The sequence below is a fragment of the Stenella coeruleoalba genome, assembly GCF_951394435.1.
Source record: "Stenella coeruleoalba genome assembly, chromosome: 7".
NCBI classification, from domain to species: Eukaryota; Metazoa; Chordata; class Mammalia; order Artiodactyla; family Delphinidae; genus Stenella; species Stenella coeruleoalba.
Window position 1 is genome coordinate 26501772 of NC_137153.1, and position 144179 is coordinate 26645950.

General features: G+C 39.8%; 1 protein-coding gene, 1 long non-coding RNA gene and 1 pseudogene across 3 annotated transcripts; 1 reads left to right on the plus strand and 2 right to left on the minus strand.

Moving 5' to 3' along the window:
• Window positions 1-13568: 13568 nt before the first annotated feature.
• LOC307189588 (spermatogenesis-associated protein 31E1-like) lies at window positions 13569-19479 on the minus strand (the record flags this gene model as incomplete). Its single annotated transcript, XM_079927767.1, has 5 exons — window positions 13569-16346; window positions 16692-17523; window positions 17801-17861; window positions 18446-18503; window positions 19249-19479. The coding sequence occupies 5 exons, from the start codon at window positions 19477-19479 to the stop codon at window positions 13569-13571; spliced, it is 3960 nt and encodes a 1319-aa protein (XP_079783893.1).
• A 1594-nt stretch (window positions 19480-21073) lies between these two features.
• Window positions 21074-76268, plus strand: LOC307189223. The gene is made up of 4 exons (XR_013829125.1): window positions 21074-21185; window positions 29331-29510; window positions 74828-74954; window positions 76139-76268. It is a non-coding gene; the product is annotated as an uncharacterized lncRNA (long non-coding RNA).
• Window positions 48556-49111, minus strand: LOC307189018 (synaptosomal-associated protein 23-like; annotated as a pseudogene). Its single transcript has one exon. The product of its transcript is annotated as a synaptosomal-associated protein 23-like (transcript).
• Window positions 76269-144179: the final 67911 nt, after the last annotated feature.

A 144179-nucleotide genomic window follows, 5' to 3' on the forward strand; every position in this document is an offset into this window, starting at 1 on the left:
TGTATGTTTTGGGGAATCTCTGTCTCAGGGTCCCCATTTGTTCATTAGGTGACCAGACTACAGAAGAGGGCATTTTTCACAGAACTAGAACAAAAAATTTCACAATTTGTATGGAAACACAAAAGACCCCGAATAGCCAAAGCAATCTTGAGAACGAAAAATGGAACTGGAGGAATCAGGCTTCCTGACTTCAGACTATACTACAAAGCTACAGTGATCAAGACAGTATGGTACTGGCACAAAAACAGAAATATAGATCAATGGAACAGGATAGAAAGCCCAGAGATAAACCCACGCACATATGGTCACCTTATCTTTGACAAAGGAGGCAGAAATGTACAGTGGAGAAAGGACAGCCTATTCAATAACTGGTGCTGGGAAAACTGGACAGCTACATGTAAAAGTATGAGATTAGATCACTCCATAACACCATACACAAAAATAAGCTCAAAATGGATTAAAGACCTAAATGTAAGGCCAGAAACTATCAAACTCTTAGAGGAAAACATAGGCAGAACACTCTATGACATAAATCGCAGCAAGGTCCTTTTTGACCCACCTCCTAGAGAAATGGAAATAAAAACAAAAGTAAACAAATGGAACCTAATGAAAGTTAAAAGCTTTTGCACAGCAAAGGAAACCATAAAGAAGACCAAAAGACAACCCTCAGAATGGGAGAAAATATTTGCAAATGAAGCAAATGACAAAGGATTGATCTCCAAAATTTATAAGCAGCTCATGCAGCTTAATAACAAAAAAACAAACAACCCAATCCAAAAATGGGCAGAACACCTAAATAGACATTTCTCCAAAGAAGATATACAGACTGCCAACAAACACATGAAAGAATGCTCAACATCACTAATCATTAGAGAAATGCAAATCAAAACTACAATGAGATATCATCTCACACCAGTCAGAATGGCCATCATCAAAAAATCTAGAAACAATAAATGCTGGAGAGGGTGTGGAGAAAAGGGAACCCTCTTACACTGTTGGTGGGAATGTAAATTGATACAGCCACTGTGGAGAACAGTATGGAGGTTCCTTAAAAAGCTACAAATAGAACTACCATATGACCCAGCAATCCCACTACTGGGCATATACCCTGAGAAAACCATAATTCAAAAAGAGTCATGTACCAAAATGTTCATTGCAGCTCTATTTACAATAGCCCAGAGATGGAAACAACCTAAGTGTCCATCATCGGATGAATGGATAAAGAAGATGTAGCACATATATACAATGGAATAGTACTCAGCCATAAAAAGAGACGAAACTGAGCTATTTGTAATGAGGTGGATAGACCTAGAGTCTGTCATACAGAGTGAAGTAAGTCAGAAAGAGAGAGACAAATACCGTATGCTAACACATATATATGGAATTTAAGAAAAAAAAATGTCATGAAAAACCTAGGGGTGAAACAGGAATAAAGACACAGACTTACTAGAGAATGGACTTGAGGCTATGGGGAGGGGGAAGGGTAAACGGAGACAAAGCGATAAAGAGGCATGGACATATATACACTACCAAACGTAAGGTAGATAGCTAGTGGGAAGCAGCCACATAGCACAGGGAGATCAGCTCGGTGCTTTGTGACCGCCTGGAGGGGTGGGATAAGGAGGGTGGGAGGGAGGGAGACGCAAGTGGGAAGAGATATGGGAACATATGTATATATATAACTGATTCATTTTGTTGTGAAGCTGAAACTAACATACCATTGTAAAGCAATTATACTCCAATAAAGATGTTTTAAAAAAAAAAAAAAAAGAAGAGGCCACAGTCATTTTTTGGTAATGACTTTCCTTCATTATCCTCCTTCTCCTGTTCCCTCCCTACTCCTGCTCTCCTCCTTCTCCTCTTCTTCTTCCTCACCTAATCTCCTTCACCTAAAGTCCCCAGTAAGTCCCCAGACAGACAATGAAGGAGGGCTATAGAGTGTAGGGTGGTGAAAGGCAGTGTCATCTAGGAGTAAATAGAGGGAAGGAGCAGCACCCATCACTTTGGCCAAGTTTTGGTTCCTACTTCAATTATGGACAAATCTTTTAGGTGGTATCCTGGCCATGGTCAGCAGACCCTAGACCTGCCTGTCCTTCTTGATCTACTCTTTGCAAATCCTTTCATCAAATAGCTTTGGGGGAGTCCTTCCACTTGTTTTTTTTCTTTTTACACATCTTTATTGGAGTATAATTGCTTTACAATGGTGTGTTAGTTTCTGCTTTACAACAAAATGAATCAGTTATATATATATACATATGTTCCCATATCTCTTCCCTCTTGCGTCTCCCTCCCTCCCACCCTCCCTATCCCACCCCTCCAGGTGGTCACAAAGCACCGAGCTGATCTCCCTGTGCTATGCAGCTGCTTCCCACTAGCTATCTACCTTACGTTTGGTAGTGTATATATGTCCATGCCTCTCTCTCCCTTTATCACAGCTTACCCTTCCCCCTCCCCATATCCTCAAGTCCATTCTCTAGTAGGTCTGTGTCTTTATTCCTGTCTTACCCCTAGGTTCTTCATGACATTTTTTTTCTTAAATTCCATATATATGTGTTAGCATATGGTATTTGTCTCTCTCTTTCTGACTTACTTCACTCTGTATGACAGACTCTAGGTCTATCCACCTCAATACAAATAGCTCAATTTCGTTACTTTTTATGGCTGAGTACTATTCCATTGTATATATGTGCCACTTCTTCTTTATCCATTCATCCAATGATGGGCACTCAGGTTGTTTCCATCTCTGGGCTATTGTAAATAGAGCTGCAATGAACATTTTGGTACATGACTCTTTGAATTATGGTTTTCTCAGGGTATATGCCCAGTAGTGGGATTGCTGAGTCATATGGTAGTTCTATTTGTAGTTCTTTAAGGAACCTCCATACTGTTCTCCACAGTGGCTGTATCAATTTACATTCCCACCAACAGTGCAAGAGGGTTCCCTTTTCTCCACACCCTCTCCAGCATTTATTGTTTCTAGATTTTTTGGTGATGGCCATTCTGACTGGTGTGAGATGATATCTCACTGTAGTTTTGATTTGCATTTCTCTAATGATTAGTGATGTTGAGCATTCTTTCATGTGTTTGTTGGCAGTCTGTATATCTTCTTTGGAGAAATGTCTATTTAGGTGTTCTGCCCATTTTTGGATTGGGTTGTTTGTTTTTTTGTTATTAAGCTGCATGAGCTGCTTATAAATTTCGCAGATTAATCCTTTGTCAGTTGCTTCATTTGCAAATATATTCTCCCATTCTGAGGGTTGTCTTTTGGTCTTGTTTATGGTTTCCTTTGCTGTGCAAAAGCTTTGAAGTTTCATTAGGTCCCATTTGTTTATTTTTGTTTTTATTTCCATTTCTCTAGGAGGTGGGTCAAAAAGGATCTTGCTGTGATTTATGTCATAGTGTGTCCTGCCTATGTTTTCCTCTAAGAGTTTGATAGTTTCTGGCCTTACATTTAGGTTTTTAATCCATTTTGAGCTTATTTTTGTGTATGGTGTTATGGAGTGATCTGATCTCATACTTTTACATGTACCTGTTCAGTTTTCCCAGCACCACTTATTGAAGAGGCTATCTTTTCTCCACTGTACATTTCTGCCTCCTTTATCAAAGATAAGGTGACCATATGTGCCTGGGTTTATCTCTGGGCTTTCTATCCTGTTCCATTGATCTATCTTTCTTTTTTTGTGCCAGTACCATACTGTCTTGATTACTGTCACTTTGTAGTATAGTCTGAAGTCAGGGAGCCTGATTCCTCCAGCTCCATTTTTCGTTCTCAATATTGCTTTGCCTATTCGGGGTCTTTTGTGTTTCCATACAAATTGTGAAATTTTTTGTTCTAGTCTGTGAAAAATGCCAGAAGTAGTTTGATAGGGATTGCATTGAATCTGTAGATTACTTCGGGTAGTAGAGTCATTTTCACAATGTTGATTCTTCCAATCCAAGAACATGGTATATCTATCCATCTATTTGTATCATCTTTAATTTCTTTCATCAGTGTCTTATAATTTTCTGCATACAGGTCTTTTGTCTCCTTAGGTAGGTTTATTCCTAGATATTTTATTCTTTTTGTTGCCTTGGTAAATGAGAATGTTTTCTTGATTTCACTTTCAGATTTTTCATTATTAGTGTATAGGAGTGCCAGAGATTTCTGTGCATTAATTTTCTATCCTGCTACTTTACCAAATTCATTGATTAGCTCTAATAGTTTTCTGGTCGCATCGTTAGGATTCTCTATGTACAGTATCATGTCATCTGCAAACAGTGACAGCCTTACTTCTTCTTTTCTGATTTGGATTTCTTTTATTTCCTTTTCTTCTCTGATTGCTGTGGCTAAAAATTCCAAAACTATGTTGAATAATAGTGGTGAGAGTGGGCAGCCTTGTCTTGTTCCTGATCTTAGTGGAAATGCTTTCAGTTTTTCACCATTGAGGACGATGTTGCCTGTGGGTTTGTCATATATGGCCTTTATTATGTTGAGGAAAGTTCCCTCTATGCCTAATTTCTGCAGGGTTATTGTCATAAATGGGTGTTGAATTTTGTCGAAAGCTTTCTCTGCATCTATTGAGATGATCATATGGTTTTTCTCCTACAATTTGTTAATATGGTGTATCACGTTGATTGACTTGCATATCTTGAAGAACCCTTGCATTCTTGGAATAAACCCCACTTGGTCATGGTGTATGATCCGTTTAATGTGCTGTTGGATTTGCTAGTATTTTGTTGAGGATTTTTGCATCTATGTTCATCCGTGATATTGGCCTGTAGTTTTCTTTCTTTGTGACATCCTTGTCTGGTTTTGATATCAAAGTGATGGTGGCCTCATAGAATGAGTTTGGGAGTGTTCCTCCCTCTGCTATATTTTGGAAGAGTTTGAGAAGGATAGGTGTTAGCTCTTCTCTAAATGTTTGATAGAATTCACCTGTGAAACCATCTGGTCTTGGGCTTTTGCTTGTTGGAAGATTTTTAATCACAGTTTCAATTTCAGTGCTTGTGATTGGTCTGTTCATATTTTCTATTTCTTCCTGGTTCAGTCTTGGCAGGTTGTACATTTCTAAGAATTTGTCCATTTCTTCCAGGTTGTCCATTTTATTGGCATAGAGTTGCTTGTAGTAATCTCTCATTATCCTTTGTATTTCTGCAGTGTCAGTTGTTACTTCTCCTTTTTCATTTCTAATTCTATTGATTTAAGTCTTCTCCCGTTTTTTCATGATGAGTCTGGCTAATGGTTTATCAATTTTGTTTATCTCCTCAAAGAACCGGCTTTTAGTTTTATTGATCTTTACTATCGTTTCCTTCATTTCTTTTTCATTTTTTTCTGATTTTTATGATTTCTTTCCTTCTGCTAACTTTGGGGATTTTTTGTTCTTCTTTCTCTAATTGCTTTAGGTGCAAGGTTAGGTTGGTTATTCGAGATGTTTCCTGTTTCTTAAGGTAGGATTGTATTGCTATAAACTTCCCTCTTAGAACTGCTTTTGCTGCATCCCATAGATTTTGGGTCGTCATGTTTCCATTGTCATTTGTTTCTAAGTATTTTTTGATTTCTTCAGTGATCACTTCGTTAATAAGTAGTGTATTGTTTAGCCTCCATGTGTTTGTATTTTTTACAGATCTTTTCCTGTAATTGATACCTAGTCTTATAGCATTGTGGTCAGAAAAGATACTTGATACAATTTCAATTTTCTTAAATTTACCAAGGCTTGATTTGTGACCCAAGATATGATCTATCCTGAAGAACGTTCCATGAGCACTTGAGAAAAATGTGTATTCTGTTGTTTTTGGATGGAATGTCCTATAAATATCAATTAAGTCCATCTTGTTTAATGTATCATTTAAAGCTGTGTTTCCTTATTTATTTTCATTTTGGATGATCTGTCCATTGGTGAAAGAGGGGTGTTAAAGTCCCCTACTATGAATGTGTTACTGTCGATTTCCCCTTTTATGGCTCTTAGTATTTGCCTTATGTATTGAGGTGCTCCTATGTTGGGTGCAGAAATATTTACAATTGTTATATCTTTTTCTTGGATCGATCACTTGATCATTGTGTAGTGTCCTTCTTTGTCTCTTCTAATAGTCTTTATTTTTAAGTCTATTTTGTCTGATATGAGAATTGCTACTCCAGCTTTCATTTGGTTTCCATTTGCATGAAATATCTTTTTCCATCCCCTTACTTTCAGTCTGTATGTGTCTCTAGGTCTGAAGTGGGTCTCTTGTAGACAGCAAATATATGGGTCTTGTTTTTGTATCCATTCAGCCAATCTGTGTCTTTTGGTGGGAGCATTTAGTCCATTTACATTTAAGGTAATTATCAATATGTATGTTCCTATTAACATTTTCTTAATTGTTTTGTGTTTGTTATTGTAGTTCTTTTCCTTCTCTTGTGTTTCTTGCCTAGAGAAGTTCCTTTAGCAGTTGTTGTAGAGCTGGTTTGGTGGTGCTGAACTCTCTCAGCTTTTGCTTGTCTGTAAAGGTTTTAATTTCTCCATCAAATCTGAATGAGATCCTTGCTGGGTAGAGTAATCTTGGTTTCAGGTTTTTCTCCTTCATCACTTTAAATATGTCCTGCCAGTCCCTTCTGGCTTGCAGAGTTTCTGCTGAAAGATCAGCTGTTAACCTTATGGGGGTTCCCTTGTGTGTTATTTGTTGTTTTTCCCTTGCTGCTTTTAATATGTTTTCTTTGTATTTAATTTTTGACAGTTTGATTAATATGTGTCTTGGCATATTTCTCCTTGGATTTATCCTGTATGGGACTCTCTGTGCTTCCTGGACTTCATTAACTATTTCCTTTCCCATATTAGGGAAGTTTTCGACTATAATCTCTTCAAATATTTTCTCAGTCCCTTTCTTTTTCTCTTCTTCTTCTGGAACCCCTATAATTCGAATGTTGGTGCATTTAATGTTGTCCCAGAGGTCTCTGAGACTGTCCTCAGTTCTTTTCATTCTTTTTTCTTTCTTCTGCTCTGCAGTAGTTATTTCCACTATTATCTTCCAGGTCACTTATCCGTCCTTCTGCCTCAGTTATTCTGCTATTGATCCCATCTAGAGTATTTTTCATTGCATTTATTGTGTTGTTCATCATTGTTTGTTTCATCTTTAGTTCTTCTAGGTCCTTGTTAAATGTTTCTTGCATTTTGTCTATTCTATTTCCAAGATTTTGGATCATCTTTACTATCATTATTCTGAATACTTTTTCAGGACTACCTATCTCCTCTTCATTTGTTAGGTCTGGTGGGTTTTTATCTTGCTCCTTCATCTGCTGTGTGTTTTTCTGTCTTCTCATTTTGCTTACCTTACTGTGTTTGGGGTCTCCTTTTTGCAGGCTGCAGGTTCGTAGTTCCCATTGTTTCTGGTGTCTTTCCCCAGTGGCTAAGGTTGGTTCAGTGGGTTGTGTAGGCTTCCTGGTGGAGGGGACTAGTGCCTGTGTTCTGGTGGATGAGGCTGGATCTTGTGTCTCTGGTGGGCAGGTCCACGTCTGGTGGTGTGTTTTGGGGTGTCTGTGGACTTATTATGATTTTAGGCAGCCTCTCTGCTAATGGGTGGGGTTGTGTTCCTGTCTTGCTAGTTGTTTGGCATAGGGTGTCCCGCACTGTAGCTTGCTGGTCATTGAGTGAAGCTGGGTGCTGGTGTTGAGATGGAAATCTCTGTGAGATTTTCACTGTTTGATATTATGTGGAGCTGGGAGGTCTCTTGTGGACCAGTGTCCTGAAGTTGGCTCTCCTACCTCAGAGGCACAGCACTGACTCCTGGCTGCAGCACCAAGAGCCTTTCATCCACACGGCTCAGAATAAAAGGGAGAAAAAGTAGAAAGAAAGAATTAGTAGAAGTAGAAAGAAAGAAAGAAAGAAAGAAAGAAAGAAAGAAAGAAAGGAGGGAGGGAGGAAGGAAGGAAGGAAGGAAGGAAGGAAAACAGAAAGAAAGAAGATAAAGTAAAATAAAGTAAGATAAAATATAAAGTTATTAAAATAAAAAAATAATTATTAAGAGAAAAAAGAAAACGGACGGATAGAACCCTAGGACAAGTGGTGGAAGCGAAGCTATACAGACAAAATCTGACACAGAAGCATACACATGCACACTCACAAAAAGAGGAAAAGGGGAAAAAATCATAAATCTTGCTCTCAAAGCCCACCTCCTTAATTTGGGATGATTCGTTGTCTATTCATGTATTCCACAGATGCAGGGTACATTAAGTTGATTGTGGAGCTTTAATCCGCTGCTTCTGAGGCTGCTGGGAGAGATTTCCCTTTCTCTTCTTTGTTCTCACAGCTCCCAGGGGCTCAGCTTTGGATTTGGCCCCTCCTCTGCTTGTAGGTCGCCGGTGGTCGTCTGTTCTTCGCTCAGACAGGACGGGGTTAAAGGAGCCGCTGGTTCGGGGGCTCTGGCTTACTCAGGCCGGTGGGGAGGGAGGGGCACGGAGTGCGGGGCGACCCTGCGGTGGCAGAGGCCGGCGTGACGTTGCACCAGCCTGAGGCGCGCCATGCATTCTCCCGGGGGAGTTGTCCCTGGATCCCGGGACCCTGGCAGTGGCGGGCTGCACAGGCTCCCCGGAAGGGGGGTGTGGATAGTGACATGTGCTTGCACACAGGCTTCTTGGTGGCAGCAGCAGCAGCCTTAGCGTCTCATGCCTGTCTCTGGTGTCCGCGCTTTTAGCCGCGGCTCGTGCCCGTCTCTGGAGCTTCTTTAAGCAGCGTTCTTAATCTCCTCTCCTCGCGCACCAGGAAACAAAGAGGGAAGAAAAAGTCTCTTGCCTCTTCGGCAGGTCCAGACTTTTCCCCGGACTCCGTCCCGGCCAGCCGTGGCGCACTAACCCCCTGCAGGCTGTGTTCATGCCGCCAACTCCAGTCCTCTCCCTGCACTCCGACCAAAGCCCGAGCCTCAGCTCCCAGCCCCGACCGCCCCGGCGGGGGAGCAGACAAACCTCTCGGGCTGGTGAGTGCTGGTCAGCACCGATCCTCTGTGCGGGAATCTCTCCGCTTTGCCCCCCGCACCCCTGTTACTGTGCTCTCTTCCGCGGCTCCGAAGCTTTCCCCCTTCGCCACCCGCAGTCTCTGCCTGCGAAGGGACTTCCTAGTGTGTGGAAACCTTTTCTCCTTCACAGCTCGCTCCCACTGGTGCAGGTCCCATCCCTATCCTTTTGTCTCTGTTTATTCTGTTTTCTTTTGCCCTACCCAGGTACGTGGGAGGTTTCTTTCCTTTTGGGAGGTCTGAGGTCTTCTGCTAGCGTTCATTAGGTGTTCTGTAGGAGTTGTTCCACGTGTAGATGTATTTCTGGTGTATCTGTGGGGAGGAAGGTGATCTCCACGCCTTACTCTTCTGCCATCTTCTTGGAAGACCCCCTTCCAGTTTTAATAGACTAAAATTTATGTACTTATTTGTGGGGCAAATGTATCTCAGCTGCCTACCTGAAGTCTCCACCTTTTTTCTTCTACTGGGAAAGTTCAAGGGAATGTAATCGTTTTTCCAGAAACTATTTGTGCTGGTTGTTCTGTTTACTCTCATGTTCCATTCCATGAGGGATAAGAATGGCCATAGAGCCTAATTTATAAACCACATATCCTATGCATCACTTATGTAAAAATATTCTAGCCCACACATCTTAAAAATAGAATATTAATGCATCCAATCCAGAGGACCAGCTAAAACACACACACACACACAAATGCTTAGACCAAAGAGCTGTGTCACTCAAATTTCTTGTTATCAGGATGAGATGAGGCAACTGTTTTCCTATGAAAGATGCCAGTATTTCCTAAATCCTCATATATTTTGTTGGGAATTACATTATTTTATAACGCCTCTTACTAGAATTTAGTTTTATCTCAAACACATGGTTTAGAAATATTGGCTTAAACTTCCGAAAAGAGAGTGTCATTTTCATGAATGTGAGATGTTGTAGGTGTGGGTATCTATAGGAGAATGATGAGCTCGTCTAGTTAGTAAATATTATTGATTGGCTATTAGAGGACATCTGTGGCTACTTTCCAAAGTTCTGTGATTCCATAACATAAGAAAATGTCACAAAGGGAGCACATTTCAAAAAATTAATAGCTATGATTTTTAAAAATATTTTACAGCCTGAATATTTGTTTTTCTTAATTAAAAAAAATACACAGGACCCTCACATCAGCTCACTCTTCTCTTTTGAGAGAAAGGACCATGACACTGTTACCCCACAGAGTAGCCTGAGAGACTTAACCAGACATAATACTTGACATCTGTACATTATCCAGATTTTACCATGTAAAGGGGCAACGGAATTTATGAGCAGTGACATATATGTAGTCTCAACTGAGTGCAGTTTGGAAAGTATTAGGCAGACAGTGAGACCTCTATTATTATTATAATAGAAATGCCGATTAAAGGTATACTTTCTTTAACAGATGTTAAAATGCCAATTCCCAAGCAATATGAGGTAATATATATTTCAAGCACCAATTAAGTGACATCTTTTCTAAGATTTCAAAATTCTTTTAAGCAATGTATCCTTTTTGTAGCCCTGTAATAAATAAATAAAATATAAATTTCCTGAGTCTTGGAAAATGCACATTTCTTAGAATTATATAAAATATGAATTCTTCTAAATGGTTCAGAAGTTTAAGTTATCACAGGTGAACATTAGGATTTTTTCATGTTCTAGAGACATGCATACCATACAACCATCTTGACTGTACTACTATATTTTAAAAGGAGTAAAATAAACAATATCATTTAATATTAGGCAGTTAAGTACAAATATGCCAGTTAATGTAATAGAGACATTGCTAAAAATCTGTCACATTTGTGAATAAGCTTCGTGTGTTTGATAAGGTGGCTCACTTCATTGAAAAATGAAGCAAACCTCACAAACCTGACACAAGCTATTCTGTGCGAAATCCCATGCCGTTTGCACAGCTAGGAAGTAGGGGTTAGATGCCTCTTTGCTGGTTCATTTCACCATGGATCCCACTTGCTGTAGGCCTCTCTGCATCATGTTTCCAAAGGAAAGAAGTCACTTTGAATGCAGGAACTTGTCCCCAGCAAAACAAAGCATGTGACCCCCTGATGCCATTTGACTGAATGATATTTAAAATTGGACAAAGATTTTTCCCTCATTAGATGCGGGCAGAGTTTTGCTCCTTTTCAAAGTCTGTCATTCTTTCAGCTGTGAGTCAGAGCTCAAGCTAAGTAAAACCCGTGAAGGAAAGGATTTTGTGGGTTTTCATGGGGAATGTGTAATTCTTTTTTTTCAGAAGTAATTAAAAACTACACAAGAATTTTCTCTGTGGGCACTGGTACTGATCTCCTTCTGCACCTTCAGTTTGCTACATGGCTTGGGGTGCACTCAGAGCCAGCTGGTGGCTCAGGCTCATTTGAGTGGGTGTCAGACCGCTGTTTGAAGGGTCTCTGTGGTCTCGGTGGGGCACTGGGTGCCTGTGTGTGGACTGCATGGAACTGTGTGCAGGTCTCTTGAGATTTCTCTTCTCATAGAGGGCTCTGTATAAGGCTCCTGTGAGAGGTCTCTGTGAAGTCTGTGTATTATCTCTGAGAGGTCCCTGTGTGGGGTGAGTGTGGGTCCCCGTGTGGAATCAGTGTGGGTCCACGTGTGAGGTCACTGTGGGTCCCCGTGTGGAATCAATGTGGGTCCCCGTGTGGGGTGAGTGTGGATCCCTGTGTTGGGGACTTTTAGTGAGGGGCCCTCCATTGCTGGCCTTTCTGCACCTCACAGCAGAAGGGCAAAGGGACTTGCACCTTCTTGTTTCTTACTCTTCTGTCAGTGTCCCTCTGTGTCACTTCTCTCAACACGTGCCTTGGGCGTCCAGCACCCTCAAACCCAGCACTCACCTCTTGGTGCCCCTGAGAGGACCTGGCAGCAGTCAGGCTCAGGGTCTCCGCTCTGTGCCACCCTCTCTTGAGCTCTGGAGGTTGTTCTGTGCTCTGGGTTCCAGCCCCTCCCTCAGGCCCTGGCTGTGCCCCCAGTGCTGTGTCCACCCTGGAGGATGGAGCCCAGAGGTGAGACCTGGCTTCAGGGAGAAACCACAGCACAAGCAGGCCTGTGCCTGCTCCCCCGCAGCAGGTCCTGGTCCCACATGTTGGGATCCTGACAGGCGTAGGGCAGGGCCATTCAAGCTGTCACCTGGATCAGGGGACCCTCCTGGAGCAGGACTCTCCACCACGGGAGTGACTGTGACACAGAGCCCCAAACTGCTCTGTAGAATTGCTCCTGTCTCCCTGGTTTCCTGTGTGGACGGGCCGGAGAGGAAAGCTGACGGCACCCTCGTTCTCCACAAGTCACTTCCCACCCACTGGGTGACACATCCTGTCTGCTGGCCTCTTCCCTCTCCAGACTCTGGAGTGAGCAAGGCTGATAGCAGATGAGACTTGCTACGACCCCAGCACAGTCCCTGAGCCTGTTAAGTCCCACCTGTCCCCTGGGAGCCTCCTTGGGCCACACGTGTAGGTAAAGGTCACAGACGGCGAGTCTGTCGTGAGCTCCCAGTCCTGTGAAAGTTGATTAACTACATTGTGGGGAAGTGAACCTTCCCTGCTTGGCGACTCCACGGCCTCTGGGAGCCTGACCCTCTGTGGAGGGGAGCTCCAGGCGCCTTCCCTCTGACTGGGCTCTGGGAGCTGGAGTCGGGGGAGAGTCTGGGCTGGGGCCACCGTGAGCCACTGGCCCCTAACTTCTTTTCTCTGGGCCTGTACACGGTGGTGGGACGCCAGGGGCTCCTTGGTCACTGTGCCATTTATGGGCACCTCTGCCACTTGCCTCCGTCCTCTGCATCCCACCCTAGGGGCACATGACAGACAGTGAGGTGACTGCAAACACAGTCACATCCCTGCTCGCTCCCTGGGGGAGGTAGACACTGTGAGTAGGGCTGTCCTCTCCTCTGGGGCAGGAGTGGACGGCCCTTGGCGGCCTCCATGGTCCTCACCTCACACCCTCAGAGCTGGGAGTGCGTGGTCTTTGTTCTCACCGCTGCTCCAGACTGTGAGGAAGGCAGAGGCCTGGTGACACTCCCAGCCCATCTCAATCCCAGCTCCATCAGGGAGAGAAGGAGCTTCCAGGGCAGGCATCATCTGTCCCCACCAAGACATGGGGGCAAGGTTTCTGCCACCTCTGGACTCTGGGCTAGCACTGCCCCCAAACTCCCCTCCTTATTCTGACATGTGAACTAGTCTGTGACACTTTCTGGAGCCTGAGGGGAATTTCAGCCTCTGCAAACCCCTCCCCTACAGTCCCACAAGTTCAAGGTAGAGAGAGAGCAGGAGAGGACTGAGCCAGTTCCTGAGAAGGGGGAGGTCTTTAGGTTTAGTTCACCTTGACACGTCCTGAATGCTGTTGCTTGTTTCTGTAATGCTGCTATTATGGAAACTTAAGTGCAGTGAGGGAATTGACGTGAGGATGAGTATTCCACGCTGGGATCAACCTCCCTCCATGGCCCCATCCCATCTGGAAGCCAGAGCAGGCACCTGGGAAGAGTGGACCCTGATCCCTTCCCTTCCCCCCAGCAGGGCACAGACAGAGACCACCACCTCTCATGAGAAAAAACATGTATTTTGGGAAACAATAAAAATTGTGGTAGGAAGAGAAGCCATTAGCGCATAGATGATTTGTTAACGTGAGAAGAAGCAGGTTTTCTTTCCATGAACTGAACTTTCTTTGGCACCACTTTCCCCCCAGGAAAGGCATGAGAAGCACACTCTGGCTGACCAGAGGGAACACATTTTTGAGGACATGCTGAGTGATGGCGCAGGTGGCCTGAGTCACCAGCCAGCCTTGGTCCATGCTGGCAGCGTCTGACTGGGGACTCCAGTTCCCTGGGTGGGAAGGCTAACTTGTCGCCCCTGCCTGTGGTATGCCTGCTCTTGTTAAGGTAGCTGTGGTCCTTGGGGCTGGCTTGGTGACTGTAGGCTGTATCTTTCAACAACCTTCTCTGTTCTGAAGAGGAGAGAACCCTGTGGTGGTGGGAATGCCCCTGTGCTGGGGCCTGGAGCTGTTCTGGGTGCAGATTTAACTTTGAGGCACAGAGTCCTTGGTGAAGCCCCAGTTTCTCTCTTAGGACCTGTCCAAAAGCTCTTGCAGTCGCACAAGGGTCAATAGCCCTGCTCTCTCCAACAGGTTTGCCTTTGATTGGTTTCTGCTGGTGAGCGGTGGCTGATGCAGGCTTGCCTTTTTGAAGGGATTCTTCTATTCCTTTGCCTTTTTTATCGTGGCTGACATACTGCCTCGTCCTTTTTTGGCTTTCTGGTGAAAGCTGTCTCTTCCCTGGTGAGAGCTGGGGGTGTTTGCTCCCAAGGGACTCTCCTCTTTCCCTGACCTGAGAAGCGTGGCTCATCCCACTTGCTTGCGAAGCCTTTAGTCCTGAAGACCTTTCTTTATACTCTCCTGGTTTGGGCTTCCAGTTGTCCTCCCTCCCCTCAGTCGAGGCAAACTGGCCCTTCCACGGGTCCCTAACTTTTGGTGTCCTGGGTTCCTGTTGTTCCTGGTTGCTTCTCGTTTCTTCATGTTCTCCTGCTTGGAGGCTCCTAACGCACCTCCACTCCTCAGCTGGGGCAGGCACGTTGCTCTGGCTTTTTGTTTCTTCATGCTGTCCTGGTTGGGGCTTCGTGAAACCCCTCCACTCCTCAGCTGATGCGAGCATCTCCCTCTGGCTCTTCATTTCTTCATGCTCTTTTGGTTGGGGCCTCTGAAAGTCCCTCCACTCCTCAGTTGGGGCAGACATCTCCCTCTGGCCTTTAAATGGGTCCTGAAGTTGTGGTGTTTTGAATGTCTGCTGCCCCCGGCTGCTCTGTTCCCTGACGTTGAGGTCATATGGCACCACCTGGAAAGCTGGTGCGTCCTCACTAGCATGTTCCCTCTGGGAACTAGAAAGAGACCTGTGAGAAGCCAAGATGTGTGAAGAAAGGAGCACATCAGTGCGATGGTCCTGAAGGAGCACATTGGTGGCAAAGTCCTGGAGGGGCATGCCAATGGCATAGTCTTGAAGGAGGATGTCACTGTGAGAGTCTGGAAGGAGCTCACCAGTGGCACGGCCTTGAGCCACCTGTGTTTTAAGGCATGGCTCCTTTGGAGGTTGGGCAAGTGACTTTGTTGGTGGTGACAGGGTTTTCCTAGTGGCTGGAAACCCCAAGACAGTTCCATTCTCCCAGCTTCTGCCCATGAGGTTGACTATGGGCATCTGATAAGGCAGCCTGCCCTCCTGTCCAGTCAGAGGGGCCTCTGAGAGCCCATACCTGTCACCAGGTGAAGTCTGTCCCAGGGCCCTCTGGATTTCTGTATGCTCAGGTGAGGGAACAGGGAGGGGACTCACCAGGGTGGGGACTGTTGCTTTTGTTATCACTTTCATTCCCTGATGGGGCTGAGGTTTTCCAGAGAGCTTATTAGCCAAGTTGGCTTTTGAGTGTGCTCTAGATTGACAGGTGGCAGAGGGGGAAAAGGTGGACCTTGGAGAGGACAAGGGTTGAGCCCCACCCGGCTTGAGATTTATGGGCTCAAAGGCCTGGTTGGGTAAGCCCCACCTGTGCCTTACCCGCCACCTTATAACATGTGCTTCCAGCATCTGCCGAATGCTTGGACTGAGGAAGGAAAGCTCACGGGAGGAGTTTACACCGGGTTTCCAATACTTCGAGGATGCTAGATTTCTGATTTCCTCACGAGGGTGGGGCTTATAAGAAGCATAGTTGGCGGCAAGCCAGGATTGACGCACCATCACAGGCGTCATACCTTGATTAATCTGCCTCAACTTTGTGCTCAAATGGGCTTTCAAGAATTTTTCTAGATGTTTCTGCTCTGGGCTACTGGGTAAACAGTTTCCAGAGTTACTCTTCAAGGGGCTCATCAAGTATCTTTCTGACTCCTTTTCAGAGTTTCTTAGCAGAAACTTCACTGGGAGGCTGGTCCTGGAGGAAGCTTTTGAGATCCTCCTCAGACATGGCCTTAGACCCTTGCCGAAATCCTGCCCTGGTTGGAATTGCATTTGACCCTTCCTATGGGATCTCCTAGGGCACCTGGACCTTATCTTCTGTCGGTCCAGTCTCCTTTTGCCTGTAAAAGCAGAGGGCTGCCAGGGTCCCTGCTTGCCCTGTGCCTGATAAGTCCCTAAAAATTGGCACTGAGAGGAGCTCAATTCCAGAGACGGAGACAGGTGGATACTGCGGGCCAGGCCCCTCTTGGTTTGCTCTTTGATGAGCCTCTTTTGAAGATGTTGCTTCTGGAGATCAGGGCCAATTAAGTCCTCATGATGAAAGGAAACTGCTGACCTTTGGGCCTGGGAGCGTCCCCTGTCTTGAGGAAGGGTGAGAATGAGTTGGTTAAAGCCTTTCTGAGATCTTTTGACCACAGAGGGTGAAGGCTCCCCACTTTTCAGTTGCTTCTGCAACAAGGGGCAGACATTGAGTTTCAGTTGGGATAAAATATAGTGTCTTGTTCTGAAATGTAGGACAGTCTAGTCCACAGGTACTCATCTGGGGTGGAGAATAAGGTGGTTCGGATAGGAGAGAAGATGGGAGGTAGGGCTGGGCCTGGATCTGAGCCAGAGGTGGGGGCTGGCAGGGAGGCAAGTTTTGAGTGAAAGGCTGGGGTGGGACCCCCGGGCAGGGCAAGACTGGCGCCTGGGAAGCACCTAAAAGTATTCTAGGTTGAATTGAAACTGAAAAGCCATGAGAAACTCCATGAATAAAACAAAGGGCGTCTGCTGTTGAGCAGGGCTCCTAACAACCATCACGAACTCGCTGTGCAGAGAGGGGAGACCCCAGTAGAGCTGGCTGTATTTCTGTTCCAGGTGGTCCCTCAAGACCTCGGAGTGTAAGAGCTGCTGAGGACCAGGTAGCTGCTCTAGCTGCTCTGTGTTGTCTTTCATGTTCCAGAAAGATTGAGGGGTTGTGTTGTCCTGCTCAGCACCCAGTGATTTCCACATATTCCCTAAAGTGTTCAGGTGGTAGTCTGAGCTCATTTGTTCTGAGAATGACCCATCCTTTTCTTTCTCCTTACAAGTGTTTAGTTTTACTTTCTTGGTGATTAGAAGCTCCAGCAGCTTCTGGACTTCAGGGTTGACAAATAAGGGGCTACCAGTCTCTACCTGCTTGTCTGTGGGCCCTCCCGAGGACGGGGCCCCTGGTGGCTGGTGGGACAGGTGTTCTTGCCAGGACTTACTCTGTGATGCGGTGGGGAAGAACAAGGCCTTGGTAATCTTCCACCAGCAGGACAGGAACAAAATGTGATAGCGTGCGAGGCCAAGACTCAAGATGGCTGCAGTGGTAGATGCCAAAAAAGAATTACCTGGAGGTGAGCACTTTGCCACAGTGCCAAGGGTGACTCTCTTCAAGTTGGATTGGTCTTGAGGTTCTGTTGACAGGGTGGAGGCCACAGGTAAAGAGCCCTGTGTCAGAGGAACCAGGGCAGCTGATGGGCACACGGCAGGAACATCGTCTTCTGCAGGTTCCCTGCAGGGCTGGTGGGCTGCTGCAGGCGCTGCTTTGCCCACCTCACCAAGCGGGTCTTGACAGGAGAGCTGATGGAAGCCGCCCTTGTCAGGGAGCTTGTGCAGGTGGCTGCAGGAGACATGAGGCACAAGCTGCAGCCAGGAGCCCCCAGGGCCAGGAGGGCTGGGCAGGGCAGGCAGGGGTGGGCACCTGTGGCCCCACGGCCCTCCACGGCCCCCATGCTGACTTCACAGTGCTCCTGCTGTCCCTCACCCCAGGGCTTTAGATGTACGCTGTCCTCAGGGCTCCCCCTCGCATTTCAGCCCCAGGCTCCCTGCAGTCCAGGTGTCACACCATAGGCTTTGGGTGGAAGAAGAACCCAGGAGAGAAGGGAAAGATTCTTTACCTTCGCAGAAGTGAAATCAGGTCCCTAGCCTTTTCCAGCTCTTTCAGGGAATTTCTGCAAGCTGGAAATCAGCAGAGTGGGTCACGATGGTGAAGGCAAGGGCCTAGGGGGTCTTACAGGAGGCTGAGTGCAGTGTCCCTTTAAGGGGACACCATTGGGAGATTGCAGCCCAGGCACCAGCGTCCAAAGCCACATGATCCCTGACAGTGATGGCGAAGCTCACGAAAGGGTTTATCATTTACAAAGTACTTCCATATCCATTACCCCTTGCCGACCTCACGTCCTCCATGTGGGGGAGAATGGGCAGGGGTCACCTTACAGAGGAATCTGAGCAAAGTTAAACAACTTGTCCACGGTTGGACCTGGAGGTCCCACCTCCCAACCCAGGCGCTATTGGTCCACTGTAGCCCACACACCCCTGCTGGGCCACACCCTTTTCCAGGCCCCTTACCACTTCATTGTGCACATGGAATCTGGGAGGTATCTGGGTTCTGCTCTCCTTCCCAGGAGCCTCCCTGAGGATTCTGTTTCTTGAGGGACAGGCCCTGCCACTGGCCTCCTCGGAGCCTGTGGAGCTGGGCCCTCAGGGCTGGGAGAGATGGGGGCTAACCCTCCGGGCACACAGGGATGAATGGCACAACTTACCTTTCACAGCTCTCTTTTTCTCGTTAATCTTGCGTCTCCCCTTCGGCTCCATTTGATGCTGAGAGGCAGAACAAATGAGGACCTGGGACCCAATTCTCACTCTCCCCTCTCTAGACAAGCATCAGACACTCAGTGTCCATAACATAATATGACTTTCTACGTTTAACTAACAGAGCTCTGTGGGTTTTCTTTCCTTTCACTCATTTTTAAAGACGATAAAAATATTTTCTGTTTTCCTTCTCTGAAGAACATAAAGAAGGATTTTCAATGTGAGATTCACCCTGGATTTCTTTCGTCACTGTTCCTCTGCTCAAGAAACACACACATTCTCTGAACTACGGATTCATCTGAGCTCCAGCAGGTGGGTCTCTGCTTCCCAAGGCCAGGGCCACTCCAGCGCCAGCTGTGAGGCTCTCAGGGCCTCAGCACTGCCAGCAGATCAGCCCTCATCCGAGACACCTGTTCACAGCTGGTGATCCAGTGCTCATGGGCCTGTCCTCTGGCTGAGATTGAACTCGGTATCCAGTGCTCGACCTCCGGTCACTGTGTGTGAGACTTGCCCTGGAGCCCTCTACCATACCTGGGCAACTGGTCTGAGACCTTTGGATAGAAATCCTAGTGTTCACTCTATCCCCTGCCCAGGCTGGCTTGTGTCCTTACAGGGATGATGTTCTATACTTGAGAGTAGATGTCCTGTTCTTTCCCATTTCAGGAGTCTGTGTAGTTGACTGAGAAAAGTGGAAATAACGATAGAAAAGAAGAGAGGATCATGTGCTTGTGGGTCTGACCCAAGGGTTCCTTACCTTCCTGATGTTTTCATGTTTCCTGGGAGGTGGTGAAGATACATTATTCTCGAGGTAGCGGAGTAACAGGAAAAAGAGCCCCAGTCCACACAGGAAGGCTAGGATGATGTCACTCACACAGAGAGTGCAACTGGAGTACTGCCAAGTATCAAAAGTGCTTTTCAGAGGAAAGAGAGTATTCTCCATTATCTGAATCACAGGGCTGCCAGCAGGCAACTGAGCACAGGGCATGTACTTGGAGACTAAAGCCCTAGACCTACATCATAGAGCTGTGGTTTGGTCACAAAGGGCTCCTGAGGGTGTGGGAGGGAGTCATAGAGGAGGAGGCTGTACCACGGCCCCTCCCTAAACATCTGCCCCACAGCTCTAGCCCTCCACCCTCATGGGTCTTCTAGACCTTAGTCAATTTTCTATTCGTTCCACCTGGAAATCACATTTTTCCTGATTCCTCAGATCTCTTGGGGATCTCGGCTTGAACCCACCATTTTCATAGCCTTTGAAACTCTGAAATTCTCCCAGGATTTTGGCCGTTTCCCAGTGATTTATACTCTCAGAATCTCCTTTGTTCACAATTCCATCGTTTTTTCATCTCGCATGTTTACATTTAAGTTGTATGAATACTTTCTCAGCAAATTTCAATTATACAATACAGTATTATCAACTCTGGTCACCATGTTGTACATTAGATCCTAAGACTTTCATCTCATACAAAGTTTGTACCCTGTTGCCACCCTCTCCTTATTTTCCCCAACCCTAGCCCTTGGCAAACACTCCTCTGTTTCTATGAGTTTGACTTTTTTTTTTGTAGATTCTGCATATAATTGATAATAGGCAGTATTTGCCTTTCTCTGTCTGGCTTTCTCTTAGCATGATGTCCTCTAGATTCATCCACATTGTTGCAAATATGAACACCACTTTTCCCATATAAGTTTGTTACTTTCATCAATCCAGAAATAGAACTTTTTTTATACTTAATTTTGAATATTTAATTTGTTATAGTTTCCATCCACCTTTGCCAACTTCACTCAGAATAATTAACACAAAAATTCAAACTAATGATTATTATTTCAAATTTACAAAACCAAGTATAATAAAAAGATAAGTAATTAAACTTCTAAGTGATATGTTTTGTGTTAGTAACATTTTATACTTCTGAAGGTAGAAAAGCCTCACAAAGACTGTACACACACATACACACACACACACACACACACACACACACACACACACACACATTTCGACAGACCAATGCAGTATAGTCAAATCCAAAAATTAAGCATGTCCTCATTTTCTCTAAATCTTTTGTATATTGTCTTGACCACATTTCTTCTCACTCTGCCCGAAATAGACAGTCTCCATTCTCCAGAGTTTAGAAACATGTGTGGAACTCCCAGAAGTCAGAAATGGGTTAGGTGAGCTTAGGTTCTAATCTTTAGAGTAGACACTGGGACTGGAGGACCAAGGCCTGGGTTAAAGTCGTCTACAGTAGCCTTTTATGATATCCCTAGGGTGTTCTACACATTTTCTTTTTCAGAATACACCTTGCCTTCGCCCTCCTACCCTACCCTCTCCAGACCCTGGAGCTTCGAGTCTTGCCTGTACCTTATAGAGAGGGCACTTTGAGTCTTATAGGAAATCCCCTATAACATCATTGGACATCCCTTTGGCAGGTGGAATTGGGTATTCACTTAGGGATTGTACTTTTTAATCACTACCTGGTTAATTTTTCTTAATATGTGAAATATTTATTTGGCTATACTGTCATGAATGTACATGTTCAAGAACACGTCTCTAGCATCTACTGTTGCTTTTATTACAGGCTCTTCACCCTTTATGATATTGTCACTGGGGCATGACAGTCCTCAGTGTGAACAACTAGGGTACCTGAGGAGCATGGAGGTCCCTAATTTAGACAACTAGAATCAATGGAGATCATGGTGGGTCCTGATTTCTGCTTCATTTGCAGGCGGACTTACGGATGACTAATTGAGAGGGAGAAAATCCTGGGAGCCAGACTCTTGTGGGGTGTTCCCTTCAGGAACCCCTGCAGGCTCTCATGGTGAGGATGGAGAGAGGTTCCCTGGTGGCTCTGGGGGCGGGGGGACGAAGGGGTGGCAATGGAGCTTTCTGTGTAGCAGAATCTTACTCTCCAGAGAAAGGACTTGGCCAGAGTGCGATTCTGAAATCTCATCCCAGCTAGAGGAAATAAATTCTCCCCCAATTCAGCCTTCTACATCCTTCCTTTCTCATGTGATGCGGTGTGTTGGGGGAACATATCAGCAGGGGATAGGGCTTCAAGGAAATGCTGCAGCCAAGGCAAGGAGTAGGGGGAGGGGAAAGAGCCATATCCCTGGGGAGAGTCAGAAACACTTGTGAAGGCCACACCCTCAAACAGAGGCCTGCTAGAGACCGGGATTTACTGCAAGATTATAGAATGTTTTCCCTCCCTCACAGTTGACCATCACACCTGCAGGCTTCCAGGATAGTTAAGAGTAGATCACTGCCAAAAGAACTGCAAGACAGAGACTCAAGCTGAGCAACAGTACCTAGGGAAGCCCCAACATCAAGATGAGAGACAAGGGACTTACCTGGTGGTCCAGTGGTTAAGACTCTGTGCTCCCAATTCAGGGGGCCCAGGTTTGATCCCTGGTCAGGGAACCAGATCCTGAATGCCACAACTAAGACCCGGCTCAGCCAAATAAGTAAATATTAAAAAAAAAAAAAAAAAAGGAGGAGAGACAAAAACAAGGACATTAGAGGAATTTGAAGCCTTTGGCACCTATGTTACCACAAACATTAAAAACAGAACAACTGACAAAGATCAGAAAATTATATCTACATAAAGGAGGAACTTCCAAGGAGAAATGAATGCTGGTAAAATGAAACCCTTGAGTTTTCTGCTTCTTAATCAATCTAAAAAATAACTTTTTATCAGCCCTGGTGGCCTAATGGATAACATATAACTGTTTTAAGGGAGAGTAGTAACAATGTGTTAAGGAATTATGGCACATGGATAAGTGAAATTAATGACAGCCACGTCACAAGGATGGGAGAAAAGAATTGGGAATACTATGTTATAAAGTTCCTGAACCCATGAAATGGTGTGGTGTTATTTCAAGGTGGGAGTAGTTTATTTCAAAAATGCATATTGTAAACTCTAAGGAAACCATAAAAAATTTAAGAAGTATAACTTACACTCTTAAATGAGGAGATAAAATGGAAACATTAGGGGAAACTGGGAACTGGGTACAAGGAACAGTCTGTACTATTTTTGCAACTTTGCTGTTATTCTAAAATTATTCCCAAAGTAGTAATTTAATATGCTCCTTAAGTGTACTTGCTTAATTATGAAACTATCTCAAATAAATTAATGGTGCATCTCTTGCCCTCAGTTCCGAATTTTTGAAAAGTAAAAAATCCTGGAAAAATTAGCACATTTAAGTCAGTTTCTCCACTCCACTCCAGGTGATACTCTCCACATTGTCCCTCATATGGCTATATAAATTATTTAGTTCTTTTTAGGATGCTAATACAGCTTTCACTATAGCTATGTATGCCCCATTAATGTATGTAACAGAATATGCCCAGATAGAATGCTGGATATATATGCCCTTATTCATGTTTTCAAAGACAAAAAATAAGTAAGAGGATTGATTTTATTCAGGCTTTTGCAATAAGAAGATCAGAATGTCTTGCAGGGTGGTTTTTGCCTTAGACTTTTTTAGGGAAAGTAGGAAAGTTACAGGTGGGGCTGATTTACAATTGGAATTATTTTGCAATTAGGTGAAGTCTCAGTCAGTTAGATGAACAGGAAGGTTCATCTCTGTGTCTGGCTAGTTTTAGAAGGACACCCAGTTCTGAGCTCAGCTAATATTTCATGAAACAAAGAAAGGGAAGTTGAGAGATCAGTGTCTGGTCTTATCAGCAGGTTAAAGCAAAAGGGGAAAAGTTGGTGTTTCCCTGGTCACAGATAAACAAGGGAGTGATCTCCAGGTCTTAGGGGAATCCTGAGAAGGCCTGGGTAGCAAATCTTATCTTAAGTGGGGTGGTTCTTTGTGGTACACGAAAGGTGGAGGATTTCAGAAAACAGAGGATAAGGTGATTTCTTAACTGTTGCTATTTTCTGAGATCACAAATCACAGGTAAAATTCAAAACTGTTGGGCCTCAGTTTTGTTCATGACCAAGAAATGTCATTCATTGTTGAACAACACAGAGACAATCATAAACCTTTGAGTGGGTCAAATCTGGGTCTAAGGAATAATCTCCTGAAGACTCTTGTTTGGCGTTGTTCCTGCAAAATCATTTGAACAATTGTTGAGAGGAAGTGGAAAAGATGAGTGTTTTAGAGTTCTGGAGATCAGGCATCTTAAAAGAGGGATTCTAAAATGAAGAAGAGAAGTATTAACATAAAATATTATAGTAAGGAAAAAGTCTGTACCCTCTCTTTTCCGTGTGAAAATTAGAGGCAAAATCATATCAACTTAAAATTATGTTTAGTAATGAATTTTCAGGATTTTAGCTTATTTAAAAATGTATAGGTATCTAAAGAATACTATTATTTAACTCAGTTTAGCATAAGTCTAATGTTTTGAGTTACCTAAAGATCTTGGAAACTATCTTCGTACCACAAAGCATAAGCACTGTTAAGACAAGATTGGTTTGAATATTGATTCAATTTGGTTAAACAAAAATTTACATTTTTCATAATCTGAAACATCTGGTAGATACAATGCTAGTTTATTCAATCAGAAAAATTTTATAAGTTTAGGAAGAGCATATCCAGGTAGAATAAAAATGTATGATGTTGAAAACATAGCTGTTTTTATTAAACCAGTAATATTAAACTAGTCTTTTTTGACAAAGATTTGCCTTAATTATGTAAACTTGAATTTTAAAAACTTTTTAGTTAGTTTCCATAAGAATACTTTTTTAAGCATATGAAAATATCAGAAGTTCAGTTTCCTTAATTTCTGGTAATTTTAGAACTATTTATGTGTGTTTGTTTATGTTTAAGCTAATCAAAACAGAATTCTCTTTAAGAAATTTCATAGTGCAATTTTGTAATACCATCCAAAGGTAGAAACTTATTACACATTCATAGACAAAAATACATACAGACAGACACAGATAGAGAGCTTCAAGTCTACAACTTTAGCCATGTGTTGGACAAAAGCACAGAGATACTAATACATGATCCCTGGGCCATATAAAAGAGTTAGCTTTCATCCTTGTCCCACCAATACTTGTAAAAGAGATCTTCAAGATTCCCTTTGTCCTGATGTGTAATCTAATGGATGCTGTGTAGTAAATTTTCGACAAGTAACCAAGAAGAGACCAAGTGGCCATCTGGGTGTCTCCAAAATCCATCTGAGTGGCAAAACATCCAGCTTGTTTCCAATGAGATTTTTCAGCCTAGGTTTTAGCAGGCTGTTGTGCCGTAGGTTCCTTAAGTAGAGTTTCCCATCTCTAAAAAAGGTTGAGCAAGGGGAAGTATGTAGGTGGCAGAGGACAGATTTTCTTGGGAAGTGTCTATGTTAACATTTTTGTCAGTCAGGTAGTTTCCTTGGCTTTGGGAGTTATGGCTTCCAGTGTGAGCTTTGATTTTGAGAATAGCTAATTATTTGGTTTGCAATGTCTTCTAATAGGTCAGTGACTTGTGTTCCGTTTTTGATGGGTATTCCTGCAACTGTCATTGAACACTCTTTGTTTCCATTAAAGGGGGCTTAGGGGTCTTGACAGAAGCAAAAGAAAGTCAGGTGGTCAGTGAGAGCAATTCAGGGGCAAAGGTGCCTAGGCAGAGTCAGGGGCCCAGAAGGTAAGGCCATTGGGAGAGCAAAGAATACTGTTTTCCAACTGGAAAGTTATTCTCTTCCCAGAAAGTTTACTGCAATTTTGGGGCTAATGCTGGGTAAACCATGCCAGGTAGTAAGAAGTTCTAGTGAGACAGAAAGAGGTTTAGATAAAGGCAGGTCACACACAGCATAAATGTATGTCAGTTCTAGAGTTCTCTGCGCCTCCTTGGGCCACATGGCTTCCGTTAGAGAGACCTCCTGCAGGAATGCAACTTTCTATTCTCCCGCACAGATGGCCAACCTGCTACTGCATGCTGAACCCTTGCTCTAACTGACTAATAAATTTTTCTTCTCCACTTACTTCTGCTTTTAGTAAGTGAGCCAATTCACCCCATTTCCTATTATAAATTAGATAAACCAAACATCAAAAACAAAGAGAGGGATAAAGAACCAGTTTCTTGGTTAAGCTTGGCCTCTTTTATGTGTATCCAGTTGTTGTGTTTTTCTGCTTTAATGGGATGTGGTATTAATAGGAATAAAGTCAATGAGGCAAACAAGTCTGAGGGGTGTGAACATCACATAATAAACACTGTAGGAGGGCTGGTTTCCATAGTTGTATGTCAGCATCACTAGGCACAGAATATTCTAGAGACACCTGAGTGGTTTGGGACCACTGGGTCAGGGATAGCAATTCTTGTGTGAGGAATTACAAATAAATAATTAGCATGTGTTCATGCAGAAGAAACCCTATTCACAGTAAACCAATTAAGGGTGCCTGAGGATAGGAGCACAATAGAGAATCACTGTACTTACAGTTAAATAGAAAAAGGAGACTACAGAATATGCCTCTATATTGGTTTAATTTGTAAATTAAAAAAATATTGTGAGGTTTTATTTGAATAAAGAAAATGATATATTCAAATACATGTATATGTTTCACATATATCTATAAAGACATATAATGAAATATTATTTATCCATAACAAAGAATGATATCCTGCCATTTGCATGAACCTGGAGGACATTATGCTAAGTGAAATGAGCCAGACACAAATAGGTAAATGCTGTGTGATTTCACTTACATCTGGAATCTGAAAAAGTTGAACTCATAAAGCCAGAGAGTAGAATGGTAGTTTCCAGAGGCTTGGACGTGGACAAAATGGGGAGAAGCTGGTCAAAGGGTACAGACTTCCAGTTATAAGATGAACGAGTTCTGGGGATCTAACGTACAGCCTAGTGACTATAGTTAATACTATAATGTATACTTGAAATTCACTAAGAAAAGCTAACTATGTGAGGTAATGGATGTGTTCATTAACTTGATTGTGGGAATCATTTCACAGTAGATATGTATATTAAATCATCACATATGGCATTTAAAAAAATCACGTGTACAGCCTAAATATATACAATTTTAATTTGTCATTCATACCTCAATAAACTGGAAAAAATACTGAAAAAAATAGTGGAAAGATAAGCCACAGACCGTGAGAAAATATCTGCCATTCATATCTGATAAAGAACTTATAGCCAGGATATGTAAAGAACTCTTAAAAACTCAATAAGAAGAAGACAAAATAATTCAATTTAAAAATGGACGAAAGATTTGAATAGACATTTCCCCTAAAGAAGGTATACAAATGGTGAATGCCACATGAAGAGACGTTCGATATCATTAGCTATTAGGGAAATGCAAATTAAAACCCCAGTCACATCCACAAGAATGGCTAACAATGAAGAGAAAGAAGATAAATATTGGTGAGGATGTGGGGAGGAACATTGCTGGCAGGAATGTAATATGGTACAGCCACTTTGGAAACCAGTTCAGCACTTTCTTAAATTGTTAAATTTACCACATGTCCTAGCAAAATTCCACTAGTAGGTAACTACTCAAGAGAAATGAAAACATTATGTCTACAGAAAGACTCAACACATGACTGTTCCTGGAAGAATTATTCATAATAACCAAAAAGTGAAGCAACCCAAATATCCGTCAAAAACTGGGTAAATAAAATGTATAAGTGGTTAATTAAACCTGTGATAATAATAGCAAAAAGGCCCAAGGGGAGAAAACAGTACACTGCTGTAAGGTTCTTATACTACCTGTGAAGTGGTATAATAAAAGCTGAAGATAGGCTGTAATAAGTAAAAATGTATATTTGAAACCCTGAAGCTACAGCTAAAACAACACAACGAATCACAACCGGTAAATTCTATATTCCAGGTGATGCTACCCACTGAGTTATAACAAACCTGCCAATATCTAACAAAAGGTAAAGTAAAAGATAGGAGATTTTTATACCTGCTTTCACTTGGCTTTTTAGTTATCTGAATTCATTGACATAATATATGTCTTGTGTGAAGAAGATGGCAGAGAATAGTATTGAGAGTTGTTTTCTGCTCTCTGTTTTTATGTTTTCAAGGAACTATTTAACCTTTACCCTCTCCAATCTTAGGCAAAATTGCAACATTTTGCTCTCTATCTCCACACAATTAGCCTTTCATGTACATTAGCCAAACAAGATTATTTACTATAACTCTATTTGATAACCATAATTCAATGTGTTTTAAAATGAGGTATGCTCTGCAGAAAGAAGAGTCAATAATGCTTCCCAGGTGAGAAACTAAGAAGTATGAATAATGATTGTAGGACTCATGTGGCTTTGTTATTACAAGGTTTATAAAGCTAAAGCTCCCCAAAGAGTTTACATGCTTTAAAACCCTGAACTGTAGTCAATCTGAACTTGTTTAGATTGCACATCTTTATTCAGAGTGTTAAAATGTACATAGATACCTTTGAAATATATTCACAGTGAAAACTCAACATTCAAAACTATGTTGCAGTTTTTACTTCACTCCTCCCCATACTCTCTGAGGTTTTTTCATTCTCCTAAAATCTGGGCATTGTCAATCCCTGAATGAATAAAATAATTTTTTCAAGTCAGGTGCCCTTTGGGAAATCACATCTAAATTAATCGAGCAAAATGTTGTAGAAAAACGTTCCGTAGGAAAACTTTTGAGATACACAGAAAACCTCTGTCTAAGCCATGTAAAAACTAACCAGAATAGCCAAGAAGTTTGGGAGTTGGAAATAAAAAGACATAGACCACAACACATGCACAAATATACATCTCAATATTTTCTTGTTTTCTATTTATAATCAGAGTAAAAAAATGTCACTAGGGCTTCCCTGGTGGTGCAGTGGTTGAGAATCTGCCTGCCAATGCAGGGGACACGGGTTCGAGCCCTGGTCTGGGAAGATCCCACATGCCCTGGAGCAGCTAGGCCCATGAGCCACAACTACTAAGCCTGTGCATCTGGAGCTTGTGCTCCGCAACGAGAGGCTGCGATAGTGAGAGGCCCGCGCACCATGATGAAGAGTGGCCCTCACTTGCCACAACTAGAGAAAGCCCTCGTACAGAAATGAAGACCCAACACAGCCAAAAATTAAAAAAAAAAAAAAAGAATTGTCACTAAATGGTTATGAAGGAATTTTAAAATAAATCTGATGTTATAACTATTGAGATAAATTAGTAAATCAAACTGAACCAAAAACAAATGTGTTTATGGGGGCAGGGGGCAGGCTCATTCATGGAATGGTTTTGGAGAATTAAAAATATAAACTAAATGGAATATTCTTTATTGAAAAATATTGTGAGGTTTTAATTTGTTTATAAACAAAGTCCTTTAAAATAATCTGTTGAGCCAAATAATTCCTATTTCCCTTCAATATCATTAGGAAAACCAGTGAGCTATTCTTATACATGGTAATTAATAAGTCAGCATATTGATTAGAAACTGAGATGTATTTATCATATTTCATTGTTATACAGACATCAAAGACTGTAAGCATCTTGTTGTAGCAAATTTGATATATTTTATTTCTAAGTGGCAGCTAAGGAAGTACATTTTCCAGCTCACCCTTCAAAAGAACATACTGTGAGAAGTGTGAGAAAGTGACAGCCTCCAGCTGCTGTGCCTCTGGACCTTTGGGACCTCCAACAGCCTTTACACTGAGGCTATGCTCTCCCCAGGCTGCTCCCAGCCAACGTTTGGATAATGGAATACGGCCCTCCCTGCCCTGTGTGGGATTACCATAGCTGGCAGCCTTTGCTCCGGGACTCCCTATACGTGTAGCCAAGACTTTCTCAGAGTTGCATTGAAGTCTGAGGCTCTTCTTCCACAATCCTCCCTCCTTCCCTGTCTCCTTTCACAGGTGTCAGATCTGCAGGGCAGTTTGAATGCTTTTCCCTCCTACTCCTGCTCCATCACTTCTTTATCCTCCACAGGTGTTTCCCCAGCAGATCACTTACATGTCTGATTTCATCTTGGCATCTGCTTGCAAGAGAACCCTAAGTGATCCACTAAGAAAAATTTCCTTTGGGCTCCTCTAGACTCCACTTGATCAACAGCAAGTGAATCCTTTTCTAGGAATTAATGGCGACACTCAACTCAGCTTAACATTCAAGGTAGGAAAGCAAGGATTATTTTTCACTCCAGAAAATGAATGACCCATTGGGACTGCAGATAATAAAACTTGGGGAATAATAAGAGGCATCTCCAAAGGACTGGAAATGCTTCATCTAGATTTAACACAGACAGGGCATTGTCCTATAAAACCACACAGATCTTAAATTCAATAGATCAAAATTTGTTTAAATTGTGTAAATCTAGAAAGATCTTAATTGTTCTTTTAAGTTTAAAATATTCGCATAATTCATGACAGGTTAATTTTTTTCAAGGATTTTAAAAAATTTGTTTTCACATGTGATTTTTTTAATAATGCAAAGTAATTCAGATCCTAATTAAGAGAATAAATAGGCACCATGTATGGCTCCCTCCACGCCCCCTTTTCATACCCAAAGCTCTGTTTTCTCTTCAACACCATCTGTTTAAATCTCCCAGTCTAGCTGAGATCCTTCTGGCCTGTTCTCTAACTCATCAACTAAAAATACTTAGTTTCAGCACTTAAAAGGAAAGACTGTTCTGCCTCTTCTTAGAGCTGGAACCCACTTGTTCTGCCCTGCAGCCCCCTGCCCCTACCTCATTACCTGGCTCACCCCATCTTGTCACTTGTTTCTAACACTGATGACCCTCCATGGGGAGATCTCTCCCCTGATCCTTCTTCCTAAGTAACCCCTTTCCATCTTTTTCTCCTTGACTTGTTTATTTTTCATGGCATTTATTAATAACTAAAATTATTTTTCTTTGCTGCCTTAGTAATTAAGGAAATGTAAATTAAAACACAGTGAGATACCATTTCCTGAACAACACCAAATTGGACACATTTAAAAAAGGTGACATTGTCTTTAAACTGCTTGTAGGGATGTAAATTGTTACAACCACCTTGGAAAACAGTTTCTCATAATTTCGTAGGTGTGAATGTGTAAACATTTTGACACAGCAATTGCACTGTATATAACCTAGAGAAATTCCAGCTCCTTTACATAGAAAACTCATTTAAGAATATTCGTAGCTGTTTTTATTGTAATATCAAAAATGGGGGAAAAACAATCCAATCAATTGGAATAGATGCATTTGCTTAATATAAATTTATAAGGGATACAATAAAGCAATGACAATAGACTACAGTAAAATTTTCATAATAATATTATAACACTGAGCAAAAAGCTAGTTGCAGAATACGTACAGTATGATTCCATTTTTTTAAAGTTCAAAATATGCAAGTCAAAGCAATATCTTATTTAGCAGTATATTCATATTGATGAAACTGTAAAGAAAAACAGTGGAAATAACAAACAGGTTAGGATTAAAGAAGGACCAACAGAGGCCTTCAAAGATATGGGTAAGTTTTCTTTTTAGGAAGAGTGGTTACACATGAGTGTTCATTTATTTTTATTCTTTACATCTTCTGCGTAACTTTCACACATTATTTTGCAAGTTTTAAAAGACAAATCAAAACAATAATGTAAACAAACAATTGGGGAAAAGGAATATAGCAATAGCAACAAGAAAAAGTGAGCCCTGTCTGCTAGAAAGTATTACAGAGGACACAGAAAAACACATTCAAATGGGTTCTTTGTACATCAGAGGAAAGCTTTGTTTCACAACATCTTAATGATTTCAGTGAGGTTCCTAGCTTTTGAAACAGTGATTCTCTGTTCCCTCCCGCTACCTTGTTTATGACGAGGTGGATTCGACTAAGATACTTCTGACAGCTTTTAAACCTAAAACGCAATATAGAACTCTATTTCTTCTTTGACACATGCCACTTACATCTTTTTTTGGAGTTGGACTGTAGTTGTTTCATAGATGTGGGTCTTATGCCATGATCTGACCACACCCAGTCCCTGGTGTACCACTGCAAAGCCTCTTAGGGTCAGGAGACCCTCACAAATGGAAAAACTGAATTCACAATGGGACGTCAGATCAAATGTGTATGACATCAGTCTAGTGGCTTTCTGAGTTAACCGACCCTGGGGTATATACGCGGTAGCCATAAAAGGTACTTTTAAGGAGATTAAAATGTACACTACTGAAAAAGATCAAAATTAAAATACATAACTGTCTTCATAGAAATTTAAATACCATTTTTACACATAGATTGTTTTGTTTGTGTAGTTGTAACAAAATAATCCTGAAGATGCATAACATGTTCTGTTTTGTAAGACAACTGTGAAGATTGTAGGTATTTATATTGAGTAGTGAGAATGATAGCATTTTACAACTGGCTTTGACATCCCTCATCTCACACACTGGATAAAAAAACTGATGATCAGAGAGATTAAGTAATTTCTCTTCAGTCAGGCACTGAGCTGGGACCAGAACCCAGGTCCTCCTGACTCAGGGGTGGTTCCTCCTTTCACCATCCAGCCCTGTCTGAAAAGGTTTACGGTCCATGGCAGTATCATATAGTGTATCTCATACCACCTTATTCTCTGTGATTAACACTGTTATTTATGAAGCTTACTCAGTGGTCCAGGATGCAACTTCCCATAATCTATGAGTGCTTCTACATCATTTAGCCACATCCGCAAGACAGTAAACTAAGGACTTTCCCCAAACTCTAGGCCGTAGTAGTAGATATCCCAGGCAGTAAAACATGTCCTGGAATAAAGAAATTCTTATGATTCATACCAGACTGCTGTAGCCCTGTTGGATTCCCTACAGCTTTAAATTTCGTATTCTTTTTTTTTGTTTTTTGTGATACGTGGGCCTCCCACTGTTGTGGCCTCTCCCGCTGTGGAGCACAGGCTCCAGACGCGCAGGCTCAGCGGCCATGGCTCACGGGCCCAGCTGCTCTGTGGCATGTGGGATCCTCCCAGACTGGGGCACGAACCCGTGTCCCCTGCATCGGCAGGTGGACTCTCAACCACTGCGCCACCAGGGAAGCCCCAAATTTTGTATTCTTGATGCAAGACTCTGCACAAAGCAGTTTAGAAAACAATGTAAACTAAGTAAACTAAGGCAGTGGTTTTGTTTTCTCCCATTTCCTACTTATTGAATGTTCTTGCTGCAAATAAATCAGATCTCTTTATTTTCCTATGAAATATCCAGTGCTATGCAAGAATGTTGGAATCAGATGATTCCAGTGTGTCTGACATCTTGTTGTTGGTGTCCGTTGAGTGTCTTTGTCCTTTCTCATATATGTTGTGATCATCTTGGTTCTTACTATAAGTGATTCTCAATAAAAACCTGGGTGTTTTGAGTATTACATTATGAGATTCTGGATATTATATAAATTTTCTGTTTGACTTGCCTCTTCTGACACCACTCTAGCAGGGGATGACAAGCCATCTCATTACTGCCTGGTGGAAATGGGGGTCCAGGTCATGGTCTCCAGGTTTTGGATTTGTCTCTGTTCTCACCCAGGGAGCGAGGGGTTCCTTGTTACTGCTCAGTGGGGTTGGGAGTTCTGGCTCCCACTGGACCTTCACTGATACCCCCTGCTGGGAGGGGCATGGGTGCCTTGTTCCTGCACCTCCTTTTGCCTAACTTGACATCACGGAAGAGCCTCATTACCTTTGGATGGTGGTGAGAGTCCTGACTCTGAAACCACCTCTGCAGGGAGGGGTCAGTGTGCCTTATTCTTGCTGGGTGGAAGTGGAAGTCCAGGGTCTCTGTGGTCTTCAGGGACACTGCTGAGATGGTCACTCATTACCACCGGCATTACCACCTGCTGAGGATGAATATCCTGGCTCCTTATGTTAAGTCATATGGACCTTGTTCAGGCCCAGCTCAGCAGGGGAGGGTTCTTTTTTTTCGAGTAGGCGAATAACGAGAGATCCACACAGCACAAGCCTTATTCAATGGGCAAAAAAAAAAAAAAAAAGGAGAAGCAGGAAGTAAGTTCATGGATCAACTTCTCACCCACCTGGTGAAAGTGATATAACTGTAAAGAGTAAAGACAAAGGGAAGAGGAGTGAGGCAGAGGATGGGAAGGCACATGCCTTAGTTAACCAGGGAAGGGGCAGGGCTTTTTTGAGGGAGTGGGATACTACCCCCTTTATAGACATTTTTGGTCCTTAATGTCTGGTTCTGGCCACCAGTAGGTGTGTCATTTAATATGCTAATGTAGTAAAATCAACATATAATGAGACTCAGGGTCACTTGGAGGTCAGATTCGTTGCCATCTTGGTCTCAAGCGGTTCCATCTGTTTCTTTTTTTTCTTTTTTTTGTGTGTGTATCTTCCTTTCTTATCTGTGGACCCTTTAGCTTAAGGATTTATGTTCACTCCTGCTAAAGGTTGGTGGGGGGAGGGTTGGAGGGTTGTGAGCAAGGACACTCCTACTAAAGTTGGGGGTGGATGGGTTTTGAGCAAAGATCTGGAGCGACTCTGGCAATACCTTTTCAGGCCTTCTCTGACGCCCAGGGACTGGGGGAGTCAGTACTGGGTTGCCTTATTGCAGACTGGCAGGGGTGGAAGTCTAGACTCCCAAATTGGACTTTGCTGGTAGGGTTGGGGAGGGGGCTGTAGTTTTTCTGTGGTGTTTGGCTAGAGTAGAACACTTACTGCCTAAAAGTTTTCTGTATCTTTAGGCCTCACGTATTCTGGTCCGTTAGCTAGAGAGGACAGGCTTTTATTGGGATTTTATTTTACTTTGTACACTATTTTGCCTTTTCCAATTGGCATTTATGGGTGCTGACTTCTCCAGACCCAAATCTGGAATATTAGATGCAAAAAGAGAAAAACCCAGGCAACTCACTGTCACCTATAAAATTCTAACACTTTACCAATTCCAAAAGAATATGACCCAACTATTACCTGCATTTCACAGTGATTTTTCAATACAGAAATATTTTTATCAGTAGAATCAGATTTATTCTGCATACCCACCACCTCTTATTCACCACCTAACACCTATTTGGGGGACAATTTCTATTTATCAGCTACTAAAAACCATCTTAGATATTCCAAATGTTGCTATCTCAATCAGTAATATATCATTTGTTAATAGCCCAATGGCCAACAGCAAATGTATATAAATCATGGCTTGCATCCATTTGTAATTCACTAGAAATGCAGAAAGAATTTGGGAAGAAAAAGTATTCAGCTAGGTAGAGGTCATGGTAGATACTTTAAAGACTAGAAAATAAATTACTAGTTCTTAAGCATATGTCAGAATTACATAAATTTAAAGAAGAAAGACTGACAATTTGGAGAATAGTAGCATGAGCAGTCACGTGTAGGAGGCCGAGAGCATAGCATGAGTGAGGGGACAGGGGCCTCCCTGTCTCTGGTGGGAAAGACATGTGCAGGGGCCACTAGGCACACAGGATAAACAGAGGTAGGCAAGAGCATGGCAGGTTTTAGGAGACAGACATCAGCATTTTAAGGGGATTTCAAAGGTGAAGGAAACTGTTGACTATTGGAAATGAGGAAAAGGGAAGAGATCAGTTATTGGGAATAAATGAATCTAGATACTCTAAAGGTAGTAGATGATGAGACTGAGGTCAGCAGCAAGGTTAGTTTGAGGCAGAAGATTCTTGAAGGAGGAGGTAGATGGAGTCTGGAAATAAAAGCTGAGGAAGAGGCAGGAAGCAGCCTACTGAACGGCCTTTCCAGAGGCTCTTCTCTGAAATGTTACCCAAAGCCTCCTTCCTCAGTCCAGTGGCACTCCCCCAGGCCTGGCCCTCACCGACCTTCTCGTGACATCCTCCTCCCAGTGAATTAAAGGTAAACATAATCATCAGACTTAGGGCAATAGAATAAAGGGAATGAGTATGAAGAAAGAGGCAGACGTCTCTATCCTAGAAATCCACGAGAAAGGGACCATCTCTGACCACATAACACAGGGAGGACTGAACTTTGGGGAGAAGAGAGAGGTGGATTAAAGATGTCTTAAACTGAAGGAGAGAGCCAAATTCCCAGGTCAGGGCATATGGCACATCCACTTTAGAGGCCCTGGAAACCCCTTCATGACTGAACTGAAAGATATTAAATTGGGCAGGTAGATAGGAAGATGCCAGGCTGATCCTGGGGATCACCAAATCCCCTTCCCACCTAGGCCCTCCTCTTTTGATTATTCATTTTTCCAGTTCACAGTTTTATTTGCTAGAAAAAGTTACTCTTGCTGCACAGATTTAAAAAAAAAAAAAAGCCAAAATGTTTCCAGAAATGCAAAGAACTTTTCAGAGGGGCTCACAGCCTCACTGGGGAAGAAGGGAAATTTTGTCTCAATACTTCTTTTCCTTCCAAAACTCCTCACACAATCTTCTCTGAGTCCTGAACCATCAGACCTAGTCCTCCCCCACATCCCCACACAAAGCACTGCCCTCCATATCCTTGAACTCAAGGTGGGGATGTACCAACCCCCATCCTTATTCTCTCCAATCTCAAATCCTCCAAAACCTGGGGACCAGGAAAGGTCCCAGGCAGTAATACTTCTCTCAACAGAGGCAAAGAAATATTAATAAAAACAAAAAGAAAGAAAGAAGAAAGAAAGAAAGAAAGACTTATTGCTTTTTCTGTTAGATGCATGATCTCATTGCTTAACTATACCTAATGAGGCCTAATTCTTCCTTCTAAATCTGGCCTCTCAGTCAGCAACAGATTTCACCAGTCCCACTGTGTATCCTGATGATGCGCTGATAACCAAATGTCATTCTTGAAAACACGTGGAACTTTTGACTATTTTCTAGTGCAGGAATTTTGCAACCAGATTTCTAAAATACATAGTGAAACTGGTTTAAACACTAAAGTTGAATAATTGATCTTAGGTTATGAATACAAATTATGAATAACCATAATATTATGAATAACCACAAATTATGAATAATCATAAGTCCAGTTTGGTTTACTAACATCTAATCCTCAGCAGAATGGAAAATGAAAAACTATAGCATTCTCTATTACATTTGCTATCAAATTTTAGCCAGTCTTGGAGACTCTCTTGGTTCTAGGACAAGGCCACATTTTGAAAGCAAATTCTTTAGAGTAGTGTTTCTCAAACTTCAGAGAATGTAAGAATCACTGGGAGGACCCCCCCAGACCCAGAGATTCTGATCCAGTATTTTGGGACTAGGGGGAGGGAATTTGCTTTTCTAATACAAGATGTTGTTGATGCTGCAGTCATCAGCACATTTTGAGTCGCACTGCCTTGAAAGATTCCCTGTTTATTTCCATTTTCATCATTGCTGTGTTCTCCATACCTAGTAGCTTAGAACCATTCATTATAATATAACTGAAGAGAGGTAAGTTATAAGAAATTTTGCTCCCTTTAATTGCTTGATTTTGAATTGCATCCTTTGCTCAGTAAGCTACCACTGAACCAAGAATATAAAATAAACCCCTAAATTCTAGTAGTTAGAACATCAAGTATTAAGAATGTGCAGTTTGAATGAGCAAGACATCCTTGGTCCCTCAATGCAGCCCTCAAGTAAAACAGTGCCAGGAACTGTTTTGATTATTATGTCATCATGGCAGTCAGAACTCATTGCCCACAGAGTTTAGTGCGGTGACATTGGCTGCTGATAGCATTTTCTCATTAGCCCTTACCTGTAACATGCTTGGAGAATAGAGGGATACTTAAAATGAACTCACCATCTCTTGGTTTGACCAATCTCCATTTAATTGGAATAATTAGTTTTTCCAAAAGTCATACTGATTTAAAGGATATTTTACTCTTCTGTAGATTTGAAAATTCTCATTGGTGAGGATCCCTTGAAGATATGGCCACTCCCCAGGGCCAGAGAATGACACTCCCCAGCCCCAGGGCCTACCTGACTGTTGGCAAGAGGCCCAGCGTCTACCATGTGGGCCTGTCCATAGCGCAGCTTATAGCATGAAACTGGCTTCTTCCAGAGCAAGTGAGTAAGAGAGGGAGAGCAAGTCATTTTGTCACTTATCTTGGAAGCAGTACCTCTATTCATGCTTCTGCTATATACTGTTTGTTCGAAGGAAGTCAATAAGTCTAGCCCATATTTAAGGGAAGGGGGAATCATACAACAGTGGGGATACAAGAAGATAGGGGCCTTTGGGGGTCACCTTAGAGGCTGCCTCCCATAAGAACACTTTTTTGAAATGCTTTCTACATATACAAAATGAGCCAGTCTCCACAATTTATTCATCATAAAATTTCTCTGGTCAGTCTTAACATCAAACCGGCATACACTGCAATTAGCCTTAATTGTTGGCATGTCACAATACATAGTCCATTTTTCTAATTTGATAATACAGTTGAAATTTTTGATCACTCCACATTTAATTTGTTTTGTTTCTCTTATAAAAATTTTTTGTATAGAAAATTTTTAAAAAGTTTAGAGGACAGTGTTGAACTTAAATGTATACTTTTATAGGTCTTAAGCTCAAAGAAAATTATTTTTTATTTTGGGATGATTAAATGGTCCTCAGAAACTTACTTGTACTATGTGTTTGCTTATAGAACCTTTCAAGTTTGAGTACATAGTTGAACTTTCAAATAGTAATTTGGCAGAAGTAAAATGGTTAATGTTGACAAATTCACATAGAATATCGTCTCATCAGTATCCAGCATAGATCTCACACTTCATACACCCAGAAGGCCCACTTGAGACCAAGATGTCATGATGAGGTTCCTCCCTCCCCAGTAAGGACCACAGCTCAGCCAGCTGCAGACAGGGCTGATCAACAAGTTCATGCTCTAAAAGCAGAGTTGCATTATCTCATTCAAACTCCCTAGTAAAAATTTCTATTCTAGGTATGCTTCTTACCTTCATCCCAAAGGTACGCAGAAGAAACTAGAGGAGAGTTTTCTGGAAAGACACATCTGGTCCTTCTGTGTGAACTTCAGTCACTCAAAATGGGTATGCTGCCTGTAGAAACATTTCAGCTTGCAAAAAACCTGGCCCAGTATCAGACTTCACTTGAATTCTACACTGGTAGCAGTGAGTGGAGAGGAAAGTCGTGCAGGGACAATATCCTGCAGAGGAACACAGTCTTGCGTGTAAGTGTCTCCTTGGTTTTGCCAAGCCTCAGTTTCCTCTTCAGTAAGAATTAAGTAAAAGAGTGACCTTGGGTTAGGCAAAGTCCTAGATACAACATCAAAAGCACAAGTGATTGGACTTCCCTGGTGGCGCAGTGGTTGAGAGTCCGCCTGCCAATGCAGGGGACACGGGTTTGTGCCCCGGTCCGGGAAGATCCCACATGCCACGGAGCGACTGGGCCCGTGAGCCATGGCTGCTGCGCGTGCACGTCCGGAGCCTGTGCTCCGCAACGGGAAAGGCCACAACAGTGAGAGGCCAGCGTACTGCAAAAAAAAAAAAAAGCACAAGTGATTAAATAAAGATAAGTTGGTCTTCATCAAAATTCAAACATCTTGAACTTCAAAAGACATCATTAATACATGAAAAAACAGGCCATAGAATGGGAGAAAAAAATTTCAAAGCATATATATAATAAATGACTTGTATCTAAAATATATTTTCAAAGCATACTCAATTACCAGAAGAGAAAAATGCAATAAATAATAAACAAATATTTTTGAATAGACATTTCATCAAAGAAGATATATATAGGAGTGACCAAGCACATACATGATTCTCAATATTTTTAGACATTTTAGTAATGCAAGTAAAAAACACAATGAGATCCTAATTCACAATCACTAGAATGACTACATAAAAACACTGGACAATAACAAGTGCTGGAGAAGATGTGGAGAAATTGGAATCCTCATTCATTGCTCAAGGAAATATAAAAAGATGCCGCTCTCACTTATTTGAAAATTAACTCCTGAGCATCCATCCAAGAGAGATAAAAATATGTGTGTCTGTACAAAAATTTGTACACGAATGGTCATAGCAGATCATTTATAACAGCTAAAAAGTGGAAATAACACAAATGCCCATCCATGTTACAACACAGATGAACCTCAGATATAAGTAAATTTTAAAAAGCACAGATTATAAAATTCTATTTATATGAAATATCCACAAAATATAAATATGTAGAGACAGAAAGTACATTAGTGATCACTTAGAATTGGAGTGGGAATGAAGAGTGCCTGCAGATGAACACGAGGGATCTTTATGTGGGGGCAGAAATGTTCTAAAGTCGGGTTGTGGTCTTAGTTGTACAACATTACAAATTTACTAGAAGCTATCGAATTGTACACCTAAATTTGGTGACTTTTATGGTATGTATATATGTATACTTATACCATATAATATATAATTTTATGTGTATATATATATGATATATATACATCAATAAAGCTGGTAAAAAAATAAAATACACTGGTAACTTTCAGTGTTGTGGTAAAAAATGCATGGTGTATGGGGCTAGTTAATGAATGGCAGCTATTAGTATCACTATTGTCTTGATTTCTGACTCTTCTTTGTCATCATTTCGACTTCTTAACTACTATGTAAGATTAAGAGACCAAACTTGTATACATACTCAAAAAATGGAGTGATAACTCACCTTTTCCTGCCACATTCTTGTGCCATTTAGATAAAAAAGAAAATGAAGAATATGTAATATCATCACCTACAGATGGGATTATGTCCATAATTTAATTAGACCTTATCAGTATTTGAAATTATTTTCCCTAAATTCTAATCCATGAAGGCACAATCATTTCTGTTAGAAGTCTTCACTTCATAGCGAAACCAAATTATTTAATAGTATTTGCATCAACTGAACCTTAGGAAGCCATTTATATTTTTAAACATTTGCTAGTTTTCTTTTATAGCTCTTGTAAAATATAAAAATAAAATTATTTTAGCTTATAGTCTATAATTAGAGATACCATCAAGAAAAGAGAACAGAAACTGAAATTCTAATAGCAGAATGAATTTTATAGGCCATTAGAAACTTTGAGAGCCACAAATTTTAATTAACATTTTATGTTTGCAAGTTGTTAGAGCCATTGCATTTTGCTGCCCTTCTATGTGTAAGAAGCATATTTTAAATAGTGAATATAGAAAACAAAATGGGAAGAGCTCCACCAATAATCCAAATACTTTGTTTTTCTATATTCTCGAGGGTTTCTGCCAAGTTGTATGCTTGCTTCTTTTTATTACTGGGGGTGGGGTAATCCTCTACTAGAGTGGGGTAAAGCAGTAAGAAAACACAGGTAAAAACCAAATATTTTTTAAAAACAATTTTAATAAAAGTAATGCTAAATATCTAGAATTTTGTTTCATTGCAGAGTTACTTAGCTCCTTTTTAGACTAAGGCTGGGAATCATCACATTCTTTCACATTTCAAAATAGACCATGATAGTGTTGGGTACAGACAAGAAAATTCCCAAGTTCCTGAAAATTACCTTTCTGTTTTAAGTAAATAAACCCTGGAATCATCTATGGTTTTAAGAGGCAAGAAAATACACTGCATGTACAAAAATTAGAAAATTAAAGCAACAAGAAAATACTATGCAGTGGAGGCAATGGGCAAAATTCAGAACAATGTGAATTTAGGAACTCCTAATGAAAGGAAGGAGGAAGAGGAGGGTGGATATGGGAAAGGTGGTATCTACTTCCTGCTGACACAAGGAGTGCTCTTGAGTTTAGGTCTCAAGCTCCCTTGGGAGATGAAGAAGAGATCCTGAGTCCTTGGATCATTTGGTAACAATGACCTGTGACCACTCCTTTCCCCTGAGCCCCCAATGTCTATTAGATGAAATTGTCCTTCTGGCTAACTCTGCAGTGATGTGTAACTCACCTTCTTTTCTGGGTCTTGTTATTTGTTTTTTTTCTGGACACTTATTGTTCTATCTGTCCAGTGTTCTCTTTTTGGGAGACACTTTCTACCCTGTTCATCTCTGCAATGCCTTCCATCCACATGATCTCTACAGAAGGTGTCATATTCTTAGCTGACGAACCCCTGGTTGATTCATCAGGGATGAGCTTCTGACCTAGGGTTGGATGATCAGGATTCTGCCCTAGGAATCTAAAATGAGACTAAAATGTTTCACTTCCCCACTCCCATCTGATTCATCTCGTGAACAAAAGACATAATCTTAGGTACCCACATTCATTGAAGGAACAAAAAAGCCATCCCACCCAGGAGGATAAGAATAAAGTACACACATATAGGGAAGCAGAGAAAAGAGAAACAATCTCTTTTTGTTTATTTTAGCAAATTCAAGTTGTATTTCTGTAATGTTATTTTGAGAAGACGTATTTCTAATACCAAGATTGTAGTTACATGTCCATTGAGCTCTCCCCCTTGTAGGTAGAGAGTATTCACTTTGTTTAAAACTTAAACTGTGTTCTTTTCATCTAAATATTCAAGCCAGTTTCACGTAGAAGCACACACTTTTCTTTACCGTTGAGATGTTACATAGATTCATAGATTGAAGGACAAAGCTCTCAGAGAAGGATTTTTAGACAAACGCCACCCTTCTCAATGAGAGATATCATTAAAAAAATCACTGGAGATCAAATCTCTTGGCCTCAGTCAAGTCTTGCCTGCCTGTCCTTGCCAACCTATATGATATGTATTTGACATATATAACTAAGAAATCAGTGTTGTTGTTTAACAGCTAAGATTTTTGGAGTTTTTATACCACAGCATAACCTTACCTGACCTCACTGGCATGAATATTTATTTAGTTTTTATACATTTTTTGACTTTTACTTACATGGAACTTATTTTATTGATGTTTTATATGAGAATATAAATAAAAATAAATTTGCATTTCATCACCACACAATTATACAATGTAATGTTGATTGGTTTTATCTATATATTTATATCTATATCTATATATTTATCTGTATCTGTTTATCTATATCAAGAAGAGTAGTAGGGAATTATGTTGAGATTTTTAGTAACTTCTATGTAAGCATAAGAACTGTTCTTTGAGGGGAAGCAAGAATGGGAGTGAAAAACTGGAAACTGCACTCAATTGCAAGAAATACTAGCCCCAGAACAATTAAAAAGGTTATGTGTATATCTATATCTATATATATAAAGGTGATATATATGGGAAATATAGATATTATTAATATAATATACATAATATATAATAATTAATATGATAATATTGTATAATTTAATGTAATATTACTATTTCATAATATATAATAATTTACTATAATATTAATGTAGTATATATATTATTTTTATGAGAGGGAAATATATATATATATAAAGGTTATATATATATATATTTCCCTCTCATAAAAAACCAAAGGGACAGCACTTTGTGGGTGTAGCACCTCCATGATATGATTTCAAGAGTCTTCTTAACAACTCCTCTATGAGCTCAAGAACAAAACAAAAAATCCCCACTCATTTTTGCTCTAATTCTCATATACATGTATATATCCCTGATCTATACATCTTGTAGATCAAGATCCTGCTAGTCATTCCATTGAACTGTTATATTTTATTTCATTTGGTACTCCATCAATTACACTCTTTCACATTTTCTCCCAACTTCCATCAGAAGTGCACACATACTTTGTTCATGTATCAAACACTGTTGATACCACTTTCATGGACATAGGAAGGTTTACACCAGCCTTCTTCTTCAGGGATTTCCATGCAGAGGCTGCATTGATAAGGAATGCATATTATCAAGGAACACTTGGCTCTGGACAAGATGGTAACAGCCATGTTATGAGATAAAAGGACAGAACTCTGAATTTGGAAGCAGGTCAGAGTGTTATATGATGCTCGTGGCTGCATTTTGATATGTGTATGTACTTGGCTGGATAAAATGTTGAGAGACAAAAGAATTTGGCCCACAAGTTGCCTATATACTCCTGACCATAAATAAGTTCTTATAACTTAGTTTGTATCAGAAAGCAACCTCCACAACATTAACATCGGTCACGGTCAGGTAGCATAACAAAAAGATGAAATCATGATATTGGAAACATTTAAAAAAACATGGAGCTGCTTACTTCATGAAATGTTGGGAAATTACAAGTGTTTTAAAAATGGCTTTATTGGGCTTCCCTGGTGGCGCAGTGGTTGAGAGTCCGCCTGCCGATGCAGGGGACACGGGTTCGTGCCCCGGTCCGGGAAGATCCCACGTGCCGTGGAGCGGCTGGGCCCGTGAGCCATGGCCGCTGAGCCTGCACATCCGGAGCCTGTGCTCTGCAACGGGAGAGTCCACAACAGTGAGAGGCCTGCGTACCGCAAAAAAAAAAAAAAAGGCTTTATTGATGCACAAGTGTTATGTTAGACCTCATAATAAGGTCTGCTATGAGGTGAATATTTTTATAACTGATAAATTTGAGGAGAAACCAGCAGGAAGGGTAGGGAGTCTTCTTTAGTGAGGGGTCCAGTCACACCAGCACCGCGTAACAGAGAAAAGCAACACACAGCCATTCTGTACTCCACAGAGAGAACAAGAGAGGGAGAAATAGAGCATACACATCAACGAAAATGCAACAAATGGATAGAATAAACCGGAGTCTGAAAAGTAATAGTAAATATGGTGTGAAAATATGAATGAAACTTACTGTTGAGATTCCTGGGAAAATCACAGAAACCCCTCAGGGGACCTTAAGCTCTGATGTGTAAAACGGCAACTATATGCTCAAAGTACCAAAACAAATTGTGAACTTATCACTTCAGAAGTCAATCAGATCAAAAGGAAAATTCAACACTGGGGGCATAATGAGACAAATTCTAATTTACTTGACAGAAAAGGAGGATCACTTTAAATCACCATGTGGCTAACAGGATTTTAAAATGGGCCAAACAGGCTAGAGAAGAACATTTCAGTAGAAGAAAAATTCCCTAATACACTATCTTATCTATCTTATATAAGCAAGCTCTGGCAACTTTTTAAAAATAATTTTCTTGAAGTATAACTAACCATAATGGGTTGAATAGTGTCCCCTCAAAATTCATGTCCTCCCAGAACCTCAGAATGTGATGTATTTGGCAATGGGGTATTTGCAGATGTAATTAAGGTAAGGATTATGATGAGATCCTATTAGGTGAGAGTGGTCTCTAAATCAAATGAGATTGTCCTTATAAGAAACAGAAAAGAACACACACAGAGACGCAAAGGAGAACACCATTGGAGACGGAGGCAGAGATTTGAGTGATCAATCCAGTAAATGCCAAGGATTGCCAGCAACCACCAGAAACTAGGGGAAAGGTATGGAACAGATAGTCCCTCAGAGCCTCCAGAAGGAACTAACCTTGCCCAAACCTTGATTTTTTGACTTCTGGCCTTCCAGAACTGTAGGGAGAAAACAATTCTGTTGTTTTAAGCCACGAAGTTTGTGAAAATTTGTTTTGGCAGCCCCTAGGAAACTAATACAGATCTGGGAACTAAGGTGCCATAGTAACAGATACCTAAAAATGTGGAAGTGGCTTTGAATTTGGGTAATGAGTAAAGACTAGGAGAATTTAGAGGTTGGTGATTGGAAAAGCCTCGATCATCTTGATGAGAAAGTAGAAATATGTTGTCAAAGGTGATTTTGATGAGAGCTCAGAGAGAAGTCAAAAGCATTGTAAGGAAAGTGTCTCATCATGAACATCCCATTGTTCATGAACAGAATCTTGACATAAATATATAAATATAAATCTCTCTGGTGAGACTTTAAAAGGAAATGAGGAACATTGTATTGGAAATTGGAGAAAAGGTATTTTTTGTTATAAAGTGGCAGAAAACTTGGCTGAATTGTGTTCTTTCATTCTGGGTGGAAAATAGAACTTACACGCAATAAACTTGGATATGGAGCTGAAGAGATTTCCAAGCAAAGCTCCTTCCTGCTGATAGTAAAATGCCTGAGGAAAGAGAGAAACTGAACAAGGAACTACTAGGCAAAAAGGAACCAGCCCTTGATTATTTGGAGTGTTTCAAGCCAATCCAGATTACAAAGTATGAAGAAACGAGGAAATTCATTTTTGGGGGGAAGTGTGCTGGGGAGAGAGGGCCAAGGTGTGGCTGGAAAATGTGTTGCAGAAGAGATTATGTAGGTGACTCCTGGGTCCACTCAACCATCTCAGCAGAATCCTGGAATAGAGATGGGGTTATACGGGAAGATTCAGTGAAGAACTCTTTTGCCTAATGGAGTAGACCCCCTTGACATGCACCAAAGACCAATGGGGTTTTTGAGAATGTTACATCAGCAGAAACACTACCAGCTTAGACTGAAGGGAACAGAGACAGGAAGTAATGAAGGGAGGCTATTAAACTCCTGAGATTTTACAAACAGGACATGGGACTGACAGAACTACTTGGTTACAAACATGGGCTGCCCTTCAGGAAAAAGGATGAACAGTTCCAAAGACAGAGTGTGGGCATGGAAGTAGAGCCCAGAGACACAGGCTTAGGGCCAGGGGCCAACAAGGCCACCACCATGGGCCCAAAGGACAGGGCATCAAGCCACAGAGAATCTTCATTGAAACCTAATGGGATTTGTCCTGCTGGGCTTAGAGTTGCTTGGTGACCCCTTTCCATTCCTAGATGAAAACGAGAATGTCTATTCTGTACCTGTACCACCACTCTATCCTGGAGGAGAAAGTGTTACCAAGTCTAAGATCATACTGCTCGCTGCACGACAGGCCAATAATCAAGAGACGGGTTGTAGGGGCAAGGAATATGACTTTATTTGGAAAGCCAGCAGACCGAGAAGATGGTGGGCTTGTGCCCCAAAGAACCATCTTGCCTGAGTTAGAATTCAGGCTCCTTTTATACTAAAAGGGGAGAGAGTAAAGTCAAACACTTCCTAGTTTCCATCAGCCTCTGGAGGGGATGTGTTTATATTTTCCTCCCTGCAGTCATTCACAGGTGGGCCTGATCAGGATGTTTCCTGTGAGCTAAACAAAGGTATTTTAGCTTAATGCTCATTACCTGGAAAGCAGGGTTCCCAGAGATGGGCCATTATGTATAATTTAAGCTTATAGTGATTAACTTGTAACAGAATACAAAAGATTCTTCCATATTACAAAAGGTTGTTTTCTAGTTTCATAGGTCCACAGATGGGGAGACAGTTTTTCCAGGCATGGACCATACTACCCAGAGTCTCACCCATGCCTGATTTAGATGATGAGATTTGGGACCTTTTATGTTGATGATATTTAGGTGAGAGTTTGAGCTTAGAGTTGATGCTGGAATGGGTTAAGGTTTTGGGGGATATTAGAATGGGGTGAATGTACTGGGCACATGAGAGGGATGTGAATGTTTACTATCAGGTAGGAGCCGTTACACTTTATTGCTCCTTTACTCAGAGTTTTACTAAATTTTTTTGTTTATTTTTCATGTGAACTTTCAAATTGGCTTGTCTAAAGCACCTCACCACTCACCAAAACAAAAATGAAAACAAAAACTGTTGTTATTTTAATTAGGATCACATTAAATGTATACATTAATTTATGAATAACTAATATCTTAATGATACTAGGTCTACTTAAAACCTATTGTTTAAGACATATTTACCTGGCTAATTTATTATTGATTCCCTCTTCCCTTCTATCCATATTTCTTTCTTTCTTTTTTTTTTTTTATTTATGGATCTTTGCTTTATTCAGTTTGTCAAATAAGAGTTGAGAAAATTATTGCTTTCCACCACCCAAAAAGTAGTCACAGAAGCACATCGCTTATTTGAAAAAACAGTTTCCTAAGTTACAAAATTTAATCATAAGGATCAAACAGTGGTTATTGGTCAAACCAATCGACATCAATAGCTTTGAAGTGTGCAGAAGCTAGTTTTAAAATAAAGGTGACAAATACCAATCAAATTCTTATAACACTGTTCAAGGTCTAAACAAATGTGATTCTGGAAGTTGAATACAAAAGGCTAAGAGAATGATAGCGCAGTCATCAATAAGTAAACCAAAGACATAATTTTCTAAATCATTTTTAAACAGAATAAATTCTAGTTTTAAAAAAAGTTTAAAGCTACATAAAACTCAAAGTAATCTAACCATTTTCTACCTGAGATCAAAACAAGTTTCTGTTTTCCTATCTAAACATAATTCTTGGCATTGAGGTAAATCTGAATTCATGTGATATACTTTGTCAAACTTTTCAAAAAAATTTTAAGCCCTGCTGTAGAAAGAAATTCTCATATATACATATTTACATATTTTTTCTTCAAAGACTAATGACACATTTATGAGGTTAATAGGCCTGTAATGGGACCATGATACTATTTTTTAAAATTAATTTATTTTGGCTGTGTTGGGTCTTCATTGCTACATGCGGGTTTTCTCTAGTTGTGGTGAGCGGGGGCTACTCTTCATTGCGGTGCGCAGGCTTCTCATTGCGGTGGCTTCTCCTGTTGCAGAGCACGGGCTCTAGGCACGTGGGTTTCAGTAGTTGTGGTGCGTGGGCTCAGTAGCTGTGGCTCGCGGGCTCTAGAGTACAGGCTCAGTAGTTGTGGCTCACGGGCTTAGTTGCTCCATGGCATGTGGGATCTTCCCAGACCAGGGCTTGAACCCGTGTCCCCTGCTTTGGCAGGTGGATTCTTAACCACTGTGCCACCAGGGAAGTCCAAATGATAGTACTAATAATATGAAAATAAAAAGCCATTCATTCATACCATGTGTTCCTATATGGTGCAAAATGAAATGGGATCATAGAATTTATGTACATAAATGAATCACCAAGAGTTCAGAAATTAAGCTCACTTTAAGAAAACTCATTCAATTCTTTTTTGAAGCAGAGGTTGCAAAGTTGTGATGTATAACAAAAATATTGTGTATACAGACTCCAAAACCAAGCATTGGCCTAAATTGGCAATAACTGCAACTTAAATAGAAATTAAACCCAACTAGATCTTCACTGTGGTTATGCAACTTTGGGCTTTAGGGTCTGCAGATTTTACTGAGGTAACAACCTCTTATCTCTTGCCTCTCCTCCTTGTGCCTGCCCCAATGCCCCCAGCTTCCTTTTACATGACTGTGTTTGGCAATGCTTCCAAATTTTGAAAGCAGAAGAACCTGCTAAGTAAATGGAGAGAATGAAAAACAACACCATATATGATGTATGCATACCAACCTAAGAGTATGGACTGAGAAAGAAAATACTAGAGGGCAAACTAAGCAGCAGTCTACCCTCAAGGGAAAAAGAGAAAATAAAAGAATAGGGGGGCTGTTACTCCTAGATCTTCTTCCACATCATCTCCCGATTAGAAGAGTGTGGAAACAAAATTTCAAACTCTGGAAAGGTAATGACTTTGAAGGAGGAGCTAGGGAAGTGAATACATGATAAAGAAGTACAGCAGTAGCTTTAGCTGTCAATGAGTTTCTTTGCTCTGGCATTGGCATTGTCAATACGACCTTTGTTGGTGTCAGCCTTTTCTGTGATCCGTTCTATTTGTCGATTTTGAGCCTCAATCTCATTGCCCATGTCCAGGGCCATGTTTTTTAGATTTCCTAGGATACTGCCCACTTGATTCAGGTTCTCTCCCATTTCGTCTTCCCTGGCATCCTTTGTTAATACTATTACATGGGCATATACAGAGGCCACAGCACTAGTTTAGTTCTGTTAACGTCTTCTCTGATTCTCTCATGTCTTTGTTTATTTGGTCCATGCCTTCTTCTATGTGTTTTAGTTGTTCCCCTTGTTCATCCAGCATAGTGATAGTCTTGATTCGTGCATCCTGAGACTCAATGTCTAAACCCAGGATTCTCCTTGTACTTTCCAGAGACTCATCAGTAACCTGGTTAGCCCTCAGCTGAATTTCTTCTGCCGACAGATTATCCATGATGAATTAAAACTCTTGATAGGGCTTCCCTGGCGGCGCAGTAGTTGAGAGTCCACCTGCCGATGCAGGGGACACGGGTTCGTGCCCCGGTCCGGGAAGATCCCACACGCCGCGGAGCGGCTGGACCCGTGAGCCATGGCCACTGAGCCTATGCGTCCGGAGCCTGTGCTCCGCAACGGGAGAGGCCACAACAGTCAGAGGCCCGCATACTGCAAAAATAAATAAATAAATAAATAAATAAACTTATAAAAGGCAGAGTAAAATCTCTACTAGTTTCACAATCTTTAGGAAAAAAAACATTTCCCTGTGCCCTCCATCCTGGTGAAGGTGAACAGACCCAGAAAATAAAACAGACTGGGAAGAAAGTTCTAGAGAGCAGTGAATTGACACTGAGGAACACAGCTGTGTTTCACTTGGACATATTTTGTGCTTTTGTCAGAAGGCATCTTCCAAGGGACAGAGAAGTTGGGAGAGATTCTTACACTTAGCAAAATGCCTTTCAGATTCATTCATGTTATTATGTGAATCAGCAACTCATTGTTTCTTATTTCTGAGCAGTATTCCATTGTACAGGTGGACCACAGTTTTTTTAGTTTCTCATCTGTTCAAGGATATCTTGATTGTTTCCAATTTTTGGCAACTATAAGCAGTCATGTACAGGCCATTTTTGTGTGAATATAATTTTTCAATTAACTTGAGTAAAGCACAGGCGTGAGATTACTGGGTTGTAACATAAGCATATGTTTAACTTTACAAGAAGCTGTCTTCCAAAGTGGCTCTGCCATTTTGGATTCACATCAGCAGTGAAGGAGAATTCCTGTTCTGCATACTCACCAGTATTTAGTGTCATCATTTTATTGTTTTAATTTTACTAATTCTAACTGTGGTATCTCATTCTGATTTTAATTTGCATTTCCTGAAAACCAGTGATGTTGAGTTCTCTGTTGTGGTCCGTTGATATTTTTATTCCAGGCTGGTTAGGGTGGTGCTTGGGATGGAGGTTGGATGATCGTTGAATCCTCTGATTATTTAATTAAACCTCAGTTTTAAGCAGTCACTCTGAATCTGGGTCTTTGGAGATGGACCTCATTCGTGTTCTTGCCCCTCCTCCAGGTTCCGTGGATTTCCATCAGCCCCCTCCCCTATGGTTTGGCCACTCTTCCCTCTGAAGATTGAGGCTTTTATTCATTTGGAAAGATAGGGGAGATGGATCTGGGTAGATTTTCAGTGGTGGCCTCCATTGTTCTTCCCCAGCTCCCCAAACTGCACATTTAACTGATCTTCCTCCTTTAAATTAAGATCTTTGTTCTTTAGGATAAATAAGGAGGGAGGGGTCTGGGTGGGGTTTTGGCAGTGGCTGCTGTTCCCTCACCAGCCAGTACCTTTCTCAGCATTCTCCCCATCTTCCCTGTGGTTGTCTGGTGGGGTTTCTAGAGGGAAAAGACTGCAAGATGGCAAAATCCCGCCCTCATATCAGAGGCTTCACACTCTCAATATAGCCCATGCTTCAACAATTTGTTTAAAATGTCTTGTTTAACATTTCTACCTATTTATATGTTATTTGGCAACTTCTGTCTCAGGTAAGCAAATGTTCTGGTGCTGTTCTCCCTACAGATTCTCATCGATCAGCTGTGTCCTCAGTTCTCTTATAGTCTCATGAAAATTAGTTAGTTATAGCTTTTTTCTTGTTTTAAGGATGGGGGCAATCCTCTTTCTAACTCCTTACATCACCAATCTAAAACTGAAGTCCAGTTTTCAAATTTTGAAGCTGTTGGCTGATAGACTAAGCTACAAATCTTTAAAGGGCAAAAATGAGTCTCTCTTAAACCCATCTTTTGTGTTTTATTTTAAATAATGTACTTTTAAATTCTAGAATATCTACTTTAGGGCTATGTTGTTTGGAGGATCTAACAATCTGTCAATTGAAAGCTACTGAGGACCCAACCTTAGAAAGAAGGATGAGGGAGAGGTAAATGAAATCTTACCCAAACTGAAATTTACTAATTGGATGGAAGCAACCAGCCACTTATGGTTTCTGTCTAATAGAAGAAATGGATATGTAATAAAAGGTACCATCTAGATCCTCAAAGGTTCTTTTATCCAAAATCTGTGACATGCGATTAAAAGTTACAAGACATGCAACAAGGTAACATGGTGTGGCTAAACCCACAAGAAAAAAAGAACAGATAGTAGAAAAGTTCAATGGATGATCCAAAAAGTAACCTTAGCAGACAGGACCTCTAAGTAATCATGATTAATATGCTAAAAAAATAGAGAAAAAGACACAAAAATGATTGAATGGATGATTTTATCAAAGAATTTAGACATTCTATAGAAGTAAAACCCATAACTTAAAATTGAAAAATGTGATATCTAAAATTAAGAACAAAATGGATAGCTTTAAGAACAGATTGAATAGAACAGGATTACTGACCTATTCAATAGAAAATGCCCAAAGTATGGCATTTCTTGAAATGAATTCAGGAGAAAATTTTTTTTATTTTATTAAGCCAAATGATAACTCTTTTTAAAAAGTCTGAAATGCCTATCATGAAACGTGATGATAATTACATCTAAAACTTTTATCTATTTCGTTGTAAATATTATGATTAAAGTAATCCACAAACCCATACTGACAGTGTTAAATTAGTTATAAGTAAAAATATGATTGAAGAATCATTTAGCTCACAAAACCTTAAAAACAGCAATAATATAATACAAAAAATTACACTTGATAGAAATAATCAGCACAAAATAATATTGATGACAGGTAAGATTTACATGGTAAGATTTTAATTTGGTAAAATGTTGATAAATAATTAAAAAAAATTTTTTTTTCTGGTACACGGGCCTCTCACTGTTGTGGCCTCTCCTGCTGCGGAGCACAGGCTCCGGACGCGCAGGCTCAGCGGCCATGGCTCACAGGCCCAGCCGCTCCGGGGCACGTGGGATCTTCCCGGACCAGGGCACGAACCCGTGTCCCCTGCATCGGCAGGCGGACTCTCAACCACTGTGCCACCAGGGAAGCCCAATAATTAAAAATTTTGACAATGTTTAAAATCTTTTAAAATTAAATTAAATTTATTTTTCATTTTTTAAACATCTTTATTGGAGTATAATTGCTTTACAATGGTATGTTAGTTTCTGCTGTATAACAAAGTGAATCAGCTATACGTATACATATATCCCCATATCTCCTCCCTCTTGCGTCTCCCTCCCACCCTCCCTATCCCACCCCTCTAGGTGGACACAAAGCACCAAGCTAATCTTAAATAATTTCACTTAGTTAACAACTACAGACAAAACAAAATGCACATTGACATAAGATAGACTTAGTAAACTTTGGTCAGGAAATTAAATTTTTTTCTATAATAGTACTTCACTAAGGAATTGGAACCAGTGAAATTACTTTTAATGCAGTTTTTTAAATGCAGAAATTAGATTTTATCTACAGTGGAAATACATTTAAGGAAGACAATATTAATTGAATATTTTAAATGAAATAAAATGTAAATTTTGATACAATTTTGATTAAAGTTTTGTATTCTTTTGATAAATGTGAAAGTAGTGGGGTCAAAATATGAATTGCATGAAGATGACAGGAGCAAAGCTACGGAATCAAGATATCTTATAATATCAGGTTTTCTAATCTTTTGCCTTGAATTTTGGAAGGCTTTCATCCTTCTCTGAGAAGCAAACAAACAGACAGTTCACTTACTTTTGAACCCTAGCTCTGAGGACAGGAAAGCCACTTTATTTCAGAAAAAACAACAACAATACACTTTTCCAATTTCCTTTTCCTTTAACAATCTTTTAAACTCTCAAATGATTTAAATAATTTCTTCTAATGTCAATAAGTTACTGTGAAATGGCCTCAATTCCAAAACTTCTGTATATTTCTCTAAGTTTGAGGAAATCTAGATGTATATTTTGGTATTAAAAATGACAAAATTGGTCAAACTTACTTTATAAAGTAATTATATATCTCACTAGTTATATGATCTCAAGCAATTATTAAAACCTCTTGAGCATCTACTTCTTCATTTGTAGTGCAGACTGAATAATACTTAGCTCATACATTTCATGTGAAGATTAAATAGAACATAATTTGTAAGTCACTTGGCATGTAAATATTTGATAAATTATCATTTGTCTTCTTTCCAGTAAGAAAAATTGTGAACCAAAACTAGTTCATTAATTTTTTATTTAGATCAACTTCTATTCAATTTTGTACTCAAATTATCTTTATATTTAAACTCCAAATTCAGTATATAACTCAGGCCCCATTGATAAGTTATATGGTATTCTATACATTTAACCCTGAGTCAGGTGGGTTCTTTAAATTATAAGGAGTGAAGTCAGTCTTGCTATTTCAGTGAGCATTTGTTGTAGGACACATGTGTCAAGGAGGGAGACAAAACTCATGGCAGCAGAAGGACAGCTTGTCCACATGGAGACTGGTTGTTTAATTAAGGAACTGTGGGGATCCAACACAGCTTAACAGACCTGGGTATCTCATTGTCCCTTAATGATGGGAGACATTTTTCATAGTGTACAGCCTTTAATCTCTACAGTCATATAATAAACTGTTAGCGTGGTTGTTCAGTCCACTTATTCAGTATAGAATGTGCTAAATAATGTGACAGGTTGAAACACAGTAGTAGATTTTTATTTCAGAGAGGTTTTTTTTTAAAAAAAACATTCCTAAGAATACGATAGAATACATGAAAGAATATGGGAGGCGGGAAATAAGATTCACACACCTCTTAGGAAAAGCGTTTTCTGGTGAGAGAATTGTGTGGATGTGATGGCTGTTTTTCCTGAGTGGCAAGATGACAGCTGTTGCTTCAACAACATCAGGCATCAATGAAAATGTGGCGCTGATGTGGGGATCACCATCACTGTTGAACCACTATTCCAAAAAATTGTAAGAGGCAGCAAACTCCAAAACAGAGTATTATTAGCACCACATTATAGCTCTTAAATTACAAATTTTGGGGCTTCCCTGGTGGCGCAGTGGTTGAGAGTCCGCCTGCCGATGCAGGGGACACAGGTTCGTGCCCTGGTCCGGGAAGATCCCACATGCCGCGGAGCAGCTGAGCCCGTGAGCCATGGCCGCTGAGCATGCGCGTCCAGAGCCTGTGCTCCTCAATGGCAGAGGCCACAACAGTGAGAGGCCCACGTACCGCAAAAAAAAAAAAAAAAAAAAAAATTACAAATTTTGATGACAAAATTTAGGGCAAAGACAAAGGAAAATGAAATCCATAGACTGGAATTTTGATTTTAGCTATATCATCTTAGGTTAGTCTCTTAAACACACTGGCTAATCTTCTTTATCTGACTAATAAAGGAATTAGAGCAGACTCAGTTTGCAAACTCAAATAATTTCAAGTTTCAGGCAGATAAAATCAGCAATTGATAGTGATTTGACAACCAAGGTGAATTTTCACAAACATAGAAAAAGCCAACTTCTATACCTGTTAGGAGTCAGAACGGTGACTGGGGTTACCCTGGTGCTTGCATAGTCAAAATGCATTTAGAAGTGTGTGTCTTTGTGTGTGTGTAACTAATTAAGATATCTTCAGGGGCATAGCATTTTATGAGAAAATCCTCTTTAGAATAAATTTAAGGTTTAAAATTCTATGATTTTTGTAATATTGTCTCTAATTTGAACATCATGATCAGAGGAGCTTTTAAGCTGATTTCTCTTGTTTCAAATTTCATAACACTCAGTATTTTAAGATTTTCCTCTTTCATGGAAATGATAAACAGCAAACAGATATTAGAGGAGTTTTGGAACAGCTGTATGCAAAATCATGCTGCCTCTTTATCTAGAAAAAAATCAGGACCAATGTGAATACGGCTATGCCTGATTTTATTTCATTCTCTAGGAATGAATTTTTAACGGCTTTATTAAGATATAATTCACATACCATAACATCTCTGTTAAGATATAATTAATATACCATAAAATTCCCCCATTTAAAGTACAAACTCATTTTTTTTTTAGTGTAGCATCAGAGCTGTGCAATCATAACTACTGCCTCATTTTAGAATATTTTCATCACCCCCCCAAAAAAAATACCCATATCCATAAGCAGTCATTCTCCATGACCCACCCCTACTACTGCCTAGCATCTGGCAAACACTAATCTACTTTCTGTATCTATAGATTTGCCTATTCTGGAAATTTCATATAAATGTAATAATATGGTAGGTGGCATTGTGTGTCTAGTTTCTTTCACTCAGCATAATGTGTTCAAGGTCTACCCACGTTGTTGCGTGTATCAGTATTTAATTCCTTTTAATTGTAGAATGATATTCCTCTGTATGGGTATATCACATTTTATTTATTCATTAATCAGTTTATGTTTCCACATTAGTTATATGGGTAATGCTGCTATAAACATTCATGTACAAGTTTTTGTATGGATGTATGTTTTCATTTCTCTTGGGCATATGCCTAAGTGTAAAATCACTAAGTCACAGAGTAACTCTATGCTTAACATTTGAAGAAACTGTCAGACTCTTTACCAAAGTGGCTATACAATTTCACAACCAAACCAGCAATATATTAGGCTTGGGATTTCTCCACATCCTTGCCAACACTTGCTTTTTTAAACATATTTATTGGAGTGTAACTGCTTTACAGTGGTGTGTTAGTTTCTGCTTTATAACAAAGTGAATCAGCTATACATATACATATATCCCCGTACCTCCTCCCTTTTGCCTCTCCCTCCCACCCTCCCTATCCCACCCCTCTAGCGGATCACAAAACACCAAGCTGATCTCCCTGTGCTATGTGGCTGCTTCCCACTAGTTATCTGTTTTACATATGGTAGTGTATATATGTCAATGCCACTCTGTCACTTTGTCCCAATTTACCCTTCCACCTCCCCATGTCCTCAAGTCCATTCTCTACGTCTGTATCTTTATTCCTATCCTGCCCATAGGTTCTTCAGAAACTTTTTTTTTTTAGATTCCATATATATGTGTTATCATACGGTATTTGTTTTTCTCTTTCTGACTTACTTCATTCTGTATAACAGACTCTAGGTCCATCCACCTCACTACAAATAACTCAAATTCGTTTCTTTTCATGGCTGAGTAATATTCCATTGTATATTAGTGCCACATTTTCTTTATCCATTCATCTGTCAGTGGACACTTAGGTTGCTTCCATGTCCTGGCTATTGTAAATAGAGCTGCAATGAACATTGTGGTACATGACTCTTTTTTATTTTTATGTTTTTTTATGACTCTTTTTGAATTATGGTTTTCTCAGGGTATATGCCCAGTAGTGGAATCGCTGGGTCGTATGGTAGTTCTATTTTTAGTTTTTCAAGGAACCTCCATGCTGTTCTCCATAGTGGCTGTATCAATTTACATTCCCACCAACAGTGCAAGAGATTCCCTTTTCTACACACCGTCTCCAGCATTTCTTGTTTGTAGATTTTTTGATGATGGCCATTCTGACTGGTGTGAGGTGATACTTCATTGTAGTTGTTTTTTGTTGTTTGTTTGTTTGTTTGCAGTACGCGGGCCTCTCACCGTTGTGGCCTTTCCTGCTGCGGAGCAGAGGCTCCGGACGCGCAGGCTCAGCGGCCATGGCTCACAGGCCCAGCCACTCCGGGGCACATGGGATCTTCCCGGACCAGGGCACGAACCCGTGTCCCCTGCATCGGCAGGCGGACTCTCAACCACTGCGCCATCAGGGAAGCCCTCTCATTGTAGTTTTGATTTGCATTTCTCTAATGGATAGTGGTGTAGAGCATCCTTTCATGTGTTTGTTGGCAATCTGTATATCTTCTTTGGAGAAATGTCTATTTAAGTCTTCTACCCATTTTTGGATTGGGTTTTTTGCTTTTTTTGATATTGAGCTGCATGAGCTGCTTGTAAATTTTGGAGATTAATCCTTTGTCAGTTGCTTCATTTGCAAATATTTTCCCGCATTCTGAGGGTTGTCTTTTCATCTTGTTTATGGTTTCCTTTGCTGTGCAAAAGCTTTTAAGCTTCATTAGGTCCCATTTGTTTATTTTTGTTTTTATTTCCATTTCTCTAGGAAGTGGGTCAAAAAGGATCTTGCTGTGATTTATGTCATAGAGTGTTCTGTCTGTGTTTTCCTCTAAGAGTTTTATAGTGTCTGGCTTTACATTTAGGTCTTTAATCCATTTTGAGTTTATTTTTGTGTATGGTGTTAGGGAGTGTTCTAATTTCATTCTTTTCCATGTAGCTGTCCAGTTTTCCCAGCACCATGTATTGAAGAGGCTATCTTTTCTCCACTGTATATTCTTGCCTCCTTTTTCAAAGATAAGGTGACCATATGTGTGTGGGTTTATCACTGGGCTTTCTATCCTGTTCCATTGATCTATCTTTCTGTTTTTGTGCCAGTACCAAACTGTTCTGATTACTGTAGCTCTGTAGTATAGTCTGAAGTCAGGGAGCCTGATTCCTCCAGCTCCGTTTTTCGTTCTCAAGATTGCTTAGGCTATTTGGGGTCTTTTGTGTTTCCATACAAATTGAAAAATGTTTTGTTCTAGTTCTGTGAAAAATGCCAGTGGTAATTTGATAGGGATTGCATTGAATCTGTAGATTGCTTTGGGTAGTAGAGTCATTTTCATAATGTTCATTCTTCCTATCCAAGAATATGGTATGTCCTTCCATCTGTTTGTATCATCTTTAATTTCTTTCATCAGTGTCTTTCAGTTTTCTGCATACAGGTCTTTTTTCTCCTTAGGTAGGTTTATTCCTAAATATTTTATTCTTTTCATTGCAATGGTAAATGTGAGTGTTTCCTTAATTTCTCTTTCTGATTTTTCATCATAAGTGTATAGGAATGCAAGAGGTTTCTGTGCATTAATTTTCTGTCCTGCTACTTTACCAAAATCGTTGATTAGCTCTAGTTTTCCGGTAGCATCTTTAGGATTCTCTATGTATAGTATCATATCACCTGCAAACAGTGACAGCTTTACTTCTTCTTTTCCAAATAGATTCCTTTTATTTCTTTTTCTTTTCTGATTGCTGTGGCTAAAACTTCCAAAACTATGTTGAATAATAGTGGTGAGAGTGGACAACCTTGTCTTGTTACTGATCTTAGAGGAAATGGTTTCAGTTTTTCACCATTGAGAACAATGTTGGCTGTGGTTTTGTCATATATGGCCTCTATTATGTTGAGGTAAGTTCCCTCTATGCCTACTTTCTGGAGGGTTTTTATCATAAACGGGTGTTGAATTTTGTTGAAAGCTTTTTCTGCATCTATTGAGATGATCATGTGGTTTTTCTCCTTCAATTTGTCAAAATGGTGTGTCACATTGATTGATTTGCGTATATTGAAGATTCCTTGCATTCCTGGGATAACCCCGCTTGATCATGTTTTATGATCCTTTTAATGTGCTGTTGGATTCTGTGTACTAGTATTTTGTTGAGGATTTTTGCATATATGTTCATTAGTGATATTGGACTGTAGTTTTCTTTTTTTGGGCATCTTTTCTGTTTTGGTGTCTGGGTAATTGTGGCCTGGTAGAATGAGTTTGGGAGTGTTCTGCCCTCAGCTATATTTTGGAAGAGTGTGAGAAGGATAGGTTTTAGTTCTTCTCTAAATGTTTGATAGAATTCGCCTGTGAACCCATCTGGTCCTGGGCTTTTGTTTGTTGGAAGATTTTTAATCACAGTCTCAATCTCAGTGTTTGTGATTGGTCTGTGTATATTTTCTATTTCTTCCTCGTTCAGTCTCAGATTGCTTTTTGTAAGAATTTGTCCATTTCTTCCTGGTTATCCGTTTTATTGGCCTATAGTTGCTTGTAGTAATATCTCATGATCCTTTGTATTTCTTCAATGTCAGTTGTTACTTCTCCTTTTTCATTTCTACTTCTTTTGTTTTGAGTCTTCTCCCTTTTGTTTCTTGATGAGTCTGGCTAATGTTTTCACCAATTTTGTTTATCTTCTCAAAGAACCAGCTTTAAATTTATTGATCTTTGCTATTGTTTCCTTCATTTCTTTTACATTTATTTCTGATCTGATCATTATGATTTCTTTCCTTCTGCTAACTTTGGGGATTTTTTGTTCTTCTTTTTCTAATTGCTTTAGGAGTAAGGTTATCTTGTTTATTTGAGATGTTTGTTGTTTCCTGAGGTAGGATTGTATTGCTATAAACTTCCCTCTTAGAACTGTTTTGCTGCATCCCATGGGTTTTGGGTCATTGTGTTATCATTGTCATTTGTTTCTAGGTATTTTTTGATTTCCTCTTTGATTTCTTCAGTGATCACTTCATTATTAAGTAGTGTATCGTTTAGCCTCCATGTATTTGTATTTTTTACAGAATTTTTCCTGCAATTGATATGTAGTCTCCTAGCATTGTGGTCAGAAAAGATACTTGATAAGATTTCAGTTTTCTTAAATTTACCTAGGCTTGATTTGTGACCCAAGATATGATCTATCCTGGAGAATGTTCCATGAGCACTGGAGAGGAAAGTGTGTTCTATTGTTTTCAGATAGAATGTCCTATAATTATCAATTAAGTCCATCTTGTTTAATGTATCATTTAAAGTTGTGTTTCATTATTTATTTTCATTTTGGATGATCTGTCCATTGGTGAAAGTGGGGTGTTAAAGTCCCCTAGTATGATTGTGTTACTGTCAATTTCCCCTTTTATGGCTGTTAGCATTTGCCTTATGTACTATGTTGGGTGCATAAATATTTACAGTTGTTATATCTTCTTCCTGGATTGATCCCTTGATCATTATTGTGCTTCTTTGTCTCTTGTAATAGTCTTTGTTTTAAAGTCTATTTTGTCTGATATGAGAATTGCTACTCCAGCTTTCTTTTGATTTCTATTTGCATGGAATATATTTTTCCATCCTGTCACATTCAGTCTGTATGTGTCCCTAGGTCTGAAGTGAGTCTCTTGTAGACAGCATATATAGGGTCTTGTTTTTGTATCCATTCAGCCAGTCTGTGTCTTTTGGTTGGAGCATTTAATCCATTTACATTTAAGGTAATTATCAATATGTATGTTCCTGTTAACATTTTCTTAATTGTTTTGGGTTTGTTATTGTAGTTCTTTTCCTTCTCTTGTGTTTCCTGCCTAGAGAAATTCCTTTAGCATTTGTTGTAAAGCTGATTTGGTGGTGCTGAACTCTCTCAGCTTTTGCTTGACTGTAAAGGTTTTAATTTCTCCATCAAATCTGAATGAGATCCTGCTGGATAGAGTAATCTTGGTTGCAGGTTTTTCCCTTTCATCACTTTAAACATGTCTGCCACTCCATTCTGACTTGCAGAGTTTCTACTGAAAGATCAGCTGTTAACCTTATAGGGATTCCCTTTTATGTTATTTTTTGTTTTTCCCTTGCTCCTTTTAATATTTTTTCTTTGTGTTTATTTTTTGATAGCTTGATTAATATGTGTCTTGGCGTGTTTCTCCTTGGATTTTTCCCGTATGGAACTTTCTGCACTTCCTGGACAGATTAACTATTTACTTTCCCATATTAGGGAAGTTTACAACTATAAGCTCTTCAGATATTTTCTCAGTCCCTTTTTTTCTCTCTTTTTCTTCTGGGACCCCTATAATTTGAATGTTGGTGCGTTTAATGTTGTCCCAGAGGTCTCTGAGACTTTCCTCAGTTCTTTTCATTCTTTTTTTTTTATTATGCTCTGCGGTAGTTGTTTCCACTATTTTATCTTCCAGGTCACTTATCCATTCTTCTGCCTCAGTTTTTCTGCTATTGATTCCTTCTAGAGAATTTTAAATTTCATTTATTGTGTTGTTCATCATTGCTTGTTTGCTCTTTAGTTCTTCTAGGTCCTTGTTAAACATTTCTTGTATTTTCTCCATTCTATTTCCAAGATTTTGGATCACCTTTACTATCATAACTCTGAATTCTTTTTCAGGTAGGCAGCCTATTTCCTCTTCATTTGTTTGGTCTGGTGGGTTTTTACCTTGCTCTGTCAGCTGCTGTGTGTTTCTCTGTCTTCTCATTTTGCTTAACTTACTGTGTTTGGGGTCTCCTTTTCACAGGCTGCAGGTTCATAGTTCCCATTGTTTTTGGTGTCTGTCCCCATTGGGTAAGGTTGACCAGTGGGTCGTGTAGTCTTCCTGGTGGAAGGGACTGGTGCCTATGTTCTGGTGGATGAGGCTGGATATTTTGTTTCTGCTGGGCGGAACCATGTCCGGTGGTGTGTTTTGGGTGCCTGTGACCTTATTATGATTTTAGGCAGCCTCTCTGTTGATGGGTGGGATTGTGTTCCTGTTTTGCTAGTTGTTTGGCATAGGGTGTCCAGCACTGTAGCTTGCTGGTCTTTGAGTGGAGTTGGGTCTTTGTGTTGAGATGGAGATATCTGTGTGAGCTTTTGCTGTTTGATATTACATGGAGCTGGGAGGTCTCTGGTGGACCAATGTCCTGAACTCAGCTCTCCCACCTCAGAGGCACAGGCCAGACACCTGGCCGGAGCATCAAGACCCTGTCAGCCACACAGGTGAGAAGAAAAAGGAGAAAAAAAGAAAGAAAGAAAGAAAAAATAAAATAAAGTTATTAAAATAAACAATAAAAATTATTAAAAATAATAAAATTTAAAAAAAAACAATGGTCAGACAGAACCCTAGGACAAATGGTAAAACTAAAGTTATACAGACAAAAATCACACAAAGAAGCATACAGATACACACTCACATTAAGAGAAAAAGGAAAAAAATATTTATATCTAGATACTAAAAAAAAAAGAAGAGAGCTGCCAAATCAATAAACAAATCTGCCAATGATAATAAACTCTAAATACTAAACTAAGATAAACATAAAACCTGAAACAAATTAGATGCAGAAAGCAAACCCCAAGTCTACAGTTGCTCCCAAAGTCCACTGCCTCAATTTTGGGATGATTCGTTGTCTATTCAGGTATTCCAGAGATGCAGGATGCATCAAATTGATTGTGGAGGTTTAATCTGCTGCTCCTGAGGCTGCTGGGAGAGATCTCCCTTTCTCTTCTTTGTTCTCACAGCTCACAGGGGCTCAGCTTTGGATTTGGCCCCGCCTCTGTGTGTAGGTAGCCTGAGGGCGTCTTTTCTTCACTCAGTTGGGACAGGGTTAAAGTAGCAGCTGATTAAGGGGGTCTGGCTCACTCAGGCCACGGGGAGGGAGTGTACAGAATGTGGAGTGAGCCTGTGGCAGCAGAGACCAGACTGATGTTTCAACAGCCTGAGGCGTGCCATGTGTTCTCCCAGGGAAATTGTCCCTGGATCATGGGACCCTGGCAGTGGCGGGCTGCACAGGCTCCCGGGAGGAGAGTTGTGGATAGTGACCTGTGCTTGCTCACAGGTTTCTTGGTGGCTTCAGCAGCAGCCTTAGCGTTTCATGCCCGTCTCTGGTGTCCATACTGATAGCAGCGGCTTGTGCCCATCTCTGGAGCTCTTTTAGGTGGTACTCTGAATCCCCTGTCCTTGCACACCCCGAAACAATGGCCTCTTAGGCAGTTCCAGAGTTTCTCCCAGACTCCCTCCCGGCTAACTGTGGCACACTAGCCCCACTCAGGCTGTGTTCATGCAGCCAACCCCAATCTTCTCCCTGGGATCTGACCTCTGAAGCCTGAGCCTCAGCTCCCAGCCCCCACCTACTCCGGTGGGTGAACCCACAAGCCTCTCAGGCTGGTGAGTGCCGGTCGGCACCAATCCTCTGTGCTGGAATCTCTCTGCTTTGCCTTCTGCACCCCTATTGCTGTGCTCTCCTCTGTGGCTCCGAAGCTTCCCCTCCGCCACCCCCTATCTCCACCAGTGAAGGGGCTTCCTAGTGTGTGGAAACTTTTCCTCCTTCACAGCTCCCTCCCAGAAGTTCAGGTCCTGTCCCTATCCTTTTGTGTCTGTTTTTTCTTTTTGCTTTTACCCTAGCCAGGTACATGGGGAGTTTCTTGCCTTTTGGGAGTTCTGAGGTCTTCTGCCAGCATTCAGTAGGTGTTCTGTAGGAGCTGTTCCACATGTAGATGTACTTCTGATGTATTTGTGGGGAGGAAGGTGATCACATCTTACTCCTCCACTGTCTTGAAGGTCTCCACCCCATCACTTGTTATTGTCTGTCTTTTTCATATTAGCCTTCCAGTGGGTTTCTCATTGTGCTTTTGTTTTGCATTTCTCAGATAACTAATGATGTTGAACACCTTTTTGAGTTGCTGGTCATTTGTATATATTCTTTGGAGAAATGCCTATTCAGATCCTTTGCCCATTTTAAAAAATCAGGTTTTTTTTTCAAAATATCCTTGTTGGAATTAAATTTTTAAATGTCAGTTAGAATCAGTGCAAATAATAATTGTTTGTGTAGATACTCTTCTATTTTCATTATCTTTTCAAGAGTACTGAATTATTACAAAATAAAAACCTTTAATATTTAGAACATGTGCATATGAACCCATTCAGTTTCATTAGTAAAATGAGAATTATTTGCTTATTGTTTTTTAAGAATATTTGGAATGAATTCATTTATTTACATTTAAAATAAAATGGATTCACTCAGCTCACATTCCTCTGTAATCTCATTTATTCCTGACTCACCCAAGTTTATGTCTATGCTGCAGTCAAAAAATGAGCCAGTCCTTTTGGCAAACTATGCTTCCTGAAAATGAGCAGTCTAAGTGAATTCTAGTGGGTAATTCAATTATTATCACTTCATAATAGCAGTACCAATAAATATGTAATTGTTCTTTTCTTCTTTTACTTTGTACTTCCAGATAAAAGCAAAATACATCAGTTGGTTGGGAATATAATTAAATTTTCCTGAAGAAAAAAAGAAACAAACAAAGTTCAATATCAAATAATTCTAAAGCTTTACACTCCAACATTGTGTATAAAATTTCTAAGTATACTTTTGAGTTTATAAGATTACCTGAAATTTTTTTGTTGAGCAGTATTAAAATCAACTTTATTGAATTATAATTTACATACAATGAAAATCACTCATTTTAAGGGTATATACAGATGAATTTTGACAAATGTATGCACCTGTTACCCAGTTTTACAACCAAGATATAGAACATGTCTATCACCACAAAATAGTCCTCATTTCCCTTTCCAACCAACTCCCTCTCCCATGGAAATAGAACCAGTGTATATATATTTTGCCTTTTTTTTTATTGGTATAGTACTTTTGAGATTAATCTAGGTTGTTACATACATCAGAATCTCTGCTTTGGAAAAATGAGAGAGTGGAAAATTAGAATTCAGGATTATACCAGATCTTAGAAAAATCTGGCTCTGCAGTTACCAAACATGTGACATCTGAAATAAATGACTAGAATATAAACTGGAGCTTAGGTGTGCAATGTGGACTATTTAATCAGTGTCATTCTTGAGCACAGATCCTGAAGAACAAATTTAGACAGATCATCATACAGAGATTTCCTGAGTTTCTACTATATATTAAAATGAGAGGAAGAATAATGTGCAAAAACAAACAAACAAAAAAACATTCACACCCCTGTCTTCATGCATCTATAGACTAGTGGGTAACAGAGCTAACAAGTAAAAAAGAATTACACACACCAACAAATAAAAACTTGTGACTTATAGAGTGCTTCAGAGGGAACAAAGGATCCCACATCAATGATATCCAGGATGGAGCCAAGTCATGTAAAGGCTGAGGGAAGAGCCTTCTACATAGAGTGTATAACTGACAATGGAAAGACGCATCATTGGAAAGAGCCCAATTTTCTTAATGAATTGAAAAATGGCATCTGTGACACTAGCGGAGTGAAAGGGAGAGGAATAGTATGGGTAAATGGAAACAAAATCATACAGGTGTTTTAGCCCAAGGAAGGCATCTATATTGCATTCCATTTTTTTAAGAAAATTTTAATTTTTAAAAATGTTTAGCCATGCTGTGCAGCATGTGGGATCTTAGTTCCCTGACCAAGGATTGGAACCCACACCCCCTGCAGTGGAAGTACAAGTTTTAACCACTGGACTGCCAGGGAATTCCCTGTATTGCATTTTAATCAAATGATAAATCTTTGAAGGGGTCTTGTCAGGGAATAGAACAATCTTCTTTACATTTTAAATAATTTATCTGTTGTTCTTAGAAAACTTTATGGGGGATACAAAAGGAAGACTAGAGAGACAAGTTAACAGTCTATTGCAACTTCTAAGTGAGAAATAAGAGTGTCTTGGATCCTAAATAAGCTGGTGAATGTGGGAAGGTGCAGAAGGATTTGGAATTTGTTTTGGATTTTGGGAAAGATTGTCACAGCAGTGGTCGCTGTAAACCACTCTTGTGTCTACACTCTTGTGTAGTCCTTCTCACACTGACTCTGGACTTGTTTAGCTGACATGTTTTGACCAATAGGACATTAGCAAATGTGATGCAAGCAAAGACTTGAAAAGTGTCGGCACAATGGAGTTTGTCTTCTCCTGCTGCCCTTAGAACACAGTGTGAAAAAGCCTAGGCTGGCTCAATGGAGGATTAGGCCATGTGTAGCAGATACAAGCAGTCACAGCTAAGGCCTCCAGACCCACCAGCCACCAGCCAACCCACCAGCTAATGCTGCTACTTGAGTAAATTGAGACCAAGAGAAGAACCACATAGTTGTATGTAGCCCAAATTCTGACCCACAGAACAGTGAGCTAATAAATGTTTATTGTTTTAAGCTACTAAATTTTGTGGGTTTTTTAGTTACACAGTAATAGATAACTGATACAATTAACTGATGGAATGGATAATTTTGGGAAAAGAATAAACCAAATATGTTACGAAAGTTTCTACTTCAGCAACAGGGTTGATGGGTTTAACATCTGGGAGTAGGGGTTAGAACAGGACTCGGAGGAATCAAGGGTTTGAATTTAGATATGTTCATTTTCATAGAGTAGCCGTCTCCAGACATAAATTAAGGAATTGGCAAGATAAAGCTGGCAGAATAAAATCTGCAAAATAAGCAGCCTTTGTGTTTTTGTAAGCCAAGATATTTAGAAATATATTTTAGAAGAAAAATTTCACTCAGTTTTTTATGGGGTACCTATTAGTTTCTTGTGAACAGCAGTGCTTGTTTTGGAAAATCCTGAAAGGTCCAATCCCTTTACTTTATAAAGGATTACCAATGTTGGAGAAGTGAAGTAGCTTGTCTGAGGTCACAGAGCTAATTACTGGAGGTTCTGATGCACAAACCTGAGTCTCTTGACTTAATCATTGTCCATGATCCTTTCTTCATGGTACGGAGCGACATCAGTGAGAAAATGTAAATGATAAATACAACAAAGAAAGGATGCTCAACCTCAGTACACAATGGGAGTGGGGCTTGTGATACGACAAGATGGAAAATCTCATGTTTCATCTTACAGAGGCAGCTACTCCTCACTCCTAACCACTGTCACCAAGCTTGGAAGATCTTTTCTTTATTTTCTTTTATTTATAAGAAGCTAAAAATCTAGATTTTTATGACAAATGTCCTCATTTTTAAATGCAGGCAGAAAATTTACTGTAAAGAACAAAAACAAAACAAAACATGAAATGGAGTCAGTCTCTGGGATACCAGTTGTCAAGCTCTGGAGTGATTTACATCTAAGAGCATTTGGTTCCAGCAGTGATTGGAGATGCTGGACCATGGTGAAGATGGATCTGTTCCTGTGAGGACCCCTCCATGGGTCAGCATCAGTTCCTGCAGATGACACTGGATGATCTCAGCTACTTCTGCATCTTGAGGATACTCCATTTTCTAAAACCATTATCAATCACCCATTACATTTGGGGTCTATGTTCCTTGGAAATCCTAAATTGAAAAGATTTCCTTGAAGCCTAAATTGAAGACTTGAAGTTCTTAGACATTAATGGCTCCTCTAGAAGTAAATAAATTTCTTAATCCTAAAACAATGTATTATCTAACCAAAGTATGTGAACTAGGTATCCTCTAAGGCTCTAAACAAAACCAGTTATGCTCCAAATTTCTAAAATCTAGTTAACATATGTCCTTTAGAACTATGCCAAATTTTAAAGAAAAAACATTTATATTCTTGTGTCACTAGAACATTATTGATCACATTATAATGTCTCATGAATAAAGGTGAGATAAATTTTGAGTCTTTGATTTAGGACCTTATGTGTGTAAACCAAACACTTAGTGAGTGTTTACTGTGCAAGAGGCAATATAGTGTCAGAATAGTTGGATTCTACTTGTAAAATCCAATGCAGTATATTCAAAATAACTGGAATGATTATTTACATTATACTTTTTTTACTAACTCAGTTAAAAATATGTCTTCCTCATAGTAAAACGTTCTTCAGCAATTCCATAATGTTGACCCTGCATAATGTTGACTAGTGTCATCAGTGACAGCAAAGTGTTGGAGCATCTGCGTCACTAGGGGGATTGAAATTTTAAATGTGATTCATGAATGCTCTGTAACACCATAAAGCAGTCAGAAATAATGCAGTAACACAAATAAGATGAAAAACCATAATGTTAATGAAAAAGTATGAAACAATAAAATTAGTAGCAAAATGCAATATTTTGCACACTAAAGCACACACACTTTAAGTACTAAGGAAGTGTGTATGTGTGTAGGTGAGTTAGAAGAATCTACACTTTACAAGGTAATTAAAATTGAAGCGAATAGACTGGGAGTTGGGTGTGATAAGGAAAAAATAATAAAACAAAACCAAAGGAGAATCCTGCACAGGCCAATGGTGGTCCATATGCCATAACTGGGGTGTGTTCATCTCCATCTTGGCACCTAAGTCACTATGGAAACCTTGCAGTTTCATATTATGTAGATGGGATTTGGGAAGGGTCTGTTGGATTCTTGTACTGTTCCCTTCCTCTCAGCCAACTCCTCAGTCTTAGAGATTCTAAATGCCTTTTCCTGCAACTCGGGGAATTTGTCTCAGGACTTTGTTTCCTGGCTTCTGCTATGAGCCTTCTTGCTTGCCTGTGATTTGCCTGATTTCTCTTCCGTTGCCCCTTATATCACCCTAACCCCCATTATGGGATGTCTCAGGAAGACAGTCTGGCTAAACTTTGATCTGCAGCGCCCCCTCTGACACTGCCTCTGTTGTCTCCCATTTCCCAGAGTTCAGATATCAGCAGGTGTGCCAACTCCAGTCGGGCTGGCCTCCTGGAAATCACCTCAGCCTGACCTGTCCTAGGGCCCCAGCATCAGTCCTTACAACAAGGGGGGCCCTGGACACCTGCTCTTCAAGTCTGATGAGGAAGGCACTTGATAAGGGAATAGACTTAAACTCGTACCAGGCGTCAAGTAGTAATTTGCAATGAAGTGTTTTACCAAAGACCCTTTATTCTTGTCAGGCTAATGAAAATAATGAACAGGTGTGTGTTCTGGTTTAATTTAGTGCAGCTCTGCTGAGAAGTGGAGCAGGTGCTAGACTGCTTATCAATGGGCCAGGCCTGGCAAATATGTCAGATGTGAAAATGGGTTGGTCCTATGAGTTCTGAGAGACCCAAGTAAACAAAAGAGGGTGCCAGCCAGAGAGAACATATTTTAGAGGGGAGAAAACAATACCATTTAGAGCATGAGGCTATTGTAAAGTTCTGGGATGTCCTCAGAAACCAAGGAGATGAACAAGATACCAGGTTTGAGTAAGTGAACTCAAGTCACCCCAGTGGAATGAATAGTTTTTAGACAAAAGACCCGATAAAGTAAGAAGGGAAGTAGCCTTGTAGACTCAGAAGAAAAGCAGAAGGGAAGGGTGGTCCAGGCAGGAAGTAAGGATTGGTATCTAGAAGATGAAGCTACAGGGATCAAGGGCCTAGATAAGTAATATGAAGCTGGAGGTCAGGGTCAGAATCAGCAACAGACTCTGACAATTGCCAAGATAGCATGCAGGGAGCCGGGAGTCTCCTCCAGCCTGGTGCTACCCCACAAGTTCATGGGCAGGTCAAGTGGTGAAGGAGACTGGAGGAGAGGGGAAGAGCTAGACCAAGTAACTGATTGACATTCACAGTCATCCTTAGTGTTCTGAATCATGCACATAACCACAGCTACAAAGATATAACCAGGAACCAAGTCTGATTCTTTTAACCAGGTACTAGGGGTTTGAGAAAATCAGAATAAAAGCTCTGCCCTCTTCCTCCATAGTCGCATGTAATTGATTGGCAAGTTTTAGGGCTATGATCCCTCAGTGTCTCCCAAATCAAAGTTCTATTTCAAATCCACATAGTCTCTTTTATTTAAATTATTTACTTTGGGCATTCATCACTTTTACAAACATTTTTAAAGAATTTATAGTTTAAATATAAATAACACTAACATCTTATTTTCTCAGAGAAAAAACAAACTGCAGATGTCTAACATTTTTCTGTTGGCCCCGTCTAGAAATCATATTGGATAAAAGAGAGAACCTTTGGAAGCCATAAAACACAGAACAATTTTACTTGTTCACTTTTTCATGGGAGTGAGTCTGCAAGTGACATTTCAGTTCATCGGCTAGCAACACATTTTAGGATGTGCTCTTTTTCAGAATTTGAGAAGGTTAAAGCTAGAGCATGCCATCCATCTGTTTGTTATGTGTCTGCATTAAGCCAAATGCAATAAAGTTCATGTGATCAAAGAAAAACAGCAGAGCATTGACTCTGGCCATTGCAGGCCAGAGTTACTTAAACATTGAATGAGAGTTTTTCAAATGGAACAAAAATGTGCAGTTTTTTAAGCCTAGTAAAGTCAAGATAAAAAATAGATAGGATTTTATATATGAATGTGATTTTCATGACTCACCATCACTGGTACATATATTTTACATTATTTTTTTTGTAGAGGATGAGGTTTGTCTCCTGGTCTTTCCTTCAGAACCAATTTTCAGAGCTTAAGAAATGCTTCCTCATGTCGCTGGGTCTTTGCATGTGCTGTTCCCTCTTCCTGAAATGTCCCTTCCCTCCTCTCATTCATTAACTATTTAGCTTTCCTCATCCTTCCAAGAGCACTTCTAAAGTTTTCTCACCCTTGCCCTGGCAAGTGCCCCTGTTGGGCATTTTCTGAGCTCTAAGCCTTTATTTCAATTATCACAAAGTGTAAATAGAGATTTTATTTCATAATGATTTGTTGTCTCCGTCACTTGATCATAAGCTCCATTAGGAAAATGAGCAATTTTTGCTCATTATTATATTCTTCAAATCTGGTTCAGTAACAGTTTGCTAGAAGAATGAATGTGTGTAACGTGTATGTCTGCATGTGTGTAATCTGCACGTTTACATGTACATGTGTAATGTGCATGTCTGTGTGTGTGTGAGGTACATGCCTGCATGTGTGCAGTATGCACGTCTGTGTGTGTGTGTGTGTACGTGTGTGTGTATCCTTTCCAGAGTGATCTACAGGAGACTAGAACACTGCGGGAAGAACGCAAGGGCACATCCTTTGTAAGAACTCAAAGGGGGCCCAGCTCAGAGTGTCAGAGCCCTCCCTGGACTTTCCTTCTTGACTTGGACAGTTCAACCCTGGGATATTCTGGGAAGCACAGCTCTGGAACAGTTATAGGGTAGAAAGCTCAGACTGCAGGAGGATGCAGCTGGAGAATTAATGTGTCCAGTGAACTGTCATGGTATGAGGAAGAGGCACATTCTACGCCAAGACCAATGCCTGTATTAAGAGGTTTGGGGGCTTCCCTGGTGGCGCAGTGGTTGAGAGTCTGCCTGCCGATGCAGGGGACACGGGTTCGTGCCCCGAGCTGGGAAGATCCCACATGCCGCAGAGTGGCTGGGCCTGTGAGCCATGGCCGCTGAGCCTGCGTTTGTCCTTATGTGAAATCTTGAACTGGTCATGTTTATATCCAGTTTCAAGCTTTGTTCATTGCATCACAATTCCTCTTAGATATCCAACCCCACAGCATCAATGACATATGTTACAATCACTCATCTTTACTCTGGTGTTGCTTTTCAAGTGGAATTGAAGAATGAGATTGTAAAGTGCTGTAGCCACACTGGTCTGAGGAAGCAGTAGTCCTGGATTTCCTGGTTGCAAAATAAAGTAAAAAGATACCCAAGGGAGAGCTGAGAGTGAGCGAGAAAAACATCTACAAAGTGGGTGAATAGAGAAACTCATGGGAAATAAGCCTCCACTTCCCCAAAACCACAGGATGAATTTTATTTCGGAAGAGGAAAGGTGGAGGGTAAACCCTTGGTCATAGAAAGGTTATCAGGGAAGGGAGGGATGGAGAAGATGCCAGGGATTGTGACAAGATGGGGACACTATGAGACATTATTGTTAAGTAGACCAGGTCTTGGCCAGGAATGGGGTGAACTGGGGAGGCTTCAGAGGTTTCTGAGCATCAGCACAGGGGGATCAGATCTGTGATTCAGAACTACAACTCAGGCATCTGTGTGAAATATGAAAGGGAGTAGAACATTATGTGAGGGTGAGACCAGCTGAAATATCAGAACATCAGCCTACAAAAATAAATGCTGATTTTTTAAAAGAAAAAAAATCTACTTTTCTATACCCTATTTTTAAAATTTGACTATGTATCTTATTGAAAAAAGGGGGAAATGTTAACTTTATAGATATACCAGGAAGGGGGAAAGGGTGACTCATATTAAGAAATTACTTTACGTGACTGGGGTAAGTGGATATCCCATCCCTGACTGCATTGAACAGAACTAGATCACCAGGAAATGTGGAAATGATTTTCATTGTGTGTTCAGTGAATGTGTCTTTAGACTGCTAGAAAAGGAAAAAATAAATTAAAGAAAATCCATATGCATTGATCAGAATCTATTTTTTCTACCAGCCTCATCCTCATACTTGGCAGGCATAGAATTTATAAAGTTGTAAAACCAATTTTATGATCTGAGAGATCTTCCTGATAACAGCTCTGCCAGAATTAAATACTAGATCAGCAGCCTTCAAGGGTACTTATTGGATGAGGTCCTATGACAGATTATATGCAATTTATATTACATAAGATCCATAAATTTAGGAAACAGGTTAATTTTGTCCTGAAAGTGGATTAATTGGTTTAATATTTCCAAGATTAACTACAGTCTTCAGTGCATAACATAACTGATTCCATCTCATCCTTTCACTGATTTAAATATAGAGAAAACCAAGTAATCACAAAATGCCAATTCGTTTGATAGGTTTTTAAATTTATGGTGGCAGAGCTCTTGACACTTAGAGATTTTTATTTCTATTTGGTCTTTATTTTTAGATATATTTTTACCTGAAAATGTGATCTCTAAAGGGTAAAGTTGAGAAAATACTAAACAATGTTGCTCTTAAGTCCCAAAAGCATTTGTCCAGAGAAAATATAGAGAATCAGTATGAAGTGTCAGGAGGGCCTTCTGAGGAAGGACTGTAACTATTCCCTTTATAGAGATTAGGTGCATGTAACATCTCTAAATGACTCAGGTAGAGATTGGCACAACCAGACTTGAATTCAGGTCCATCTGACCATAAAGTCCATGTTTTTAACCACTGTACTATATTGTCTTTTTATGAAAACAAAGCAATGCAATATTTAGGCACTGTGTCTTTCCTTTATTTATTCAAAAGGCATTTATTTAGCCTACAGTATGAATTTTGTTGGATACCAGAAATGCAAAGATAAAAAAGCTAGTCTTTGTTCTAATGGATTTCATGTATACGTATTATGACATTAAAATAAAGATGAAACTATGTGTAAATATTTCTTTCAGGTATCTTTTTTTTTCAACATTTACTTGACAGCCAATGATATTAACACAAAAGATTTTTTAAAAGGGCAGGTGGGAGAAGTCAGATTTAGAATGAAAAAAGAAAGCAGATACTTCTTTAGACACATTTCTTACTACTTCCAAGTCTACATATAAAACTTTGAAATGGCTGTTTACTCAAAATTTTTAAACCATTAATGGTTTCTAAACTAACAATCAATTTTTCCCATTAAGAACAATATACTAGAAATTGGTTGATATTTCAATTCAGCTGTCAAAAACCTATCAAATTCATAATGTATGAAATGGTAAAAAATAAAGAGAACTTACAAACTAGTGCAAGTCTATAGTTATGGACTTCGTCAAATTTCAGACACTGAGCAGCTCCAGCTCCATCCCTCAGCACTCTCTCCTGCATGTTCTGGTTTCTTTTTCCAGATGTCCCTCCTGATAGAGAAGGGCCATGGCAGTTCCACTCAGCCATACACTGGACTAAACAAGGAAAAAAAGAGCATTGTTTTACTCAAGCATTAAACAAGCTCCAAGTCATTACTCTGATTGGACCTATTTAAGCTACATACCTGTTCATGATTAAATCACCAGGGCGATGGTGATGAAAATCAGCTTAAGCCTGTGTGGAATGGACTATGAAGTTGAGATTGGTGTCAATTCCACAAAATCTTTATAGATGTTGTGGACATGAAGAGCAAAGCCTACTATAAGTATAAACTGACAAAAAATAGAAAACAGAGTTACATCTTTAGAGAATCTCTAAACAAAACTCACAGATTATTGATTCTGAATAATTTCTTCTGTTTAATTCAGTGATTGATTTGGAAGACTTTGAGTATAACTTTAATGACCCTAAATGCTCGCAATGAAATAACATCTACTTATTAAACAATTTTCAAGTGTTTATGTATTATAAAGTGCTTATATACTTTAATATTGTATTTTCTAAAATTGTCTTTTGGAAAGAATCTTTAATTTTAAAAATCAAAACAAAGATAATTTGTAATATATTTCAATTCAACTTGTTATTTTGTGTGGAAAGCATTTTTTTAAAATTTAATTAATTAATTATTTTTGGCTGTGTTGGGTCTTCATTGCTGTACTTGGGCTTTCTCTAGTTGTGGCAAGCGGGGGCTACTCTTCATTGCGGTGCACAGGCTTCTCATGCGGTGGCTTTTCTTGTTGCGGAGCACAGGTCCTAGGTGCACGGACTTCAGTAGTTGTGGCTCACAGGCTCAGTAGTTGTGGCTCGTGGGCTCTAGAGAGCAGGCTCAGTTGTTGTTGTGCACAGGCTTAGTTGCAATGCGGCATGTGGGATCTTCCTGGGCCAGGGATTGAACCCATGTCCCCTGCATTGGCAGGCGGATTCTTAGCCACTGCACCACCAAGGAAGCCCCTGGAAAGTATTTTTAAAATTTAAATAAAAGAGTGTAACAACTATAGTCTGAATGTGTGTATCTTCTCAGTTGATTATTTCTAGGGAATTGATAATGATTCTCATGCATTTTGTGAATTCAAGCACAACCCTACAAGTCCTATCTTGGAGGAGATGTAAAGGTTTCAAAATTGAATGCACAATAAAGAATAAAATGATGGGGTCCATTCTTCCACCAGGAAATTCATTGATTTCCTATTAAAGTTAATTGCTAATGGATGGCAATGGAAGAGAAGATCCAATTTATTTTATTTATTTATAAATCATCCTTTTAGAATATAAAATTTTAGATAAGTATGCTAGCCCTTCATATTGGACACGAAAGTGTTTGAAAGACAACTTAAAAGTTGGAATCAAACCTTTACCTCATTTGCAAAATAGGATCAGAAACAACAAAAGTTTTCCTGAAATACTGACATCTTAACAAAAATAGTTTAATGGAAGTTTAGAAATGCTGAATTAAAACCATTTGGCACTTCATATATAACACATTTGATTTTTTGAAATTGAATTTTTTGTAAATGCTATTTTTTAAACTGAATGAGTTTAATCATATATTGATTAATAAATCTAGCAATAAATGAATGACAATAGAACCAAGGAAAGCTCACTAAGATACTTGATATCATCTTTTCTTAAAATTTTTACTAATTGATATACTTTCTTAGAGCTCTGATGACAAAGAAAAGTCCATGTCTAAGAAGTCAGGAGATTCAATGAAGATCAAGAGAGCTTTGCTGAGCAAAGTAAGGCAGTGATTAAATGATGCATTGGACTCATCAAGCAAGAATAGAGGTAAGAGATTTGCAAGCCATGTATAGTCTGAATGAGGACTCTGAATAACAGAGGGAGTCATTGACTCGCCCAAGGTAATGCAGGTCGAGATGAACAGTGATCCTCAATCTCAGTTCTCTGCTATGGCACCAAGTGAGAGTTAAATTTCAAGCTCCCATACATATCTCTCTGTCTCTTACCAGAGTCCCTTCTTAAAAATATTGTAAGCATTTTATTCACACTCTGATTCTCTGGTGCTTGAATTAAATACAAAGCATTTTTTATGGTGATATTTGATGACATAGGCTGGATATGGCCTCATTCCTTAATAATACCCTATAAATACCCCATAAATACTTACTGACTTTAATAGACTTCAGTGCACTTTGAAATACTTTAGAATGTATTCTGAAATTATATAATTGGAGCCATCCCGTCATATATTTTCCCAGCACAAAGTTGTTTGAAAGAGAAAGATGTTAAAATCAGAAAATGTTGCTGTCTTCTAATTCAACAGATTTAGTGAGCAACATTAGTCTAAGAAGCATTTTAATGGAGAGATGAGTTTTCTCTTTTCTCTTTTTTCATTCTCTCATTTCTTTTCAATAGCTTTACTTTCATATTGTTGAATATACGACCCCAGAAATATGCATAATTATATTTGGAGAAGTTTACTTTAGGAATGCTATCTCAAGTCACATTCTAAATCTTGAAATCATAATAATGTCTCTTGCAATGTGGCATATGTATTTGGTAAGTGAGAAGATTTCACAATTTTTTTTATTTGAAAGGACACACAGGACTCCATTGAGCATACTCATGTACATTTTTAATTTAAAGCAAAAGAATACAGGGCACCAAGAGAAAAATAGGTTAGGAAAGCACTGAGGGTTGAAACATGTCCAGGCACAAGCTCCTCAGGGTTCTTATTTGCACACAGACATGTTTGTCTCTGATTGAACCACCAAATCTGTGCAACAGATCTTGGATTTGAGAAAGTTCAAGCAGAATCTCCAGTGAGATTTTTTATGTTCATCTGGTCACATAGTCAAACTGGTTGTTTACACAGCTATGCCAGATGAAAACTGTATTTAGCATACTGTAATTTAAAACATTGGAAACATTGAGAATTAGAGTGTTTTGTTTTTTTTTTTGTAAAAACTTAGCAAGAGTATTTTGAATAGTTCCTGCCTTCTTCTTTCCAGTTCAGGATGATCAGCCAGTTCCTGATGTCCAGCGATGGCTAGAGGAACTGGAAGTAATACTGAGGAGAAGACAACATCTGGGTATGTTCCTCTATTGAAAAAATCACATTGCAGCACTATTTACAGTAGCCAAGACATGGAAGCAACCTAAGTGTCCATTGGCAGATGAATGGATAAAGAAGGTGTGGTATACACACACACACACACACACACACACACACACACACACAATGGACTATTACTCAGCCATAAAAAAGAATGAAACATTGCCATTTGCAGCAACATGGATGGACCTAGAGATTGTCATACTAAGTGAAGTGCCAGACAGAGAAAGACAAATATCATATGATTTATATGTGGAATCTAAAAAAAATGAGACAAATGAACTTAAATGCAAAACAGAAATAGACCCACAGACATAGAAAACAAACTTATGGTTACCAAAGTAGAAAGTGGGTGGAGAGGGATAAAGTAGGAGTTTGGGATTAACATATATATACTACAATATATAAAGTAGATAACCATCAAGGACCTACTGTATAGCACAGGGAACTATACTCCATATTTTGTACTAACCTATAAAGGAAAAGAATCTAAAAATATATATATATATACATATGTATATATACACACACACACATATGTATCACTGAATCACTTTGCTGTATACCTGAGACTAACACAACCTTGTAACTTAACAATACTTCAATAAAAAACAAAATTAAATTAAAAAATACTATAAAAAACCCACACATGTAATTTTAAACCTATTACATCAGGTAGAGAAACTAAATCCACCAACTTAAATTGAAAATATTCCTAAGAGACAGCAAGGCGCATATTGCACTTTAAAATATATTGCACAAGTACAATTTAGGGGGAAACAAAGGTAAAGCAATATCTGAATGGGAATTTAGTGTGGAAGTCTAAGAAATTTTTAAAAGTCATTATAATCTATTTTTATGTTTTTCAGTTACACAGCAGTTTGTCATGATGTCTGCATTGCTTTACATTAGTAAAATTTGTTTATTCTTTCACTCCTGATTTAATCTGGGAATTCTGCAATGCTTGATGTTTAAATGTATAGTACATGAACAAGCATGTGGAGGGGCACAGCACTTCCCTGGGAGGAAAAGTCCTATGTAGCCCTTTGCCATTTGTTATGTGAAGGAATCTGTAAGCTGTGGAATACATTGGGATTCGTTGGAGTCTTAACCACTTTGTGTTATCTTGCAGCAGTGATACAGTTTCTGTTTCCCATTACATGAATTGTCATGCCTCTTTGGGGAAAGTAGCTTTTTCTTTTGGCTTAACTTTTTTGGATATTATAAAGGTATTTAATTTATTACACATTTAATAAGTACGTAGTTAAATATTTTTCTCTGCTCTGATTAACAATATTAAAAATGTGTGGCCAGAGTTCCTATCAAAAGAGATGCTGGAATAAAGGAATGTTATAAACATTCTAACATGACTCCCCCCCACAAATTCTAAATGATAGAGATCATGAAATTCCCATTTTCTGGTTATACAGGTCTAAGAAAGCACCATTTCCACACATTGTCATTTAGCCTTTGCTTACTTTGAAAGGGCCAGTGCTCAGGGAAAAAAAATAACATCACAAATAAAATTCTTATCCCTCCCAAACAATAAAATGAGAACAGTTGCTAACTGTAAAATTGTTTTCACTCTCATTTAGCCACTCCCCCTATTAGAGTGTGGCCTTTGCCCACGCTGCCTTTCCCCATGTGCCTCCTGAGCTGAACAAGCCCAGGGCAGGTTGGATACCAGTAAGTGTTTATATAATGAATAAATGAGTCAAGTGTACTCTCTCCCATGATGAATTTTTTTTAATAGATTCAACATTTTAAAGTTTAATGAAGAATGGTTTAATAAAGATAGGCAAGGGTACAAAGGTTGTGTGACATCCTCAAAGCAATTGGGACCCCTAGTGGTTGGGGGGGATAGCTTATTGACATCCCAGTGTTAATGGGGTACCAAAGTTGGTACAGTCTGGCCTCCCTGCACAGGGGCAGCTCTCCTGATCCTGATAAGTCATGTGTATGACTCCAGATCTAGGCTCTTCAGAGCTCTCGCAGGATGCATTTTTGATCACCCAGACTGAAAGTCATTCCTCCCAATTCTGCATTTCCGGAGCCTCTGGTTTGCACATGGCCAGTGGTATTTGAAGGAAAAACAGTGAGTGTTTCTCTATATTTTGAACTCCTTTAGGGAATAGCTCTGTCTTCACATCTCCTGCATCCATCACTGGCAAACAGTCACTGGAGAAAATTTTGTAAGATGTTAATGCTACTGCCCATTAAAAATACAGAACCCTGTATAGAAAATAGTCAGAAAATTACCCTGATGATTGTTCAAATATGAGGCACAGGAATTTAGGAATTCACAAAATACAGAGAGTACTGCAGGCTGAGATAGTCATGATGTAGGCCTGAGATGGGCCGTGAAGAAAGCCTTATGTTATCAACAGATTGAAGAGGTAAGGAGTATGTTTCTGGAAGCAGGAATAAGATGAGCAAAAGCATGAATACTGAAAGCACAGGAAGCAGTGAGATGACCTTGGAGACCTGGGTGGAATATTCCATTAAAAGAGAACTACGAGATGATGAAAAGCATAAATACAGTGAAAGTTGTAAATTGCAGGGACAAAGGCTTTCATGTTTGGATCATCACAGTTTTCTGAAAATATTTGAGAAAATTTCTTGGAAAGCTATACCAACATCTCAGTTCAAGCCCTTCTTGGAAGCATCACTCTATTTATTTATTTAGTAGATTTGCAGTTGAATTCTAGGAACATAGCCTTAGAAATGTGAACTGAACCAGGTTTGTCATCAGATTCTCATCTAGATAGGTTTCTTGGTTAACATTTTCTCACCACGACCATTTTTATTTTACTGAAGTAAATCTCTCTAGTGGATAATTGCTAATGTTATGCTAACTATTTCTTTCAAAAGGACAGCCAGATATTTACTGGTCCCCTACATTCTGTAAATAATTTACAGAATAAATTACTTATAAATTCTGCCTTTTCCTGGAGCATTAATGTTAGATAAAAGTGGTTGAGGTTAACATGAGTTAAGATATTTATTCGTACTAATGAAAGTATTAGTATTCTTAAATGGTGAAAGTAATATACCTTTATAAGCCTCATCAACCTATGTATTTATTTCCTAGGACTGCTGTAACAAGTTACCACAAACTTGGGTGGATTAAAACAACAGAAATTTATTCTCCCATAGTTCTGGAGGCAAGAACTCTAAAATGAAGGTGTTGGCAGGGACATGATCTCTCTGACGACTCCAGAGGGGGACTCCTTCCTTGCCTCCCCCTAGCTTTTGCTGATAGCCAGCAATCGTGGGCATTCCTTGGCTTATCAATGCTTCACTCCAGCCACTGCCTCTGTCTTCGTGTAGTCTTCTCCTCTGTGTATCTCTGCCTGTGCTGCTACTTTTCTTATCTTAAAGACACCAGTCAGGGACTTCCGTGGCTGTCCAGTGGTTAAGATTCCACACTTCCACTGCAGGGGGCATGGGTTCGATCCCTGGTCGGGGAACTGAGATCCCACCTGCCACGTGGTCGTGGCCAAAAAAAACAAAAAAAAAGACACCAGTCATATAGGATTAAAGGTTTACTGAATTCGGTATGACCTCATCTTTAATTGCTTTACAGTGACCCTATTTCTAAATAAGGTCACATTCTGAGGTTAGGACTTCAACATATATTTTGGGGACACAATTCAACCTATAATATCATATTTATATGTTTCTTATATATATTTTTCCCTCTCCAAACACGTGTCACTGGATCTAAAAATACTGTTTAAATGACATATAGGATAATCCAATTGCCTTACGTGACCATTCTGTCTTGCAGTTGGTATTATGTTTTCACTATGACAGATTTAAGTTGCAATGGAACCACCTGCTTTTAGCTTCATTGCATTAATCTCCTTCCCCCAGGAGAATGGAGTTCTCTTGTAGGAGGCCTACTTTTTTCACTTTTATAATAAGAACACATTAAAAGCTCATTCTCTAGCTTTATGTGTTTCCCCGATGCTCTCCTTATCCTATTTTTGTAAATGACTTTAGTATTTGTCTGTCTGGGTCTATCCACCATCCATGTTAATGATGACTATTATTAAAGGTCCACATCCCTTATCTGCAATTCTGAATTACAAAATACTCTAAAAGAAACAAGGACTGTCATGATGTAAAAACCTGGCTGGACCTGAACTCAATAAACAGTAAAGCCTAACTTGCTTGATGATATTTATAAAGTTTTTACCCTGTTTAATATAAATACTCTTAAGTTTTTGCAGAAATCATAATGTATATGATTACCACCTAGCAATCGATATGTGCATATACATGATGTGACCATTCTAACATATGAAAAACCCTGAAGTATGCATCACATTTGGCACCAAGTACTCCAGATCAGGGGGCTGTGGACCTAACCTACCAATCGCTGAAAGTTAGTTGTGCATATGGATTGTAGTTTAGCCTCTGTTACTTATTAGTCAATGTTTTACACTAACCGCGATTAAAGCAATTAATGTAAAGCATGTATGAAATCTCCACTTACGAATGCTATGTTCAAAAGAAAGATCCCGTTATTAAACAAGAGTGTGTAATTTTCTCTTAATTACTCAAGAAATTTTATTATCTATTACATTTCAGGCAACAGCATTACCTCCGGCACATACTCTTGTGAAGTGCATGGTAAATAACCTCGGTTAAGCATCATTCATGTCATTATTCAAACACTATAGGACTACTGTTTACACTAAGAGAAACGGCAGATGTGTGCAAGACGTGGGTAATTGTGCTTCTGCTTGTTGTTTGTTCATCTAAAGAACTACTTGTCTAATAAGGCCAAATGTTCAGAAGTAGCAACAGGATAAAAGATGACTCAGAAATCCAGCCTAGCAGTGCTAGACAAACCTTCTGTGGTCATAAGTTTTAGCAGCCTGTTTCCTGCCAGTAGAATTTTAGGGGTTTGATCACCTCCTTTTATTTTGTACTATGTCTTTTTCAGTCCAAGCTGGCAAGACTTGTACTGATATAATTTTATCAAGAATTTGTGGGTCTCATTTCTCCAAAGTAGACATACAGATGACCAATCGGCACATGAAAAGATGCTCAACATCATTAATTATTAGAGAAATGCAAATCATAGCTTCAGTGAGGTACCACCTCATACTGGTCAGAGTCACCATCATTAAAAAGTCTGCAAATAACAAATTCCAGAGAGGGTATGGAGAAAAGGGAACCCTCCTATACTGTTGATGGGAATGTAAACTGGTGCAGCCACTATGGAAAACAGCATGGAGGTTCCTCAAAAAACTAAAAATAGAGTTGCCATATGATCCAGCAATCCCACTCCTGGGCATATATCCAGAGAAAACTATAAATTCGAAAAGATACATGCACCCCTATGTTCATAGCAGCACTATTTACAATAGCCAAGACCTGGAAACAACCTAAATGTCTATCAAAAGATGAATGGATAAAGAAGATGTGGTATATATATATAATGGAATATTGCACAGCCATGAAAAGAATGAAATAATGCCATTTGCAGTTACACGAATGGACCTAGAGATTATCATACTAAGTGAAGTAAGTCAGAAAGAGAAAGACAAATACTATATGATATCACTTATATGTGGAATCTAAGATATAACACAAATTAACTTATCTATGAAACAGAAACAGTCACAGACTAGAAAACAGACCTGTGGTTGCCAAGGGGTAGGAGAGGTGGGGGAGGGGTGGATTGGGAATTTGGGATTAGCAGATGCAAAGTAGTATATGTAGAATGGATAAACAACAAGGTCCTACTGTATAGCACAGGGAACTATATTCAATATCCTATGATAAATCATAATGGAAAAGAATATGAAAAGGAATATATATGTATAACTGAGTCATTTTGCTGTACAGTAGAAATTAACACAGCATTGTAAATCAACTTCAATTAAAAAAAATAAATAAATTGACCAACAAGGAAAAAAAAAGAACTTGTGGGTCTCCCATGGACTTCCCTGGGGTTCACATCTGTAGATAAAAGCCCTCATGTGTTTTTTTAGATAAGCCTTTCTTTACCTCTCGTTTCTGCTCTGAAGGCTGAGGGACAATATTCCTTAGGTTTTTAGAGGCCTCTGGTGTAACTGAGAGGATCTGAGGACACCTGAAAGGCCTTTTGAATACACTGAGCATTTGAGTATTGCTCAAATGTATTGTAAAAAATTGTAAAGTATTGGGCTTCCCTGGTGGCGCAGTGGTTGGGAGTCTGCCTGCCAATGCAGGGGACACGGTTTCGTGCCCCGGTCTGGGAGGATCCCGCATGCCGCAGAGCGGCTGGGCCCGTGAGCCATGGCCACTGAGCCTGCACGTCCGGAGCCTGCACGTCCGGAGCCTGTGCTCCGCAACGGGAGAGGCCGCGGCGGTGAAAGGCCCACGTACCGCAAAAAAAAAAAAAAATTCTAAAGTATTGTAAAAAAATGGCTTTTTTGCTATGCCATCTGGAGGATTTTCAAAATCATCAAAACTTGGCTCCTTTTTTTAAAATAGTTCTTCTCCCAATTAATTTATCTCTCTCCTCTCACATTTTATTGTAAATAGCAAGAACACACCAGAAGGAACCTACATCTTTTCTTGGAAATCTCCTTAGCTATAGAACCAAGTTCATCATTTATAAGTTCTACTTCTCAAATAACTACAAGAGACAGTTCCTGCAAGCTCTTGAAACTACATAACAAGAATCCCACTTCTTTCAGACTCCAGTAACATTCTCTTCACTTCCTTTTGAGCCCTCAGCAATAGCATCCTCAATTCTCAAATTTCTACTAACAGTCTATTCCAGGCAATTTAGATGTTATCTCATGCTCCTTAAAATTCTTTCATCCTCCTCCTTCTGCCTGCATCCACAGTCACTCTCACATTTTTAGGTAGTTGTTACAGCAAGATAACATGTCCAGGTACCAAATCTGCATTATCTATTGTGGCTTGATAATGTATATTTACTATCTAGTAGTTTCTGTAGGTCAGGTTTATCTGTGTCCTTTGCAAGACTTCAGTGAAAGTGTCAGCCAGGGCTGGGTTCTCATCTGGAAGACTGAATAGGGAAGAAGGATCTGTTGCCAAATTCAGTCAGACTACTGGTAGAATTTATTTCCTTGTGCTGTGGGGCTGAGGCCCCAGCTTCTTCCTGGCTGTTAGCTGGGGGCTGCTCTCAACTCCTGGCCATGGGGTCTCCCCGAAATGATCACATACTTCATGAAATCCAACAAGGGAGAAAACCTGTAGTGCATGCCTATTTTTTTTTTTTTTTTACTCCATTCCTTCATTATATGTCTTCTCCTAACCTCTCTTGTCTATTTTTTTTTCTCTTGCATTGCTACTTTCATGCTGTGGCATTTGTGATTCCCAAAGTTAAAACAACTCAAATTAGTATAGGCAAATGGGAAATCCTGCTGTACAGTGGGAATGGGAAGACCCAGCCGAGCTTCAGGGGCAGCAAGAAGCAAGGTTCTCCACACAGTCTTTCAGTCCCTCCCTCCTGAAGTTCAGTCTCTGCCCTGTGGTAGGAGTCTTGCCTCTTGCAAGCTCTGAGTTTTACATCTTCCAGTTTCCACTACCAGAAAGACATCTTTTCTTGCTCTACTCTGATTTAGAAATATCTTAGAAGAGCACTCTGCATACTCAGCCTTTGTGGAAAGCAAACTTCAAAGGAACGGGTAATAAGACTGGCCAGCTCCGGTCTGGCCTCACCTTGGTTTAAGCACATGTGGCTATTGGGAAGCCATCTAGGAACATTGTAGCCCTATGCATACGGGCAGGGGTAGCGGTTTTAACCATAAAGGCTGGGTGCTGAGAGGCGACACCATCGCATCACATGCTCTTTTCTTTCTTTCTCTTTCTCTCTTCCTGCCCTTTCCTCTCTTTATTTTATGTTTTCCTTCTTCAAATAGATTATTTTTCTTTTCCTCCCTGTTCCTCTTTTTTGTACAATGAAACAGATCTAGGCTACCAAGGACATCTAAACTAATTCTGTTCCTATAATTCCCCATTTAGCTGCCTGGAATAATAATTATTATGCCCACTTTAGGAAGTAGCTTCCTTCTGTCCATCTGTCAGCCCAAGCAGATGACTCTCACTGCAGTTGACCTAAGGAAACTTCCTGCTCCTATGATGGGGCAGCAGCCAGAAGCCTGTGTCCTCCTGGCAGGCATCAGCCTGGAACACAAGGTGTAAGAAATCAATAAATAACAGCCAGATGTTGAAGATTTTAGAGAACCATTATTTAATCCTTAATCTGTACTTTCTGCAGTAAGTAGGGCTTTGTTGTTTTCATTAAAAACTCATCAGAACCCTAATTTAAAAGGTTATTATAGCTCTTACAAATTCAAGATGGGAGTTCTTATTCTCAATATACTGACCTCTTAAAACTTAAGTGGATTCTCTTATCACGTAGTTTCTACATGTAATAAAAAGTTTTCTTTTCTAAGAACAGGTTAGAAAAATATATTTGAGGAAAATAAAGAAATTACTTTAAATATATATGTTTTAATTTAAAAAAGTGTTTCAATTAAAATTTTCTTTTATTGTTTTTTAGACTTGAAGAAATATAAACTAGTAGGTTCTTGGATTTAGAAATATGATTGTGCTCATGATTTATTTGATCATTTAAATAGAGAATGGTTATTTCAAGTCAAGGATACTAAGTTACTCTAACAGAGTTCCTGTCCATTTCTACCTGCTGGGGTTTCTGAGTGAACTTGCTTTTGTGGATAATGAGTTGTTGACTCAGACATAGCTCAAAGAGCTCCAAATCCCACACCCCAGGAAGAAGCTGCAGAAAGGGGAGGTTCTCAGAAGCTCCCCCCAGCCATTGCATCTTCAAGGCCTGGCTTGGTTGTCACAGCCAGTATCACCAGCTCCAGGCCCTACTTCCAGACTTGGTGGTTGAGCACTCACAGAGCACTACTAAAGCATTATGAGGCCATAAAGACTCAGAGGTTGACTCACCACAGGGAGCCAAGGGGGTCCCTCCTCTGTAGGACTTCTGTACCTTGAGAACAAACACACCTATGATTGTGCTTAGAGTGAACTGCAGCCATTTTTCCATGTGCATTCTGGAACTGATATTCCCCAAACCTCAAGCTCATTATAGTTCTGTAATAAAGGCATGTTGAGATAAATGTAGAAAAAGTTATTGCATTCAAATGCATCCCAACCCAAAACAGAAGTGAAGGGATACAGGACACTTAGCCAACAGAATGTGCTGCATGTGTGTTGGAGCACTAACTCCAGGTGCAAGAGGGAAAAAATAGACGATGTAAAAGGGTGAGGTCATGGAAATATAAGAGAGAAGGGGGAACAGTTTGCTACCAGCAGCAGATCATGAGGGCCATTGGCATAAATTCTGGCCAAGACTTGATTAAAAAAAACCCTAGGGAGCACCTTGTAGGAGAATTACTTACCTGTTGGGGGAGAGAGACAGAAGGACATCTAAAAGTAAAATCATCAGAGATTTGTACAAACCAGGTGGCTACTGCCCTCATGCCTCTCCCTATGGGATTTTCTGTGAAATGCCCCTCCATCTCTGTCTGTTATAATTCTACCCAACTTTGATGGCCCCACTCTTCCAGATAACTGTCTTAACACATTTTTTTCTTTTCCTGAGCTTTAGTATTTTATTTTTATTTCTCACATTTATTTCTCTTTTACCATACTCATCCATCTCTTATATGGATCATGTAAATTCTCTTATTTAAACTTTAATCTCCACTGAGGCAAGGGACGTGTTTATTTATTTCTCCAGTCCCGATTCCTAATCACTTGCTTTGCAAAGTTGATTCAAATATATATATATATATTCAGTTATATATATATCATCTTTTTCATATTATTTTCCATTATAGGGTATTAAAAGATACTGCATATAGTTTCCCTGTGCTATGCAGTAGGTCTTTGTTGTTTAGGACAGCTTTTCTTATTAAGCAGTTGGTCTATAGTACCTCTATCCAGTTTTGCTCATACATACAAAATGTCATAACATAAATATATACATCATGTAATGAAACTAATGTAATGAAAATGGTTGATCTTGCCTTATTTACTCCAAATCTATTAGTCTTGAAAAAGCAAATCAAAAAGAATTTGTAGAGAAAAAAGTCAAAGGAAACATGAGATCGTGTTTGATGCACTCCAATGAATAAACACACGTCTAAGGACCTGATGCGGTTCATTATTTGGAGATGATAAAATGTCCTAAAACTCATGTCTCATATAATATCACAATATACTACACCATGGGCACATTTCCCCGTCTCTTCTATATTGCTCTAAACTCATAGACTTCTATTTCTGATTTTTTCTCATAACTTGATCCCAGAGAGGATGAACTTGGACTATCCTTTATTTTGGTGGCAATAACTTCCTTTTTAAACCCTTATCCCAATATTGCAAACCTCCTTCCTAAGTCTCTATTCTTACTTTCTCAATTTATGAAGCACATTCAATTAGAGAAGGGCAAAAAACAAGAAACATAAACATTAGAAATAAAATTATCATTATTTGCTTGTTGAAAATGCAAGACAACATCCTGAAAAACAATAAATAAACATTAAGAGAATTCAGTAAAGCCCTTCCCTATTAAAGCAATTAAAGAAATCAATATTGACTTCCGGGAAGATGGCAGAAGAATAAGATGCGGAGATCACCTTCCTCTCCACAGATACACCAGAAATACATCTACGCGTGGAACAACTCCTACAGAACACCTACTGAACGCTGGCAGAAGACCTCAGACCTCCCAAAAGGCAAGGAACCCCCCACGTACCTGGTTAGGGCAAAATTAAAAACTAAACAGAGACAAAAGGATGGGGACGGGTCCTGCGCTGGCGGGAGAGAGCTGTGAATGAGGAAAAGTGTCCACACACTAGGAAGCCCCTTCGCGGGTGGAGACTTCGGGAGGCGGAGTGGGGGAGCTTGGGAGCCGCGGAGGAGAGCACAGCAACAGGGGTGCGGAGGGCAAGGCGGACAGATTCCAGCGCAGAGGATCGGGCCGACCGGCACTCACCAGCCGAGAGGCTTCTCTGCTCGCCCGCTGGGGCGGGCGGGACTGGGAGCTGAGGCTCCGGCTTTTGTCGGAGCGCCGAGAGAGGACTGAGGTTGGCGGCGTGAACACAGCCTGCAGGGCGTTGGTGCGCCGCGGCTGGCCGGGAGAGAGTCCGGGGAGGGGTCTGGACCTGCCGAAGAGGCAAGAGACTTTTACGTCCCTCTTTGTTTCCTGGTGCACGAGGAGAGGGGATTAAGAACGCTGCTTGAGAGAGCTCCAGGGACGGGCGCGAGCCGCGGCTAAGAGTGCGGAGCCCAGAGACGGACATGGGACGCTAAGGCCGCTGCTGCCGCCGCCAGGAGGCCTGTGTGCGAACACAGGTCACTAGCCACACGCCCTTCCGGGGAGCATGTGCAGCCCGCCACTGCCAGGGTCCCGGGATCCAGGGACGGCTCCCCCGGAGAGCGCACGGCGCGCCTCAGGCTGCAGCGTCACGCCAGCCTCTGCCGCTGCAGGCCCGCCCCGCACTCCGTGACCCTCCCTACCCCCTGGCCTGGGTGAGCCAGAGCCTCCGAATCAGCGGCTCCTTTAACCCCGTCCTGTCTGAGCAAAGAACAGACGCCCTCCGGCGACCTACACACACAGGCGGGGCCAAATCCAAAGCTGAGCCCCTGGGAACTGTCAGAACAAAGAAGAGAAAGGGAAATCTCTCCCAGCAGCCTCAGAAGCAGCGGATTAAAGCTCCACAATCAACTTGATATACCCTGCATCTGTGGAATACCTGAATAGACAACGAATCATCCCAAATTAAGGAGCCCTGTGGATGAAAGGCTCTTGGTGCTGCAGCCAGGACTCAGTGCTGTGCCTCTGAGGTGGGAGAGCCAACTTCAGGACACTGGTCCACAAGAGGCCTCCCAGCTGCACATAATATCAAACAGCAAAAATCTCCGAGAGATCTCCATCTCAACGCCAGCACCCAGCTTCACTCAACGACCAGCAAGCTACAGTGCTGGACATCCTATGCCAAACAACTAGCAAGACAGGAACACAACCCCACCCATTAGCAGAGAGGCTGCCCAAAATCATAATAAGTCTACAGACACCCCAAAACACACCACCAGACGTGGACCTGCCCACCAGAAAGACAAGATCCAGCCTCATCCACCAGAACACAGGCACTAGTCCCCTCCACCAGGAAGCCTACACAACCCACTGAACCAACCTTAGCCACTGGGGACAGACACAAAAAACAACAGGAACTACGAACCTTCAGCCTGCAAAAAAGGAGACCCCAAACACAGTAAGATAAGCAAAATGAAATCACAGAAAAACACACAGCAGATGAAGGAGCAAGATAAAAACCCACCAGACCTAACAAATGAAGAGGAAATAGGCAGTCTACCTGAAAAAGAATTCAGAATAATGATAGTAAGGTTGATCCGAAATCTTGGAGATAGAATGGACAATAGAATGGACAAATTGCAAGAATCAGTTAACAAGGACCTAGAAGAACTAAAGATGAAGCAAGCAACGATGAACAACACAATAAATGAAATTAAAAGTACTCTAGATGGAATCAATAGCAGAATAACTGAGGCAGAAGAACGGATAAGTGACCTGGAAGATAAAATAGTGGAAATAACTACTGCAGAGCAGAAGAAAGAAAAAAGAATGAAAAGAACTGAGGACAGTCTCAGAGACCTCTGGGACAACATTAAACACACCAACATTCGAATTATAGGGGTTCCAGAAGAAGAAGAGAAAAAGAAAGGGACTGAGAAAATATTTGAAGAGATTATAGTTGAAAACTTCCCTAATATGGGAAAAGAAATCGTTAATCAAGTCCAGGAAGCACAGAGAGTCCCATACAGGATAAATCCAAGGAGAAATACGCCAAGACACATATTAATCAAATTGTCAAAAATTAAATACAAAGAAAACATATTAAAAGCAGCAAGGGAAAAACAACAAATAACACACAAGGGAATCCCCATAAGGTTAACAGCTGATCTTTCAGCAGAAACTCTGCAAGCCAGAAGGGAGTGGCAGGACATATTGAAAGTGTTGAAGGAGAAAAACCTGCAACCAAGATTACTCTACCCAGCAAGGATCTCATTCAGATTTGATGGAGAAATTAAAACCTTTACAGACAAGCAAAAGCTGAGAGAGTTCAGCACCACCAAACCAGCTCTACAACAACTGCTAAAGGAACTTCTCTAGGCAAGAAACACAAAAGAAGGAAAGGACCTACAATAACGAACCCAAAACAATTAAGAAAATGGGAATAGGAACACACATATCGATAATTACCTTAAATGTAAATGGACTAAATGCTCCCACCAAAAGACACAGATTGGCTGAATGGATACAAAAACAAGACCCATATATTTGCTGTCTACAAGAGACCCACTTCAGACCTAGAGACACATACAGACTGAAAGTAAGGGGATGGAAAAAGGTATTTCATGCAAATGGAAACCAAAAGAAAGCTGGAGTAGCAATTCTCATATCAGACAAAATAGACTTTAAAACAAAGACTATTAAAAGAGACAAAGAAGGACACTACATAATGATCAAGGGATCGATCCAAGAGGAAGATATAACAATTGTAAATATTTATGCACCCAACATAGGTGCACCTCAATACATAAGGCAAATACTGACAACCATAAAATGGGAAATTGACAGTAACACATTCATAGTAGGGGACTTTAACACCCCTCTTTCACCAATGGACAGATCATCCAAAATGAAAATAAATAAGGAAACACAAGCTTTAAATGATACATTAAACGAGATGGAGTTGATTGATATTTATAGAACATTCCATCCAAAAACAACAGAATACACATTTTTCTCAAGTGCTCATGGAACATTCTCCAGGATAGATCATATCTTGGGTCACAAATCAAGCCTTGGTAAATTTAAGAAAATTGAAATTGTATCAAGTATCTTTTCTGACCACAACGCCATGAGACTAGATATCAATTACAGGAAAAGATCTGTAAAAAATACAAACACATGGAGGCTAAACAATACACTACTTAATAATGAAGTGATCACTGAAGAAATCAAAGAGGAAATCAAAAAATACCTAGAAACAAATGACAATGGAGACACAACGACCCAAAACCTGTGGGATGCAGCAAAAACAGTTCTAAGGAGGAAGTTTATAGCAATACAAGCCCACCTTAAGAAGCAGGAAACATCTCGAATAAACAACCTAACCTTGCACCTCAAGCAATTAGAGAAAGAAGAACAAAAAAACCCCAAAGCTAGCAGAAGGAAAGAAATCATAAAAATCAGATCAGAAATAAATGAAAAAGAAATGAAGGAAACAATAGCAAAGATCAATAAAACTAAAAGCTGGTTCTTTGAGAAGATAAACAAAATAGATAAACCACTAGCCAGACTCATTAAGAAAAAAAGGGAGAAGACTCAAATCAATAGAATTAGAAATGAAAAAGGAGAGGTAACAACTGACACTGCAGAAATAAAAGAGATCATGAGAGATTACTACAAGCAACTCTATGCCAATAAAATGGACAATCTGGAAGAAATGGACAAATTCTTAGAAATGCACAATCTGCCAAGACTGAATCAGGAAGAAATAGAAAATATGAACAGACCAATCACAAGCACTGAAATTGAAACTGTGATTAAAAATCTTCCAACAAAGAAAAGCCCAGGACCAGATGGCTTCATAGGCGAATTCTATCAAACATTTAGAGAAGAGCTAACACCTATCCTTCTCAAACTCTTCCAAAATATAGCAGAGGTAGGAACACTCCCAAACTCCTTCTACGAGGCCACCATCACCTTGATACCAAAACCAGACAAGGATGTCACAAAGAAAGAAGACTACAGGCCAATATCACTGATGAACATAGATGCAAAAATCCTCAACAAAATACTAGCAAATAGAATCCAACAGCACATTAAAAGGATCATACACCATGATCAAGTGGGGTTTATTCCAGGAATGCAAGGATTCTTCAATATACGCAAATCTATCAATGTGATAAACCATATTAACAAACTGAAGGAGAAAAACCATATGATCATCTCAATAGATGCAGAGAAAGCTTTTGACAAAATTCAACACCCATTTATGATAAAAACCCTCCAGAAAGTAGGCATAGAGGGAACTTTCCTCAACATAATAAAGGCCATATATGACAAGCCCACAGCAAACATCATCCTCAATGGTGAAAAACTGAAAGCATTTCCACTAAGATCAGGAACAAGACAAGGTTGCCCACTCTCACCACTCTTATTCAACATAGTTTTGGAAGTTTTAGCCACAGCAATCAGAGAAGAAAAGGAAATAAAAGGAATCCAAATCGGAAAAGAAGAAGTAAAGCTGTCACTGTTTGCAGATGACATGATCCTATACATAGAGAACCCTAAAGATGCTACCAGAAAACTACTAGAGCTAATCAATGAATTTGGTAAAGTGGCAGGATACAAAATTAATGCACAGAAATCTCTGGCATTGCTATATACTAATGATGAAAAATCTGAAAGTGAAATCAAGAAAACACTCCCATTTACCATTGCAACAAAAAGAATAAAATATCTAGGAATAAACCTACCTAAGGAGACAAAAGATCTGTATGCAGAAAATTATAAGACACTGATGAAAGAAATTAAAGATGATACAAATAGATGGAGAGATATACCATGTTCTTGGATTGGAAGAATCAACATTGTGAAAATGACTCTACTACTGAAAGCAATCTATAGATTCAATGCAATCCCTATCAAACTACCACTGGCATTTTTCACAGAACTAGAACAAAAAATTTTGCAATTTGTATGGAAACACAAAAGACCCCGAATAGCCAAAGCAATCTTGAGAACGAAAGAAGGAACTGGAGGAATCAGGCTCCCTGACTTCAGACTATACGACAAAGCTACAGTTATCAAAACGGTATGGTACTGGCACAAAAACAGAAAGATAGATCAATGGAACAGGATAGAAAGCCCAGAGATAAACCCACGCACATATGGTCACCTTATCTTTGACAAAGGAGGCAGAAACGTACCGTGGAGAAAGGACAGCCTATTCAATAAGTGGTGCTGGGAAAACTGGACAGCTACATGTAAAAGTATGAAGTTAGATCACTCCCTAACACCATACACAAAAATAAGCTCAAAATGGATTAAAGACCTAAATGTAAGGCCAGAAACTATCAAACTCTTAGAGGAAAACATAGGCAGAACACTCTATGACATAAATCACAGCAAGATTCTTTCTGACCCACCTCCTAGAGTAATGGAAATAAAAACAAGAGTAAACAAATGGGACCTAATGAAACTTAAAAGCTTTTGCGCAGCAAAGGAAACCATAAAGAAGACCAAAAGACAACCCTCAGAATGGGAGAAAATATTTGCAAATGAAGCAACTGACAAAGGATTGATCTCCAAAATTTATAAGCAGCTCATGCAGCTTAATAACAAAAAAACAAACAACCCAATCCAAAAATGGGCAGAAGACCTAAATAGACATTTCTCCAAAGAAGATATACAGAGTGCCAACAAACACATGAAAGAATGCTCAACATCACTAATCATGAGAGAAATGCAAATCAAAACTACAATGAGATATCATCTCACACCAGTCAGAATGGCTATCATCAAAAAATCTAGAAACAATAAATGCTGGAGAGGGTGTGGAGAAAAGGGAACCCTCTTACACTGTTGGTGGGAATGTAAATTGATACAGCCACTGTGGAGAACAGTATGGAGGTTCCTTAAAAAGCTACAAATAGAACTACCATATGACCCAGCAATCCCACTACTGGGCATATACCCTGAGAAAACCATAATTCAAAAAGAGTCATGTACCAAAATGTTCATTGCAGCTCTATTTACAATAGCCCAGAGATGGAAACAACCTAAGTGTCCATCAACGGATGAATGGATAAAGAAGATGTGGCACATATATACAATGGAATATTACTCAGCCATAAAAAGAGACGAAATTGAGCTATTTGTAATGAGGTGGATAGACCTAGAGTCTGTCATACAGAGTGAAGTAAGTCAGAAAGAGAGAGACAAATACCATATGCTAACACATATATATGGAATTTAAAAAAAAAAAATGTCATGAAAAACCTAGGGGTGAAACAGGAATAAAGACACAGACTTGCTAGAGAATGGACTTGAGGCTATGGGGAGGGGGAAGTGTAAACGGTGACAAAGCGATAAAGAGGCATGGACATATATACACTACCAAACGTAAGGTAGATAGCTAGTGGGAAGCAGCCGCATAGCACAGGGAGATCAGCTCGGTGCTTTGTGACCGCCTGGAGGGGTGGGATAGGGAGGGTGGGAGGGAGGGAGACGCAAGCGGGAAGAGATATAGGAATATATGTATATATATAACTGATTCATTTTGTTGTGAAGCTGAAACTAACATACCATTGTAAAGCAATTATACTCCAATAAAGATGTTAAAAAAAAAAAGAAATCAATATTATATATATATGACAAAAAATTAACAGGAAATGTTCCAAGGTCTGTTTGTTTCAAAACACCATTGCAGGGCAAAATAGAAAATTAAAAAAAATCCCTGACCTTGGATATCAGGACTTGATACTATAAAGATGTTAGTTCTCCCTAAATTAACACCTAAGTACAATGAGATTATTCCATTTTTACCTTGAAATATTATATGCAAGAATAGTCAAGGCAATTAGTAAAAGGAATAGTAAGAATAAGAATTAGTTCTACAAGTCTAGAAAATATATTATAAAGCTTGACTCTAGCTGTTAGATACTAGCATATTAATACAGATATCAGTGAAGAAACATAATAAGGTCCATTAATAAATTCAAATACATATACAGGTTTAGCATATAATGAATATGGCAGTTTAATTCAGTGACAAAAACCGGAGTAGTTAATAAATGGTACTGGGATTAATAGCCATCTAGAAATACATAAATTGAGTTGGATCCATCCTTCACACCTTATATTAAAATAGATCTATAATGGAATAAAATTTTAAAATAAAACAAATTCAGAGAAAGAATGAGACAAAATCAAGGGAGAATGTTTGAGTATATAATGCTGGAAAAGAAATGTATTTCTTTTTTTTTTTTTAACATCTTTATTGGAGTATAATTGCTTTACAATGGTATGTTTGTATCTGTTTTATAACAAAATGAATCAGCTATACATATACATATATCCCCATATCTCTTCCCTCTTGTGTGTCCCACCATCCCTCCCACCCTCCCTATCCCACCCATCTAGGTGGTCACAAAGCACCGAGTTGATCTCCCTGTGCCATGCGGCTGCTTCCCACTAGCTATCTGTTATACATTTGGTAGTGTATATATGTACATGCCAATCTCTCACTTTATCCCAGCTTACCCTTTCCCCTCCCCGTGTCCTCAAGTCCATTCTCTAGCAAGTCTGCATCTTTATTCCCGTCCTGCCCCTAGGTTCTTCATGACCATTTTTGGGTTTTTTTTAGAGTCCATATATATGTGTTAGCATACGGTATTTGTGTTTCTCTTTCTGAATTACTTCACTCTGTGTGACAGACTCTAGGTCCATCCACCTCACTACAAATAAGTCAATTCCGTTTCTTTTTTTGGCTGAGTAACATTCCATTGTATATATGTGCCACATCTTCTTTATCCATTCATCTGTCGATGGACACTTAGGTTGCTTCTATGTCCTGGCAATTGTAAATAGAGCTGCGATGAACATTGTGGTACATGACTCCTTTTGAATTGTTTTTCTCAGGGTATGTGCTCAGTATTGGGATTGCTGAGTCGTATGGTAGTTCTATTTTTAGTTTTTTAAGGAACCTCCATACTGTTCTCCATATTGGCTATATCAATTTATATTCCCACCAACAGTGCAAGAGGGTTCCCTTTATTCCACACCCTCTCCAGCATTTATTGTTTGTAGATTTTTTGATGATGGCCATTCTGACTGGTGTGAGGTGATATCTCATTGTAGTTTTGATTTGCATTTCCCTAATGATTAATGATGTTGAGCATTCCTTCATGTGTTTGTTGTCAATCTGTATATCTTCTTTGGAGAAATGTCTGTTTAGGTCTTTGCCCATTTTTGGATTGGGTTGTTTGTCTTTTTGATATTGAGCTGCATGAGCAGCTTGTAAATCTGGAGATTAATCCTTTGTCAGTTGCTTCATTTGCAAATATTTTCTCCCATTCTGAGAGTTGTCTTTTCATCTTGTTTATGGTTTCCTTTGCTGTGCAGAAGCTTTTAAGTTTCATTAGGTCCCATCTGTTTATTTTTGTTTTTATTTCCATTTCTCTAGGAGGTGCATCAAAAAAGATCTTGCTGTGATTTATGTCATAGAGTATTCTGCCTGTGTTTTCTTCTAAGAGTTTTATCATGTCTGGCCTTACATTTAGGTCTTTAATCCATTTTGAGTTTTTTTTTGTGTATGCTGTTAGGGAGTGTTCTAATTTCATTCCTTTCCATGTAGCTGTCCAGTTTCCCAGCACCACTTATTAAAGAGGCTGTCTTTTCTCCATTGTATATTCTTGCCTCCTTTATCAAAAACAAGGTGACCATATGTGCATAGGTTTACCTCTGGGCTTTCTATCCTGTTCATTGAGATATATTTCTGTTTTTGTGCCAGTATCATACTGTCTTGATTACTGTAGCTTTGTAGTATAGTCTGAAGTCAGGGAGCCTGATTCCTCCAGCTCCGTTCTTCTTTCTCAATATTACTTTGGCTATTCGGGGTCTTTTGTGTTTCCATACAAATTGTGAAATTTTTTGTTCTAGTTCTGTGAAAAATGCCAGTGGTAGTTTGATAGGGATTGCATTGAATCTGTAGATTCCTTTGGGTAGTACAGTCATTTTCCCAATGTTGATTCTTCCAGTCTAAGAACATGGTATATCTCTCCATCTGTTTGTATCATCTTTAATTTCTTTCATCAGTGTTTTATAGTTTTCTGCATACAGGTCTTTCACTTCCTTAGGTAGGTTTTTCCTAGGTATTTTATTCTTTTTGTTGCAATGGTAAATGTGAGTGTTTCCTTAATTTCTCTTTCAGATTTTTCATCATTAGTGTGTAGGAATGCAAGAGATTTCTGCACCTTAATTTTGTTTCCTGCTACTTTACCAAATTCATTGATTAGCTCTAGTTGTTTTCTGGTAGCATCTTTGGGATTCTCTATGTATAGTGTCATGTCATCTGCAAACAGTGACAGCTTTACTTCTTCTTTTCTGATTTGGATTCCTTTAACTTCTTTTTCTTCTCTACAGGCCAATATCACTGATGAACATAGATGCAAATATCCTCAACAAAATACTAGCAATCAGAATCCAACAGCACATTAAAAGGATCATACACCATGATCAAGTGGGGTTTATCCCAGGAATGCAAGGATTCTTCAATATACACAAATATACCAATATCACTGATGAACATAGATGCAAATATCCTCAACAAAATACTAGCAATCAGAATCCAACAGCACATTAAAAGGATCATACACCATGATCAAGTGGGGTTTATCCCAGGAATGCAAGGATTCTTCAATATACACAATCCATGTGATACACCATATTAACAAGTTGAAGAAGAAAATCCATATGATGCTCTCAATAGATGCAGAAAAAGCTTTCGACAAAATTCAACATCAATTTATGATAAAAACCCTCCAGAAAGTAGGCATAGAGGGAACTTACCTCAACATAATAAAGGCCATATATGACAAACTCACAGCTGACATCGTCCTCAGTGGTGAAAAACTGAAACCATTTCCACTAAGATCAGGAAGAAGACAAGGTTGCCCACTCTCACCACTATTATTCAAAATTGTTTTGGAAGTTTTAGCCACAGCCATCAGAGAAGAAATGTATTTCTGAGCAAGACCCAAACCCAGATGCCACAGAAGAGAAAACTGATAAATTAGATTAGTTGAAAGCAGATGAATGAAAAAAAAAAAAAAAAAACCCTGCTATTTGAGGACTTCAAATGTGAATAGGGAAAAATTTTTAGTGTATATGACAAAGAGCTAATCTTTTATATTTATTAAGCCCTCTTACAAACCAATGGGTGAGGACCAAAAGTTCATATAAAAACAGGTAAAAATATAATAAGGCCATTTCCAAAGAAAATGGTTTATGACCATATGAAAAATGTTCTTATAACTTTACTTATATTTAAAGAAATGAATATTGTAACAACAGTGTGTTACTTCTTTTTTTGTTGTTTGTTAAATTAATTAATTATTTTTGGCTGTGTTGGGCCTTTGTTGCTGTGCATGGACTTTCTCTAATTGTGGTGAGCAGGTGCTACTCTTCATTGTGGTGCGTGGGCTTCTCATTGTGGTGGCTTCTCTTGTTGCGGAGCATGGGCTCTAGGTGTGCGGGCTTCAGTAGTTGCAGCAGGTGGGCTCAGTAGTTGTGGCTTGTGGGCTGTAGAGCGCAGGCTCATAGTTGTGGCACATGGGCTTAGTTGCTCTGCGGCATGTGGGATCTTCCCGGACCAGGGCTTGAACCCATGTCCCCTGCATTGGCAGGCGGATTCCCAACCACTCTGGCACCAAGGAAGTCCCAGTGTGTTACTTCTGAATCCATCTGATTTGAACAGCTCAAGACATTTGCTAATAATGCTCTTGCTGAGGACAGTACTTTCCAAATTGTGACATAGTATAAACTCTTTTTTCTTTTGATTTTATAGTTATGCATTTACTATCTCTAAGTGTAAAATGTGAATACAGTTGACCCTTGAACAACACATGTTGGAACTGCTGGGGTCCAATTATACATGGATTTTTTTCAATAAATACATATTACAGTACTACACGATCCCCGATTGGCTGAATCCAAGGACGCAGAACCACAAATACTGAGGGTCAATAATAAAGTTATACATGAATTTTCAGCTGCCAGGCAGTCGGTGCCCCAATCCCTGTGTATTTGAGGATCAACTGTAATACATTAGATCTATCATATCATAGGTATTGCTTAGAATAATGCTAAGTTTAGAAAAAAAGATAATTATAAAGAAAATATTAAATAAATATTAAGGGTTGACATTTATACAGTGTGTGCCAGATCGTATGTCATATGCTTTATACACATATTTATTCAGCACATCCTCACAATAACACTTTATGCCCAGTTCTCAGACAAGGAAACAGTCACGAAGTGTTCACTATCCTCAAAGAATAGAGCTACTAATTATGTCACAAGGACTTAAACCAAGGTAGTCTGGCCGCAGGGCCCACACTCAGACCACTTCACCACAGTACAAGTGATTCATGCTGGAGATGAAATGGTGTAGGTAAAACTCAAATGATACAGGATTGGGAATTCTTCCTTAGGCTGTGGGAAGCAGTGGCACAAGCCCTTGAAGGATGATTTCTATAAAATTAAAATCTCTAAAAGCACCCACTATCCAGAGCTCTGGAGTTGACAATCCAAAGGGAGTGATGCTTTAAGTCCCTTCAATATACAGTCTACAGCAAGTAGCAATTATACTTTTAGGAATTAATCACACAGAAAGTGCTTGAGAGAAAATTGATCACAGTATTTATACAATCATGATCTAGTTCTCTGTCAGTAGATGAAGAGGTAAATAAATCATGATGCTTCCATGAAACAACATAATATGGAATACTTTTCTGTGAAAAGAATAAGTATATACATACATATTTATTTATTTAAGAAACTTTATAATCTTTTAAAAAAGTGAGGTACATAACAATATATATATTATGTTCCTCTTTGAAATTCCCAAATGAATACACATATACATGAGTGGGATATTTCTGGAAGGATATACAAGAAATCATTAGTGGCATTTTTTTCCCTCGGGATAAGGGTCTATGGCCTAAAATTATTAAATGAATGCCATTTTAACCCATCACGGATCATTTCTATGCGCTTCTATGTTCATTGCAACATTATTTACAATAGTCAAGATATAGAAACTACCTAAGTGTCCATCAACAGATGAATGGATATAGATGATGATATATACATGTATACACACACATGCAATGGAATACCACTCAGTCACTAAAAAAGATAAAGTATTGGGCTTCCCTGGTGGCACAGTGGTTGAGAGTCAGCCTGCCGATGCAGGGGACACGGGTTCGTGCCCCGGTGCAGGAAGAGCCCACGTGCTGTGGAGCGCCTGGGCCCGTGAGCCATGGCCGCTGAGCCTGCGCCTCCGGAGCCTGTGCTCCACAACGGGAGGGGCCACAACAGTGAGAGGCCCACGTACCGCAAAAAAAAAAAAAAAAAGAAAGCAACCATATAGATACAGAGTACAGATTGGTGGTTACCAGAGGGGATGTGGGGTGGGGGAGGGCGACTGGGTAAAGGGGGGGGGTCAACTGCATGGTGATGGATGGAAACTAGACTTTTGGGGTGAGCACACTGTAGTATATACAGAAACCAAATTATAATGTTGTACACATTATATGAAACATATAATGTTATAAACCAATGTGACCTCAAAAAACAATTCTAGGTTTTGCAAGAATTAAAAAAAAAAATACTAAATAATGTTTCTATTTGGTTCCCTTATGCACTGACATACCTTCAAGATTTGTAAGGAGAGACAATCTGTCATGGACCCTGAGCAAACCTACATGTGCTTGCTGGGTGGGCCAAGAATGCAAGACCCTGGCTGCCCTTCAGTGAGGCCAGCTGTGCTTTCAGCAACAATCATGAGAGATGAGGTCCTGCCTCCCCCAAGAAAAAGAGCAGGCCTTTTTCTGTTCCCTATAAGAGCAGTGAATCCCTCAAGTTCAGTGCTTGTTCCTTTCCTGTAATGCAGCCCACACAGTGCCCTGGCATCCACCCTGGACCCTTTGCACGGCCCCATGGGAATGATGGAGCCCATCAGGAAACTTACACAAATCAACAGAAAGCTCCGGCTACTGTTATTTCCAGGAGTAAGAAAGTTCTTTGTCTCCGACTGGGAGTCTCATGTCTTCTAGCAGCATCCATAAACAGTTGTAGGGTAGTTTGCTAATTTGTAAATAGGACAAAATCTTGGCTCCTTCAGGCATCCTGCACCATTCCTGACAGGATGGAGGCCAGTTGGTAAACTCAGCACTGATGAACATGGACCACTCTTTGAAATAACGAGTGACTGGTCTTCAAGAGCAAGGGAGAGAGTAAGGGGTAGTAGGTGAGACATCACTGAATTTCAGCTAAAAAAGAGACTTTCGTGGGGTTTCAAGCAGAGTGGGAAAAAGAGGGAGGGGTAAGAGGATAGGGTAGCCTGCTAAAGCAGAATGGACAGAACATGATCCAGTCATTCAGTTTTTATCATAAGTAGGTAACATACGTCTCCTACAGGTTATATGTTATTGTAAGTTTGTGATACTTATTAGGGGTATAAGCCCTAATATTCAATATTCAGTGTGGTGCTAATGGAAGAATGAATAACCGTCTTCTTCTACTTGTTCAGTCATTCCTGATAGTTGTCCTTGTCTCTGACCATCTTGTAATGTGGTGGATGAGCCACTGGCTAAGGCACAGCTGGACCTTGTTCCCAAGTTGATGCCCAGTAAGTCATGTGATCACAAGTAAGTCACTCATTTTCCTTGATTGCAAAAGTAAAGGGAGGAAGCAGGGTCCAGGGCTGTCTGTAGGTTGAACCATATGAAATCACCAATATCCAACCAACTTGACTTGCACAATGACAGTTTTAAATGGCTCAACTTAATGAATGATTCCAAATTCCCTAATGCATCTTAAGTTCATTAGTAAATATATTTACCTTTTTCTTTTTACATATCACACATTAAGACCTTTTCCTCATGCTAATATTGCAGGAGAATACAAAGTTAGCAAAAAAGTTGTGTTATAATATCCTGAAGGAGGGAAATCTGAAAGAAGCTTGCAGAGTGGGCTACGGCCTCTTTAGCAGATCTTCTGAACTCATTAACACACAGATATAACACTTGTGGGGGAATCCTTTGAATACAGTGGAAGAGATAAATTTTGAAAAAAATTGAAGGGTCAGGGCAATTGTCCAGAAGTAGCTGTGATCTTGAAAGGAGAAAAATCAGCAGTGAAAATAGCAGAACAAAGCCCCAGTGCTGTGTCTATAAAACAGAAAGACAAGTTTAGAAAAACCTCATTTCATCTCCATTGAGCAAATAAAATTTTTATTTGGATTTGAATTTCTGTCTTTCATTTTCTGTTCTTTAATATCCTCATTAATCATTCGAACTGCACAGCTTATCTTCCTTTCAGCACTTCAAATTCAATATCCTTTTTTTTTTTTTAATAGCGAGAAAAATAAATTGCTTGAGCAGTAGGAAGGGAACCTCAAGGAGCTCTCATGATACCTCCAGTAATAGTTGTGTTACTAAAATTCCTACAAAGGGAAAATTCAGATATAGGAAAAGGCTTATATTTATTATAGGGAAGTGCCCCAAAATATCCTCTAAACTCAATGCAAAATTACTGTGGCGGTCTTTTTTCCATTCTTACATCCCATAATAATATTAAGAAAAATGATCAGTGAATTACATTGCCAATAGTCATTTGACCCTTAAATTAAATAAATATACTTACTAATACTTAAAGAAGCTCATAGTGATATCTAGGCTCTTTTGACAAACCTGCCTGTTAGAGACACCAGAGCACCTCTGAACTGAAAGGAATTGATTTCCTGTAGTTAAATCTTTGATACACACATATTAAGTTTCTCTGTAGCTATTTTATTTTATTTTATTTTTTTCACACGTTGCTCCATATCCAGCCTTGCCTTTCTTTGTTCTGTCTCTTGACTCCATCCAGGTTTCTGCTGTCCTTGTCCCTTTGGGGGAGGGAGGCCAGTACCAGCCCAGGTGTAGTCCCCAAATGCTTCCTACTTCCAAGGCCTACGCAGGCTTGTATATCCACTTGCTTGGGTTCCCCTGGTATTCGTGATAACAAGTTGAGTGGTTTCTGCCCTAGGCTTTCTTCTCTGGCATCCTTCCTTGCTGAAATGTCAGAGGAGGCCATTGAGAGGGCATAACCCCCTCCCCTGACCGTGGAATATACATTTTGCCCACCGTTCCCACAGGGGGAACCATTTTCAAAAACTCAGCCTTGAGAGAGTAATGTGTTCTTTTTTTTTTTTTTTTTTTCAAACTGTGATTTTTTTTTTTTTCTTCCCGCTTGCGTCTCCCTCCCTCCCACCCTCCCTATCCCACCCCTCCAGGCGGTCACAAAGCACCGAGCTGATCTCCCTGTGCTATGCGGCTGCTTCCCACTAGCTATCTACCTTACGTTTGGTAGTGTATATATGTCCATGCCTCTTTATCGCTTTGTCACCGTTTACACTTCCCCCTCCCCATAGCCTCAAGTCCATTCTCTAGTAAGTCTGTGTCTTTATTCCTGTTTCACCCCTAGGTTTTTCATGACATTTTTTTTTTAAATTCCATATATATGTGTTAGCATACGGTATTTGTCTCTCTCTTTCTGACTTACTTCACTCTGTATGACAGACTCTAGGTCTATCCACCTCATTACAAATAGCTCAATTTCGTCTCTTTTTATGGCTGAGTAATATTCCATTGTATATATGTGCCACATCTTCTTTATCCATTCATCCGTTGATGGACACTTAGGTTGTTTCCATCTCTGGGCTATTGTAAATAGAGCTGCAATGAACATTTTGGTACATGACTCTTTTTGAATTATGGTTTTCTCAGGGTATATGCCCAGTAGTGGGATTGCTGGGTCATATGGTAGTTCTATTTGTAGCTTTTTAAGGAACCTCCATACTGTTCTCCACAGTGGCTGTATCAATTTACATTCCCACCAACAGTGTAAGAGGGTTCCCTTTTCTCCACACCCTCTCCAGCATTTATTGTTTCTAGATTTTTTGATGATAGCCATTCTGACTGGTGTGAGATGATATCTCATTGTAGTTTTGATTTGCATTTCTCTCATGATTAGTGATGTTGAGCATTCTTTCATGTGTTTGTTGGCACTCTGTATATCTTCTTTGGAGAAATGTCTATTTAGGTCTTCTGCCCATTTTTGGATTGGGTTGTTTGTTTTTTTGTTATTAAGCTGCATGAGCTGCTTATAAATTTTGGAGATCAATCCTTTGTCATTTGCTTCATTTGCAAATATTTTCTCCCATTCTGAGGGTTGTCTTTTGGTCTTCTTTATGGTTTCCTTTGCTGCGCAAAAGCTTTTAAGTTTCATTAGGTCCCATTTGTTTACTCTTGTTTTTATTTCCATTTCTCTAGGAGGTGGGTCAGAAAGAATCTTGCTGTGATTTATGTCATAGAGTGTTCTGCCTATGTTTTCCTCTAAGAGTTTGATAGTTTCTGGCCTTACATTTAGGTCTTTAATCCATTTTGAGCTTATTTTTGTGTATGGTGTTAGGGAGTGATCTAACTTCATACTTTTACATGTAGCTGTCCAGTTTTCCCAGCACCACTTATTGAATAGGCTGTCCTTTCTCCACGGTACATTTCTGCCTCCTTTGTCAAAGATAAGGTGACCATATGTGCGTGGGTTTATCTCTGGGCTTTCTATCCTGTTCCATTGATCTATCTTTCTGTTTTTGTGCCAGTACCATACCGTTTTGATAACTGTAGCTTTGTAGTATAGTCTGAAGTCTGGGAGCCTGATTCCTCCAGTTCCTTCTTTCGTTCTCAAGATTGCTTTGGCTATTCGGGGTCTTTTGTGTTTCCATACAAATTGCAAAATTTTTTGTTCTAGTTCTGTGAAAAATGCCAGTGGTAGTTTGATAGGGATTGCATTGAATCTATAGATTGCTTTCGGTAGTAGAGTCATTTTCACAATGTTGATTCTTCCAATCCAAGAACATGGTATATCTCTCCATCTATTTGTATCATCTTTAATTTCTTTCATCAGTGTCTTATAATTTTCTGCATACAGATCTTTTGTCTCCTTAGGTAGGTTTATTCCTAGATATTTTATTCTTTTTGTTGCAATGGTAAATGGGAGTGTTTTCTTGATTTCACTTTCAGATTTTTCATCATTAGTATATAGGAATGCCAGAGATTTCTGTGCATTAATTTTGTATCCTGCCACTTTACCAAATTCATTGATTAGCTCTAGTAGTTTTCTGGTAGCATCTTTAGGGTTCTCTATGTATAGTATCATGTCATCTGCAAACAGTGACAGCTTTACTTCTTCTTTTCCGATTTGGATTCATTTTATTTCCTTTTCTTCTCTGATTGCTGTGGCTAAAACTTCCAAAACTATGTTGAATAAGAGTGGTGAGAGTGGGCAACCTTGTCTTGTTCCTGATCTTAGTGGAAATGCTTTCAGTTTTTCACCATTGAGGATGATGTTTGCTGTGGGCTTGTCATATATGGCCTTTATTATGTTGAGGAAAGTTCCCTCTATGCCTACTTTCTGCAGGGTTTTTATCATAAATGGGTGTTGAATTTTGTCAAAAGCTTTCTCTGCATCTATTGAGATGATCATATGGTTTTTCTCCTTCAGTTTGTTAATATGGTTTATCACGTTGATAGATTTGCGTATATTGAAGAATCCTTGCATTCCTGGAATAAACCCCACTTGATCATGGTGTATGAATCTTTTAATGTGCTGTTGGATTCTATTTGCTAGTATTTTGTTGAGGATTTTTGCATCTATGTTCATCAGTGATATTGGCCTGTAGTTTTCTTTCTTTGTGACATCCTTGTCTGGTTTTGGTATCAAGGTGATGGTGGCCTCGTAGAAGGAGTTTGGGAGTGTTCCTCCCTCTGCTATATTTTGGAAGAGCTTGAGAAGGATAGGTGTTAGCTCTTCTCTAAATGTTTGATAGAATTCGCCTGTGAAGCCATCTGGTCCTGGGCTTTTCTTTGTTGGAAGATTTTTAATCACAGTTTCAATTTCAGTGCTTGTGATTGGTCTGTTCATATTTTCTATTTCTTCCTGATTCAGTCTTGGCAGGTTGTGCCTTTCTAAGAATTTGTCCATTTCTTCCAGGTTGTCCATTTTATTGGCATAGAGTTGCTTGTAGTAATCTCTCATGATCTTTTGTATTTCTGCAGTGTCAGTTGTTACTTCTCCTTTTTCATTTCTAATTCTATTGATTTGAGTCTTCTCCCTTTTTTTCTTGATGAGTCTAGCTAATGGTTTATCAATTTTGTTTATCCTTTCAAAGAACCAGCTTTTAGTTTTATTGATCTTTGCTATCGTTTCCTTCATTTCTTTTTCATTTATTTCTGATCTGATTTTTATGATTTCTTTCCTCCTGCTAACTTTGGGGTTTTTTGTTCTTCTTTCTCTAATTGCTTGAGGTGCAAGGTTAGGTTGTTTATTCGAGATGTTTCCTGCTTCTTAAGGTGGGCTTGTATTGCTATAAACTTCCCCCTTAGAACTGCTTTTGCTGCATCCCACAGGTTTTGGGTCGTTGTGTCACCATTGTCATTTGTTTCTAGGTATTTTTTGATTTCCTCTTTGATTTCTTCAGTGATCACTTCATTATTAAGTAGTGTATTGTTTAGCCTCCATGTGTTTGTATTTTTTACAGATCTTTTCCTGTAATTGATATCTAGTCTCATGGTGTTGTGGTCAGAAAAGATACTTGATACAATTTCAATTTTCTTAAATTTACCAAGGCTTGATTTGTGACCCAAGATATGATCTATCCTGGAGAATGTTCCATGGGCACTTGAGAAAAATGTGTATTCTGTTGTTTTTGGATGGAGTGTCCTATAAATATCAATTAAGTCCATCTTGTTTAATGTATCATTTAAAGCTTGTGTTTCCTTATTTATTTTCATTTTGGATGATCTGTCCATGGGTGAAAGTGGGGTGTTTAAGTTCCCTGCTATGAATGTGTTACTGTCGATTTCCTCTTTTATGGCTGTTAGTATTTGCCTTATGTATTGAGGTGCACCTATGTTGGGTGCATAAATATTTACAATTGTTATATCTTCTTCTTGGATCGATCCCTTGATCATTATATAGTGTCCTTCTTTGTCTCTTTTAATAGTCCTTATTTTAAAGTCTATTTTGTCTTATATGAGAATTGCTACTCCAGCTTTCTTTTGGTTTCCATTTGCATGGAATATCTTTTTCCATCCCCTTACTTTCAGTCTGTATGTGTCTCTAGGTGAAGTGGGTCTCTTGTAGACAGCATATATAAGGGTCTTGTTTTTGTATCCATTCAGCTAATCTGTGTCTTTTGGTGGGAGCATTTAGTCCATTTACATTTAAGGTAATTATCGATATGTATGTTCCTATTCCCATTTTCTAAATTGTTTTGGGTTCGTTATTATAGGTCTTTTCCTTCTCTTGTGTTTCTTGCCTAGAGAAGATCCTTTAGCATTTGTTGTAAAGCTGGTTTGGTGGTGAACTCTCTCAGCTTTTGCTTGTCTGTAAAGGTTTTAATTTCTCCATCAAATCTGAATGAGATCCTTGCTGGGTAGAGTAGTCTTGGTTGCAGGTTTTTCTCCTTCATCACTTTCAGTATGTCCTGCCACTCCCTTCTGGCTTGTAGGGTTTCTGCTGAGAGATCATCTGTTAACCTTATGGGGATTCCCTTATGTGTTATTTGTTGTTTTTCCCTTGCTGCTTTTAATATGTTTTCTTTGTATTTAATTTTTGACAGTTTGATTAATATGTGTCTTGGCGTATTTCTCCTTGGATTTATCCTGTATGGGACTCTCTGTGCTTCCTGGACTTCATTAACTATTTCCTTTCCCATATTAGGGAAGTTTTCAACTATAATCTCTTCAAATATTTTCTCAGTCCCTTTCTTTTTCTCTTCTTCTTCTGGAACCCCTATAATTCGAATGTTGGTGCATTTAATGTTGTCCCAGAGGTCTCTGAGACTGTCCTCAGTTCTTTTCATTCTTTTTTCTTTATTCTGCTCTGCATTGGTTATTTCCACTATTTTATCTTCCAGGTCACTTATCCGTTCTTCTGCCTCAGTTATTCTGCTATTGATCCCATCTAGAGTACTTTTAATTTCATTTATTGTGTTGTTCATAATTGCTTGTTTCATCTTTAGTTCTTCTAGGTCCTTGTTAACTGATTCTTGCATTTTGTCCATTCTATTGTCCATTCTATCTCCAAGATTTCGGATCAACCTTACTATCATTATTCTGAATTCTTTTTCAGGTAGACTGCCTATTTCCTCTTCATTTGTTAGGTCTGGTGGGTTTTTATCTTGCTCCTTTATCTGCGGTGTGTTTTTCTGTCTTTTCATTTTGCTTATCTTACTGTGTTTGGGGTCTCCTTTTTTGCAGGCTGAAGGTTCGTAGTTCCTGTTGTTTTTTGTGTCTGTCCCCAGTGGCTAAGGTTGGTTCAGTGGGTTGTGTAGGCTTCCTGGTGGAGGGGACTAGGGCCTGTGTTCTGGTGGATGAGGCTGGATCTTGTCTTTCTGGTGGGCAGGTCCACGTCTGGTGATGTGTTTTGGGGTGTCTGTAGACTTATTATGATTTTGGGCAGCCTCTCTGCTAATGGGTGGGGTTGTGTTCCTGTATTGCTAGTTGTTTGGCATAGGATGTCCAGCACTGTAGCTTGCTGGTCGTTGAGTGAAGCTGGGTGCTGGCGTTGAGATGGAGATCTCTCGGAGATTTTTGCTGTTTGATATTATGTGCAGCTGGGAGGCCTCTTGTGGACCAGTGTCCTGAAGTTGGTTCTCCCACCTCAGAGGCACAGCACTGACTCCTGGCTGCAGCCCCAAGAGCCTTTCATCCACAGGGCTTCTTAATTTGGGATGATTCGTTGTCTATTCAGGTATTCCACAGATGCAGGGTATATTAAGTTGATTGTGGAGCTTTAATCCGCTGCTTCTGAGGCTGCTGGGAGAGATTTCCCTTTCTCTTCTTTGTTCTCACAGTTCCCAGGGGCTCAGCTTTGGATTTGGCCCCGCCTGTGTGTGTAGGTCGCCGGAGGGCGTCTGTTCTTTGCTCAGACAGGACGGGGTTAAAGGAGCCGCTGATTCGGAGGCTCTGGCTCACTCAGGCCGGGGGGTAGGGAGGGTCACGGAGTGTGGGGCGGGCCTGCGGCGGCAGAGGCCAGCGTGACGTTGCAGCCTGAGGCGCGCCGTGCGTTCTCCCAGGGGAGTTGTCCCTGGATCCCGGGACCCCGGCAGTGGCGGGCTGCACAGGCTCCCCGGAAGGGCGTGTGGCCAGTGACCTGTGTTCGCACACAGGCCTCCTGGTGGCGGCAGCAGCGGCCCTAGCGTCTCATGTCTGTCTCTGGGCTCCGCACTTCCAGCCACGGCTAGCGCCCGTCCCTGGAGCTCTCTCAAGCAGCGTTCCCAATCCCCTCTTCTCGCGCACCAGGAAACAAAGAGGGACGCAAAAGTCTCCTGCCTCCTCGGCAGGTCCAGACCTCTCCCCGGACTCTCTCGCGGTGCACTAACGCCCTGCAGGCTGTGTTCACGCTGCCAACCCCAGTCCTCTCCCGGCGCTCCGACAAAAGCCGGAGCCTCAGCTCCCAGTCCCGCCCGCCCCGGCGGGCGAGCAGACAAGCCTCTCGGCTGGCGAGTTCCGGTCGGCCCGATCCTCTGCGCTGGAATCTGTCCGCTTTGCCCTCCGCACCCCTGCTGCTGTGCTCTCCTCCGCGGCTCCCAAGCTCCCCCACTCCGCCTCCCGAAGTCTCCACCCGCGAAGGGGCTTCCTAGTGTGTGGACACTTTTCCTCCTTCACAGCTCTCTCCCGCTGGTGCAGGACCCATCCCTATCCTTTTGTCTCTGTTTAGTTTTTTCTTTTGCCCTAACCAGGTACGTGGGGGGTTCCTTGCCTTTTGGGAGGTCTGAGGTCTTCTGCCAGCGTTCAGTAGGTGCTCCGTAGGAGTTGTTCCACGCGTAGATGTATTTCTGGTGTATCTGTGGGGAGGAAGGTGATCTCCGCGTCTTACTCTTCCGCCATCTTCCCGGAAGTCCCTGTAGCTATTTTAATATGCGTAGCTGTTGTTGTTAGATTCAGGTCTTCAGAGATTATTCTCTGTCTGAGCTAAATTCTCCATTTAAACTATGACTCAAATTATTTTAAGAAAGCTTTTGCCCCAAAGTAATTCCATTGGTGGGATGTAAACCAGCATGGCATGCTCTAGGTAATATCTATATTTAGGAAAGCAAAGTAATGCTTCATCTCTTTCTAAATACCTTTGTGATATCTGCTTGGGCATCACCTGGGGTTTCCAGTTGTCAGAGGTCCTGTTGGATCTCATTGTAGAGCAAAGCGCTCTCTGCCAGAGCTCCGTAGAAAGTCCGTGCTGGACTGTCCATCTCCTCGATGTCTAGGCTCTGTGGATGGAGGCCCGGAAAATGTGACGGTTACTCTGAGCTAATGTGCTAGTGGACAAAGTTTAGTGGAAACCATCAGGACACTATTAACATGTGATGTATTCTAGCGGTGGTTCTCTGAGAATATGGCCCTACCTCTGCTGTTTAACCCTAGAGGAACTTGATTGGTAAGAATGTCAAATCAGGGCCAAATATCATTTTAGTAGCTAGTAAATACAGAGGAGATAGAAGGCAGGGCAGCAAGGCAGATCAGAATGCAGACTCCAGGCTCAGATTAAGTGAATTCGCACATGGCCTCCACCATTTGCTTGCTATAGTTTCTGGGAAGTCTGCACCTGTGGCTGGGACGGGTGGAGTTTGCTATCACCACAGAAAGTTGGATGTGTAGGAAACTCTCTATGTTTCTCCCGGTATCACAAATTAGTCTGGGCCTTAATGGCAACCATCACATTAACGAAAATTTCCTTCATTTAAAAAATAACTTTTAAAGTCAGTTTTGTAAAATAAACTCATTTCAGAATGCACTGATGGGTGTATTTTAGTGTTCTGCAATTCTCCTGCCTTGTTAAATATTTTAAAAAATTAAAACAAAAATGTAAATAGATTCCAGTCACTGCTGGAAGAAAAGGGTCTTTACTCTGCCAGCCTGTCATGTGTGATGGATAAAAGGGCCCTTAGGACTGCACGTGGACACTGTCACTTTTTTACAGAGAACCAATTGACCTTGTATAACTGGAGATGCTTCCCCTCAAACACAGCTCTGCTCTGAGGGTGGTGTCAGTCTCTCCAGATGCTGCTGGGAATGGAACACTGCATGCCTGGACACCGCACAAAAATAAAGGGTATTGACGTGCTCCCAGGCCAATACTTGTTCAGGAAATGACAGAAGTATTGTAAATATAAAAACATGCTGGTTTCTAAAGCATTCTTCACTCCGCACAGGAAGTATGTGGCCAAAATGTGTTAGGATCCAGCACTGACCCCATGTTCCTCCAATTAATTCATCTAACATCTCCCTATTGACCCATCCAGGCCTTGTTTTATCCAGCGTCCTCTGTCATTGGCTCTGCAAGTCCCCTAAGTCCTTCCTTGCCCCAGTATCTGCTCCCTCCAGGCGCATTTCTGGTGACCTACACTTAACCATTTTCTATCAGGCGTTTCCTGAGGGCCATCTGGATGTGATTCTCACAACCTACGCTGAGTGATGCCACTTTGTGGATTCACTAACTCATTGGTCCCCAACCTCTTTGGCAGCAGGAACTGGTTTCGTGAAAGACAATTTTTCCACGGACAGGGTGTGTGTGTGCACGCGTGCGTGTGAAGGTTCAGGCAGTAATGCAAGTGACGGGGAGCGGCAGATGAAGCTTCGCTCAATCGCCCTCCGCTCACCGCCTGCAGTGCTGCCCGTTTCCTAACAGAAACCCCAGGTTGGGGAATCCCTGCACTAAATGACACATTTCTGTGGGTCCCGTCCTCCCAGCCCAGCGGCCCTAACAAGCACCAGCACAGAAGCTGCTGGCAAACGCTGGGAGGAGCCCTTAGTACTACAGGGAGCTGCCGGGGGCAGCCTCTCCGGGCCCCACACCCAGGGCTCATCCCAGGAGAGACTCCTGAGGAGGGGAAGGCAGGGCTCTGCCCTTGAGGAAGGAGGGACCGCTCACCTCTCAGACCTCGGGCTGGAGAAGGATGAGGGCTCGGGACCGCGGAAGACGGCAGGGTGCTCGCCCTCCTCCGAGACCCTGCTCACTGCCCCTCCCTCAGGGAACGGAGTCACTGAGCAAATGACCAGGAAACATTCTGTAGTGACTTTCAAAGACCGAGAGAAATCGTCTAGAAAGAGACAGTAAGGAAACATTGTGCTTTCCTAAACTGGTTGTAGTTGGAATGAAAATAAATCAATTTTCTGCCAATATCACCTCATTCTCATCCTTATTTTCCTTCTTCAGAGTGAGAAAAGCAAGGTCTTACTTTGATCATGCCCAATATAATTTTGAAATACTGTACATAGCTTTTTGGTTCACAGAAAGTTAAAGAGAGAAAAATAGTGTGTTCTGTTCTTGGTATTAATGGTTATAGAACGTTTTTAAAAGGTAGCATTTTGCTGAGCTTTCCATGGTGTCCACAGACATTTGGGAGGTTTGTCTACAAAGCATCCAGTAGCTTTCACCTTTAACACTCCCAGGTGCATTTATCAGAGTGCAAACAATAGTAGTGCAAGATATTTTTTCCTTCCTTATTTTTCTTCTTTCTTTCCACCTTGCCTCATTCTAAACAGATCTGAGGAGTAAATCACTTGTGGTCTTATGATGTGTTGTGTTTACAGAATACTTAGTTGTATTCTCTTAGATAAAGTATTTGGAACAATCCTCAGTATCGCCATTATTAATGAAATATAGAAGTTCAAAAAGATGAAGTGAATTAAACCTGGAGTTGGAAGAGACAGGACAGGAATTCTGATCTAGACCTTCTAATCTTAAACTCCATTAATTTTCTTCCCCAGCAGAATCTAGTGCTGCATCCTAAACTTATGAGTAGATCAAAATTGGGCAGAAGGGTCCTAAAAATTCACCATCTCCGAAGACCACATCACTCCTGAGAATTTAGGAAAAGAGCCCAGAGAACTGCCATGGGAAGGAAGCATGGGGCAGCGAGTTATATGGGAAGTAAACTGGTCTGAGAATTCTCATCACCCTTGGCCTTCCCTTTGAATCTGCAGGGAGTGATGAGTCTCCTGGGGAGATGCTCCGTGGCTACCAGGGCTCCACTAATGGGTCCAACTTAGAGGGCAGGCTCACCAGCTTCCTATAAACTGTGGCTGTAAGGAGGGGCTCTGTGAGAGGCCAAACATTGCACCCAAGCAGCTGAGGGTGTTGGCTACCATTCTGTATTTAATGGAATATTTGAGTTACCATGTTGAGCTGGAACTGTCCTCCTACATTTAGAACTTTCTAGATCAGTTCAGGTTGTGCATAAGAGACATCTGTCCTAAACATAGTTAAGACTTGTAAATTCAAAACTCAAAATCTGCAAAAGAAAAGCCTCCTTAGGTGGCAAGGGAACAACAGAGGAATTATTTTTCTATACTTCAGTTCTACCTCGAGTATTTAATGTTAAAAAGTAGTGAAATCTATTTCAGTGTTTTCATTTAGAGTTACAGCTTACACAGCTATACAATTTCTAAGAAAAATAGTCTCATGTAGAAACACTCAGAAGAGAGATTACACACCTCCTTGAATCAATCTGACTCCTAACAGGCTCAACATGAAAAGTGTGAAATGGCTGAAACCTCAGGAGTGTAATTATAGATCTTACAGATCTATAGAATGATAAGATCTTACAGATCAAAATGGCCTTCTGATCACACTGCTTGCTCAAGATTTGTCTCTGAGAAGTACTGGAAGCAGACACTTTTACAATAAAATTGATAGAGTGAGCCATAATACTGTCTTAGAAATGCTCACTACATGAGCCATTTACTTTGGCACAGTCTTTACACATATTTTATGTTCTACAGGGCCAACTTTAGACAAAATAGTGATGTAGGCAAAATTAGTCTTTTGCAATTTTTCTCTTACCTTCCTTCCCTTTCCCCACATTTGTTTTGAAGACCGAATACATATTTTTTTTACATCACAATATCACAGTTACTTACCATCTTTGCATATGAAGGATAGTTTTATCACAATATGGAGAAATCCCTAAGCAACTATTTGTTTCCTGTTGTTTTTCCCACATATTTATTATCATCCATAATAACCTATTGCTATGTTTTTGCTAGGTACTTGTCTTTTTCTTCATTGAATTTTATTTTTACTTTTTTATGTTTTTTAACATCTTTATTGGAGTATAATTGCTTTACAATGGTGTGTTAGTTTCTGCTTTAAACAAAGTGAATCAGCTATACATATACATATATCCCCATATCTCCTCCCTCTTGCATCTCCCTCCCACCCTCCCTATCCCACCCATCTAGGTGGTCACAAAACACCAAGCTGGTCTCCCTGTGCTATGTGGCTGCTTCCCACTAGCTATCTATTTTACCTATGGTAGTGTATGAATTTTACCAAATTCAATGCCACTCTCTCACTTTGTCCCAGCTTATGCTTCTCCCTCCCCATGTCCTCAAGTCCATTCTCTATGTCTCTGTCTTTATTCCTGTCCTGCCCCTAGGTTCTTCAGAAACTTTTTTTTTTTTTGGTTTCCATATATATGTGTTAGCATATGGTATTTGTGTTTCTCTTTCTGACTTACTTCACTCTGGATGACAGACTTTAGGTCCATCCACCTCACTACAAATAAGTCAATTTCATTTCTTTTTTGGCTGAGGAATATTCCATTGTATATATGTGCCACATCTTCTTTATCCATTCATCTGTTGATGGACACGTAGATTGCTTCCATGTCCTGGTTATTGTAAATAGAGCTGCGATGAACATTGTGGTACATGACTCCTTTTGATTTATGTTTTCCTCAGGGTATACATCCAATAGTGAGATTGCTGGATTGTATGGTAGTTCTCTTTTTAGTTTTTTAAGGAACCTTCATACTGTTCTCCATAGTGGCTGTATCAATTTACATTCCCACCAGCAGTGCAAGAGGGATCCCTTTTCTCCACACCCTCTCCAGCATTTATTGTTTGTAGATTTTTTGATGATGGCCATTCTGACTGGTATGAGATGATACCTCACTGTAGTTTTGATTTGCATTCCTCTAATGATTAGTGATGTTGAGCATCCTTTCATGTGTTTGTTGGCAATCTGTATATCTTCTTTGGAGAAATGTCTATTTAGGTCTTCTGCCCATTTTTGGATTGGGTTGTATGTTTTTTGGATATTGAGCTGCATGAACTGTCTGTAAATTTTGAAGATTAATCCTTTGTCAGTTGCTTCATTTGCAAATATTTTCTCCCATTCTGAGGGTTATTTTGTCATCTTGTTTATGGTTTCCTTTGCTGTGCAAAAGCTTTTAAGTTTCATTAGGTCCCATCTGTTTATATTTGTTTTTATTTCCATTTCTCTAGGAGGTGGGTCAAAAAGGATCTTGCTGTGATTTAGGTCATAGAGTGTTCTGCCTGTGTTTTCCTCTAAGAGTTTTATAGTGTCTGGCCTTACCTTTAGGTCTTTAATCCATTTTGAGTTAATTTTTGTATATGGTGTTAGGGAGTGTTCTAATTTCATTCTTTTCCATGTAGCTGTCCAGTTTTCCCAGCACCACTTATTGAAGAGGCTGTCTTTTCTGCATTGTATATTGTTGCCTCCTTTATCAAAGGTACGGTGACCATATGCGCATGGGTTTATCTCTGGGCTTTCTATCCGTTCTGTTGATCTATATTTCTGTTTTTGTACCAGTACCATACTGTCTTGATTACTGTAGCTTTTGTAGTATAGTCTGAAGTCAAGGAGACTGATTCCTCCAGCTCCATTTGTCTTTCTCCAGATTGCTTTGGCTATTCGGGTCTTTTTGTGTTTCCATACAAATTGTGAAATGTTTTGTTCTAGTTCTGTGAAAAATGCTATTGGTACTTTGTTTGGGATTTCATTGAATATGTAGATTGCTTTGGGTAGTATAGTCATTTTCACAGTGTTGATTCTTCCAATCCAAGAACATGATATATCTCTCTGTCTGTTTCTATCATCTTTAATTTCTTTCATCAGTGTCTTATAGTTTTCTGCATACAGGTCTTTATTTAGGTAGGTTTATTCCTAGGCATTTTATTATTTTTGTTGCAATGGTAAAAGGGAGTGTTTTCTTAATTTCTCTTTCAAAGTTTTCATCATTAGTGTATAGGAATGCAAGAGATTTCTGTGCATTACTTTTGCATCCTACTACTTTACCAAATTCATTGATTAGCTCTAGTAGTTTTCTGGTTGCATTTTTAGGATTCTCTATGTATAGTATCATGTCATCTGCAAACAGTAGCTGCTTTACTTCTTTTCCAATTTGGATTCCTTTTATTTCTTTTTCTTCTCTGATTGCTGTGGCTAAAACTTCCAAAACTATGTTGAATAATAGTGGTGAGAGCAGGCAACCTTGTCTTATTTCTGATCTTAGTGAAAGTGGTTTCAGTTTTTCACCATTGGGAACAATGTTGGCTGTGGATTTGTCATATATGGCCTTTATTATGTTGAGGTAAGTTCTGTATGCCTACTTTCTGGGGGGTTTTATCATAAATGGATGTTGAATTTTGCTAAAAGCTTTTTCTGCATCTATTGAGATTATCATATGGTTTTTCTCCTTCAATTTGTTAATATGGTGTATCACATTGATTGATTTGCATATATTGAAGATCCTTGCATTCCTGGGATAAGCCCCACTTGATCATGGTGTATGATCCTTTTAATGTGCTGTTGGATTCTGTTTGCTAGTATTTTGTTGAGGATTTTTGCATCTATGTTCATTAGTGATATTAGCCTGTAGTTTTCTTTTTTTGTGGCATCTTTGTCTGGTTATGATATCAGGGTGATGGTAGCCTCGTAGACTGAGTTTGGGAGTGTTCCTTCCTCTGCTATGTTTTGGAAGAGTTTGAGAAGGATAGGTACTAGCTCTTCTCTAAATGTTTGGTAGAATTTGTCTGTGAAGCCATCTCGTCCTAGGCTTTTGTTTGTTGGAAGATTTTTAATCACAGTCTCAATTTCAGTGCTTGTGATTGGTCTGTGTATATTTTCTATTTCTTCCTGGTTCAGTTTCAGAAGGTTGTGCTTTTCTAAGAATTTGTCCATTTCTTCCAGGTTGTCCATTTTATTGGCATATAGTTGCTTGTAGTAATCTCTCATTATCCCTTGTATTTCTGCAGTGTCAGTTTTACTTCTCCTTTTTCATTTCTAATTCTATTGATTTGAGTCTTCTCCCTTATTTCCTTGATGAGTCTGACTAATTCCCTAATTTAAAAAAATTTAATTTATATCTGTCATTCTCAATTAGGAGCAAATGAGGCTAAAATGTAGGCTCTCGCAAGGGCAGGAATCATGTCTTCTCTTCTTCTTCATCTACTTTCCAGAGCTTAACATAGTGCTGGAGAAGAATCACCATGAAAGGGGTTTTGCATTTTTAATAAGAAATTCCATGAACCTGAAAAATATTTAAGCCTCCAAATCGTAAGTATCGATACTTAGATGTGGCACTTGGTCATCCACAGTGAGGAGGCTGGAGGTTATAATGGCCTCTTTTTTTCTTCTCCAAGTAGGGTCTGTATACCATGATTCCTTCGACACATCTTCTGCCACACACCACCTAAAATTCCAGTGAGACGTTTATTTCATGTGAGAAGCAAAACGTATTTGAGAAATTAATTTGGAGAATATCCGTCACAATTGATAAGGCTTAATTATCAGTTACAATTTAATGTATCTTAATTTAATCAACTATTTCCTGGGCACCCACTATGTAGTAGCTATTGTGCTACGTTTGGTATTCAGTGGTCAAAAAACGCAAACAGCACTGAGGAGAGACGGTCAGTAAACATGAGGACTGTCGACTTAAAAAATATTCACAATCTAAAAGTTTAGAGTTATGTTTTATTCAGCAGGAATTTTTAGGACTTCAAGTCTGGGAGGCAGCATCTCAAGTAACCCTGAGAGAACTGCTCTGAGAAGGCGAGGCGGGGAGCCAGGTTATACAGAAGTTTTGCAGCAAAGGGCAGGTATTCAGAACATCAAAATATTACTGTTAATAAAAGAAAACCAGAAATAGCAAATTAAGGAATTTAGCACTTTTCTATGTATGGGAAGATGCAAGTGTCTGGGCTCACTGAAATCATTTCTTTGATATGCACCTCAGGTATCTGGGGCCAGTATCCCGTATTTTCACATACTGAGTTTCCTCAGGGCTCACAATAGCAATGGCTGCAGTCTGATGGCTGCAGTCTGATGGCTGCTAGATTACAGGTATTCTTTCCTTCCTAAGTTTTCTCAGGGCTCACAGGCTCACGTTGGAGGGCTGCAATTGCTGATGACATCCTTTGTTTGCTGATATGGCAGGAAATATTCCATGTCTCCGGACAAATTTGTCTCAGGACAAATTTTCCAGTATGACCATTCTTGAGAGTGAAAGAGACAACAACCACCACAATGGGGAGTGATGACACAGCATGACTTTTGGGATGGGGAAAGAGTGTTAGTCAGGGGATCAGGGATGCTACACAGAAGAGGTGCTGTTTGATTTAAAACCTGAATGGTTAAAGGAGCCAGCCAGGGTACAACTGGGGAAGAATTTATAAGCTAGAATGAAGAGTAAGTCTAAATGTCAGGAGTCAGGAATAAGCACGTTATTAAGGTGAAGAAGAAAGGTCATCTCAGATGGAGATGAGTACATGAGTGAGTCATGGGAGCAGAACTGACAAGGGAGTGGTCCAGCCAGGTGACTCTTGTGGTCACAGTGATGGAGGGTGATCCCTGAGAACTGATGGGCTGGGCATATACCAGATGCAGGTGGAGCAACCCTGTTAGGAGAATTACCCAAGAACCTGTAAGATGCTTCATGAGAAGCTTCCTTGCTGTTCACGCATCTCAGAAAACTAGAACATGTTCTATTCATCAAGGAAACTGAAGCTGTGTGTTAGACCTAGACAGTCCATGCATATGCATAGTGCACATATTTTTTAAAAAAAAATCAGTATCCTACATGGTTGTTCAAAACAGTAGCCAACAAGTTTTGAGGCTCACTGTTAATTGACTGATTAAAATTCTGGTGTTAATGAAAATAATACCAATTGCAAGGTAAAACATTCTGGAAGGAATAGGCATTCTGGAGTTCACTTGAGAATTTAATAAGAGTTCTACTGAATTCACAGTTTAAAATAAAGTGTACTTAAGCAAAAATTAGTCTCTGTGAAACCCATGCTTGAAGTGAAAATGTGAAGACGTGAAAAAAAAAAGCAAGACCCTTAGTTTTCTGGTATTCAGCAAATGTCTGGTCAGTGAAAAATAGTTAATATTACCTCTGAATTTAAATAAATTAATTAGAATTTCATAATATGTATTACCTAATGGTTTCTTAATTGTAGATGAATAAGACCTTCTTTAAAAATTGTCTTCACTAAATCAAACTGAAAAAAATTCAGTTTTGAAAAAAATTAACAGTAAAACTGGGCTTTTCTCTATGGGGAAATTGGTTCCTCTCTATCGCCAAATTTTGTTTTTACTGTCTTCCTTAAAAACAAAAACAAAAGGAAAATACCCCAAATATTCTTCATTTAGAAAAGCATCCAGTACTGTAGCTACTGGTCATAACTGTGTTACCAAACTCATGTCCAGCTGCTTGCTGCTTGAAAATCAGTATCAGAGAGAGAGGCAAATGTTGCTAGAAAGTAAAGTTGCTTTTAATCAGAATGCTGGCAATCTTGGGAGATGGTGGACTCAGTGTCCTCCAAAACCATCTCTGAAGATTCTGCTTGGCCATGAAAGTTTTTAAAGGGAAAAAAGGAAAGTAATCTTAGTTAATCATTGAAATAGGGGGTCAGAGTCTTCACCATCCCCCACTGAGTGCAGGCTTGTTGACTTCTTATGATCTTTCCTTAGATGTTACCTTGTTCACACAGTCTGTGAGATTACTGAAGGGGAAGCTAAGGAAGAGATCTGGTCCTCTGTTAATTACTTATTCTTCGTTTCTACTTCTTTGATCTACAGAAAGAACCAACAGGTTAGGCAAGGTATTGTGTGATCAAAAGATTTGAAAGGTGTGCTAGGACTGGAGATGAGTTGAGCATGGGGGTGCCTGGTTTAAGCTTGGTGACAAGACAAAAGGGGCCTCCTGCAGAGAGCTCTTTCCTTCCAAAAGCTGCTTACAAATGCATGAAATTAAAAGTTCAGTTCTTCAGTCACACTAGGTACATTTCAGGTGCTCCCTAACCACATATGGCTGGGGGCAGCTGTGCTGGACATCAGGGATAAAGCACTTTTCTATCACCACAGAAAGTTCTATTGGACAGCACTTTAAAAAGTAAAATTTATTGGAGTCTAGTTGATTTACAATGTTGTGTTAGTTTCAGGTGTACAGCAAAGTGATTCAGTTTTATATATATATATATATATATATATATATATATATATATATATATACACACACATACGTTCATTCTTTTTTAGATTCTTTTCTCATATAGGTGATCACAGAATATTGAGTAGAGTTACCTGTGCTATACAGTAGGTCCTTGTTGGTTATCTATCTTATATATAGTAGTGTGTGTATGTTCATCCCAAGCTCCTGATTTATCCCACCCCCCCACATTTCCTCTTTGGTAACCATAAATTTGTTTTTGATATCTGTAAGTCTGTTTCTGTTTTGTAAATAAGTTCATTTGTATTATTTTTTAAAATTATATTCAACATATGAGTGATATCATGTGATGTTTGTCTTTCTCTATCTGACTACTTCACTTAGTATGATAATCTCTAAGTCCATCCATGTTGCTGTAAATGGCATTATTTCATTCTTTTTTATGGCTAAGTAATATTCCATTGTATATATGTACATCTTCTTTATACATTCCTCTGTGGATGGACATTTAGGTTGATTCCATGTCTTGGCTATTGTAAATAGTGCTGCAAGGAACGTTGGGGTGATGTATCTTTTTGGATTATGATTTTCTCCAGATATATACTCAGGAGTGGGATTGCAGGATCGTATGGTAGTTCTATTTGTAGTTTTTTAAGGGACCTCCATACTGTTCTCTATACTGGTTGTACCAATTTACATTCTCACCAACAGTGTAGGAGGGTTCCCTTTTCTCCACGCCCTCTCCAGCATTTACCGTTTGTAGACTTTTTGATGATGGCCATTCTGACCGGTATGAGGTGATACTTCATTGTAGTATTGATTTGCATTTCTCTGATAATTAGTGATGTTGAGTATCTTTTCATGTGCGTTTTGGCTATCTGTATGTCTTCAACAGCAGTTTTCTGGACACTTCCCAGGCATGCACTTATTTATGAGATCCTCTTGTTTCATGTTGATTAATAATTGTGAACACATAACTTCAAAATCAACAACTGCAGAAGACTGAGTTCTTTGTGAGACTTACCCAGATATAGATGGAAAATTCTTTCCTAGACAAACTTGTTTTTCTACTTATATAAGTCATTCACATTGATGCCTTACATTTTCTAGTACTTACATGACTTTAAAACCCTTTATTTTAAAACCGTAATACTTCTTGTGCTTCAGCTCTTATTGTGGGGTGATATAATTCTCTCTCTGTAGAAAGACCCAAATGAAATCATTTATCTTTTGAAGTGTCAGGGCTGGGAATGAGTTTCAGGGTAAGACCAAGTAAAAGCCAAGCTTTAGACTATGAACTAACACCTTATGTTTGGGGCAAATGATCAACTCAATGGATTTTTTAAGGTTGAATAGCAGAAAGAAACCTATGGTGTGAGAATGCACCTCAGTTATCTGTGATCAGATAAAAGGAGCCCTGCTCCAGGGAATATACACAAACAATGAGGGTGCAGACAGACCTGCTGCTGCCTTGCTCTGGGTTATGGCTCAGAGTCACCGTCAGCTTTGCCCCCACTGCTTTACATAAATATTAGAGGAAAAGGTCTCTATTAATGAGAGTTTAGAACATACTTACAATATAAGTCCCAGTTTTGATTTCTGGAAGTGGATGTCATCAAGCCTGACAAGGAGGAGAAAAGGAAGCCACATGGGTAAGGAGTGAAAGGGGAGGGACAGTTAGAAGAGGGGTGCTTATGCACCAGGCCCTGCCCAGGGTGATATACATCTATCACGTGTAATTCTCTTAATCACTCTGAGGGACAGGCCATATTATCCTGGTCAGTAGATGTGGAAACAGGGACTCAGCTAAGTCACCCCATGATTCACCTAGCTGATGAATGGACTGGAGAAGGTGGAATTGCACACAGAATGTATCAGCCTATCCTTTGTTTACTATGCTGAAATCGGTCTGAGGCTTGCTCTGAACATAATGCCCTGCACATTTCGGATTTCGTGGAGCCATCAGTTTTCACCCCTCATCACTTCCCTGTCTCCCTTCATTCTTCCTCAGGTGGAAGACAGAAATATGGCCGCAGCTGGCTCTTCTCAGAGCTAATTCAGCATGGCTGTATGAAAAGGGCAGTGGTCCTATGAAGATGACCCATGTAGCAGGTGGGGCTTTGTGGGACCCGATGCTTATACTCTGTACATGTCAGATGGGGGCCCAGTGCCTGCTAACCTCTGTCCACACACATTCTAGTGAGGGTAGATGTGAGGTGAGAGGGTGAGGAGAATTTCTATTTTCTAATACTGAAAGTGTCACTTTTATGTGCCAAAATGGGGAGAGATAGAAGGAGAAAGAATGAAGCAGTTCAGGGAAGAGATTTAGAAATTTCTTTCAGAGTAGAAGCACTTCCTGTTGTAATCAGTGACAGAAAAAGGACACTGAATTAGGATATATTCGTAGCTGCACTGAAATTTAAAAAAATAAAAGAAAAAGAAAAGGAGAAGCAGATGACTTACATTTCTGTAGCTGTGAGGTATGATTCAGAGAGAAGGTGTGAGAAAAGCTCTTCTAAAGGAACCCAGGATCCTTGGAAAATGCATCCAGTGTCTACGGAGAAATCTGCCCCCCAACCTGGTGGTTTCTGATGAACAGACCCCAAAGCAGCCTCCTCAGGCTCTGCTCCCCTCCCTCTGGGGAAGGACACAGCTTATAAGTGTCCAGTGTCGCACAGACTGGCTCTCCTGATGGCCCGAGCTGGAGCCCTGTGCTAAACCACACGGATGTAAATAAATGCAGACCAGAAAGAATGAGCCAGTACAGGGCATGGGCGCAACAGGCAAAAGTGGGTCAAGGCTGCCTTTTCCAAGGGGAAAAGTGGCCCCTTTCCCCAGGCTGCAGATCACAGGGTAATCTCCAGAAAGGTAGAGAGGGGAGCAAGGCGCACTCACACACCTCACAAAGGAACAAAGAACAAAGGAAGGGACCTTCCCAAGTTAGATTAAAAACAAGGTAGGGAAAAGCATGGAGTCAATGCAAACACACTTCAGGGAGAAGAGGTAAGTGGTCATGATGTCAGCTGGGGAAAAATAAAAGCACAATCTAAAAGGTGAGAACTATGGTTTATTCAGCAGACTTGCTGAGGACTTAAGTCCAGGAGGCAGCCTCTGTGATAGCTCTGAGGGACTGCTCTGAAGAGGTAAAGAGGAGCCAGGATATATAGGAATTTTTGTAAAAATCAAAACAAAACAAACAAAACAGAAGAAAACAACAACAAAAAAACAGATAGAACACCAAAAGATAATAAGTAAAGAAAAACCAGACATCTCAAGTTAATGAATTTAGTGCTTTTTTATAAATGGGAAAATGCAAGCGTCTGGGCTCATTGAAATCATTCCTTTGATATGCACCCTAACTATCTAGGGTGAGTGCCCTGCTTTTCACCATCCTGAATCCCCTCAGGGTACACAGTCGGTTGGGCTGCAGGGGCTGATGGCTTGATGGCTGCAACATCCTTTGTTTGCTGATATGGCAGGTGACATTTTTCATCCACAATGATGAGAGCATTCTAGATGATGCAACTGAGGAAAAAAGAATTCCTTATAAATATTTCAGGTCATAGTAAATTTAGAGAATAATATGTTTAGTTAGAAAGGGGAACAAAGGTGAGCCGATAAAATCAATGAGTTGAAGAGATACAGCAGACTTTTCAGTTAAGATTGAACTGCCACAATACCATCGCAGAACTAATAAATTATATAAAAGGATGAACACAATAGACATAGTGGAAAATGAATTACTGGCGAAGAAAAATGTTAAGATGAACACAGAAAATGCAGAAGGAAAAGACAATCACATTAAACACTGAAAAGTGGGTAAATATGGGATTAGGGAAAAGGACACCTTCTGTTTTTTAAAAACTATTTAGTTATGTTTAAATTTTTTACCCAATCATGCCACATACTAACTTTTTATATGTTTTATCAATGTATACCAACAGAATTTTCTGGCTAGTGAGACACTGGCCTACATCTTGTTTTCTCTTTTTTCTTTTCAATCTAGAAACAAAGGAACAATGTGATACATAACAATTTTAGAAAGGAAGCAGAATGAGTGTTCAAAAAACTGAATAATTCACCAATAACAGCAAACAAAAATTCAAAACAGGTACCTGTATTGTAAATTCACAAGCCAGTTGCTGAGGGATTGCCAACTGCTTTACATATATGTTATTCCAATGGGATCCTCATTTTCAGTGATAGAACAAGGGACGTGTGGACCCCTGTGTCATCCTTTCACTGTTGTGTCATACTTAGGTCTGTATATTCATGTCTGTTCTAGAAACACTCAGAGGAAAATTGAAGAAACTGAATAATAAATTACACAACATATTTTTACAGCAAAACATTATTTTAGTAAAAATTACAAGACCATTTCAGTCATAAGTCCCAAATATCATGTTAGTGAAATCCTCCTTGCCCAAACTGATTCCATTTAATTTCTATATCATTGGGGAAAAAATGCACATTATTTTAGATTGAGGTACATGGACATTTGAACCTATTGTCCATGTTTGAACATATTGAAAGCCTCATGGAATAAACATTTTATTTTCTGCACAGATCTCAGAAGATTTTTACCTATAGAGAAATGTTGTTTTAATATTTATTTAAAAATTTTCATGTACAGCTAAATTGGCTGTAGTTTGCAAATAATGTGTAGATATACCTTAAAAATAAGATTTCCACCAAGAAAAACATTTACTTACATAAAGTTATCTCTTTAACAGAGAGCAATCTTCTCACATGAGCACATTCTGTTGATTTGTATTAAAATATTAATAGAAAGAGAAGGGATGTGTAAAGTGATAATTCACCCACTAACCCTCCTTCTTGACTTCTTGGCACAAACCCAATCTGCATCCACTAGTCATCCCCACACCAACTCCAGAACCCCAAGCCTTCCTCGGTGATGGGAAAGGCTTCCAGATGCTCGCTGGGAAGCCTGCTCACAGGGCAGAAGGCAGCCCCACTCATTTGTTGGGAATCAGGAGGAGTTTTCTGGTCCACTCACGTTGTGAGTGAGGAGAGCTGTCTTCAGCTGCAATCCAATTGTAACTTTCCCTGCTTGTACAGTAGTACTTTGATTTTGACTTTATTTCTTGTCAATTCACTCATAAAATATGATTTACTCACAACATTTTTGCAATCCTTTTATACCATAACTTTAAAACCTGGAGTCTGAAACACAGACTCCAGGTATTTTTACATAAGAAATCCATATTGCCTGCTTTGTTCATGTAGCTCTTATAGTAAGGAAAAAAAAGATTAAAAGTAAAAAAAAATAGAAATATATAAGTACCAAGCCTAAAATGGATTTTCATAGATATTTGCCAATTTAGGATAGACCTGGGTATTAAGTTATTATTATTATTATTATTTGAACAAAACTTTCAGCTAATGGAAAATAGCTATGAGTCTTTTAGATGGCAGACAGATTCGCAAAAAGTTGCTCTTTTATGCTTGGATTGGTTTAACTTTTGGAATCACCTTTTACCTTATCTTATTTTCGTACTCTTGAGAGGAAGAGTTTTTTCTTTGCCTTTTATGCCAGACCTGCTGACATGATTTCCAATGCACCATTAAGTGGAATTTCTTCAGGACGGAAGAAGGAGAGGGAGGGAATCACTATTTCAGTTAATCCTCACAAAACTCCTATGAGTTACATCTTCCAAAAGCAGAATTTGGAAATTCACATGTTCCAGAAGCAGAGACAGCACAGTGAGGTCCAGAAAATTACCTGGGGTCTCTGCGCTAAGGAGGGGAAGAGGGAAACCCAGATCCAGGCTCTGCTTCCAGAGCCCCTGCCCTAACCACTGTGGCTGCTGGCCCCTCTGCAGGCCTCCTAGGAGCAAGGCCAACTGTGCTGATAAAGGCAACATCTACTACTGAAACGTGAGTGGTTTATATCAAATAATATAGGCCATATAGAGAACTTAATTATATGTATATAAAATATAAAAGGTTTTTAATGGTTTAAATTTACGCTATAAATTATTTTGTAAAGTGCACAGAAAATTTAGAAATAAGTTTGAAATTTAAACTAGAACAAGAACCACAAATTTGAGCCACACTAGTTCATCTAACAAATGTGCCCCTCTTCCAGTAGTTAAAATGAGTGCTTTATCAGGAAAAACAGTCCTGGGACACAGTCCTGAAGAGGACAGCAGAAAACCTACTGTGTTTCAGACTCCAGGTTTTAAATTTTAGATAACCAAAATTTGTCTAAGGCTTACATGGGCTCCTGGGCTCACAAGAACACCATCTGGAGCATCCCTGAGCAAGAAGATGATGGCCACACATGGACCATGCTGAGCAGGCCACGTTCCTCCCTTCACACCCCTCACTCCCTTTCCTTATACTAATCTCCAATGTCCTTGACATCTTGTACTATATTTAAGGGTATTTTTAAAATATTTGATAGTATAGCTACATGATAATTATTCATCATAAATTCTCTATAAGTTCCTAAAAATACTCTCCCAAAATATTTTTAGGTTAATATATATATATATATGTCCCTTGTTATCATATAACCATGGCTTTACATCTTTTAAAAATATGTGGAATCAAGCATGATCTTGAAGATTTCAATTATGTAAAAGGAAGAGCTGTTGCTTGTGTCAAAAAAGGGGACAAGGGGCTGGAACCTCCTGCAGCCTCACCAGCTCCATCTGCCTGTCTTAGTGACTTATACTTGTACTGATGGTCCCTCTACCCATAAGCCAGACCACACACAATTTACCATGCTTTGGTCTTTCAGGTATTTGAACAGTCGTGGTTTTAGGTGCCTGCTACTGCCCTTCCTGTTGATTCCAATAACTATCATAATCTCTAATGCTGCCCCATCACTCAATCACTTTGTTCAGTCTTCCTTAAGTGTAGAAGCATCTCTTGCATGTTGTGCATGGGGCCACACCCTCTTGACAAGGAGACTGTGCTTCTCTTGCGTGTGGACCAAGCCCACATCACCCTCTTGTATCGATCCAAGACTTTTAGTTGTGGTTCACTCGGGGTTTGATGACAGTTGGGTGCTGGGGTCTGGGCAGGCCAGGGACGCTGTCGACCCTCATGTCCTCCTCAAGGGAGCCCTAGACAGGCAAATTCAGGCCCTTGAAGCCTCCCATCAGCTTCCATCCCACCAGCTCCTTCTTAGGCCTTGACCTCCACTGCCAACCAGGGGTCTCATCTCAGACCTCCTGGCCCCTCTCCTACCCCTGACCCACAGTCTCTCCTTTCCAGCCCTGGCTTCTCAGAGTGAACTTTTGAGCCTTCATTTCCTCTTACCTCCCGCACAACATTTCCTTGGTGGATGGAGATGAGGGTGAGACATAGGCAGTGGTCCAAACCCCAATTGATGAGGTGAGGGCAGGGGTGTTTTTGCCAGGCTTGAGGGCAGTTACCACCATCCCAGGGTAGAGCACCCACCCCACTGCTATGTGCATGCCTGTGTGCATGGCAGGACCCCTCCCATGTCCTCCCAGTAGTCCTGGGCAGCAGGCAGGTGACCATGGTCACCTCAAGTGTATGTATGGGACAGTAGAAGCCTGGAGAGAGCAATTTTCTCTTGTGGATGAAGAATGTCTCCTGCCATATCTGTAAACAAAGAATGTTGTGGCCATCAAGCCATCAGCCACTGTAGCCACCCTGACTGCACACTCCGAGCACTGAGGAAGGAGAAAAACAGGATACTGACCCTAGATAGTTAAGGTGCATATCAAGGGAATGATTTCAATGAGCCCAGACTCTTGCACCTTCTCATACATAGAAAAGCACTAAATTCATTAACTTGAAATATTTGTTTTTTTCTTTAACTAGCAGAAATCTTTGGATGTTCAACTACCTGATTTGTTTTTGCAAAACTCCTGTATATCCTGGCTCCTTCCTTTCCTCTTTGGAGCAGTCCCTCAGAGCTATCTGGGAGTCTGTCTTCCAAGTTTAAGTCCTCAGCAAGTCCACTGAATAAAACATAATTCTCAACTCTCAGGCTGTGCATGTGTTTTTCAGTCAGCCCTCTTAGTGGTATTTGTTCTACTTTTTCCATTTAGTGGTCAGCCCCCTTGGGGTAGATGACATGAATAAAGAAGGAGATGCATGTATTTTTCTTCTCCACATGTTCACAGTGGGCAGCTTTCCCCTGAGCAGGGCTCCGTTCCCCTCCGTGTTCCCCAGGAAAGCTTCTCATGCTTTCTCATCTTGAAACGAGTTCTCAATCTTTGGCTCAGTTTCAGGCTTCCTTTATGCCTTTTTTTACAGTTCATATCCATTTTTATTTGCTTCTTGAACATTTTTTACAAGAATATAATTCAAATGTCTGGCCTTAAATGTTTCATAATTTTTCTCAGTTATTTTTAAGTATAATGATGTGATGAATTTTGGTTTAACTATCTCCGGTTTCAGTGAAACTTTATATTCAATGAAAGTCTTTTGAAAGGTAAATTGAGAAATAAAGGGAGTAAATGTAAATAATTATCTTATAAAATCTCTTCAGATTTGTGGATGAGAATCTAACTGCACAAGTTCACATGTAATGAAATTAATACAGGCTATGTCTCAGGAGCTAGAGAAAGAATGATGAGGATAGTTCTATTGTGCAGGATATGACTTGTGCAAAGAAAGGTATAATAATATACATATTTAGACAGTTGCAGTTTTCTTTTTTTAAAAAGAATAATATGGCCTGAAAATGCCATTTTTGTAATTATAGGTGAAATGGTTGTATTTTAATGAATTTTTTAATCTATACTTTAGTCCCATGATGAGGGAACTTTGAGGACAACCCCAATATCTCTCATCAAGTTGAATTTTCCTGTTCACATTGCTGTTGCCACATCTATTTCACATTAATCTGGTTTTGGTCAGTAAGAGTGTGTCCAACTGTCATAAACATGGGGTGACTGTTGCTGGTTGTAAACAACTCTCCTGTCAGGACCAGTCACATAATGCACAGGGCCCAGCACACAATGCAAACGTGACCACTTGTTCAAAAAGAGGAAAAAGGAGTCATTAAAGGTAAAGTTTTTTCTTCATTCTGTAGGTGCTCTCTTGCTTTCTCATGGTGTTTATTATTTGCTATGTAATATTGTTCAAAACTCTGTACATATTTAGTATATACAACTCACTGAGTTTGGAGATAAATACACACTGGTGAAATTATTGCCAGTCTATGCCATGAATGTATCCATCCCCTCTACAAGCTCCCTCCAGCCCCCTTTATTTATTATTATTATTATCATTTTGGTGACAGGAATACTTAACATGAGATCTACCCACTTAGCAAAATTTTAAATACACAATACGGTATTGTTAACTATAGACACTATGCTGTAAGCAGACCTTTCGGCTCACTCATCTTGTATGAATGAAACTTCATACCTTTGACTAACAATCCCCCATTTGCACCTCTTATTGGTCCCTGACAACTACTATCGTATTCTCTGCTTCTAAGAGTTTGACTATTTTAGATTCCTTATTTAAGTGGTAACATGCAGTATGTACTCTTCTGTGCCTGGCTCATTTCACTTAGCATTCTGTCCTCCACTTTCCCTTATGTTGTCACAAACAGCAAAAGTTCCTTCTTAATAAGGCTGAATAATATTCCATTTTATATATCTAAAATGCAATTTTATTTTATGTCATATATACGCATATATATATCAATTTTTCTTTATCCATTCATTTGTGAATAGATATTTTTAATCCTTTTTTTCTTTACAATGTTGTGTTAGTTTCTGCTGTATAACATAGTGAATCAGCTATATGTATACATATATCCCCATATCCCCGCCCTCTTGAAACTCCCTCCCACCTTCCCTATGTGACCCTCTAAGTGGTCACAAAGCATGAAGCTGATCTCCCTGTGCTATGCGGCTCCTTCCCACTAGCTATTTATTTTACATTTGGTCGTGTATATATGTCAATGTTACTCTTTCACTTCATCCCAGCTTCCCCTCCCCCCTCCATGTCCTCAAGTCCACTCTCTATGTCTGTGTCTTTATTCCTGACCGGCCTCTAGGTTCATCGGACTTTTTTTTTAGATTCCATATATATGTGTTAGCATACCGTATTTGTTTTTCTCTTTCTGACTTACTTCACACTGTATGACAGACTCTAGGTCCATCCACCTCACTACAAATAACTCAATTTCATTTCTTTTTTGGCTGAGGAATATTCCATTGTATATGTGTGTCACATCTTCTTTATCCATTCATCTGTTGATGGACACGTAGGTTGCTTCCATGTCCTGGCTATTGTAAATAGAGCTGCGATGAACATTGTGGTACATGACTCCTTTTGATTTATGTTTTTCTCAGGGTATACATCCAGTAGTGAGATTGCTGGATTGTATGGTAGTTCTCTTTTTAGTTTTTTAAGGAATCTTCATACTGTTCTCCATAGTGGCTGTATCAATTTACATTCTCACCAGCAGTGCAAGAGGGATCCCTTTTCTCCACACCCTCTCCAGCATTTATTGTGTGTAGATTTTTTGATGATGGCCATTCTGACTGGTATGAGATGATACCTCACTGTAGTTTTGATTTGCATTCCTCTAATGATTAGTGATGTTGAGCATCCTTTCATGTGTTTGTTGGCAATCTGTATTCTTTGGAGAAATATCTATTTAGGTCTTCTGCCCATTTTTGGATTGGGTTGTTTGTTTTTTTGACATTGACCGGCATGAGCTGCATGTAATTTTGGAGATTAATCCTTTATCAGGTTTTTCTTTTTGCAAATATTTTCTCCCATTCTGAGGGTTCTCTTTTCATCTTGTTTATGGTTTCCTTGGCTGTGAAAAAGCTTTTAAGTTTCATTAGGTCCCATCTGTTTATATTTGTTTTTATTTCCATTTCTCTAGGAGGTGGGTCAAAAAGGATCTTGCTGTGATTTAGGTCATAGAGTGTTCTGCCTGTGTTTTCCTCTAAGAGTTTTATAGTGTCTGGCCTTACATTTAGGTCTTTAATCCATTTTGAGTCCATTTTTATGTGTAGTGTTAGGGAGTGTTCTAATTTCATTCTTTTCCATGTAGCTGTCCAGTTTTCCCAGCACCTTTTATTGAAGAGGCTCTTATCAAAGATAAGGTGACCATATGTGCATGTGTTTATCTCTGGGCTCTCTATCCTGTTCCATTGATCTATATTTCTGTTTTTGTGCAAGTACCATACTATCTTGATTACTATAGCTTTGTAGTATAGTCTGAAGTCAGGGAGCCTGATTCCTCCAGCTCCATTTTTCTTACTGAAGATTGATTAGGCTATTCGGGGTCTTTGGTGTTTCCACACAAATTGTGGAATTATTTGTTCTAGTTCTGTAAAAAATGTCATTGGTAGTTTGATAAGGATTGCATTGAATCTGTAGATTGCTTTGGGTAGTATAGTCATTTTCACAATGTTGATTCTCCCAATCCAAGAACATGGTATGCCTCTCCATCTGTTTGTATCGTCTTTGATTTCTTTCATCAGTGTCTTAGTTTTCTGCATACAGGTTTTTTGTCTCCTTAGGTAGGTTTATTCCTAGGTATTTTATTATTTTTTTGCAATGGTATATGCAAGTGTTTCCTTAATTTCTCTTTCAGATATTCTATTATTAGTGCACAGGAATTCAAGATATTTCTGTGCATTAATTTTGTATCCTGCTACTATACCAAATTCATTGATTAGCTCTAGCCCTTTCTGGTAGCATCTTGAGGATTCTCTATGTATAGCATCATGTCACTGGCAAACAGTGACAGTTTTATTTATTTTCCAATTTGGATTCCTTTTATTTCTTTTTCTTCTCTGATTGCCTAGGCTAAAACTTCCAAAACTATATTGAATAATAATGGTGAGAGTGGGCAACCTTGTCTTGTTCCTGATCTTAGAGGAAATGGTTTCAGTTTTTCACCTTGAGAATTATGTTGACTGTGGGTTTGTCATATATGGCATTTATTATGTTGAGGTAGGTTCCCTCTATGCCCACTTCTGGAGAGTTTTTATCATAAATGGGTGTTGAATTTTGTTGAAAGCTTTTTCTACATCTACTGAGATTATCATATGGTTTTTATGCTTCAATTTGTTATTAAGGTGTATCACATTGATTGACTTGCATATATTGAAGAATCTTTGCATTCCTGGGATAAACCCCACTTGATCGTGGTGTAGGATCCTTTTAATGTGCTGCTGGCTCCTGTTTGCTAGTATTTTGTTGAGGATTTTTGCATCTATGTTCATCAGTAATATTGGCCTGTAGTTTTCTTTTTTGTGACATCTTTGTCTGCTTTTGGTATCAGGGTGATGGTGATCTTGTAGAATGAGTTTGGGCATGTTCCTCCCTCTGCTATATTTTTGAAGAGCTTGAGAAGGATAGGTGTTAGCTCTTCTCTAAATGTTAGATAGAATTTGCCTGTGATACCATCTGATCCTGGGTTTTTGTTTGTTGGAAGATTTTTAATCACAGTTTCAATTTCAGTGCTTGTGGTTGGTCTGTTCATATTTTCTATTTCTTCCTGATTCAGTCTTGGAAGGTTGTACTTTTCTAAGAATTTGTCCATTTCTTCCAAGTTGTCCATTTTATTGGCATATAGTTGCTTCTAGTAATCTCTCATGCTCCTTTGTATTTCTGCAGTGTCAGTTGTTACTTCTCCTTTTCAATTTCTAATTCTGTTGATTTGAGTCTTCTGGGTTTTTTTCCTGCTGAGTCTGGAAATGGTTTATCAATTTTATTGTCTTAAAGAAGCTACTTTTAGTTTTATTGATCTTTGCTATTGATCCCTTCATTTCTTTTTCATTTATTTCTCATCTGATCTTTATGTTTTCTTTCCTTCTGCTAACTTCAGGGTTTTTTTGTTCTTCTTTCTCTAATTGCTTTAGATGTAAGTTTAGGTGGTTTATTTCAGATTTTTCTTGTTTCTTGAAGTAGGATTGTAATGTTATAAACTTCCCTCTTAGAACTGCTTTGCTGCATCCCATAGGTTTTGGGTCATCGTGTTTTCATTGTCATTTGTATCTAGGTATTTTTTGATTTTGTCTTTGATTTCTTGGTTATTTAGTAACATATTGTTTAGCCTCCATGTGTTTGTAGTTTTTATAGTGTTTTTTCCTGTAATTGATATTCAGTCTCATAGCATTGTGGTTGAAAATGATACTTGATAAGATTTCAATTTTCTTAAATCTACTGAGGCTTGATTTGTGGTCTAAGATATCAGCTATCCTGGAGAATGTTCCATGTGCACTTGAGAAGAAAGCATATTCTGCTGTTTTGGGATAGAATGTCCTATAAATATCAATTCAATTCATCTGTTCCAATATTTCATTTAAAGCTTGTGTTTTCTTATTTATTTTCATTTTGGGTGATCTGTCCATTGGTGCAAGTGGGGTTTAAAGTCTTCTACTTTTATTTTGTTACTGTCAATTTCCCCTTTTATGGCTGTTCACATTTGCCTTATGTATTGAGGTGATCCTGTGTTGGGTGCATAAATATTTAAAATAGTTATATCTTCTTCTTGGATTAATCCCTTGATCATTATGTATTCTCCTTCTTTGTCTCTTTATTTTATTTTAAAGTCTATTTTGTCTGATATGAGTATTGCTACTCTGGCTTTCTTTTGAAAGAAAGAAAGGAATATCTTTGCATATATTCCATGCAATCTCCATATTGCATGGAATATCTTTTTCCATCCCCTCACGTTCAGTCTGTATTCGTCCCTAGGTCTGAAATGGGTCTCTTGTAGACAGCATATTTATGGGTCTTATTTTTGTATCCAATCAGCCAGTCTGTGTCTTTTGGTTGGAGCATTTAATCCATTTACATTTAAGGTAATTATCGATATGTCTGTTCCTATTGACATTTTCTTAATTGTTTTGGGTTTGTTTTTGTAAGTCTTTTCCTTCTCTGTGTTTCCTGGCTAGAGAAATTCCCTTAGCTGGTTGTAAAGCTGGTTTGGTGGTGCTGAATTCTCTTAACTTTTGCTTGTCTGTAAATGTTTTAATTTCTCTGTCAAATCTGAATGAGATCCTTGCTTGGTAGAGTAATCTTGATTGTAGGTTTTTCCCTTTCATCACTTTAAATATGTCCTGCCACTCCCTTCTGGCTTGCAGAGTTTCTGCTGAAAGTTCAGCTTTTAAGTTTATGGGGATTCCCTTGTATGTTATTTGTTGCTTTTCCCTTGCTGCTTTTAGTATTTTTTCTTTGTATTTAATTTTTGATAATTTGATTAATATGTGTCTTGGTGTGTTTCTCCTTGGGTTCATCCTGTATGGGACTCTCTGCATTTCCTGCACTTGACTATTTCCTTTCCCATGTTAGGGAAGTTTTTGACTATAATCTCTTCAAGTCATTTCTCAGACCCTTTCTCTTTCTCTTCTTCTTCTGGGAACCCTATAATTTGAATTTTGGTGCATTTAATGTTGTCCCAGAAGTCTCTGAAACTGTCCTCAATTCTTTTCGTTCTGTCTTCTTTATTCTGATCTGTGGCAGTTATTTCCACTATTCTATCTTCCAGGTCACTTTTTCATTCTTCTGCCTCAGTTATTCTGCTATCAATTCTTCTTAAAGTATTTTTAATTTCATTTATTGTGTTGTTCATCATTGTTTTTTCACTCTTTAGTTCTTCTAGGTCCTTGTTAAACATTTCTTATATTTTCTCCATTCTATTTCTGAGATTTTGGATCAGTCTTTACTATCATTACTCTGAATTCCTTTTCAGGTAGACTCCCTATTTCCTCTTCATTTGTTTGGCCTGGTGGATTTTTACCTTGTTCCTTCATCTGCTGCATATTTCTCTGTCTTCTCATTTTTTTGAACTTATTGTGTTTGGGGTCTCCTTTTCACAGGCTGCAGGTTCATAGTTCCTCTTATATCTGGTGTCTGTCCCCAGTGGGTGAGGTTGGTTCAGTGGCTAGTGTAGGCTTCCTGGTCGGGGACTGGTGCTTGTGTTCTGGTGGGTGGGGCTAGATCTTGTCCCTCTGGTGGGCAGGGCCATGTCTGGTGGTGTATTTTGGGCTGTCTGTGAACTTAGTATGACTTTAGGCAGCCTGTCTGCTAATGGGTAGGCTTGAACTCCTGTCTTGCTAGTTGTTTGGCATGTGGCATACAGCACTAGAGTTTGCTGGCCATTGGGTGGAGCTGGGTCTTAGTGTTGAGATGGAGATTCTGGGGGAGCTCTCGCTGATTAATATTACATGAGGCTGGGAGTTTTCTGGTGGTTCAATGTCCTGAACTTGGCTTTCCCACCTCAGAGGCTCAGGCCCAACACCTGACCTGCACACCAAGACACTGCCAGCCTCACAGCATGGAATAAAAGGAAGAAAAAAAAATGAACAGTCAGAACACCAAAACAAATGGTAAAAGCAAAACTAAACAAACAAAATCACACAAAGAAACACACACACACACACTCACAAAAAGAAAAAAAAAAAGAACAGACAGAACCCCAAGAAAAATGGTAAAAGCAAAACTAACAAGGCAAAATCACACAAAGAAACATACACACACACACTCACAAAAAGAGAAAAATACAAAGGAAGAGAGCAACCAAACCAATACACAAACCCACAAATGAAAACAAACACTAAAAACTGAAGTAAGGTAAACATAAAATCAAAAACAAATCAAATGCAGAAAGCAAACCCGAAGTCCACAGTTGCCTCCAAAGTCCACCGCCTCAGTTTTGAGAACATTCATTGTCTATTCAGCTATTCCACAAGTGCAGTGTTTACCAAGCTGGTTGCGGGGGCTTAATCTGCTGCTCCTGAGACTGCATGGAGAGATTTCCCTTTCTCTTCTCTGTTCGCACAGCTCCTGGGGTTCAGCTTTGTTCTTGGCCCCACCTCTGCATGTAGGCCTCCATCATGGATCTGTTCCCCACCCAGACAGGAGGGGGTTAAAGCAGCGGCTGATTAGGGCTCTCTTGCTCACTCAGGTCGGGGAGGGAGGAGTACGACAGTCATAATTGGGATGTGGGGAATGCCTGCGGTGGCAGAGGCTGGTGTGTAGTTGCAACAGCCTGAGGCATGCCATGTGTTCTCCTGGGGAAGTTGGCCCTAAATCATGGGACCCCAGCAGTGGTTTGCTGCACTGGCACCCGGGAGGATGTGGGTAGTGACCTGTGTTTGCACGCAGGATCCTTGGTGGCAGCAATGGCAGAGTAGCGGTCCATGCCTGCCTCTGGGGTCCGAGATGATAGCCACGGCTCAAGTCCGTCTCTGGAGCTCACATATGCAGTGCTCTGTCATCTCTGGGCACAGAGCAGGAAGCCCCTCTCCTTGTGCACCCCGAAACAATGGTCTCTTCCCTCTCTGGCAGGTCCTGACTTTTTCCCAGACTCCCTCCCGGCTAGCTGTGGTGCACTAGCCCCCTTCAGGCTGTCTTCATGCAGCCAACCTCGGTCCTCTCCCTAGTGTCTGACCTCTGAAGCCTGAGCCTCAGCTCCCAGCCCCTACTCACCCCAGTGGGTGAGCAGACAAGCGTCTCAGGCTGGTGAGTGCTGTCAGCACCGATCCTCTGTGCAGGAATCTCTTCGCTTTGCCCTCTGCAACCCTGTTGCTGTGCTCTCCTCCATGGCTCCAAAGCTCCCCACCCCCCATACATGCCAGTGAAGGGGCTTCCTAGTGTGTGGAAAGTTTTCCTCCTTCACAGCTCCTTCTCAGAGGTGCAGGTCCCATCCCTATTCTTTTGTCTCTATTTTTTCTTTTGCCCTACCCAGGTACATGGGGAGTTTCTTGCCTTTTGGGGTGTCTGAGGTCTTCTGCCAGTGTTCAGTAGGTGTTCTGTAGGAGTTGTTCCACATGTAGATGTATTTCTGATGTATTTGTGGGGAGGAAGGTGATCTCCACGTCTTACTCCTCCACCAACTTGAAGGTCTCTCCCATTTGTCAATAGATATTTAGGTTGTTTCCTTATCTTGGCTATTGTGAATAATGCTGCAATTACTGTGGGAGAGCAGATATCTCTTCAAGATCCTGATTTCAATTCCTTTAAATACATACCCAAAAGTGGGATTGCTGGATCATATGGTAGTTCTATTTTTAATAGAACTTTCTCCAAAGAAGACATGCAGATTGTCAACAGGTATATGAAAGATGCTCAGCATTACTAATTATCAGGAAAATGCAAATTGAAACCGCAATGAGATATCACCTCACACCTGTTACGATGGCTATGATTTAAAAAAAAAAAAAGATAACAAGTGTTGGAGAGGGTGGGGAGAAAAAGGATCCCTTGTGCCCTGATTGTGGGAATCTAAACTGGTGCAGCCACTATGGAAACCAGTAAGGAGGTTTCTCTAAAATTTAAAATTTTCATCATTAATTTTACTATTTATCTTAATATTGTGTAATGTCACTATTAAATGCAAATATAAAAGCATTTGATATGTATGCTAAGTCACCAAAGTCACACAATTCATATTTTGTGGCTTGCCTCAGAAGGTGCCTTGAGCTGGCTGGAAGGGAGAACACAAGTCAGGAAGGTTAGAAGGAGGAAGAGAGGTGTGGGGTGGGATTGAAGGGTGACCCCTTAGACACAGGGAGACCATCAGGCAAGTGCAGACTCCCCTGGGCTCCTGCATGCTGAGGACCCACTAGTGTTCAGGGCCTGCACTAGGGCCTGATGGTTGCCAGGTGCTCTTCCTGCAAGCAGCCAGACCAACCTGGGGTGGGGAAGCTGAGCCAGGCATCTCCCCTTCCCACTGCCAGCTGCCTAAACCAAATTTAGCAGGTGACTTCCAAGGGCCTGCATCTCTGCACTAGGAGGGGCTGGGTAATGGGTCAGGGTGGTCATCTCTGGTGGCCCACCCTAAGCTGCTGCTGAGTGGGGTGCTCCCAACCATGACCCTCCCTCTATTTGGGTCAGGACAGCAGGGGTCTCTGGGTGGGCTTGGTGAAGGGGAGGCTGTCTGAGAGGCAGAGAGGCAGGTGGCAAAGAATATGCATCCAAGAGGCAGGGGGAAGTGGGATGTCCTGTGAGCAAGGTGAGGCCCCAAGTCTTTAAGGGCCTTGTGCTCCCTTTTCCCATCAGCCTTCACTTACAAAATTCAAAGACAGAATTATCAAGCATTTCAAGACAGTGACCACAGAGTATTAAACCCCAAGTGTAGGACCCTTCTCAGTGCAGGGGTCCTGCACAATTGCATTGGTCACTGGCCCATGAAAATGACCCCTGCCCATCGGGTCTGTGCCAACACTGGTCAAAGCAGGGTCCTGCTGTTCCTGTAAGTATAACACACTGCAGTTCTTTCTATTCTGATTGCCTCCTTGTCCCAGTTTTATTATATGTGTATATATATATATATATATATATATATATATATATATATATATATATATATATATATATATATGCATCTCTGTATTGGCAACCATGTGGGAAAACATGAAGTATAATTGATTCTCATTATTTGCTGTATGTTCTATAAAATCTCTTCCAACGGTGAATTGGTGAATACTGAACCATTGCTCCTCAGGAACATATGTACACGTATCTCACATAGATTAACTTCTTAAACCCTAAAAAATAGTACATCCTGGTGGATTCTATTTTCTTTATTTTACAACAGAGAAAACTGGGTTCAGAAGTGTTAGGTGACTTGCCTGAGGCCACTCCAATAGCATGTACCAGAGTTGGCCCCAGAGCCAGAGGTTCTGCTCTCACGGTACTGGCCCCTTCTGTTTCCATCCTCTGGTCATCTCTGTGTGAGAATGAAGACCAGACAGTGTTGTCTCATTCAGCTTCAAAGAGGATTCAACAAAGAGGTAGCAGGCAATGCCTTCCCAGGAGATTCTGATGCTCTCCAGCATCACATATCACATAGCTTTTCTGAGGAATAATTCTTATTTTTTAAAGTGCCTGACACTTTATTGACCTCTAATCCTTTAACTATTAGGAGCATATGGCAGAAGCCCTGAGATCAGCATGGTTTTCTATTTTTTGTTTGTTTACACAATGGTCTATTCTTTTTTCATATTGCCATCGATGCTTCTGAATCACCCCTCCCTGTAGCTTTCTCCCAGGACCTTGGGTCCTTAGGGAAAGGGCGTTCTTTCAAAATTGGCAGGTCCATCACCTTCACCCCTCATGTGGTGCTACACTTAGTACTTTTCAGAACTCTTCCATGTGAATTCCTTAATTTGATTTTCACAGAAGTGATGGAAAGAAGGCAGGGTGCAGATTGTTGTAACTTCCCTTTACATGTGTGTTGGCTGGATCTCAGGGAGCCTGGGGCTAGGCTCCCAGAGGAGCCTGTGAAACCCATTGGCTGGGCAGAGGGAAAGAGTCAGGGGCCCCCACCCCACTCCACCAGAGTGGTGACATGGACACCGACCTTAACTGTTGAAATGCCGGTAGATTTTGTGTGCAGACAGGTTTCTATTGCTAAGGCTTTTTCAAGAGCTTTGTAGCCTCAGAAACCAGGGTGCTGGTGACTTGCCCAAGTCTCAGAGCTGGTACAGGGACAGCAGCTCTTCATCTTTTGCTTTATTCATTAGCCCAGCTTAGTGTATTAAGCATCACCACTGATGAATGATTCATGCTGAAGCATGATCATTAGCTGTTATTAAAACAAAATGGCATCTCTGAAAAAAAAAGTAGAAGATTAAAAAAGCTATTTCAACTATGGGCCACAGTTTGCTCCCAAAGAGGTAAACTAAATAGATGTGAAACTTGCCAAGAAACAGTACTAATCATGAGGCAGGGGAGGCTGGCAGATCTAGGGACAATAGATTGTTGTTTTAAACATTTATACAAATGATATATTTGTCGATAGTTATGTAAAAATGCAAACAATACATGAAAGCAAAGCCCTCTTCTCAATCCCAGGCCCCATCCCAAATGCAATGTCTGTTATCAATATCCAGACCTTTTCCATGCTTTTATGAGCATGATATGTATGTATACAAGTATATAATGAATGACATTGAAACTCATTAGAGAACCATTCCACACTGTGCAGATGTCCTCCTACCAACTGATAATAGCAACACACTTGATGTGGGCAAGTTATTGTGAAACGACTCTCTGTCGAAATTTGGTCATATTTACCAAGTAGTTGCTTCCTTCTATAATTTTCTTGTGCAAAGAAACATTCTTTTAAATTACCCATTATGTGAAAGGAGAAAAAAACCCAACAAACAATTTTCATTCTCATCCCTGGATTTGTTTTAAATATTTGAAAAAATTAATGAATATTTTAAAAGTAAACTAACGTAAATAATTAAGTCAGTATAAAATCGAATTTCGTTAGTATTATAAATACATCTCTCCCCTCCTCCCTACAAAGATGTGGGCTTTAATTCTCTTGAATGCACTCATCCCTCTGCTGATTGGTAGTTACTCCAGATATAGTTAAGTCCTGTTTGTGTGCACACTAGGATAGGGTGAGATGGTAGCTATGGTCATCTGGGCTCCTTCATATAAATATATGTTCTCTTTTTTTTGAAGTTCAGTTACATTGAATTGAATTCTTATTTGTAGAACATTTATGGAAAACAACTTTTAAACCAACTTAATTTTTTCAATAAGGAGGAGCTGCTGGCCTTCAAAATCACATTAATCTTTTAAAAAGGAATTTTATTTGTAACATGGTTTTAAGGAAGCAAAGGGTTTAATTATTGCATAATTTAAAAATTGATTACAACATGAATACTTGGATAGTAACAGACCATTTAGGGAGATAGATCGAATGTACTTCAGATATTCAGTTACCACAAGTCAGTACTAGAATCAGACTTTCTTACTTAATTATAGGGTTTAATTCTGAACTCCAGACACCATGAGTTTGAAAAGAATCTTACATTTCTATAGCATGTAAAGTTCAAATCTACAGGTTTCCCAGTGATATCTCTTGAGATTTACCCTACTCTTCAGAATCCTTGTGCCTTATTTTAAAGAAAGAAAGAACAGTTACCTGTAGAAAATGTAAGGACAATGCAAAATGATAGTCACTAGTCAAAGTGGTTACAGTATGCTTATCACATGCCTTCCTTCACATTTAAGCACTGAACATTGTTTCCTTTTTCCTTATATTATGAATGTACGCCAAATTTGCATTTTGAATAAGCCATGCCATATTACTCTGGTAATAAAATAGATTTCCCTTAATAAAAACACCTCTCTTTTTCTCCTTTTACTCAGATCAAATCTAGTTTCATGCATATTAACAAAAAATTATGTTTGATATACATCATAGAGTAATAATTCAAAACTGAGAATCTTTTGAGGTCCTAATTAAAAATGTTAAAGGATTCATTGTTTCATTCCACTTAGAATGAACTGTGTTCTTTTGCAGGTCTCTATGAGCATCTAAGAAACCCACAGGACAGAGGAAACCTCTTGGGCTTTTCTCTTCCAGGCAGATGGAAGTGTTCCCCTGGGGTCATTTCCTGTGCATTGCAACATTACAGGCATGATAACAAGCATTCACATTCATATCTCTTTTTTATGCACAACATCATAATAAACCAGGTGGAAGAGTTACCTATTTGCCCTTTTGTTAAATGTTCATTTTGGTAGTTATGTAATTCTTAAGTAGAAGTGTTACACATTATCTTCAAAACATAGTCCAAAAAAAAAAAAAAAAAAAAAAAACCATAGTCCAATGGTAATAATCCAAAATCGAATCATTATTACTGTGTTTATGTTATCTTTGTGGAGCATCTAGTAAAATCCTCTTCTTAATTATCTGAAACAAAAATATTCACTGCATTTCTTGATCAGATCCATAATTATGGAAGTCTTAGAATAATTATATGCTCACCCAAAATAAAACAATAATCCTTTAGTAGGACTGTTTCTGTGTTTTTTGGGTGGTTTGGAACAACAGTTTTCTTCAGCAGTGGCAGTGGTCAGATACCATATAAATATTTAATTTTTCTTTTACTTTGCTAAATCCTGAGGACAAGTTGAGAAGAAAATCTCCCCAGCAGGCATTAGGGTAGTTGGGAGTCATCATATCAGCTCTACTTTGGGAACCCAAATAAAAATGCAGTTTCCCCAAGGAAAGAAACTTCCATGGGTAGATTTATGATTGAAGTCTGTGAGTAGCTTAAAAATCATCAGGAGGAATACTTACTTATAATCCTCTTTTTATACAATGGACAGTCTGAGCATTTCTGAGGTAGTCATGATATTTTATCAGAAGTGATCCAGTGAAAGTGATACAGCAAAACCCAAGATCTCAGGGTATTGTCACTGTAAATGGATATTCCTCCCTGGGATTTTGGCAAGCATTTAGTCACTAACACTGAGAAAAACTTTAAAGTGTGATGACATAGACTTTCTTTTAGATTGAATATTAGAAAAATGAAGACTGAAACAATAGGTTTTCTATAGAATCTTTCTATTAAAGAAAATCGAAAATTAGAAAATTGCTTGAAGAAAAAGCAATTTGAGAGTTGCCATATGATACAACAATCCCACTCCTGGACATATACCCATACAAAACTATAATTCAAAAATATATATACATCCCTATGTTCAGAGTAGCACTATTTACAGTAGCCAAGACATGGAAACAATCTAAATGTCCATTGACAGATGAATGGATAAAAATGTGGTGTATACACACACACACACACACACACACACACCACACAATGGAATATTATTCAGTCATAAAAAAGAACAAAATAATGCCATTTGCAGCAACATGGGTGGACCTAGAGATGATCATGCTAAGAGAAGTTAAGTCACAAGGAGAAAGACAAATACTATATGATATCGCTTATATGTGAAATCTAAAATATGACACAAATGAACATATCTGTGAAACAGACTGACAGACATGTGTGTATGTGGTTGCCAAGGGGGAGAGGGGGTGAGGGAGGGAAGTTTTGGAGGTTTGGGATTAGCAGATGCAAACTATTATATATAGGAAGGATAAAAAACAAGGTCCTACTGTATAGCACAGGAAACTATATTCAATATCCTGTGATAAACCATAATGGAAGAGAATACGAAAAAGTATATATATGTATGACTGAGTCACTTTGCTATACAGAAGAAATTAATACACATTAAATCAACTATACTTCAATAAAATTAATAAAAAAAGGAAAAGTTATTTGTAGATCTTATGATTCTGGTGCTAATGACAAAACCCCAAGTTACTCACTTTCCACTGTTTTGTGCTTATTACTGTGGTTGAAGACAATGGCCTGTGTGGGAACCATGACCGGTGCTGCCTCTAGCTGAGCCTGTTCCCCTCCAGCATCTGAGATGGGGTGTGAGAGACAACTAAATGGGACCTTCATTGCCCCTTCCCCAAACTCAGTAAAACACAAGGACAACCACTACGATATCCTTGACTTTCCCTGGTGTAGAAACACAGGCAGAGCCCATGCCTCTGAGACCTATGGCAGAGATTGGCAAGGCTTTGTTAAGATGCTGAAAATAGTATCTCTTAAAAAAAAGACTTCCCAGGGAAATGTTCAGATGGCACACTAGGCAACACCAGCTCTTGGGTATGTACATTAACTCCCTTAATTTAGCTCTGTTCCCACTGATATTTTTCATGTGAAATATGGGAGAGGAATTGGACATCTTGCCCAACTCAGTTGCTGGCTCTCCAATGATCTTACAATAAGATTGTTCAAGAATCTTTGGGAATTTCAGCCATTCATGTGACAAAGTTAACTATGTCTGTAAATTTGGGTGAGTTCAGTTTTTTAGGACTCAGTTTACTTATATGTATGCAACAGGGTTCATCTAGATAAAACAGACTCTAATCAATGTGCATGTCTCTTTCAGGATAGTACATAGTGGAAGACAATCTGATATGGGGCTACAGTTCTCAGAGCCACAGTTTTGTGCTTCCACAAATAGTTGTCTGTGCTTTCATCAGCCCATCTTTATTCATCATCAGGCATGTATCTCTTTGATACACTAGATATCTAGATGTAAAATGTGACAAGATAAATCATCGATGTGTATTTTCTTCTCCATTTCATCATGACTTGTATTTCCTTTTTCCATCAGAATCAATTTTCCATGTTTCTTAAATTAGAGTCTTTGACTCTCTTCTTTAAAAAATGTGAATTATTTATGGGCTGCTGAGAGAAAGGGGATTTTGCCCTCACTTTGCTGGAGATAAATTTCCAAATCATGAATGACAGATCCTATAGTGGCATCAGTTTTCTTGACATGGTCTTTATTTTCATTTTCCTCTTGGGCACATGGGAATGGACAAAACAAATGTGCTTCTGATTTTTGTTTTGTTTTGTTTTACCTTACATGAAATATCAAGGTCTGTTTTCTTTTCCATTAAAACACCTTCTCTTTTCTTTTCTTTCATATTAGAGATGGGTTGTAAAAGACTCTTGTGGATTCAAGAGTGTAAGAACATGTGACAGAATTGCAAAGCAGATATTTCACAAAATGAAACAAAATGGAATATTAAGAGTAAAATTTTATTATTTGCGTCCTGCTAAACCCAACAAAATCATACAGTTAAGTTAGCTTAATTTACTAAATTGTACATTTATTTGACTGCGCTTTAGAGGAGAGACAAGGGTCAACTAATAATTACCCTCTTAATGAGCTAATAAAACAGGCTCCAGTGAGTCAGAATAAACAAATTCTGAGGTGGTCTGACTCAGCTGCATCATAGAAATCTTTTCAAACTTATCCATTGTTGTCATTATATCTCCCCACACATAATTAATGGTTTAAACTATGTGAACGTCAAATACAATCTTTTTCATTATGCAGGTCATTTGAAGTACTTTAGGATCTAGCTCTTCATCAATAAAAGAATAATATATGCGGGTTATA